Source organism: Dipteris shenzhenensis, chromosome 10 (genome assembly GCF_047967505.1).
Source record: "Dipteris shenzhenensis isolate YYH24624 ecotype China chromosome 10, Dip_SZ_1.0, whole genome shotgun sequence".
Classification (NCBI taxonomy): Eukaryota; Viridiplantae; Streptophyta; class Polypodiopsida; order Gleicheniales; family Dipteridaceae; genus Dipteris; species Dipteris shenzhenensis.
The window spans coordinates 23590806-23697184 of record NC_141605.1 but is presented as its reverse complement, the minus strand read 5'-3'; the positions used below and the strand labels follow the sequence as shown (position 1 = coordinate 23697184).

General features: G+C 43.6%; 1 protein-coding gene across 4 annotated transcripts; it reads right to left on the bottom strand.

The window, feature by feature from the left end:
- Nucleotides 1-19924: 19924 nt before the first annotated feature.
- PRP40C (pre-mRNA-processing protein 40C) lies at nt 19925-73374 on the bottom strand. Of its 4 annotated transcripts, XM_087380192.1 has the most exons (15): nt 73237-73374; nt 69981-70306; nt 68368-69846; nt 68225-68262; nt 48447-48525; nt 47868-48060; nt 47614-47762; nt 47360-47443; nt 44736-44876; nt 44185-44291; nt 43387-43510; nt 21722-21865; nt 21287-21433; nt 21077-21199; nt 19925-20992 (listed from the first exon to the last, which is right to left on the bottom strand). In XM_087380192.1, exons 2-15 carry the CDS (start codon nt 70230-70232, stop codon nt 20663-20665), a joined length of 3390 nt encoding a protein of 1129 aa, XP_087236318.1. In that variant the 5' UTR covers nt 70233-70306; nt 73237-73374; the 3' UTR covers nt 19925-20662. The 4 variants fall into 4 exon arrangements, with proteins under 4 accessions (XP_087236318.1, XP_087236316.1, XP_087236317.1 ...); XM_087380190.1 differs by having other exon boundaries at nt 47614-48060; XM_087380191.1 differs by lacking the exon at nt 73237-73374 and adding an exon at nt 72950-73099 and having other exon boundaries at nt 47614-48060.
- Between the last annotated feature and the right edge of the window lie 33005 nt (nt 73375-106379).

Below are 106379 nucleotides of genomic sequence, written 5' to 3'. Positions count from 1 at the left end.
TCAACCCCCCTCATCCAAAATACCCCCCTTTCCCCCTTCCAAGTGTCACATATCATGAAAAATATGTATGAATCTTAAAATCTTTCATATTATTTGAAGTTTAAACCTTATGCTTTATGGTAGGGAGGACTAGATATTGTCATACTTTTCCCTTGCATATTTCAAACTTTTGCACAAAATCCATGCATATTATATAGGGACCTTGTCCCCCATACCCTATATTTGGAAGAGGTTATTAACATAATACATATTGAGTTGGCACCCCATCCATTCTCCACAAACTTACATGGAGAATGGCACTCATGCCAGCCTCCATGTGTGTTTTTTGGAGAATGGCATTGGTGCCAATCTCCACAACCCCATGTGAGAAAGGGCATTGGTGCCATTCTCTGTAACCATGTTTGTTTGTGGAGAATGGCATAGTGCCATCGTCTAGGATCTCAAAGAGGTCCTAGAGAATGTCACTAGTGCCATATTCTAGGGTCTCATATGAGGCCCTACAAAATGTCACTAGTGCCATTATTCCTATTGCAAGAGGAGGCTATTGGGAATTTAACTAATGCCATTATCTAGGACCTCATATGAGGTCTTGGAGAATGGCACTTGTTAATGGTTTGGTTCTCTCACCCTAGAATAACTCAGGAAGGTGCTCGAAGTTGACCCAGCCTGGCTGTGCTTGGTGAAGATGCTTTCTCTTGAAATCCTAAGGTAGGTGTGCTCAGGTGCAGAATAGATGTCAACATATACACTCGGAGGTTGGGGTTAGCTACTGCAGAAGAATTGTGTGATGACAGGAGATCAACAAGTTGCATACACACTTAAGAATACTTAGAAGAATATGGAGGTCATAACAACAATAGAGTCAAATACATAGACAAGCAACATCAACTTGTATTGAAATCACTGAAGTGTCTAGAGTACAACCAAGCCACCTCAACTTGTATGAACACTCTCTATCCTAGCAAGCTAAGGTCAAAGGAAGAGAGCTCGGCACACTGCTCTCTTGTTTTCTTCTCTAAATGTTACAATGCATATCAATCTACCTAATTGCCTTCCAAATGGATGCATGCTCGGTGTGCCAACTCACCTCTACCGATTGGTGGTGATGTTGCAATCACCTGCACCTCCACTAAAAAGTTGGTGCTTGGTTGAGACTCCACCACTTCCATTTAAGGTTGACACTCAGTGACCATACTTCCATGTTAGCCTGACCCAAGGGCTAATATTGTGCCTCATCTACCCTTGGTCGTGTCCTCATGGACTAGTAGGGACTAGCTGCTGCTACTGCTACTGGATCACGAAGGTGCCATGGTTGAAGCCATCTAGTCGTTAATGGAAATACCTTCATTTAAATGGAGGTCAATGACGTATTGGTGGCTGACAAGAAGGGATAGCATCATCTGGAGTAGACGCTTAGGGAGGAGAGCATGGTGGTTTTGCTTCAAAACTATGCCCCCTTGATGGCCATGAATATATTTCACTGACATCCATGGGAGGTTGCGCTCAGGGTTGTGGTAAGCCGCTCCATTGCCTAGGCCTTGACTACTAGATCTTATGATGGTTCTTTAATGTCCAATACCATTGCAAAATTGGTCATGTAGCATTGGACCTAGCTCACTTGTTATCCTGCATAGACTTGGACTCTATTACACGACTGCTTATGGCTCCCACAAAAGGCTACCATAGTATTTTGGAAGCTTGGGCATGGATGGATTTGGTAGCTAGTAGATTGCAGTGATTATTGTGCTCGGTCTTGAAGATATTGTGTTGGTGTTGAGCGCACTCCTTGACAAAATGGTTGAGCATCTTTATTTCTTGGTCATATACTGAGATTACTCACTACACTGGCTCTAGAACACCTTGGTGCATTGAGTGGGGGGATCAAGCAATTCCATCTCCTCATTCTATTGATACACTCGGTAACAAATGGGCATCTCCTCCCAACCCAAAACTCGGCACAAAACTTCTGTAGTTGGGATTGCAACGGGGAGAACCTAGGTAGGCAAAATGGGCTTGGCATCCATCATGTGCTCAGTTTGTACCCCCACTTCAGTTGTGTCCACCAAAATTGTGACCTGCACTGCAACATCTTCAAAAATAGAACACCCCCAAAGGCCATCTCGTTGCATTCTAGTCGTCTTGCTAATGAAGCATGAGCAAGGCCTAAGCTGAGATCCCTTTTGCCACCTTAGTCAAGTGAAGCACCTCCCCTATTAGTGGATTGTTGCCCCCTTGAAGTGCCCACCTTCCCATCGGTATTGATAACTCCCACACACCATCCTGGTCATCCAATCCATCAAGGTCTGGTGCTGGCTATCGGTGAGGTAGCTTATTAGGATGCTCTTCACGAACTTGAGGATGTGTACTAATTGCTGGAGTTGGGTATACCTATGTAGCTTGGCATGTAACTATGCATTCTACTCCTTTAGGTCCAAGATCTCTGCAATGGCCTACCTTAGGTGCACATTTTACTTTTTTAGGACCTCGATTTGGGTCCAAGTTCCCTACCAAGCTTCTGAGGTCTTCTATTGCAGGCACATCAAGGCATGCTATAGCTTCATGTTCTTCCTTGCAAGGTTCATCTCATCACCCTTGTCCTTGGTTGAGAGTTCCCTTAAACTTTCCAGCTCGCACTTTGGGTTGCCATAGTCAGTCTTTAACTCAATGTGGGCCTACTATAGTTGCGAGGAGTTTAAGCATTTCTTCGTAGACTCTGTTCTTTCCATCAAGCTGCTCATGAAGAGACTTGAATTCTACAAATAAATCTACCTTGGCTCGATGCAGGTTTGCCGTTTGGTCCTAAAAAAACCTTACCATCTCCTCCCAGTATCACATCTGAAAAATAAGTTATGTTCGAGTACCTTGGGAGGGACCCAATGGTTGGCCAAGAAATCTAATGCTTGCACCACATGCACCATGTTTTGCCTTAATATCTGCCAGTGACTCTCGATGGTAGCCCAATTCTGATGATTGTTCTTTGTGAGGAGGGTGTCTAAGGGGAATGGTCTTGCATGGGGTAGGTCTTATAGAGGCAAGGGGGGTGGAGGCAAAGGGATGGTGGCCAATGTGGAATCACCCTTCTGTTGCTCAATCTTTTGTGAGGGCTCAATGTTACTCTAGTCTATTTTGGCCTCCCTTTGCTCCTTGGGCATGGCTTCCCCTTCCGACTGCTCAGGCATCCCATTTCCCTACACTCCCTTAGTAGCTTCCTTCTCTGCCTCCTTGGAGCTGCTCTTGCGGCGGCTATTCCCCTCTAGAATGTCTATCATATGACACCATGAGAATGGCATTTGTGCCATTCTCCACAACATCATATGAGGTTATGGAGAATGGCACCAAAGCCATTCCTCACATGGGGTTATGGAGATTAGCACCAATTCCATTCTCCACAAACTCACATGGATATTGGCACCAGTTACATTCTCCATGCAAGTTTGTGGAGAATGGCACCAGTTGCACTCTTCATGTTCACATTTACCAAAATCTTCCCTATGAAAAATCTCCACTGGGAGAATAGGGTTCTAGAGGTTGGCACCACTAGTGCCATTCTCCAAGACCTCATATGAGGTCCAATATAATGGCACTAGTTCAATTCCCAATAGCCTCCTACAATGGGAAGAATGGCACTAGTGCCATTATCCAGGGCCTCATATGAGATCCTAGAATATGACACTAGTGCCATCCCCCACAAACTCACATGGTTATGAAGAACGGCACTAGTGCCATTTGTCACATGGGGTTGTGGATAATGGCACCAATGCCATTCTCCACAAACTCACATGGAGGTTTACACCGATGCCATTCTCCATGTAAGTTTGTGGAGAATGGCACTCGTGACATTCTCCATGTTCAAATGTACCAAAGTTTCCCCTATGCCAAAGTCTTCCTTGTGCAACTATCACAGGCGCTAGGATAATGGGGTTATGGAGATTGGCATCAATGCCATTCTCCACCAACTCACATGGAGATTGGCACCATGTGGGTATGTGGAGAACCCATGGAGAATGGCATTGGTGCCATTCTCCATGCAAGAATGGCACATGGACCAATTTCATGTGGGTTTCATGGAGATGGCCAATCTCATACCCCGGGTAGGAGGCAGCACTCGCCAAACAAAATGAGGAGCCAGGAGCTCAGCTAAGGAAATTAATTGAAGAGAGAAAATGAGGAGCCAAAAGAAGGGGAGGGAGGGTGAATTTGCAAATATAGGAATATCATGGCGGTAGAAGGGAAGGGAGGGCAAATAGGCATAAGGGAGGTGAGATTGGATGAGATAGCAATCACAGATGGCAAGATAGGAGGAGATAGCAGCGAAGAAGCAAGGGAGGTGGGGAAAGCCAAAAAGCAAAGGAGGTGGGGAAGGAGAGGGATGAGATAGCAACTAGGAAGGAGGGGATGGAAGGCGCAAAGAGTCATGAGCAAGAGGGAAAGCAATTTTTTTGCCATAAGTTAGGTTAAGTTTCTTTTAATTTTGGGAGATAGGCTTAACTTAGGTTATGGTCTAATTCATACATGAGCATATCCTACATTGTAACAAGTATTTGTTCTCTAAGCACAAAAAACACTGCATTAGAGATACATAGAGATTCTTTGTGGTAAGTATTGACTCGAGTAGTAAACCTTAATAGGGTGTACCAATAATCTTGGGTCCTCTTGCTAAATCATCCCAACCATGGCTAGGGTGAGAGAGACATGCATATGAGCAAGGAAATGGCATGTAGAAAATATATGTGATGGAAGGACTAACTTTCTTAGCAAGATGAGCATGATTATAAGTGAGATGGCCACAAATCGGAGGTGGTTGATGGAACGCATAGGTTAATTCATCATAAATACTCTTAATTCGTATCCATAATGCTTGAATTGAGTCTAGGCCAAAAAACACATGGCTTAAAGAGAACTTCAGTTTAATACTATATGTATCAAAAACAAACAAAACTTATGAAAATTTGCCAAAGTACTATCCAACTCTCCAGTAATTTTTACATTTTTGACCTTCATAGATCACTCAAAAGAACACAACCTTCATAGATCACTTCAAAAGCCATCATTTCATTCTTTATATAGCGTATGTATTACTAGTTCAAGTATTTCGATCCATTAACTACCTTCTCATCTTTCGACACATGAGAGCACTCAACATGAATGTCATAGCATACACATTAGGATAGAAAAGTTGCCATAAAATTATATTATGGTTCCTCATCAAAGATTACATCTCTGGAGATAATGACCTTTCAGTTAATGGGATCATACAACTTGTATGCTTTGCTTTCTTCACTGTAGCCAACCATGATGCATTTGCGTGACTTCGCATCCAATTTCCTACAATGGTCATCATGTATGTGGGCATATGCTATGAAACCAAATATGCGGAGATGCCCAATGTGTGGCTTGTGTCCAGTGAATGCTTCATAAGGTGTCATACCCTAAATCGGTTGGGGAGAAAGTCAATTAAGCAATTAGTTTATAGTGGCTATTGCTTCTGCCCAATACTGATTCGGAAGATGCTTCTCACTAAGCATTACTCTAGCATTGTCTGCTAGAGTACCATTCTTCCTTTCAGCTCTTGCATTCTATTGAGGAGTATCTGCACATGTGAATTGTCTTCGAATGCCATAACTTCTGCAAAAGTTCATGAATGCTAAAGACATGTATTCGCCTCCTCTATCTGATCTCATGACTTTGATCTTTCTGCTGCCTGTCTGGTTTTCTACCATGGCTTTGAATTCTTGAAATCTAGAAAAAACTTCAGATTTCTCTCTCAAAAAGTAGACCCAACAATATCTATTGCAGTCCATAGATGAAAGTCAAGAAGTAAAGTGAACCATTGATGCTGCAGGTCTAGGCATAACCCCATACATATATATGAATCAAATCAAGAATACCTCTTGCTCGAGAGGTGCATCTACTAAAATTGGTTCTCTTTTGTTTGCCGACGTAGCATGCTTCACAAACTTTTCCAATAAACTATAGCTTTGGAATCCCAATTGCCATATTCTGATTCCTGAGATCTAACAAGCTCTTGAAATTGACATGTCCATATCTCTTGTGCCATTTTGCAAATAGTGGCATCTATTGCGCTTGAGCTAACATGGCATGCAAATTTGGTACTGTAGCTAGCATTCTGTATAAGCGTCCTTCAATGACTCCTTTTCCTACTAGCTGAAATCTTCTGGATTTGTCTCTGATAGTGCATTTATCTCCGTCGAAGATGACTCGGTAGTTGTGTTCCGTCATTTGACCTACTAACAAGAGATTATTGCTGAGTTTCGGAACAGAGTACATATTTCACCAATCCTTTCGTACCAATGAAATTGTTCATAGGGATAATGCATGTCCCTTGAACTGAATTTGGTGTATTATCTGTTGTGTAGATGACATTCTTTTGACCTTCTAATGGTTTCATCTCTATGAACCATTCCTCATGATTTGTCATATGAGATGATGCACCGATGTCGATGTACCAAGGATCTTGATCTGCTTGGTCAACTTGATAAACTGAAATCCTCTTTTGAATTGCAATCAGTGTCTAGATACACTGTATCAGTATTTGCATTTCCTCAGTTGCAAGAAATGTATTCCCATGTTCATTTGCATAATGACTGTGACTAGAATGTCCACTACGATGATTTTCTCTTCGGTGGAAGTTTCCTGGATTGCTGCTGGATTGGCCGCCTTGGTCGTATTGCTTCTTTTGGCAATCTCTTTCATAGTGTCCAAACTTACGATAATAGTTGCACTAAATGTTTGACATGTTGGTGAATACATTCCCTCGTCCTTGGAACCTTCCTCGGTTGGTAATGATTTCCTCTTTGTTGATGCTGATATTGCGGAGGATGATGCTGATGCTGATTTTGATTTTGATTTTGATGTTGATTTTGTTGGCTGATGATGACCACTTCACTAGAATGATCTACCTCTGCCTCTGCTTCTATCTGAAGCTGTGAATGCCTAATCATTTAGAATGACCTTTGCATGCATGAATGGCCTGAGTCCTGAGTTCTTCACCAAGTAAAACTGACTGAAGTTCTTCCAGTGTCAGAATTTTCCGTTGGATGGCAATACTTTGGACTAGATTCTTGTATCCCTCTTCTAGTCCATTCAGGATGACTTGAACCATTTTTGTGGGATTCATAGTCTCTCTTGCTACTATTGTGAGTTGATTGTTGTAGTCTTTGATCCTAAGTATGTAAGCATGACCGGTTTCACTGCTGTTGCAAAAACTCTGATTGTGATTTGGTTTTTGTGAGAATCCTAGAAGTGTTCTTGGACTCATAGAGAGCTATGAACATATCCCATGCTTCTTTTGATGTCTTGACAGTGTGGCAGGCAAGTGCACATGTAGTGTGCCTGGCCAAGGTACTGTGTGCCTGCTATCGGGGGGCAGTGATGATTGGACAGCTGAAGTGGCACTGATGACTGACTTAACCCAAGGTCACGTTAACCCAACCATGGTCAAGTTGACTAACCAAGGGTTAAGTTGACCTAACTTGGGTATAGGTCAATCTGATGACATGGCCTTGCTGACTTAGAAATGATTGACATGGCATGATGCCACGTGTCTATGCTGACATGGCAACTGGATGAGCCTACTGACATGGCACACGAGGTGATGTGGTAGGTGAGGCTGACATGGCAGGCGACTCCGGTGCCAGTTACTGGGAAGGCGATGATGTTGCCTTTGTGGATAGGGCACCACGTGTCATGAGGCTAGCAAACCTTGTGGATAGAAGAAATCTTGAAGATGTTAACGGAATCTTCAGAGATTTCATCTGTGCGTGGAATTTGTCGAGGAGCTTGCAAAGACTTGGTTTCTACAGAGAAGGTCATTTGGAGCCATGTTGAAGTTGGACGAGCTGTGTAGATGGAGCTTGGGCCATTGGAGATGGAGCGGCTCGTTGCTCCTGTGGGAGCCATCTTTTGGTGAGCGGCTGATCGTCTGGCTAAGACTATGGTGGAGAGTCGAGGTTCAAACTCCAACTCTCTGCCTAGTTGTGCGCTGGCCTTGCACTTAGTACTACTGCTATGTAGCTCATCGTCTAGAGACCTTGAGTGGAGCAGAGCTTCCTCACAAGAACACTGGCATCCGAGATGCTTCCACTCTTGATCGATCTCTCTCGCTCTCACAAGAAGGATGGTGCCTCAATGGAAGGCAGAACCATGCTCTAATACCATGACAAAATATGAAGAGGGGAGAGGAGAAGAGTGGAGATGAGGAGAGAGGGCACAGCTAGAGAGCACACCACAAATGACTAACTATACACTAGATTTAGTTGAAAATGTAGAATATATACAAACCCATTTAGGGTTAGGGTTAGGGCATCTAACACTTTCCTTTATAGCACTCTATATGTGTTAGTGCTATGCACATGTAATCATATGATGTTGAGTGTGGTCTCTCAACAACACCTTCCTCTCACTCTTCCTCTTTTTCACAATAGTGGCAAGTAGAATTTGATCAAAGAAATACTATTTGCTCATCCGTGAGGCTTAATCATAGCCTTTTTGTCTCTTTTGGCTACTTAATTATCTCTACAATCAGGTTGTTGTGATTTCTTCTATTGTTGATTTCCTTAGTCTCAAGCTTCTCAAGTTCTTTTCCTTTGCAATTTGCGATCATTTCCTTTAAAGTATTTTCCTCTACATCCACCACCTTGGCCATGGTCAGTCATCCTTGTACTCTATTGTGGATTACCATTTTTATGCATTGCCTCTTCGACATCTTTTTGCATGCGATGGTTCTTGCACACCCCACTCGTGTATATCTTCCCTACCACCTTGACCACCTTCATGAATTAACAACATGTGAGTATCCTGCATGTGGGTGCCAAGGGTTAAAACAACAAAGCTGGTGGGATAGTCTGCTATCATAGGTAGATTATGAACTTTTGATGGATGGGATGGTAGCAGACATGGCATCGTGTAAATCACCTAGGGATGCACTAATACATGTATTATTTCCAATATGGACTATGCAAACCAAGTAGCTTTCACATACTATGTAAAGATAGTTATAGGTCTGGGCACAGATTCACGAGTAGGCTGGGGATAGTGAGTAGCCAATTGGCATGGTTTGATGCTTGAGAACAAGAAGCTACTATTGAACAAAGAGGGACTGCATGCATTAGGGGATTTTTGGGGTCTAAAAAGGAGCTCAAGTTAGTGTTTCCCTATCTAAGACTAATCTCTAAGTATTAGAGAGGGATTTGAGGAGGAGAGGAGGTGGAATAATGGGAGTGCTCCTGTTTATGGGTTGGTTCCATATTGATATATCCAAAATAATTTAACCTGGGTAGGGAGACCTTGATCCAATATTGACTCATGATCTTTACTACAAATCCATTGATTTGATCTCTAATTCAAGAGATGCATTCACATTTATGGTTGAAACCTCTCAACCATTAGATAAAGGTGTAGATCTAAGGAATACAATAAAAGGATAGAGGATCAAATATGGACCCTTCATCAAGGCAAAGATCTTATGGATGGAAGCAAAAGAGGATGTGCCTCAGTTTTAGCCATCCATCAAGTAATAGATCCAAGGGAGAAGAGCAAAGGAGGGGATGCTTCAATCCCATCCATCCATTTGAGGGCACATCCAAGCAAGGAGAGCAAAAGGAGAAGGTGCTTCAATCTCAACCCTCCATTATGTGCTTCAATATCCACCCTCCATTATGCACCTAGACTTCTACCCTCCATTTTCATTTTCCTACTCCACCATCAAGTTCCAATGGTCCACAAGAGGATGCACTTTCTCCATGATTATTTCACCATCTTTTGGACAAATTTGGTTACTTTTACCCCACCAATGATGCCTCTCTTCAATTGCCCACCATTTTGGTATCCTAATCCATTGATCAATTGCTCATTGACCCCCATTCAAGGGCCAAGCTAGATCAATTTAAAAATACAATGCCTAAGCCAATTGAGTAAATGCTAGAAGACCCTCAACCTAATGGGTTACTACATTGGATTATCCAAGTCCTTAATCCATTCTTTAGAAGTAAATTTTGAGAACCCAAACCTCATTAAGGGAGACTATGGAGCTATATTGTAAAAGTTTGATGTGGTGCATGTGCAAGGCTGAGCACAAACTACAAAAGATTGATCATAGGGAGTATAAATTCCATCATGGATTTCAAAGCAGACTGTGCTAAGGGGACATGATGGAAATAGGAGTAATGGGATTTGAGGCACTAGTGTGGTGTTCATAGTAGTTGCAAGCTTAGATTTAGACGAGGCTTTCTCTACAGATAATGATGTAGTCAAGGCCTAGCTAGTGATGTGGTCAAGGCAGGTGGATAGGGGCATGATCTCTGATAGGGCTTCATGTGCATGGGTCATGATAATGGAGCTTTGGGATGGATGATGGTTGAAAAGGATTGATTGGCCATGACAACAAAGGAGACTCAAGGGTGATGAACTTCAAGGCACAAACTGGGCATGCATGTAGGAAGCATGGCAACATGATGGAAATCAAGGTGATGGAACTCAAGACATGTTGGGGTCCAAGAAACATTTTTGAGTCATGCTACTCACAAGGCACTACTCTCAGAAGTGCATGAGGGGATCCTCCATGTGCCTACAAAATACTTAAAAAAGGAACACACAACTATTTGGCTAGACTATCAAAATTCACTAATTGTAGGAACTCAAGAAATTGAATTCTTTGAATAGATATATTTTGAGTTTAGAAGCTAAAATCAAGATTTAATAAGAAGCAAAAGTGTAGCTTCTTTGTAGGCTACAAGATGAGAGCAAGGAATGCTTCAATGGATGCAATCATAGCAACCATGGGCTCTGATACCATGTTGTGAGGAAGTAGCGGAGAGAGGAGTGCACATATGATATGCAATTGTACACTAGATGCATTATGAACATGGTAAAGAATATATGTATCAACCTTTCAAATCTAGAGGTAAGGATTGCCTCTGTGTGCTTATAGTCCTCTATGGAATAGTAGAATTTATACTATTCTTAACAAACTAAATGTGTGAAACTAGCTTGAAAACTTTCACCATTTGTAGGATCTATAGACTAGGATAATGGATATCTTATTTTTTAATTGCTATCCATGAAGAAGTCATGCAGATTCTTCAAGTACTATGTACACTGAAGCATTTTTACCATGTGCACCTATGCATAATGAAAACCCACCTATGCATATCACAATAACATAAGTGATCATTATATGGATGCTTATCATCTAAGTAAATGGGCTTATGAGTAAGTTTTATTCCACCCATGTAGATGACAACTCATATAGTGACTTGGCTTTAGTTATGGTTTACTATCTAGAATTGGACTTACATGCACTTCTAAATCTGGCTTGTAACAAAAATATTCAAAAAATAAAAAGTTATGTATAGGCTAGATATTTAGTGTTATCTCTGTTGGAGAGTTAACATTAAGGGATGTTTTGATGATGGAGGATATGTTAGCTCAAATCTCAAGGAGGTTCACTCACAAATATGTAAGCATAGCACATGGGTCCAACAGAAGGGATATTTGAAATTTCTTTTTTGCACATTTTTTACATATAGAAGGGTACCATTTAAAGTGGATATTCATAGATTGAATAGAAAAAGGATGCATTTTATTCAGGAAATTTCACAAATAAGGACTTTTAAATTAGGCTCTTCATACTGAGGATTTATATATAGTGAACCCCTCGAGGCTCAAATTGGAAAATAAATCGATGGTCCTCAAAAGGAAGAAGTGTTAACCGCAATTGGGGATTCAAGAGAATGGTATATTAGAGAGCATTCATAGACCAAATTTAAAACTAGGATATGATACACTAATGGACCACATAAGTCTACCCTATTTGAAGTTTAGCATTCATGATGATGACTCTCCAATGAATGCTTTAGTGATGCAATAGAAATAGTACTCAATGGATGGAGATAATGAATGAAGTCAACCACTTGCTTATTCATGATAATAGTTCTTCGTTGGAAGAAACTACATTTGTTTTTGCAAAAAAACAAAGCTCTTGACACATGGAGGAAATGAAAGGCTTGCAAGCCTTCATCAAACTTGTTAGAGATATATGCAAAAGTATCTTAAGAAGCAAATAAATCATGGAGATAATAAAATCAATTGAAGCCCTTATAGAATATCTACGAAGACATCAAGCCTAAATCACTAACCTAGGAACAAATAAGAGAGAGAGAGAGAGAGAGAGAGAGAGAGAGAGAGAGAGAGAGAGAAGGGGGGAAGTGGAGGGGAGAGGGAGCAAGGGAAATGGAGAGAGCATAGACAAGGGATAGAGAGAGAGAAAGAGAGAGAGAGAAGGGGGAAGGTGGAGGGGAGAGGGAGCAAGGGAAATGGAGAGAGCATAGACAAGGGATAATTTGAGTAATAAACAAGAAACAATCATAGCACAAGCAATAGTGGCCTTATAATGCCCATAGCTTCGTATAGAACAATGGCAAACACACTAGTCCTAGAATGAAGGTTGTCAAAATTCACTATAGTAAGTACTAGCACTAACTCTAAAGAGCTTCAGATGACCATTGAATGCTCCAAAAAGCACAGAGTAGTAGAAATTGGAGGATGACCCTTTTACACTCCAAAAGGCTCATATCAATACAACTTTTCTACCAGTAAATCAAGAAATGGCACAACAAAAATTGCAAAGCACTTAGTAGTTTTATGCTCTAATGTAGCCTAGTTTATCCTTTTAGCTAAGAAATGATCTTGTTATTTTAGTTGATGTGGCATACAATCACTCCAATGGTCCGCCATCTTGCTGACATTACAAACACTATTGTGCATAATTGGATGCATCTTTCAACATGGTCGGTCACCATCATAAACCAACTTGCATGATTTTCTTTCCTATGATATCACCTAAGAAATGCCCTACTACAATTTTTTGATGTGGTTCTAACAATACAGCTTGTTTTTTGAATCAAGGATACATCGTGTGATCACTTGATCATTGCCTCTTTTATGTGGTACTGACAAGAAATGATTTTCTTCTAAGTGCCATATTTTTTCACTAATCTTTAGGAAAGGATTCAAGAAATAAAATGTCAATAATGAAAACGAGCATCTAAGGATACCAATTGTTGAATTTTTTTGCTTCTGACAAGAAATGATTTGCTTCTAAGTGCCATATTTTTTCACTAATCTTTAGGAAAGGATTCAGGAAATAAATGGTTGATTATGAAAAAGAGCATCTAATGATACCAATTGTTGAAGTTTAGTGGTCAAATTCAAAATAGTGATGCATCAAGTAACTAATCTAGTATTCCTTCAAGTGTATTTCTTAATCCCAATATACTCAGATAATCTACAATTGCATGTTATCTGTTCTGTGTGTGGGTCACTAAATAATTGCATTCTTGCAAAAGTAGGATCCAATTAGCTAGCCTTCTTGATATGTGTTACTTATCTACTTAATAGATCAATGCCTGCTGTTGCTGATCAACATGAAAAATTGCTTTGTTTCCAAGAAGATAATGTTGAAATTTGAGCATGGAATATAACATCCCTAAGGCTCCATGTTCTGTGACTAAATAGTTTTGCTTTGCCTTGTTCATCATTCTACTTACATAATACACTGGTCTATACTAGTTCTTTTTATGGCTCTATATCATAATTGCTCCAACTACAATGGTGGAGGCATTCATAAAAACATGAAATGGTAGCTCCCTTACTAATTTTTTAACCAAACATATGGTGCATCTTTTCAAGTCAGACTTGTCAAGGTTGACATACATGGGATAAGTACATCAAAAATATATTGTCACTTAATTTGACCAATGAATCTACCAAGTTGTTTAGATTTTTGGGTGCTAGGGAATTCTAAATGGCTTCCACTTTTTGAGACTCTATAATCAGCCCTTGTTTTGAATGGCTTCTACTTTTTGAGGATCTAAAGTCATCCCTTCTTCTGAGATTATATGGCCGAATAAGAGTCCCCTTTTAGCCCTAAATGTAAAGTTATCTGGATTTAACTAAGCCTTATTAAGCGGCATTTCTCAAAATAGAGCCCTACATATTTAAGATGTTTTTTTTAATTATCAGACACTAAAATCATCTAAGAACAATCTCACAAAATCAGTTATTTAAGAATGGAGATATTACCTATTGAATCTATTTTTGGGAATGTAGGTGGTGCACATTTGAGACCAAATGTCATTCCATCGTTGGCGAAGACACCCCATTCCATGATGAATGCAGTTTTGTTCCTATCTTTAAGAGCCACCAAAATTTGATTATACCACTATATCCATCAAGAAAGCTATGTGTTTCATGGCCTATTATTGGATCCAGCTTTGTATCTCAATATGGAAGAGGAAAAGGATCTATGATTGTAGCTATATTTTTGTACTCAACAAAATTCTAAGTTTACCACTTTTCTTCAAAGCTATGACAATGGGAGATAGCTAGGTTACCTCATTAACAAGATAAATGAATCCTAGTTTCAAGAGCTTGTCAACTTCTTCTTTGACCAATTTTGCATACTTAAGATTTACCTTTGTTGCACAATTGGAATTGCATCCTCCTATAGATTAGTCTTGTGCTGACAAAATTAAGAACCTACTCCTTTCATATCTGTAAAATGCCATGCAAATATGTCTTTAATTCAAGCAATAAAGCTTTCAATTAATCTTTAAGCTCACCATTTATATACATGCTAATTTTGACCATTTAAGGATGAACTAAGATTCAGGTCTTGCAATTCATCTTCTTTGACTATGGAACATTTCTTCATGTGCATTTCATAATCCTATTTCTGAATTCTTGATCTTTGCTTGAAAATATGTTCTATCAATTCAATGTCTTCTTCTCTTCATTTTGCATCTAAGAAAAACATTTTCCATGATGTTTTGGCGTTTCTCTTTGTTGTTGCTTCATCATTCAGAGTTGTCTTATATTGCTCAAGAATTACACAATAATTTCAAAAACATGGACTTCTTCATCTTCTTCTACTTTAGCAACCATATTCATTCCTTTTGCATTCAGAAGCCTTATAGAATTTGGCAAGCACATAGATATCATTTGAATTTTTATGTTCTTTTCACCTTTTCTTATTGTCACTCTTTCATGGCCCCTATCTTGTTTTAGTTTTGTTGTTTTGAACCATAGTCTACCAAGAAGCAAAGTGTATGCATTTTCTTGTTCCTCAAGTCAAGTAACGGTAGAATTAATTGGGTAAGTCATACCCTCATCTACAATCTGCAATCCTTGAATAATTTTCAAGGGTTGTACTCTTCTCTAATCTACCATTTTAACTATATATGGTACAGGTTCCAAAGGGTTGTACTCTTCTCTAATCTACCATTTTAACCATAAATGGTACAAGTTTCAAATTAGATAACTGCATTTTTAAAAAGAGGGATTCAGAAGGAATAATGATTTCTGACCCAAATATTAATGGTGGGGACCTTAACATCTTCTACATGAGAGTGATAGACTTATAGATCTTAACTTTCTTTTGGTTCATTTGTATGTTCCTCTATTTGGAGTGTTGGGGCTACATTAACTTGGCAAGCAATTAATTCATTATGGAACGTTGCTAGATTAACTATTTACTCAAGTGACATATTCAATTGAGCTATAAATAGGGCTTGGAAGAACTCATCAAAAACACTGACTAACTTGTCCTTCTGATTATGTGCTTCTTGTATAGTGTCTCTGAGTCCTCGAACTAGTTTGAAATTCAGATCTTTGCCATATTTGACCTGAGGGTGATCAGAATTATTTGCCTCTTTATTTATGTGAATCTTTTTAATTTCTCTTGAACTTTTATTTGAATCTTATTTTGACCATGTCAATTTATTGGATCTTCTTGTCTCCTCTTTGTTGCGTTGAGATTTTTCAGCCAAACCTATCTTTTGTGTTGATTCTTTCTCTGCACTTTTTTCCTTATTTTTATTTTTATAATTTGTGGTTTTCCTTCTTCTTCTTGTTTCTTTCTTTGTCATCATCATTATCTTTAGATTTTGAATTTGAGTTGGCATCAATATTGTCATCAGAGTGTTCCTAGTGGGATTCATCTGAATCTGATTCATCATCGAAATCTCGTACTTCCTTTTTGTTCTTATTTGATTAATTTGAAGATGCACTAAAGGGTATTTTAACTCTATTTGTTGCTTAAATTAGATCATTCAAGTCATTCATATTCCTACCAACTACAGCACTTCTCAGTTTTTATTTAGTCCTTTATAATTCATTAATCCACGTGGGTCTTTGTGTAGCAGTCAATCTTAAATTTAGATTTTTGAATTTCTAAGCATAGTCCTCTACCACCAAATCTTCTTGCTTTATATTTCTTAAATTCTTCAAAACACTTTCAGGCATTGTCTCCTTTCTGAATCTTCCTTTGGAAGGCTAATTTTAATGCATCATCATTAACAAAATGTGCAATTTTGTATAGTGTAAACCAATCCAATACCTTGCCAACCAACTTCATTGCAAATTTTTGCTTTTTGAAACCTTCATTGTATAGAGCATCATATCCACTAGTTTGCCATCTGATTTTGAATCGACCGTCAATGCCCTCTTTGGGATTTCCCACTGAACTTTGCTACTTTGGCTTGAGGATTCTGCACTGGAGGTGTTGGATTGGCCATAAGAAAAAGTTTTTTGTAGAGCCTTGGATTCACCTTCATATTTGATGGAGTATACTAGGCAATGCAAGAGTTCTGATATCTTGGGGCACTCTCTATTAGGGTATAAGACTTGGACTTAATTTCAATCTGTGGAGCACTTAGAGTAGTGTTATCTAAGTTTGAATCTTAAAATTCTTGCTCTACTGTTGTGCCTTTGATCTCATCCAATAGCCTTGTATAGAAGCTAAAGTGTAACAGAATTTGTGAGTGTCGTGAAAAACGAACCAATGTGTAGGATCTCCAGTGTTAAGGGGGCACCAAATTCCTTAAATGCAAACAACTCAAAAGATGTTCCAATAGTATTTAGTCTCATAAATGTAGAAGTATGGTTCACAATAGACAATTCAAAATAACACTATGTATGTTTAAATAGAAAAACAAGATAGAGGACAAAGAATACAGTACTTTGTATTTAGATATAATTCAAAGCAGGACAAAAGCTCATATGTATAGTTCACAAAGTCAGTTCTTGAAACAACATCTTGAAAATAGTTATCAAGAGTTCTGGGGATTGTTCAAACTCCGATCATTACTAAGTCTAAATGGACTCTAAGCAAAACCACTTGAGTTGTAAGCTCATTTGACCTTGTTTCCCTCTTTTGCTTCTTGTACTTTTTTCGTAGCAATACCACCTATCGCTTAACCCTTACCCAATACAATTTCATAATTTTGCTCCCCATCATCGCCAACTTATGTAGCCTCAGCAAGCTACCATGACATTCAAGTGTCCTAAGTTCTCTGGATATTCATCGGATGATGCACATGCCCATGTTATTCTTTTTGAGAGTGCTCGGTAGGGAAATCCTCCAAGCTACCATGCAAGCCAATCAAGCTTCAAAGAAGTCAACCTTGGTTCCTATGCTTTGAAAGGAAATGCATTATGGGTAGCACAATAAGGCAATGCACATTTTGCCACTTATGATGCTCTATGTGATGAATTTCGAGCAAGGTATCAAGAGATTCCCCCCATCCCGATGACCATCGAACAACAATTCTAGCAACACACAATCTAGAAAATGCCTTCATGCTTTAGGAAATGGGAAGTGCGCACCAATTGTATTTATCAAAAATACTTTACTCATTGATGTCCAAGCTAACACATATAAATTGGGAAAGGATAAGTAACCTCAAGAAATACCATTGAAGAAGGCGATTTCCACCCTATAACTTTTAATGAATCACATGCCTAATGAGAATGAGCCGCTAGTTAAATCCATGTCCTAAGCATTCTATCATTCATGGGACAAAATCAAATATGTACTAGGCTAGTTAATATAGTAGGGATACCATGTGATAACCAAATAATTAATTCCTATAGAAATTAATTTCCTAACCATTTATATAAATTGTAATTGATCATCCCTTGTGATGAAAGCTATAAATCATAATGATATCCAACCTAGTCTGCTCCAAAGACTAGTAAGAGCCACATTGTCATAGTATGCCCACCATCACGATGACTTTCTTACCCCATGCAATACAAAGATTAGATAGAGCAGCAATGCCACATGGAATTCTTAGGTCTAATAATTCCTCTTCCTTTTAATAGAAAGGAAAGGAATATCCATGATCAATATAATACCCCTTCTACTTCAAAGACTAGGAAAAGCACAAACACCGTAACATTTCGATCGCAATGCTTCTCTTGCCCCAACCAATCTGAGGATTGGTAAGAGTAATGGCACCAATGACACAAGTCTTGGACTGAGGATGTACTCTCTTAAATTTATATTTTCTATCAAACTACCAACCAAATGATTTGATCATATGGAAGATTTATATATCTAGTTCTATAAACCCAATGTTGGAAACTATGCATCTTCTATAATATCATGATATGTCTGCTCTAATCTCTCAGTTTTGGTGTAATCTAAATTTGGGTGTATGGATTGTGTTAAAATGCAAGGTTTTCTTTAACCTTTAGGTTTTGGTGTAATCTACGTTTAGGTGTATGAATTGTGTCAAAATGCAAGGTTCACCCATCATAAACGTTTGTGCACCAATTATAATCTTTCATGAGTAAACATGAATCACATATTTGGTGCAATGATTTGATTCATGAAAGATTCTAAGGAATTATTTGATTCATCAATAATTTTTCATATGCAAGTTTATATGTTTCTACTTCTAAGTTCTACCTAGACCCCTAAACCCTCAAAAATATAAACACAAAACACTAAACCATAAAGCTTGATAAACATGAACACAAAAAATGTTCAACGTGTTAAAGCTCACATCAAGCAAGTCTATCAACATCATCTTCAAGATTGCCACCACAACTTGGAACACCCCTCTTGGAGCATCTACACAGCCACACATTTTTTTCGCCATGATAATGAAGCCCTCAATCCCATATTGTGTTATCGGTATTGTAGATGTTCAATCCCCCATCTATACCAAAGAATGTGTGCTTCCCGACGCTCCTACCATAGGACCTTGTCTTCAAGTGCATGGCGTCTTCAGCTCATACCAATGAAATACGATTAGATTAATGGCATGGGGGGCTTGTTACATATGCCTTCGCCCTTCGTAAACCTAGAGCTGCACTACTACACATATGTCTAGAATCCAAGCAACCTCACCTTATGCCTGTTCAGTCTCCACCAAAACACTCTAGGACAGACTACAGTCCTCCCCAATATACTGGACTCTCTAGAAGCTCCAAAAGTCTATCCATAGAGCTACCCTCCGGCACCTTTGATTAAACTACTCGATATGGTTTTTGCGTAGAATCCCAGCAACCTCACTTTATGCCAGTTCAGGTTCACACAGCAACAAGCACAACACTATAGGACAGATACAGTCCTGCCCCATATGTTAGACTGTGTAGAAGCTCAAAAGAGTCCAAATGATTGGTAATCATGAATCACACAATACTTTTCACTCTAAACCAACCTCACTAACAATTCAGGCTTGGGCTGTTTGAGACGATACAATTTGCTAACTACTCCTCCATAAGGAGCATGGTCTCAAAACATATAAACTGTACAATGTCTTCTCAGACAGCATCAGAGGTCATAAGTCAGTATGCTAGGATTTTAAAGCAAAGATTTGGTTCCTTGAAACTGAAAATGGATCCTCTTGCAATGCATCAATGGAATGAAAGTTTACCTTCACCCAGGCTGCAGCAGTCCAACGTATGTGGTGTTCCCTCTTAAGAACATACATTGACAAGGATAACTACTAACACTAAGGACAACTACAAAGCCTATTATCATTCAGATTAAAAAGCAAGCGTTACGGATCACAACAAATTCTGAGATGCATCAACAATTCTCTCAAATGCCGAACTGTGAACAAAAGGAGAACAAGAGAGAGCATAAGAGGCATTTCATTCTGTTTCCTCTCAAATGCCAAACTCTCCCCTCCAGCCCCAAAAACAAGAGACTGACTCTTTTCCCATCCATACAATGAGCATAGCTCAGATGTAAACTGGCAATGCTTATGGCACTTAGTAGCATGCTTGCCTGAATAAGTAGACCAGCCCTCCTATGTAAGTTTACAGTTTCATGCTTTGTATGTTTGGCACCCAGTATGTAATAATCTTCAAACAAAATGGGCACAGTAACTTGAGGAAAAACATATTTTTCTTCCGAAGTGAATGGCTACCAACGGAACTGAAACAGGTAAACAAAACAGCCCAAGCAATGGGGAGGGCAAGGCCACTGATACAATCAATATCTTTGTATCTGTACATGAATATGCGAACCTGATTACCAAAGTTAGTCACTTACCCAGGGGGAAGGTAATTGGGATCGGAAGTACATACAAGGGCACTGGCAACTAAGAAAATCAGGTTCATCTTTCCACATAACTGTTGCATCATCGCCACAGCTTCCAAAGGACCGTGGCTCAGAAGAACCAATCCAAAAATAGCTTACACCTTACCCGAACTATTGGGATAGTGGATGTACCCATAACATGTAACTGACACTAATGGCAGCAAGCTCTACTACCCTGACAATCCGCAAGGGTAACGCTCCACATCTCATATTCTGGTCAACTGAACCTGTTGTGGATCACAATCAAGCTTATCTACGACTTGAGTTCCGTCTAGGCCCTGGAGAATGCCTGATTGTCTCCATGGCAATCCCTTTGCCACCCTCCACACCAGGATGCCTTTCGTCTTTGCCAGAATTCGAGGAAGCCACTTTCAATCTACGTTGTACATCTTCAGCATATCTACGCCACCAAGACTCTCTGTCTCTCCTTGGCATCTTACAATACCGAGGATCAGATTTTAAGAGTTTCTTGGCCTCAGACCATGAGTTCAATATATTCTTCCCATCCTCGTTCTGTTTGGCTGCAGCATCTGTTGTTATTGCATCTGCTAGCAAACTCCTATACTCACGGACACAGCGCTGCCCAATCCAGAACTATCAAGTCAAGCACACAAGCAACCAAAGAGCCCAAAACAAAACAACCTCCAGATTATTGCAATTTACCTCATAAAGCGTGTTCACGTGTTCCCGAAAAAGCCTTTCACGGTCAGCACTGTCAAGTTCTGGGTTGGTTGCTCGACCCAATGAGTCTTTCTCTAATTTAGGTCTGCACTCAGTCCATGATGCCTACAATAGGAAAAAGGATAAAATGTTAATTCAAGCATCCGATGGGATGTTCCATGCGGAAAAGAACGCCAGTAGAAACATAAATACCTCAGGGTCCTTTATCTTTTCTGTGAGTAAGGCTTGGTACGCAGTTACAGCCTCGTTCCTCCGAGCTCTTAGTCGTACTCTTTCAAATTCCTGTTCATCTCTCTCTTTCCGTTTTCGCGTTTCACGTTCCCTCTCCTTCACTTTCTCCTGCAGAATCAACTTTGTAAGAACTTATTACACATTTACCTAGGTCAAGAGAGGCCACAGCTTTATCAAATATCTGTCCAGTAACCTTATTTCATTTCCCAAGCAATAAGGCCCAATTGTTTCAGCTGCTACACAGAGCACAAGCACAGTCTCAAGTCTATAGGAACTCTGCAGCAGGGCTGTGCAAGAATCTCTCCTGAACAGTACATAATTAAGCTCGTCTTAAGAGTAATAATGCCCATCACCTGCAAGGATGCAAACAAAATGAATGATCCACATGAAGCATACCTCTTCTTCTCTTTTTGCTTTTGCAGACCGTTCTGCTTCCTGCTCTGCTGCCCGCAGCTCAGCTACGTAAGAATTGAACAAAGCCTCCCTATCCTCACGTTTCACTGTTCTATACCTTGGATCATTCCGTAAAGCATCCTTGACCTACAAAGACTCATAGACAGAACAGTGAGCAGACCAGAATTAGTTCTCCCTAGCAAAGAAAAATAAGGTTTCAGCAGCCAAAGAGAGATCCTAGATCACATCATGCTTGCTTTACAACTTCACTGAACCAACCCCATATCAAAGAAACAGTTTCAGTAACAAAGCAAAATAAATTCCAAAGAGGCAAAAACAAAACGATTTCAAAATTTGCCTCAAAATGCCTAATTATAAAGGTAATTATCAATTTAACACAATATACTATCCAGTTACATGATATTAGAGTGTTACAAGAGACCACTGAACCCCCAAATGAGAAGGACATTAGGGCAGTGTATCTATAGGCAGCTGAGGGTAGGCTGAGCTGCAACCTCTGTCAGCACTGAGCAGACATAATGGTAGTAAACAGGTTGCCTTTTAGGTGCCTGAATGGACAGAGACACGCAGGAGCAGACCTTTTGGAGCACTTCTACCTACATCTATACCAGTCCTCCTTGACTGTATTTTGCCAGCACCCTCTTGTTTCTTCACCCTGAAGCGGTTCAGCCACTTTCATGGTGACTTAAACTGATAACATTTTGAAAGTTCCTTTGCTGCTTTATTTACAGTTTCCCCAGAAGATACGAGGGTTTCATAACAGCCATGATTCCAGGCAACGATCGGCACCTGCAACTTTCGAAGAGCCAGTGTCCCTTCTCCTGCAGGAAGAAGCTTGGGTGGATAAGTTCGATGGATCCAACGACAAAGCCTTTCTCATGAAGGGGAAAGCAAACAATTTGATGGAGCTGCAAAACAAAGGGAACAAGAGCCCCAATCTGCAAAGGTCAAATGTGCCTATACAAAGGGCAAAGCAGGCCAAAATACTCTGCAGAAATGAACTGCACAACAAGTGCAGTAAATGCAAGCTTTCTCCTGCAGAAAGTCAAACTGCATCTTCTGACAGAAGCATGCAAGAAATGACTCCCACAAAGCAACTCTGCTGAGGTTCCAAACTGTCAAGTGACTGCAGGCTGCAGCAGTCTGCAGTGAGCTCAGTACATGTACTGTCAAGTGGACACTGCTGAACTTAAGCTGTAAAGAAATCTGGAATGTTCAAGCTGTTCACTCGCAAAAAACCTGCAGTAAACTTCGTCTGCAAGAGGTGGAGTGAGTCAACCAGCTTGGGAAGAGCAGCCTGCAAGAGCTGCAGCAGAGTGACAGCCCACACAAGTGAGTCGACCTGTTTTACTGCAGTGAACAGTCATGTCAACGACGAACTACTGCAAGGGTGCTGCTCCAGCAAAGAGAGTACAACTGCGAGCTGAAGAAGGCCACCAGCATGCCTGAGGCAGCTAGGCGCCTACCAAACAGACCTGTAACCAGCAAAGATGGACAGTCGCACAGCTGGAAAAAGCTCGTGGTGCTACAGTCAGGGACAGTAAATGCAGGTGGGCTTGTAGCAGGATCGCAGACCTTTTCTGATACTCGCTTGGAAGCAATGGATCTGGAGTTCAACAGCCAGGAAGACTAAAAAGCAAACAGTCGAAGCTGAAAGCTATTGCAGCAGCACTACAGTGCAAGTGAAAGTACAATTGAAGTGATAAGATATTGCTTTGAGGGCTAACCCTAAAACCCTACCCACATGAACCCATGGGGCAAAATTAGTTATAATTTATCCAAATGAACTAAGAGTGCTAGTATGCTAGCACATTAACTAACAATAGCCTGCAAGGCCATACCAGCCGCTAACCTATCACCATTCGCATCAGCCTTGTCAATGAAAGGCTTTGAAAAGTCGGGCATAATTAGACGAATTCTGAAATAAGACTTTTTTGACCATATGAACTCACCTCTCTTTATCAAATCATACAATGGTAAAGACAGGTCAATGCATGTGCAAACAAATCTTCTCCCAACCGATCTAAGATATCATCCATCCTTGAAGATAGAACATCAAGAACCATCTTTCTTCAAAGATAACAGGACTGTAGAAACAGAATGGTGAGCTACTTGGCCATACGACACCATGCTCCAGAAGCTCCTAGACTTGCGTTGGGGCTTCCTCCTGCTGCACTGTACAACAGTCTATTGAGTCACGAACTAAGTCAATCTTTAGATCTTCAGGCCACTCTAGGGGTGTGAGAACTTGGCAACTCATTCTGGAAACACCCTTGTGTCTATCCCCAGAAAGCCAAAGCTCATTATTACCTTTGTCCACTCCATGCACATAAATGAGATAATAATGCAATGCAATTTGTATACCTTTGAAAACATGAATATGACTAACATAAGGAATAAGGCTGCCAATAACTCCCACTTTCAAAATGAACTCCCTGCCCTACATTTTGACTACAAGAGTCTTGTAGCAGAAAACTTAGGGAGGTTGCAATCCATAGTGCCATGGCTGCCCAAGCGAGGCATCCTACCATCCACTCCATCCAAAGACCCCACAAAAACATCAAAATTCCAAGGTAATCCTATATATGTACTCACAGATTACCGACCCCTGGTGCCACCTCCGCTCCTTTTGAATCCTTGAAAGCTGTGTTTACGCTTCGTGTCAACCTGGTGTAGTGCCCAATGACGAAGCTAACTGATGGAAATAGTGTTATGGGTGGAGTCTGGATCATAAAGAGATAGGGCTTCTTTATCACTAAACATACCCCAACCTTGAGTGTTGCCCAAAAGCAGTCAACAATTATTACAACCATCTTCCCTCCTCTTTGTTGTGCGTCCTAGTCCACTGTCGGCTTTTTGGCTTTTTGTTGAGCCTTAGTAGAAGTTGCCTTTTGATGCACAAGCACATATCTAGATTAATCAACTAACATGCCCAAACTCAACCTCTAAAAACACAACATAGTGCAACTTCAATCTCATGATAGTCACTCATAAGGTTGAAAGTTATAAACTCCATCACGCAAAGCAGGGACTAGCTACTATGACATCCCCACTACGTCATCAATGCCCACCAGTGGGTGTAGACCATAGTATAAACATATGCTCTCACACATACAAATCCATACACCCACACATACTTGAGCATCCATTTATACAAAGTCTTCGTACTGAGTTTCTGTCGGCACTCCGGAGGTGAAGGGACTCAGCCACGACGAAGGCTAGCACTAAAGGAGAAGGCTAAATCACTTAGTTCAAGCTACAACTGCTTGTGAAGGACTAAATGATTTCATTTTAGTCTCTCCCAAATGAGCACCTAAATCTAGCTAATAGGGCAATGCACCACTTAAGATAGAAGAGTTATCGCAATACCAACAGGCCACAACATGGATGAAAACTTCACAAGAAATTTGTATGTCCGCTAATATGGCAGAAGCATATATCTAGATGAATCTAAGAACATGCCCAAACTCATCCTCTAAAACACAACATAATGCAGCTTCAATCTCATGATAGTCACTCATAAGGTTGAAACCATAAACTCTATCACGCATAGGAGGGACTAGCTACTATGACATCCTCACTGCCGTCATCAGCGCCCAACACATACTCGCACATAATTAAAGTCTCTGTACTGAGTTTCTATCAGCACTCCGAAGGTGAAAGAAAGACTCAGCCATGACAAAGGCTAGCACTAAAGAAGAAGGCTAATCAAAAAGCAATTCAAAATCTCTTCATTCAAGCTACAACTACTTGTGAAGACTAAACGATTTCATTTTAGTCTCTCCCAAATGAGCATCTAAATCTAGCTAATAGTGCAACGCACCACTTAAAATAGAAAGAATTATCGCAATACCAACAAGCCGCAACATGGATGAAAACTTAACAAGGTGAAATTTGCATGTCCGCTAATACGGCAGAAGCATATATCTAGATTGAAGCTGCACTATGTTTGGGCATGTTCCTTCCCTTAACCTTCAATGGAATGACTTTCTATGGAGCCCAATTTTGGGAAACAATATTCTTGGGATTGCATGCATGTCAACTAGGAGTCTTGGCCATGAGTTGACTAACACAAACCATCTCAACCAAAGGCTGATCCAAGACGAATCAATCTCAACACAAAATTGAAATTGATCAAGGAATTTAACCTGAGGCTTTAATACCTATGTCTGAGTCATGCACATTAGCGCCAGACCAATTAGTATTCAATTAATTCCCCTTAATAAAAATCATTCCTCATAAAATTACATCATCATGATTGAATATATTAAATTTCAATTCATATCATCATCATCGACAAAGTAACCACCCAAGACAACACTAGGGTGCAGCATGATGCACTACAAGGAACACACACGGGAGCAAACAAATCGTGATTTGCAGCAACATCCACGTATGATATTTCGTATCCCTCCCTCCCCACACCCCAATTTCAATTATATCATCATCATCAACAAAGTAACCACCCAAGATAACACTAGGGCCCAACACCGTGCACTTTAGGAAACACACATGAGAGCAAAAAAATCGTGATTTAAAGCAGCAGCGAAGTATGACCTTTCTCCCTCCCTCCCCCCCCCTTCCTTTTCTGCTCCCTTGCCTACTTTCCCAACCCCCGTGCCCATTCCGCTCCATTCCCAATCCCTAGGATTAATTGACATTTGGTTGGTTTTCTCACATATCCTATTAGGCCTGTTTAGTTTGTCATCTTGTCTTGTATTCCTCTGCCTCTTTACTGTTCACAAGCCCACACCCGTGACCCATTGCTACTGCAAACATTCTCCTTAAACAGTTGGGTGGGGTATGCCTTCAGTGGTGTCTTACTGCTTTCGTCATTGTCTTATCTGGGATGTGGACAACCTTATAATCGCCTCTACTCAAAAGGACCATGGTCCTTGTCACATTTTTCTCACTCAGTGGCTTCAAGCCCATCTCCATAATTGTCCGATTCTTCCACTCTACCGCCCAATTTTGCTAGGATGTATATGCTGCAATAAACTGATGCTTGATGCCATTCTTCCTGCAATATGCATTTGAACTAATCTGATGTGAACCCTCCTCATGTTTTGAAAGTCTCAAGTGTCTTCCCTGACTTCTTTTTTACTTTAGCCCTCAGTTTTCAAGGGCTTGATATTCTTCAATAGACTCAAGTCATTATGCTGAAACCATCAATTAAAAAAAGTAATCTGATTTGGAAATAGATCTTTAGGCATGGGCCTACAAATATCGGAATGAACAAACTAAGTGGCCACTGGCACTACAGCTAGATTCGTGGCCTCTGTGCCCGGTGTTGCTTGCCTCCCGTGCAAACTTCTTGTCCACTTGTAAGTTGTGGAAGTCCCCCCACAATGCCTGCCTTCAGCATCTCTTCTAGAGCTGAGCACCCGATGTGCCCGAACCTGACATGTCAAAGTCTTGACATCCATGCATCTCCTTGTACCATCATCCCACTAAACACATAGAGTCCGCATCAAGCAGCACCTTATCCGTCACCTTGGATTAATTATTATTCCGTCCTCGTCGAAAACAACACCCATCCTACTCTTAGCCAATTGACTAACAAAAAGCAAATTTATACATCAATTACTGACAACACATTTGTACTTGTTCTAAATGGAAAACTCTCAATGCCCTCAATTGGGCAGCTTTGATTGTCACACATAGTAACAAATGATCCGGCACTAACACTAGCCAAGTTCTTTAACCATTGTTTAGTCTTTGATCTATGGTTTGAGGCTTCACTATCGACATATCAATCATCTCCTCCATCTATCAATGCAAGTGCTTATAACAACCTTTGATTTGATCTCTCCTCTTGACTCTCAAAATCCTTCTTTTTCTAGTCCGCCTTCTTTCGACAGTCCTTTGCAAAGTGTATAAATGCCGGTCGCTTCGCATCTCCTTGCTACCTTCACCTTTCAATGTTGTACCGCCTCTAGGTCCACCTTCAAGCTGGCGCGGTGCTAAGCTTCTTGCTGATTTGACCTCTCCTCTTGACTTCTCAAAATCCTTCTTTTTCTAGTCCGTCTTCTTTTGACACTCCTTTGCAAAGTGTATGTATATTGGTTGCTCCGTGTCTCCTGCTACCCTAGCCTCTCTCCGTCCTGCCGCCTCTAGGTCCACCTTCAAACTGAGGCGGTGCTGAGCTTCTTGTTGCTCAGCCTCCCCTCCCCCTGCCCCCCCCCCCTTTTCCTTTCTCCCTTCTACCCTGGGGCTCATTGGTGTTTTGAACCAACTTTTCTCATGCTAGCCAATCAGTCCCCTAGGCTAGGGCTCACTCCTTTCAATGACTTGAATAGCTTTTGGAGAGAATTTCATTTACACTTGCAGCTCCGTTGGTCACGGCCTCTTTCTTCCGCATCATGTGCTCTTCAAGGAACATTTTTTCCCTTTCCCTTTTCTCCCTCCAAGCAGTTTAACGGTTCCAACTACACAATTTGCTCCTTCAAGTCACACTTTTGGCACAGGTTTTTTCTTCCTTGAGAAAAGTGGGCTTCTTAGGTGCATCTCTCAGAAAGTGGGCTTCTTAGGTACATCTCTCTAGAAGAGATCAAGTTTCCCCTTCGCAAGCCTAAGCAAGTTTTTTGGTTTTCGTTTTAGTCTTTCTAGTGACTTATAGTGAGGATTTGAGATGGACTTTCGTCTCCCACCTCATGAGTAGGGTTATGAGAGGTTTCAGATTGAGCTCTCTCTCCACCTATATTGTTGGCTTTTTGTGGAGGCTTGGGATGGGGACTGCTCTCCCAACTCTATCGTAATGGTCTTGTTTTGAATGCAATATATTATTTCTTACTTTTCAAAAAAAGTGCATATATACCTTCGTAAAACTCTCTTACAAATAAAACTTTTACAAAGCAAGCAAAAGAGAAAAGAGGAAAGAAGGGAGTTTGTCGGCGACTTTAAACAAACTTATAAGTACATGAGAAATATAGAAATAAAGAGAACTTAGAAAGTCAATGGTCTCATCAGTACCCAAGCATAAGCTGCCATCTACATTTCGATAGACTTCAAAATCTCCAAGCTTCACATAAAAGCACTTCTTTTTCTTAGAATCTCCTAGCTTGTCATCTTTGGACAATGGAATCTTCATCAGATTGGGGTTTTGTTAGAATTATTAATAAATTCTAGGCAGTGACCAATGTAATGCCAATAAGTGAGTTAGGGCACTTTTTCCTCATTTAGAGGTTTTTCCCCCTAACCACAGTTAGTTCACTAACTACGATTAGTGAAGGATAAGGTTTGTCACTTAGACAAAACCTTATCCCCCCTTTGTATTATTTCCTTGCACTCTTCTATTGCATATTCGACGTTCAACTCTCACACTCTCTTGCTTCCTGCTCTCTCTCTTTTCCATCATTTGGTATCAGAGCAGCTAGGGCTCCCAGACCTGCTCTCACCCACAAGCTTCAACCCAAGCGTGAGAAGCTTCCTACAACGTGAGAAGCTCCCTACCATTGCATCTTTCCGTACAGCCATTCTAGGCTGTTTCATACATCCGTACGTCCAGCTGCCCTGTGTCGTACTGCATTTGCTACACCATACCATCCTTGTTCACCGTCCGTACATGTGTGCTCAAGCAACCGTACAACGTCCGTACACTGTACGGATTTCGAATCTGATGTCCGTACAACAGTGCTGCAGGCGTCCGTACAGGTCTATTACACAACCGTACTCTATTTGCAATCTACCCGTACAGTGGGTGTCCGTGCCTCGTACGATCGATCAACAACTGGTACAAGCCGTACAGTACTTCTTGCACCAATCCGTACCTACTTTGCCGTACGCTCCTGTCGGGTTGTATTGCCGTGCATGCGCTCAGTACTAGACCATACCGTACAAGATACAATACATCTGTCGTACAGCTGTATGGCTAGATCTGCATCTCGGTGCAACAGTTCTGTTCAACTTGTGCATTGAGGTTCTTTTGCAAGTGACTCTTTGAAGGTACATTTTGCAGGGAGCCATTAATTGGCTGTGGATTCAAGCAGGTGCATTTTGGGATTGTGGGTGTGCTCATTTGCACACATTGGCAGTAGAATTTGGTTCTTTTGCAGATAAATTGCAAATTGGGGCTTTCAGTCAATTTGCCCCTTTAGAGTTGCAATTTCTTGCAAAAATTTGGGGCTTTTTGCTTTACACTGCAATTTCTTACATTTTTTGGGCTTTCAGGCAATTTGCCCTCTTTTGGATGCAATTTTCCTGAAGAAGTTGGGGCTTTTGGCATTCTGATGCAATTTGGCAGTGTACAAGCATTTTGGGACTGTTGCAGGCAATTTTGGACTCATTTTGAGTGACATTGCAGACATTGGCAAGTTTTGCAGTGTTTTTTTTAGCAGATTGGGAGCATTTGCAGGATAATTGAAGTGCATTTTGAGCCTTTGATAGGCTGTGACAACATTTGTCACTGTAGGCAGATTTTCTTTGCAAATTTTACTTCTGCATTTTACATCACAAGAAGGGATTTTACTTGGTCGGTTTGCTGTATTTTATGAGATTATCTGGTGAAAATGGCTCAAAACAACCCCAATGAGGTGTTCGGAGTTCTCACACAGGAGGATAAGTTGGATGGCACCAACTACTCCTTGTGGAGTTTCATGGTTCGCAATATCTTGGTTGGCAGACATCTTTGGGATTATGTCAATGGAGATGAAGCAAGACCAAATACAGCGGCTACACCTGTCACTCCTACAACTGGAGGCAGGGGTAGAGGTGCAAATGCAGCACAAGTAGTTGGAGCAGCCGCTCCAGGAGCTCCCACAGTAGAGCAGAAAAGATGGGACTCTAGAGATTCACAATCTCTTTCAGTAATTTCTCTTTCTGTCAAGAGGTTCATTATACCTCATATTCGATCATGCAAGACATCTATAGCAGCTTGGGAGATACTAAAGAGTATGTTTGTAGCAAGAAATGATGCCAGAGTTTCCTTTCTGAAGTGAGAGCTTTCCCATACGCATATGGATGAGGGAGATTCCATGAATTCTCACCTCACAAAGCTTCAGGACTTGAGGAAACAATTGTTAAATATTGATGAAGTCATTCCAGATTCAAAGATGATCACCACTACTATGAACTCTCTTCCTGAGTCCTATCTCAGTTTCCACACCTCGCTGAATTTGTCATTGAAGGGGGACAGCAATCCTCTCTCTTTTCACGAGTTGGTAGGACTTCTGTTGCAGGAGGAGCAAACACGCAAAAATATGGCAACCCGAGCTGGCGAGCATGCCATGCTTTCCAAGTTTAGGCCCAAGGGTAAAGGGCAGCAAGAGCCACATGCCAATCAGCCCACAAATCAGCATAAAGCTGATTCAGGACAGCCCTCTTATAAGGCAAAGGGTGATTAAGCAGAAAAAGAAGGGCATCTGTCATTATTGCAAGAAGCCAAGTCATTATATTGGAGAATGCAAGAAGTGCATAGCCAAAGAGAAGAAAAGGGATTCCGATATGGCTGTGTCAAATGCATCAGCTCCACATTCTCATGATGGGGGAGATGTTGCAACCAACTTTGTGGAAGAGCACTATGCCTTTCTGTCTTGCACTTCAGATTTTTCAGTGGGTAGTTCAGATGCTACAGCCACTAATCATGATGACCCATATGCTTTCTTGACTTGCAGTTATGATCATTCAAAGGATGCATGCTCTCTTAGTGTCAATGAGACACTTCATACTTGGTATTTTGACAGTGGTGCTTCAAAGCACATCACTTCCAAGAAGAGTCTCCTTGTATCTCTGCATCCTCCACCCACCAGAAAGAAGGTGACTTGTCAAAATAATTCTTCTTATTCAGTGTGTGGAGTGGGAGACATTATTCTCACATCCACTGATGGCACAAATTTCAGAATTTCAGATGTTCTCTATGTGCCAGGGATAAAGAAGAATTTGCTTTCAATGTCCTCACTCAATAGAGGAGGAATTCAGGTTGTTTTTTATGATGACAAGTGCGCAGTCAGAGACAAAGAGAATGACTATGCTTTGATGTTGTCTGGCACTTTGTATCGGGGTCTTTTTCAGCTTGATCTGTATGAAAAAAGATCCGATCTTGCATTATCAGTTAGCACTCCCACTGCTGCGATGCAGAATGCGGAGTTATGGCATGCCAAGTATGGGCACATGAGCTATGGCAGCTTAATGACACTTCAGAGGCATGATATGGTTGATGCATTGCCTTCTTTGGAGTCGCCTCCTCCTCATGCATGTGAAGGTTGCATCCTTGGCAAGATGCATAGACGTCCCTTCAAGAAAGATGGTGCAATGAAAGCTACACGAAAATTACAGCTCATTCACAATGATGTCTGCGGTCCCATGAGGACACCTGCTTTTGGGGGTTATCTCTATTTTGTTTCATTCATAGATGACTTCACCAACTACACTTGGGTATATGGTCTCAAGGAAAAATCAAAAGTGTTTATGCATTTCAAACACTTTATGGCTATGGTTGAGAATGAGACAGGACTCAAGGTGCAGACACTTCGCACAGATCGAGGGGGAGAGTATATGTCTCATGAATTTGAGGCATTTTTGAAGGAGAAAGGCATCACGCATCAGCTTACAGTGAGGCTTACACCTCAACAGAATGGCAAAGCTGAGCGGAAGAATCACACTGCCATGGAGATAGATAGATGCATGCTCACAAGTAAGAAGTTGCCTCACAGGTTTTGGCTTGAAGGCCTCATGTATGCAAACTATATTTTAAATCGGGCTCCCACAAAGGCTTTAAAGACAATCACTCCCTATGAGACATGGCATGGGAGAAAGCCTTCAATGGACCATTTCAGCGTTTTTGGTTGTATTGCATATGCCCACGTGCCTGTGGAGTTTCGACACAAGTTGTCAGATAAGGCACTTAAATGCATTTTTGTGGGATATAGTTCACAAAGCAAAGGCTATTGTCTCTACAATCTTGCTACACGTAAGATTTTTATTAGTAGAGATGTTATATTCTTTGAAAATTCAGCACATACACATGCTGAATTTCAGATTCCAGCTTCTTCAGATGATGTGTTTGAGGTGATGCTTCCTATAGCATTTGGTTCCCCCGCTGAAACTCAGAATTTACAGCAACCTCCTCCGGATCCACATTCCCCAATTCAGCCATCGTCTGATTTAGTACCACCTCAGGGTGTGAATGAAGTTGTCAAACAAGAGATTCAAGAGATACACGCAGTCAAAACAGTCCCGAATTGGTTGCTTCAGACACTCAGGGAGAGTAGGCTTGAGACTCCATTGCCTGGCAGGACTCGTAGTGCAATAAGGCACGCAAAGGAGGCTCTTTCAGTTAAGACAGCTTATGCAGGGACTCTTCTTGATGAAGAGGAGCTTGACTCTTTTGAAGAAGCAAAGGATAATGTGCATTGGATGCAAGCCATGCACAATGAGTTGCAGTCCATAGAGAAAAATCAGACTTGGGCTGTTGTGGATTTGCCACTAGGTAAGCATGCCATCGGTACGAAATGGGTTTTCAAGGTCAAACGGAACCCCGATGGGTCCATTGACAGGTACAAAGCAAGGCTGGTTGCCAAACGATATGCTCAGCAAAAGGGCATTGATTATGAGGAGACATTTGCTCCTACATCCAGGATGACAACCATCAGAACTGTTATTGGCATGGCTGCACATTTGGATTGGAAAGTCCATCAGTTGGACATAAAAACAGCATTTTTAAATGGAGACTTGTTGGAAGAGGTGTATATGAAACCACCTCCAGGCTTTGCAGTATCAGATGATGCACGTAAGGTATGCAAGCTGAATAAAGCTTTATATGGGCTGAAACAGGCTCCCCGTGCTTGGTATGCAAAGATAGATGCCTTTCTGTCCAACAAGGGTTTCAGCAATAGTCCAACTGAAAGCACCCTTTATGTAGATGATCTACTGCTCACAGGGCCAAATGGCGATAAAATTACAGATTTCAAGGCTGAATTGAGAGCCACTTTTGACATGTTAGATTTGGGCGGGCATGTTACATTATTATTTGGGGATCCAATTCATTCAAGAGAGACGTGGTATCATTATGTCTCAATCCAAGTATGTTAAAAAACTCTTAGATAGATTCAGGATGCAAGATTGCAAGCCTATAGCTACTCCCATGGAGCCAGGGCTGAGGCTTACAATGTATGATGCAAGAGAATCTATAGATGCCACACTCTACAGTCAGGCGGCTGGATGCCTCATATATCTGTGCAATACACAGCCCGATATTCAGTTTGCAGTATCTCAGGTGAGCAGGTATATGCACAGCCCAAAGACAACACTTTGGCAGGCTGTAAAACGCATCTTCCGTTACTTGCAAGACACAAAGTCTTATGGCTTGATGTTTCCCAAGGGGGGTGACTTGCATATGCATGCTTACAATGCTTCAGATTGGGATGGAGACTATGACACTAGGCAGTCCACAAGTGGTAATTATTTCTTTTTGGGCAAAGCTTGCATTTCTTGGCTGAGGAAGAAGCAATCTACTGTGGCTACTTCCTCATGTGAAGCTGAGTACAGGGCAGCTTTCACAGCGACAATTGAATGTGTTTGGCTGCGTCGTTTTCTTGCTGATCTTCATCTTTCATTGGAGGGTCCTTCTCTGATTCTCACTGATAGTCAGAGTGCTATAGCAGTGGCAAAGAATCTTGTGTTTCATGCTCGCACGAAGCACATTGAGGTTCACTATCACTATGTCAGAGAGAAGTTGCATGCAGGAAAGATCAGTATGATCTATGTGTCAACACATGACAATGTTGCAGACATCTTCACCAAAGCACTTCCACGTGAGAAGTTTGAGGCATTTCGCAATGCCCTAAACTTATCTCCTTTTGGTGATTGATCATTTCCTTGTACATGACATTGGCACTGCAGGGGGGTGTTAGAATTATTAATAAATTCTAGGAAGTGACCAATGTAATGCCAATAAGTGGATTAGGGGCACTTTTCCCTCATTTAGAGGTTTTTCCCCCTAACCATAGTTAGTTCACTAACTACGGTTAGTGAAGGATAAGGTTTGTCACTTAGACAAAACCTTATTCCCCCTTTGTAATTTTTCCTTGCACTCTTCTATTGCATATTCGATGTTCAGCTCTCACACTCTCTTGCTTCCTGCTCTCGCTCTCTTTTCCATCAGGTTTACCCTTACATTTCCTCTTTGGAAGGAAGGCTCACCCTTGCCTTTCAACTTGCAAGGAAGGCCTTGACACTAGATCCGTCAAACTTCATCTTGACTCTTCCCAGCTTCTTCCTATAGAAGTAGGGGAGACAAGCTCTTTGAATGTAACTGGGGTGACAGTTGCCCTACAATCAGTGGTTACAGAACCTTTCTAGCTCTTGAGAAGCATGCAAAATAGAATATGTTGTGAAGTTCAGTTTCGAGGTCAAGGACTCTTGCTACGTTGTTAGTCTCATATAAGTCCTTCAAAATAGTTCATAATTGAAATGTTGTATCTGCAAGCTGAATATGCAGTTGGACCAAGTCTACAATCATGCCAATGATTAACCACCACCTCGGCAACATTCTTTATGTCTTGGGGCCTCAGCTCTCATAAATCTCCCAAATCACCCTAACCACAAGATTACCCTAATCACAAGGCGGCTCAGACCCTCATCTTCCAACGTGGGTAATTTGTGCCATCTAGGTTTCCCGACTCCCCTGGGTAATCTGCTGGCCATGACAAGGATGTGAAAGGCTTAGCAGGAGGAGTGAACACTCTTAGAAACTGTAAACAAAGGCACATTGCTGAAGACAGAGTTGCCTCTTTCTCGTAAGGGGCTCCTTCCTTCCTTCAGGGCTGGCATGTATCACAAGACCGCAGACCAGGCCCTGAGACCATGTCAAAGATCAAGTGTTGGCTGTAGCACCTGTACACAGCGGAAAACAAACATGGACTCATTCCGAAACACACCCAACAGTACGATGAAAGTGGCCTGTCATGTGCACAAATTGGTATCCGACGTGTAATGGGTACACAAGACTAGCTCAGGTAGCCTGGGGAGGCTTAGAGCTAGGCAGGCTTGATTCTCGGGTTGAGTGGCAAGGGTACGAACCAGTTAGAGGTCTTCGCTATTTTTGGCGCTTGGGGCCCGAGTCTATAAAAGGGACCCAGAGGTTCAGTTCTCAAGGAGCCGATGGGAGCAAGTTTCGTTCCCAGGTGCTAGGTCTGATCCTGGATTGAGTCGCGGACGCGTGCCTACATCATAGCGTAGCCCAAGGCCCAGTAGCAGATCCCAGGCTTCACAGCGCCACCTGGTGGTATGGGACACCAGGTTGGTTAGGATCTGGTTGGGAGTTCGTGCCAGTAGCTCAGCTCGTGGCTCGGAGGGGACATCTCCTGATTCGGGATCACATCCCGTAGATATCATGGTTGGGTGGTGAGCAGCCTGCTCAATTTTCTCACGTTGTGTGTGTTCTTGTGTTTGCTTGCAGATCAGAGGTTTCAGGAGTGCTAGGACGTGTCAGTTGGTATCAGAGCCAACTCCTGAGGTAGGAACTTCTATTCCAAGAATTTTGGACGATTTGTTCCTCCAGGTATGCCCTAATTTCGAAATTTATGCTGCAAGTTCTTGTTTGGTCCGTCGGTTATGGGAAGTGGTCAGGATTTAGGGAAGAAGAGAGTGAGGTTGAATTCGAGATTGCTGAAGGGTTAGGTGAGAGAGGGTGTGAGGTGTAGCTAGGAGAGAGTGGAGAGGATTGGAGGAGAAGCGTGAGAGGAGCTGTTTAGTAGGCGAAGGGATTCCGTGTATTGGTCAGCGCTGCGCAGGAGGTTAGGTGATGCAAGTAGGTGCATGTAGAGGGGTGCGCCATAGACTGGAGCAGGATGCGGCCAGGCTGCTGTTCGGGGTGGCTGATACGAGAAAAGCACCAACCCTCCAAGTTTAGGAGGGTGGGCATGCTAAAAAAAAGCATCGACCCTCCAAGTTGGGAGGGTGGGCTTTTTTAGAAAGCATAGCTTTCTAAATAGCTGCACCGTCTCCTTTATAGCCTGGCGAGATCATAAGCTCAACCACAGCCTATGCTAGAGTGCGCAAGAGGATCCCTCCACACCCCTAGCAGACTTTCGTCACCTAGGTACGGCTACAGCTGCAGCAGATTTCCGTACGGTACAGCCTGCAGCGGAACCAGCAGTGGGAATCCGGGTTCACCTACTCAAGCTGATCGTCAGCTTTGTACCCCTTCTTTTCGGCCAGCTTCTCTTCTTTCGTCACCTCCTCTTGGGACAGTTTTTCCCTCTGCTCCACTCTCCTTCAAGCTTCGATTCCACCTGTCACTTCTCTAAGTCCACTACTTTTCAGATCAGATTTCAGACATGGCTGATCCTGTAAATCCTGAGTTTGCAATGGCTGACCAGGATTTGAACTACCCTGCGGAGGATGACCAGGGTCTCTACGACGATCTGATTACGAAGAAAGCCTTCAGTGAATTCACCACTGCTCTTGATGGAAAGTTTGAGCAAGTTGACGCGAATCAAACGGGGTTGACGCAGCAACTCCAAGGGATTCAGACTACCCTCACACTTCTGACTAGCACTATTCAGGCGCTCACGCATGTGGATGCCATGGCTTCAGTGTTAGGTCCGAACATCACTCCAAATCCTTTTCCCGGAGATCAGAAGTCTCGTACCAAGGAGGTTGTTGACACTTGGTTGCACAAATGGCAAGTACATTTCCAGTTTCACCCTACCCAGATGACAAGAAAATACAGCTTGCAGCCGGGTTCATGTCAGGAAAGGCTTTATTGTGGTGGAAGGAACTCCAACCCAAGCCTGCAACATGGATAGATTTCGAAGGGGTCTTCAGGAAAGAGTTTCTGAAGAAGGAGGAAGATTATGATATCGTAGGCAAGCTCAAAGCCCTCGATATGTCCAAGCTGAACTTGACTTTTGAGGTTTATCTTCAGAGGTTTCGGGATTTGCAGACCAGAGCTACAAAGATGGATCCAGTGACCTTGTTAGGTTTCTTTGTGGATGGTTTGCCTGACTCCTACAAGTTACAAATCAAGAACAACAAGTGTACCACGTTGCAAGAGGCCATGAATTACGCGCGTATTTATGATGATACCATGGCCAGTGCAAAGGGAACCACAGCTTCCGACACAAGTGGGAAGAACAAACGGAAGTTCTTCCAGTCTACCACTGGTACCGGGGAGACGAAGTCTATAGACAACGCCTCCAAGAAACACTTGACTCAGGCGAAGAATGGTCGAGCTCGTTTCCTTCGTACCTTGAAGCTAAAGAAGGAAGGACGTTGCTTCTTCTGTGAGGAGCGGGGCCACACTAAGAATGATTGTCCTAAGCGCAAGAACCAAAAGCAAGCGCTGGGACCGAAGGTCCAGGCGGGTCCGGGTACCAAAGCCAAGGGAGCTAATCAAGCCGCGATGACAGGTATTTCTGTAAATGTCATTACCTGCCCACTTTCTTGTAATTGCACTTTTAATACTTCGTTATTTGGTTCCCATGATCTTTTCCAAGTTTATGGAGAAGTTAGGGACCAAAGAGTGACAATTCTCTTTGACCCGGGTAGCTCTCACAACTTTGTTAATTACAAACTTATACAGAAGATGGGGCTGACCACGATACCTAGCGATCACACCTATGAGGTGCAGCTTCCAGCTGGGAAGCAGTTTTGGGATCGCAAGATTAAAGCCCTTTCTATCCGGATTCAAGAATACACAGCGGCTTTTACGTGCTATGTCATGCACTTGGAGCATGTGGACTTGTTGATCGGAATAGAGTGGTTTAAAACACACGATATTCGGATTGGATGGAAGGACCATACTCTTTCTTTTTTGGATAAGGACACCCAATTTTGTATTCAGTGTGATAATATTCCCTCTTCTCAGGGACCTATTGTATCTGCGATGCAGCTTCGGAATATATTAAACACTTCTCATTATGATGTCTATCAGTGTGTTTTGATTCCGCTTTCTTCATTTGTTGTCTCTGTTAATAACAAGAATGATTTAAGTGTGTTTGAACACCATGAATTGAGAACGTTGTTAGATGATTTTAAGGATGTATTCCCTGCTCAACTGCCGGAAGGTTTACCTCCAGAACGGGCAGTAGATCATCGCATAGACTTAGTACCTGGGGCTCAACCTATTAGTATTCCACCTTATAGGATGAGCCAGCTTGAGGAGGATGAGTTAGCTTCACAGCTACAGGATTACTTAAATATGGGCTATATTCGCCCAAGTAAATCACCTTGGGGGGCACCTGTCCTCTTAAGAAAGAAGAAAGATTCTACATGGAGAATGTGTATAGATTATAAACGATTGAATAAAGTGACAATTAAGAATCGATACCCTCTACCTCGTTCCGATGATCTAATAGACCGTTTGGCCGGAGCGAAGTATTTCACTAAGATTGATTTGCGTACGGGTTATCACCAAATTCGTATCTATGCTAAACACATAGATAGAACCACATTCCGAACTAGGTATGGCCACTACGAGTTTCTTGTATTACCTTTTGGTTTGACCAATGCTCCTGCCACCTTCCAGCAAATGATGAACGATTTGTTCCGAGATTTTCTGGTCAAATTCGTTGTAGTGTTCTTAGATGACATCTTGGTATATAGCTGAACGCTTGAGGATCACATAGGACACCTCTGGATTGTCTTAGTTATTCTAAGACAGCATAAGCTCTATGCCAAGATGAGTAAATGTGACTTCTTTATGAAGGAGATCATTTACTTAGGACACAAGATTTCTTCTGAAGGTATTAGCATTGATCTGGATCGTATCCAGAAGGTTTTAGAATGGCCTATCCCTCAGACTGTGAAACAACTTCGTTCTTTCCTAGGATTTACGGTATTTCTACGGAAGTCTGTGCGTGATTATTCACATATCACAGCACCCCTGACAAACATATTGAAAGGTCGTGGACGCAGGTCTACCCAGCCGATCTCTTGGAATGATGCATTGAACAAGGCTTTTGAAACCTTGAAGTTTTCTATCAAGGAAGCACCCGTTCTTGCATTACCCGATCCTACTCGGCCTTATGTTTTAGAGGCCGATGCGAGTGATTTTGCGATTGGGGCAGCTCTATTCCAAGAGGACAGACCTGTAGCGTTCGAGAGTAAGAAGCTAGACGACACCCAATATCGTTGGCCCACACTAGAAAAGGAACTCTATGCTGTAGTGTATGCCCTTAAGGTTTGGAGACACTACTTGTATGGTTCGAAGTTTCTTGTATTGACTGACCATCAGTCAATTAAGTATGCGTATGATGGGTCTCAATTGAGGGGACGAAAAGCTAGATGGGTAGAATTAATGCAAGATTTTGATTTTGAAATACGTTATCGAAAGGGTTCGTTGAATAGTATGGCGGATGCCTTAAGTCGAGTCAAGTTTGTAAATGCTATGTCATTTACGAAAATATCCTCAAACCTATTCCAATCCTTGAGAGGGCTTTGCGCAACTGATAGTCATTTCAGTTCTTATTGGCAGAGAGTCCAGGATGGGAGCTCCATGGTTGACCAGGACTCAGGGATTGTGCCCCCTACGGTACAGGTGGCAGGAGGTCAGTGGATGATTAGGAACGGCTTGCTGTTCCGAAATGGAAAGATTTGTGTGCCAGATGTTCTGGAACTTCGATCCAAGATTCTCTGGGAGTGTCATGACGCTCCTAGTGTTGGACATCCGGGTATACATCGGACTCTGTCTCTTGTGAAGCATACTTTTTATTGGCCTAAGATGCGTGCATTTATTGAAAACTATGTAGTAGGTTGCCGGGTTTGTCAGGTTACTAAGGCAGAACGCCTTCGAAGAGCGGGTTTATTACAGCCACTGCAGATTCCAGGTAATAAATGGGAAAGTATTTCCATGGATTTTATTACTGGTTTGCCTCGAACGCGCAAGGGTCATGACTCCATTTGGGTCATAGTCGACCGTTTGACAAAAATGGCTAGGTTCTTACCTACTAGAACAACTATTTCAGCTGTTCAGCTGGCTCACGAGTTTGTGGACCACTAGTTTAAGCTGTATGGTTTGCCCTCTAACATAGTCAGTGATAGGGACTCGAAGTTTACAAGTAACTTTTGGACGGTTGAAGATATGCTTCGGGCATATGTTTCTAAGAGACAGTCTTCATGGGAAGATTATCTACCTATGATAGAATTTGCTTATAACAGTGCAAAGCATTCGAGTACTGGTTACAGTCCTTTTATGCTTATGTACGGGTTTCAACCTAAGTCACCAGTTATGGTTGGGTTAAAAGAAATCCAAAATGATGCTCCAAAGACCTTCTTGCAAGACATGCAGGAAATGTTGCAGTTTGCCAAGGAGTCTATTAGAAGTGCCCAAGATCGGGACAGATTTTATGCTAATAGACATCGTTCACCTAGAGAGTTCTCTGAAGGAACGATGGTATATTTGCGAATTCCCAAGGAATCCAAGAGCCTAAGTACTGGTTTGGTTCCGAAATTATCCCCCAGATATTGTGGTCCATTCAAGGTTATTAAAAAAATTGGACCAATTGCATATCAACTAGAATTGCCTCCTGATGTTAAAGTACATCCAGTCTTTCATGTCAGTAGATTGAAAGAAGTATTGGGTGCGGACGATCAACTTGTTTCTCCTCAAGAAATAATAGAAGTTACAGATTTGACTTTTATTCCACACGAACCTGAGTGTATTCTTGAATTTCGTGAAAGACAGATTCGTAATAGAACTATCACGGAATACAAGATCAAGTGGAAGGATCGTGTTGAGGAGGATGCAACATGGGAGACATTACAGAACCTCCAGCGGACATTCCCGAGTTTTTTAGCGAACTCAGGAGTCAGTTCTTAGAGGAGGGGAAGTATGTCATGTGCACAGATTGGTATCCGACGTGTACTGGGTACACAAGACTAGCTCAGGTAGCCTGGGGAGGCTTAGAGCTAGGCAGGATTGATTCTCGGGTTGAGTGGCAAGGGTACGAACCAGTTAGAGGTCTTCGCTATTTTTGGCGCTTGGGGCCCGAGTCTATAAAAGGGGCCCAGAGGTTCAGTTCTCAAGGAGCCGATGGGAGCAAGTTTCGTTCCCAGGTGCTAGGTTTGATCCTGGATTGAGTCGCGGACGCGCGCCTGCATCATAGCGTAGCCCAAGGCCCAGTAGCAGATCCCAAGCTTCACAACGCCACCTGGTGGTATGGGACACCAGGCTGGTTAGGATCTGGTTGGGAGTTCATGCCAGTAGCTCAGCTCGTGGCTCGGAGGGGACATCTCCTGATTCGGGATCACATCCCGTAGATGTCATGGTTGGGTGGTGAGCAGCCTGCTCAGTTTTCTCACGTTGTGTGTGTTCTTGTGTTTGCTTGCAGATCAGAGGTTTCAGGAGTGCTGGGACGTGTCATGGCCCCACCATAATATAGATATGCCGGTGATATAATAGCAGAAAGAACTAGACAAAATACTTAGTCTATTCATCCACAGATGTTGGAAAGCAGTAGCTCACAGGTGCACACAAAAGATCCAGCTAGTGCTAGGCAAAACACAGCCAGGTGTGCCTCCATGCCTCACAATGAGGGCTTCAGTGGGATGCATACAAAGGGGGACATGTGTCCTTTATATAAAGCAGGCTAGCCCTAAACCTGGTCGACCAGGTTCAGCCAACCAGGCTATTAGCAGCCGACCAGACCCAGTAGGTTTCTGACCAGACAAAGCCGACCTGGTCAAACTTTGACCCGACCATTGTGGGTTGGTCTTTTGTAAGGTCTGCCGTTTTATGTGCCTGTTAGAAAGCCCTTCCAGGGGACTCTATTCTGTCCCAGATCTGACCTTGATGGCGGTTGCAACCCTCAAAGACATCCTGCAGTAACCCATGCTCGGGATTAGTCCTGGTCCAGTTCAATAGACGAGGCTTTCGAGCTATGTCGGTTCAAAACGTAGAAACCAAAAGTTTCTATGTTCTCACTTCTGCAAAACATGAGAATTTTATGTGAGAAAAGACTTGTGTAAGAGTTTATATCGCTTCAGCTGTGATATAATAAAGCCTAGGACACAAGCACTTTCTTTAAAATAGCTTGCCCTAATAGCTTTAGCTTTTTTATAAGTGATGATGTGTTCTTCATTGGTGTACATCTGTGGCAACCTGCTTTGCAGCATAACAATCTTAAAACAAGCATACTTGGGCTGATTTTGCTGATTCATTGCATAGGACGTGCAGCTCTTTTGCGAATTACATACATGTATGTATAATGTGTTTATGCACGGGCGAGAGTGCAAGTGTGTGAATTCCTATGCTGGAGCATCACTACAATTTTTCATTTTAGACTGCAGAGGCTCACATCCATTACCAATTATTGTTTAATGGAAAGCACATCTACTCTGTTTGCAACATCAGTTTCTCTACCAAAAGACCTTTTAAAATCTTTCCAAAAAAAGCCACTGATCTTAAGAACTTCATGAAGCTCATTTCAAATCCGCAGCATAACAGAAAGTGTTTACACAGTTGCATGCTAAAATCCAAGTTCATGCACAAGGTCCTTCACAGATAATCCAAGCATTTATTAGAGCAATCTAAGGTATCGAAGCACATATCACCTCTTTGGGCTATCAAAACTAGAATCATAATTTTGACATAAATTTAGATATTTAAGCAAGGGAGCAACAATGGTTTTTCAGAGGTAAGATCATTACACATATTTCAGAAGTCAATCAACATTTGAAGTAGGATCAGAATAAAGGTGCTTGATTACCCTTGACCACCGGCTAGAAGTGGTTATGTCTCCTTTTTCTTTCAACATGGCTTTGAAAGCTGCAACTGCAGCTGCATGGATTGCACGGACTCTCTCCTCTTCTGCTTTGCGTAGAGGTAAAACCCTAAAACAGGAAATAATACTTCAAGTCAAGTTGCAAACCTATTCCATCAGCCAAAGAGACATAAAAAGCCTTGCTGTAGTTAAGCTTCTTTGACACACAGACCCATCCCCAGAAAATGTTGAAAGTGCTTCAAGCACTTTCAGATTTCAGAGTATGATCAAGCAAGTGTTCGATAAACTCATACTTGGGATAAGCATACCGAGGAAGAGTCCTCAGAGGCTGACTAGATGTTGCAGGTGAGCAAAGGTCAGTTAACAAGGATTAACTGGTTTAAGAGTGCACGTGAAAAAAGGAGAAACTATACCTGTAAGAAAAATGCCTCTGCCAATCGGAAAGTGTAATTAGGTTCACCTTGGTATGCGACATGTCTTACCAACCACATAAACATTAATATCGAGTGTCAGCTTCATGTACTACCTCGGCTTTCCAAGAATTTCAAGCAGATGAATGACATTCTCCACAAACATCTCAGTTCTAAGGTTGATCAACTGAAGAGTTGATGACAAGTGATTGGATAACATGGGAGACCACTCACAGATATTGTTTCATATCATGACTCCACAATTGGCTCACTGACAAAGCTATGGTATACACCTGTAACCAACTCACATATCGTCCCCTTCATCTCCTAAATTCCACAATTCAAATATGCAATGGCACCATCTTATGCCCACCTTTCATTGAGCAGTGTCTCCCGATCTTTTCGTTCCAACACGTTGAATCTAGGATCACGACTCCATGCTTTTGCAAAGCTCTCATAATCTGTGTTGTGATCGATGTCCTGCGAAACCAGACATCCAGACTCAGCATTCTTCCAAAAACAGCACCAGTCCTGCAAAATGTGGTGGCTATGATAAGAAACACACTTGAACACTACCCCAATGCCACTTATTTTTCCCTTCTGAGCCTGATCAGGTGTTCGAAACATGTTCTGAGAATCAAACGTACCACTCATTGGCATCAAGCAGACAACTATGATGACCCCATCAGCCATAGGCAAAGTGCTGAAAGATCAGAAGAAGTACAAAAAGCGTTTGCTTAAAATCCCAAGAATCCAAAGCCAAACACACGCTTGTGTGATGTCTCAGTTGTACTTTACAAGGCTCTTGAGTGGTTCACAGTTTCTTTCCATGATAGAAAAAGTACAAACTTGCACATAGTTTCAACTTTCCACTACACAATTTCTTTAAAGCATAGGAATTGATGCCAAGAGATATTTTGAAACCTTTGATGCCTCTTCCAGAAGCAGTTTGAAGCCTTCAACTGCAGCCTTTTGAGCAGCCCGTTTCTCTTTACGCTCTTCCTCTGCCCGAGTACGAACATAATGGTCAAAAATAGAGCGCCGTTCAGTATGACTCGGAATAGCCTGCAGTAAATGAGAAAACTTGTAAATAAGCTGCAGTGAATGAGCTAAAACTCGTAAATAAGCTGTATCTGCATATACAGAGCTCCCAACTAGGCCCATAAATTATCCATACACCTCGAATGTTTGATCAGTGGCTGCAGAAAAATACAAACATATATAATGCATGCTGGACTCTGTCTATATGCTTATATCCAATACAAAATAACCACGCCATTCTTTTAAGCCAGGAATTTTCATGTGAAATCTAAAGAGCCAAGCCTGATTGTAACTTGCTAGTGAATGATACGATGCCCTTCCCATATATCGAAATGCCTATTCATGAGCTACCTCTCTCCAACCCCAAAAGCATGGCAAGGTACTCCATACATTTCAACTAGCTCGAATAATCAATCGAAGAATCTCACCAACTGTTTAGAATTCCAAAGTAAATTAGCTTTTACAATGAGTAAAGCTAAACATATAACCCCACGCCCCCTTCCTAACCCAACAGCCTGTAAAGGAAGCAAGCCAAGCAAATCTTATAAGCTCATCAGTACCTGTTGCTAATTAAGTTTTGAAAGATCCTGAAAAGACTGCCTTTCTTGAGTACTTCAGTGGTTGCAAACATGAACCGTATCCATATTGCTATCAGTACCTGTTGCCAATTAAGTTTTGAAAGATCCTGAAAAGACTGCCTTTCTTGAGTACTTCAGTGGTTGCAAACATGAACCGTATCCATATTGCTCTTCTTTTGGTATAACTGGTCACTAAGCGCACATGAAAACCAACGAAACTAGAACTAAGAGGAAAATGGTATATGAGATGAGCCTGTTATATAGAAGAGCTGAAAGACATCTATGAGCATTTATTGTCGAGGTCCCTATTAATCTTCAGGCTTTGTGAGTCTATCTCTAGATCTAGTGATATCCCACACCTCTAGTGCTGAGTCAAGGTAAAGTGGTCCCGCCTACATTTGCCTAGCCTGTCACTTGGAATCTACCCAATCTGCATACTCTAATGTCCATCTCTAGTATTGATCCATATACCTTGGACATCAAGCTCCCTACACAAATACCTTATATGATGTATCCAACTGCCCATTCCCAACCTCATGGATATTTTTCATCTCACCAGCTCCACTGTCTTTAAAAAGCTATTAAAACTTTACAGAATCGCAAAGCCAAGGATCATGAGAGCCCTCAAGCACAACTTCTACACCATAATTGGACCCTGATCCTAGCTAAACTTTGGAGTGAGACATTTTTTGTAAAGGCTCTCTTGTGTCTTGGACCACACCCATCATCAAAAAGCAAGAGACCTCATGGGTATAAGCAACTAGTAGACTCTCCAAGCCAAATGAAGAGATTCTGAATAGAACCACCACTGCTTCGCAAAGAATTTCATGCAGAACTCCTTGAAATTTCTGTATAGGATTCTCAATAGTTCTTGCTAGGGGCTTACAAGGAACTATCATTTCTTGTGCTTCTTCTTCCCTTTCTGCTGCTTCTTCAAATTCATCATCTTGTTCAGATTCTGATGCTGATGATGATGTACGATGACATATAATACGCATTTTTGGCACCAAGAAGTACAAACATGCATTTCAAAACTTTGTGTCAGTTTTGAAACGTTTCTGGTGACTATGATAGAAGCACACTTTTACAGTGCTAATCAGCCAAAATAAATCATTTTCCCCATACACCACAATTGTGTTCTATAAACCGCCCAGACAACATGGCAGTTCTAGAACAGAATTTGAGAAGATGAATAAGATGCTCGATAACTGTAAATGCCTCCACAAGCTTTGGTGGGATACAATGTCAAACAAATACAAGGCTCCAAAAAACTTCAAGAACCATTTAGTCATTTGGAGAAATAACACCTTAAATTAGTACAGTTTCCAAGGTTCACAACACAGAGATGCCTCTCTTTAGGTATTGCTCCTGATGTACATTTAAAGTTTCTGAAATGCAACAATGACTCTTCCCGGAAAAAAAAAATTAATGGAAGGGATTAGCAAGCAGTAGCCAGTAACAAAGCGATCTGTAGTGAATCCATTTCAGTTCAAAGCAACCAGTTCCATGGTAAATAAACATATAGCAAAAAAGGCTATGCACGAGAATGATAGAAATATTATATGTGATTTTAGAATACTATCTCAGTTTTGAACCTGCCTTTCTACAAAAATAAGCATGCACTGCTCTAAGACATAGTGGATTCTTAAGACATATACCTAGATGAGTCCAGGAACATGCCCAAACTCACCCTGTAAAAACACAACATAGTGCAGTTTCAAAGTCACTCATAAGGTTGAAAACCATAAACTCCATCACGCATAGCAGGGACTAGCTACTAGGACATCCCCACTGATGTCATCAGCGCCCAACAGTGGGTGTAGACCAAAGAATAAACATATGCTCTCACACATACAATATCTTAAGACATATCTAATATCTAATATCTTAACTGTAGTGGATTCTTCAATAAGAGGTTTCATGACAAACCTTGAAACGAGGGTCAAATATGATTTTTGGTAATTCCTTCTCCCACTTTGAAAAAGGAACAACACCTTTCTCTTTTAGCATCTCCTGTTTACATCAATAGGTAGGACAGTAGATTAGCAAAATCAGCCTGCAAAGCCAGCTGGCCTGCAAATAAATTATACTTATCTATGTAAACCATTTAGTATAGCTGCATTCATAAATTTACATGCAATCCACAAACATCATGGTGACTTTTCATATTCTGAAGTGCTGACCTTAAACTGCGAAACACATTCATCCTTTGTTGGACCACGATCTTCATCATCACTATCAGACGATGATTCTGATGAGGACCTTTCAGCAGTGCTTTCCTTCATCTTCTCTCTATTCCCTTCCATTGATGGGCCTCTGTTAGAGGCATTGTCTACAGGACCCAAACCGTCAACAATTGTGGAGCCAGCCCCCAATCCTGGCGTAGTAGAGTCTTGCAGTTTCTTTTTTATTAAGTCAAGAGCAGAGGAGCTTGCACCTGGTACCAGTGCTTTCTGAGCCTCCCGCCCCCATGTACCTGCACCCGGTATATTCAAACTAAAGGAGACAGTGCCTTTGTCAGAACTTGCTTTCACCATGTGCCCTGGACCTATGCTTAGTTTTGCAGAAGCTTCATCAATCTGCTTTCTGCGATACTCTGCAACTTCCCCTGGTACTTGCCAACTCGTAGCCTGCACCAAAAGAGCCCATCTCAATAAGAAATTCTATCCATCTCAGTCAAGTATGTTGATGCAGAAAAAACATATAGCACTCTTTTTCAAAGAATTCAATGCAAATGTTTCACTAGATACAAAACAAGTCCCATGTTCATCCTCTAATTGCTACATTATAAGATCACTTTTGTCCAATCTGACAGCAGGACCTAGAGAGGAGTGCTTAGCTAAAGGTGACCAGCCCTCAAACTTTCACAGATCATCAAAATGTTATAAGAAGCACCAAAGTAGACTGTATGACCACTAACTACAGAACAGCCCTTTACATTGAAAATCTTTAAAGAATAAAGTCTTCAAGCCAACAAACAAAGGGGATAAAGTCACACAAACTAAACATCACATACCTGAGTCACAGTGTGATAGTAGTATTTCTTGCCATCATTTGTTGTCACCAGTGCCCACCCTGTTCCACCTATCATCTCCCTGCAGTGTACAAAATCATTACATTACTTAGGGATCCTTTGATGACTCATTGCATTTGCAATATGCTCAGAAGCTGTGCTTAGAAAATCCACTCCATCCTGTCAGTTTCAGACCTCAAGTCACCATTTTGATAGTCAGAATGATAAGTACTCCTCAAAATGCCAGTTGCATTTCATGTGCAACTGCTTGGGCTCGATTAAAGTAATTTCGTTTAATATTTTGGGGAACCCAGGCCATGAGAGCCAAGAGGGAGAGGGGTAGGATTTGTAAGAAGTCTGTATTATATTCAAGTTGTGAAAGACAAGGCAAATACTAACATTAGAGAAAGCAATGTAAGAAAGCAAGATGGTCTTTCACATCAGGCATCACCATCATCTTCACATGATTCAATTCCTAGGCAACATCGCCATCATCAGCCTCAGATGACCAAGTTAGGAAGGAAACATGTGCAGTTGACAAAAACACACTGGAAACAATATATACCTTTGTAAGACTAGAATATGTCCAATCATATGGATTTAGATTTTTGGTTGTTCTAAAGACCAAAAATCTACACAGAAAATAAAAGAGAAGAAAAAGGAGGTAAACAAAAACTTTTATAACACTAGCCTCGCCTTCTACTCGTCCAAACTGCCAATAGACCTTTACTTTGTCTTGTACACCTACTTCGTACATATCTTCTTCTCTTTGAGAGGCCTTTCCACAAAATCCCACGTGTAGTTCTTCAAAATGGGCTGCTATGTCCTTCTGGCATGTTCTTTCTCTTCTTAAAGGACTTGGGTTCCTCAATCTCAGCCGCTAGAGCAAAGTTTACAACGGGATCCTTCTACACATTTTACAAGATCTCGTCACATCCGAACTTGTCTCCAAAAAATCTCACTCAAGAATCCTACAAGGTCTTCAAATACAATGTGTTCCCAATGGAGTCTTCTTTCGTGGTCTTGGCTCCTCTATCTTAGACTTCAAATCCTCCAACTCTAAAGCCTTCTCTAAAAGGTATTAATAGCCAACCTTAGGGTGTACAATTAGAGCTTCCTGTGCTACGACCTCTAGCTAGGGCTCCATCTCCTCATAGATGACGTCCCATCTAATGAGAATCTGCTTCTTCTCTAGGTTGAAGAGCCGATATGCTTCTTGACTCTTCATTATACAACACAAATATGCACGTTCTCCTTGTTATCGTTATAAACATGCACAAATGCTTTAGAACCAAAAATCTTGAAATGAGCGATGCTATGCTTCTTGTGGTAAGATTCATATAGGGTCTTCTCCTTGATTGCCTTAGTCTTCATCTTGTGTACGGCTGCATGAATTGACTCACCCCAATAGACCTTGAGAAGGTTCTTCCCGCTCAGCATTATCAGCCCCATCACTACAATCCATAGTTACCAAGGAACGGGAACGTTTCGAAATTTCAAGTGCCGGAACGGGAACGTTCCGGGAAGGGGGAACGGGGAACGGGAACTGGAACGCCACGTCATATGACACGTCATCAATTCATATAAAAATATAGGATGGAGGGAGGGAATAGGAGGATGGAGGGAGGGAGTAGTTGGATGGAAGGAGGGAGGGAGGGAGTAGTTGGAGAGCTGCTAGATGGAGGAGTCGGGCTACTTAAGGAGGGAGAGAGCAAGTGGAGGCCTGCAAGTCGAAATGGTGGAAAAAAGGCGGCCGCCGCTCGCGGAACAGGGTTGAGGAGGAAACCCTAAACTCGAAATGTCGGGTTTAGTTCTGGAACGGCTTCCAAGTACCCCAGAACGGGGTTCCCTGGTAACACCCTGGCTAGAACGTTCAAGATAGGTTCGGGTTCCAGGGTTCCCTCTTCTCTGGAATGGGGTTCCACGCGTTCCGGATGCGGAAATGGGGTTCCCTGGTAACTATGCTACAATCACACGATCCATTCTCTAAGCCACCCATTCTGCTAGAATGTGCGAGTTTTAGTGAGTTTTATCTTGATCCAATTCTCCTTGTAATACTCATCGAAAAGTTGTGAAGTAAATTCTCACCCTCTATCAGTGTAAATTGTCCTCAATTGTTTTCCCAACTCCTAGCCCTCCGTTCCTTAAACTTATTGAAGGCATGTAATTTCTTTGCCAAACAGGTGGACATGAACTTGTTACTAGGTGGATACCTTGCAACACTTTGCCCTGGCGATCCGAACTGCTCCATCGTGGCCTGTGACTATGGGGACCTGACCTTTTGACCAGACGACTAGGGTCAACGGTCGGCGTTCACCATCCGACCAAAGTCTATCCTAAAAGACTTTAAAAGGAGATACCAACCCATTCATTTGAGCATTCAGCTAATGTGGTTCAATCTTCAGCAGCTAGCTTTCATCCTCAACATTCAACCCACGTAGCAATCAGCATACAGCACTCCCATAGTTAGGCTCTTCATCAAACATCCACTTCATTCTCTCCATCAGCATCTAGTCGTTAGTAGCGTATGGAGTCAACCATAGCCTAGACCTAAAGGGGTTAATCATTGTCATCAGTTCATTGCATTCATTTAGAAATTGCACATTGCATTGCATGCCAATTTGTGTGTCATGTGTCAGATTTGCATTCTCTATCTATATCAGTACCTAATTCTTGATTGCAATTAGTCTCATGAGGCATCCTGAAGAAATTTAATCTCCTGAAGGTAAGAGAGTTAAAGATGCAACTAGCGGATGCACTAGCTAGAATTCAGGTTCTAGAAGGACCTGGCACAATGAGATTGTAAAGTCTTGCAAGGCTTCCCCCCCTAACCCCCAACTAGTCTCTACGGTCAAAAATCTAGTTGACACTGAAGTACAGACCGCTAATAAGGAAGTGATTGTGGAGTTTGATGCAAAGGTAAATAAGGCCGACATTCAAGAAGAGATTAAAGAACATGCAGCTAGGCGTGATAATGCTTTGAAGATCAAAATAGTGGGACTCACTGAAGAATAGTATTAGAATAGGGGGACTCACCGAAGGATGGTACAAAGAGGAGAACTCTTTCAGTGACACCTTAGCACATGTCAAAGCAGCCATGCCTAACAAGATTAGACAGTTGATAAGGATGATCCTCTTGATGATGATGAACCCAGAGCAACTCGTATCTTAGAGTCTAAAGGCCATGCTATCATTACGCTTAACTCATAAGATTTACGGGTCACGCTTCTCCGACAATCCTACAAGTTGAAAGGAACTAAGATATGGATAGCTGAAAGGAACTAAGATATGGATAGCTGAAGAACTTACACGAGCTCAGTTGAGAATAAGGCAGCAGAATTAGCTAAGGTCAAGGCTGCTAGGAATGATGGAAAATAGGCAGTATACCGTGAAGGCGTAGTTGTGGGGATGAGCAGTGGGCAGGGGGTAAGTAGCGAACAGCAGCAGCAGTGCAGCAAGCAGTGGGGGGGCTAACAGAGCCCCGACGAAAGGGCCAGGCGCATAGGGGCCAAGTCCCGCAACCGGGGGGAGGGGGCAGCCAGGTGACGCGGCATGATAGGATAGGACGGGGAGGGCTGAGGGGTGGCGGAGGGTAGGCTGAGAGAGAGAGAGAGAGAGAGAGAGAGAGAGAGAGAGAGAGAGAGAGTCTGTCTTTTGGCTTGGATTTAAACTCATTAATCAACAGCTCAGCCTTCACCCTGCAGCTCCGCTGCCCACCGCCCTCGCCACTCCGCCCTCCTCCATTCTCCTCCACCCTCATCCATTCTCCTCCGCCCCAACCTACAGCCCTGCCTTCAGTCCCCTGTTGAAAATGGGGAGAGGGTGAAAGACACTCAATCACAGGTTAGAGACAAGAGCTGAGGCACGAACTGATGGTGATAGATTGTGTAATCATAGCAGGTACATAGCCTCATTTATAGGCTGGGCAAGCCTTATCTTCCCACACACACACCTCATAGATGAGGTCACACACAAGAGAATCTAGATCCTATAATCTAGGGGAGGAATCACACCTACCACACGAGGTGGCACAAGTGGCCTCAAGACTCTTCACACTCACACAACTGTAGGACACTCCTAGGACTCTAGGACCACACACACTAGGACTCCGATAGTTCCAACAAACCCCCCTTCGGAGCTAGGGTGAGAAACTATGACATCATCCAGACTGTGCATCCCAGGCAATCTCAGAGGCTAATAGCTCAGCATAATTCAGAGGTTGAACCAAGCACTCTCATGGCTTAGGTGTCAACGTGATCAGAGACTCAAATCTGAGCATGGATGCATGACCAACTCATAGGTCTAGGGAGTACACCAACATCCTGGAACTTGGCCAGGCCTGATAAAGGAAAGACATAACAACCCCCCTGTCTCCTAACTGGGTACATGGAAATAAGTGGAGCCTTTTATAGGACAAGGCACACAAAATGACAAATTATTACATCATTTTAGGGGGACTACGCAAGGCAGAGTACCTAACACACATGACTCTAGAAAGCCCACTCTTCATCTATCACCTCATGGAGGGATAGACCAGAAACAACAGCAGTGCAGGCTTGTTCCTCAGGTCCAGAAGGTGTAGCTTCATCGTCTTCGTCCTCGCTCTACTCCGCAACCAGATTGGCATGTTCTTTGGCTTGTACCTTTGCCATCTTCTTAAAGCAACGATCCTCTAGATGGCCAAGCTTCTGACAGATATTACATTTAAGAGGTTTTCCTTTCTTCTTGGGCTTATTCTTGAGAAAGAATGCTTTGCCAGACTCAAAGGAAGATTCTGTTTTCTCTGTAAGCCTACGGTCCTCATCAATGAGATGAGCTACCATATCCTTAAAGCTCATATTGCGGCTGACTCTTAGGACAGCAAGGATCTCATTGTACTTGGAAATGTCTTCAATACTTGAGAGAAGTACATCAACTTGATCATCATCTTCAGCAATGGCTCGGATGGCAGATAATTGTTGGAAAATTGACCCAACATTGCTCAAGTGTTCATTGAGGGTTTCAGTTTCCTTCATCTTGAGCTTGAAGAGTTTTTGTTTGAGAAAGACTTTGGAATTATTGATCTTATTTCCAAACAAATTCTCTAATTTTTCCCAAACGTCATTTGCAGTCTTATCAAAATCCACATGGTGGATAAGGTTGTCAGCTAAAGCTAGGCCAATGATAGCCATTGCTTTATCATTTTGGTTCTCCCACCAACTGATTCTAGCATCATCACTTTGGGGTTTTGGCTCCTTGCCATTGGTGATATTCCATATGCCTTCTCGCATAAGAAGAAGCCGGAGTTTCGTCTGCCAAGTTGGGAAATTACTCCCTGAGAATTTCTCGAATGAACGAGTAGTTTTTTATGCTATCCATTGGTGGGAAGGTCTTAGCTGTTATTACAGCCAGTGTCTAAATCCCTTACAATGTTTACTCAAATTTTGCAAAAAAAGCCCCAAATTTTACATAGTAGAAGCTTCAATTATGCCAAAGGAAGACACAGGACAGAAAAGCCCTAAATTTTTGGCTTAGGGTTGCTGCAAAATTAGGGTTTGCAGAAAATTGGGGCTTTTCAAAATTTCCTAGAGCATAGTGTTCTAGCAATACCAGGGAAGCTTCAGATCATAAAAGCCCCAACAAATTCACCCAAAATGAGGCCAAATTCTTGAAAAGCGCAATTTAGGGCTTCGGGCTCAGAAATGGGCTTCAAGGTCGGGCTGAATCCCCTCCAAATGTGGCGGCGATTTTGACACGGGCAGCTGTGATTGAGTTGTGGCAGCTGAAAGACGACTCCCAGGCAGCAAGATACTTCATGGAAAGCTCAAGTTCGATCAGCCATTCTCGTGATGCCATTCTCTTCCGGAAATATAGGCGCCTCAGAAAACAAGCTGCGTAGAGAGGCGACGTACGTGCAGCATAACTCCGAGTTCACAGCAGGGAAATGGACCGGGCAGTCAAGCTGAGCAAAGGCGGAACTGTTTGCTGAGGCGTGGGCAACACAGATCAGCACGGAAGCAACATAGGATGGTCTTCGATGTAGATTGAGGAAGCGTGAACTGCAAACCAGAAGAACTACGTTGACATGCGAGTCGATGGCCACGGCCCTCACAAGGTCGTCAATCGCCGGTACATGCGAGACGCCGCCAAATCATCGCAACGACACCTTGGCAGGAGCTGTCGCAGGTCATTGGGGCAGAATGCTGCTGCTGGAGATTGCGCAGATCAGGGGCGGAAGGAGGAGAGCTGAGAGGCGGCAGCAGCAATGGGCAGAACTGAAGCGGCCATCTGGACAGCAACGTAGAGATGGCGGAAGAGTGGCCCAGCGGAGGAGAGAGGTAGCGGGTAGAGGAGTTAGCAGGAAAGAGGTAGCATCAGCGTGGGTAGGATTACTGCCGCAACTTCGGCATTCTTGAGGCTGATGGCGCAACAAACAACATCAACTCGATGAACAACATAGAGCTGCTCAATCGAAGAGGAATGCCATCAAGCAGGAGCTTCAAGGTGGCTCTGATACCAACTGTTGAAAATGGGGAGAGGGTGAGAGACACTCAATCACAGGTTAGAGACAAGAGCTGAGGCAGGAACTGATGTTGATAGATTGTGTAATCATAGCAAGTACATAGCCTCATTTATAGGCTGGGCAAGCCTTATCTTCCCACACAGACACCTCATAGATGAGGTCACACACAAGAGAATCTAGATCCTATAATCTAGGGGAGGAATCACACCTACCACATGAGGTGGCACAAGTGGCCTCAAGACTCTTCACACTCACACTCACACAACTGTAGGACACTCCTAGGACTCTAGGACCACACACACACGGACTCCGATAGTTCCAACATCCCCTCCATCGAGCTCTCCCGCTTCCCGCCATTTTCAGCCCCCATAACTAGGTGTGCCTCCTGCCATTGGGGGGGGGGGGGGGGTCATGCTCCCTCTTCCGCTCTTGCACTAAGACCTGCACTGAACACAGGATCAGCCAAAAGAAATGGGGAAAGGTGGCAAAGATACAGATAAAGCCGCCAAGAAAGACGACAACAAAACCAAGAAACAAACACAACTGAAACTCGAGGATGTGAACACACGCTACAACCGCAGTGAACTCGGAGTTGACAGCAAAGCAAAGGCAGGGTCCACCTCTGCCTTTCAGCTTCAGCTTCAGTTTCAGCTTCTGTCTCAGCTACATCCTCACCCTCAGCTTCAGCGCCAGCCTCAATTTCAATTTCAGTTCCACTTCCATCCACAGCCTCTACATCCGCAGCTACAGCTACTGGCACTGATATACCCCTACCCATGACATCGATTGCTCCACCCTCCCCTAGGATAGAGGGGTTGCCACTAACATCGTCTCTTCCATCTCTCCCTTCTTCTCCCGCTACGGTTTTCTCTTCGATTATGACACCTACTTTAGAGGGGTCATACAACACTGTTCTGCACTACGCCTCTGCCTTTCAGTCAGCCCACGTTCCCACACCCTACTGGGATCGCCTCCTCTAGGCCACTATCATCTCCATATCGCACCCATCTCACCCAGTCAACACCCAACCTCCAGTCTCATCCCCACACTTTCGTGCCACAGTCCTTTCAGTTTCCGCTAGGGCACAGACGAGCTAACCCATCAGAGGCTTGGGAGAACTTGCTAATGGAGGTACATAGCATCCGAGAGCGAGAGATGGAGCTGTCACGCTTCGCAGAGGAGCAGACACGCTTCACCTAGGAGCAGGCGCGTCTCATACAGGAGCAGGCTCAGGCTATCCGAGACCAGGCTAATCTTATTCAGGGACTCAAACAGGAGATCTCACAACTCCGACAGGAGGTCACTGCTATACGCACAATCCCAGGGAGCACCCTAGTTGTGGAGGCACGGATTGCGAGCATGCAATCTGCCATCGAGGAGACGTTCAGATGGGTCGACGTAGCCAAACGGGAACCTGCAAGGGTAACCGTTTCGGCTACCCTCCTGGAGAAGCAGCAGAGAGCCTGTAAGGCTCTCAACATCAAAGTACATGGGATCCCACGCACTCAGGCTACACCAATGGCAGATGCGACAGCCTTCGTGGCCCCTACTCTAGAGACGACTGAGCACAGGATTGAGAGAGCATGGCGGGCAGGGAGGGACCCCAACCGAGAGCGGCCCCTTATCATACGGTTCCATGACGCTCAAGCACAACTTTCGGCTTTACATCGTAGGTCAGCCTTGCAAGACCAGCCAGCGATCTCCATGGATGAGGACCTGACTCCACTATAGGTTGAGGAGAGGCACTTCCTGTTGCAGCAGCGAGATCAGATCCACAAGGAGGGGAAGTGGGCAGTTGTACGTGATGGACGACTCCTTACAAGCCCCCGTCGGGCACCCACCTCCCCTCCCACATAGGGAGGCGGGGTCTATGAGACTCAAATATCCGAGACCCTATCCTGCACCATCTGGAACTGTAATGGTACCTTCTGGTCAGAACTAGGGAACTTCTCGAAATCCTATACAAGTCACGACAATCTTTTATACAAAGACACATTAAAGTCTAGAGCGCCCACTACCAATAGTTAGCGGGTATACATGGGAGTCTGCCTACAGAGATGAGACGAGGGATACAGGAGGGGTTCGAGGGTCAGGAGGAGTCACAGTCCTTTACCAATCCACACTTTTGGGGGCCATCTCGGTGGAGCAGAGAGATGCAGATTCCAGGTTTCTTTAGATCCAGATTCGGCACATGGACAGCCGAGATTTGTTTATTGCAGTTTGCTACTTCCCCCCTGAGACCTCCCACTTTGCCAGAGATATTCGAGGTGAAAAAAGAGACATCTCCATTTGTTGCTCTTTATCAGTCCATTGTTGACTTCTAGCCGCGGAGAAGTCCTCCTGGTTGCGGACTTCAACGCGAGGACAGGCGTTCGTCAGGCACCACTCCTTGACTTCAAGGATAATTCCACTCTACTACCAGACATTGACCTTGAGGAGGCAAGTATGCTACGGGTTTCGGCTGACAGACAAGGACCATTCACATCTTATGGGCAGGCCCTATTAGACCTCGGCAGGATGCATGATCTCATTATTTATAATGGTCTTGACATATGGCCCGCATCAAGTGGTTTCACGTGCTTTCCACATGGGGGAGGCTCCAGTGTTGTTGACTACATCATGGGATCCCTTGCCTTAACATCTCGCATCACTGACTTTACCGTAGCACCTCTCCCTCTAGGGGCTAATCATACCTATCTTTTCTTTAGTATTTCTACTCCCCGTCGCGTAGCACTTTCCACCCCGCCGAGTTCTTACTCCACCTACCATGATATACGCTTTGATCACGATCACTCACCTACTTACTCTGGTCGTCTGTACATACTTCTCGCCTACATTGACTTCATACCCCTATTAGAGGATCGTGCTGCCCTAGTCACCCGCTCACTACACAAGGCTACTCTCCACGCTTTCTCCCACACCACCCGCTCCACCTGCCTACCACCCCTGGGACCGTACCATGTAATAGCTGGTATGATGATGAGTGTAAGGCTTTATGCCATCAACTCATATTCGAAACCAAAAACAATCTTCCGAGTGAACCAGAGACGCTACGCGAGTGCCGTCAACTGGTACGGAGAAAGAAACTAGACTATGTTCGTCGGAACGAGGAGGAGCTACTAAACATTCTGTTCAGTAACAACTCTAAGGACTTTTGGCGGAGATTTCTAGAGGGACGGTCCCCCTCACCACTCACTGACACTCAGGTGTGGTTTAATTATGCACGCACACTCTATGATATCCCAAACCAGCCAGTCCCTAACCTATCACATATGCCACGCCCCACATCCTGCACCCTCTTCACTACGGGGGGGTAAAGAATGCCGTAATGAAACTTCATAATGGCCGAGCGAAGGATCATGAGAGACTATGCATTGAGTTCATTGCATATGGGATTAACCTCCTAGCCCCGATCTTAGCAAAGCTATTTAATGAAGGTGTTTGTTTGGGGTTTCTGCACACCTGGGCCATTTACACTATCTCACCCATTCACAAGGCAGGGGATCCCATGAGCTCGGAGAACTACATGCGCATTGTGATTGGACATGTCATGTCCAAGATTTATGCATCAGTACTTGATTCTGAGGTCAACACATTTGCGGAGTGTCAAGGACTTAGAGCAGCAAGACAGGCCAAATTCCGGTGTGATCATGGAGCACATTCTCACCCTCAGATGTATCATCGAGGAGACGAGGGCACGAAAGCAGAGGATTTACTGTTGCTTTGTCGATTTCTGCAAGGCATTTGACACGGTTCCGAGAGCCCGCCTCATACGGTGCCTACAGGATTTTGGTTACGACCAAGAGATCATTTGGGCTGTCATGGCACTTTATAAGAGAGTTTCAGGCAGAGTCCGGGGAGGATTTGGGTGGACAGACGAGATCATGAGCACTATCAGAGTCTAACAAGGATGTCTATTATCACCTACCTTGTTTGGCCTCTACATTGACGAGCTTGAGACAGTGATGCAAGCACAGGGGGGGTAGATTGCTCTCTTGTGGGCACGCTGATCCGCATATTGCTTTACGCAGAGGACGTGGCTCTCCTGTCTTCCTCAGCAGAGGGGCTCCAGAAACACCTTGACGCACTACAGTCCTTTTGTGAGTCTCATGATTTGAAGGTCAACATGGGTAAAACCAAGGTTATGATCTTCAATACATCTCGAGCCATCATGCGCCAGGAGCAGTTCACATTTGATGGGTCACTTGTTGAGGTAGTTTCATCATACACTTATCAAGGGGTCGTCTTTTTCGGACCCATCTTCACTATGAGACCCGCGATGCAGGCACACTTGAGTAGAGGATATGCTTCATTGGCTAGCGTGTGAGACTCCTCTGTCCTCGAGATACTGAAGTTTGATGATGAGCCCGTCTTCCGATACTCTCAGAAAGTGGTCATAGTAGAGCTGGGTCTTGGTGGGGAACTCTTGGTCCCCCCCAGATGTGTCGAGCTGGAGGAGATCTAACCATATGATGCGGAGGGGGGGGAGAGAGAGAAAGAAAGAAAGAAAGAAAGTTTATTAAAGTCTTCGGGAGACCGTGAAGGTCTATGAGACTAAAGATAACTGATACAATGAGCATAACGGTGGCGGTCTCAAAACGGGCCAGCCAACCGTTTCTACAAAAAAGAGGTTATGAAGGACGGTGTGTCTAGTCCTGATACAAAAAATTTGTGTCTACCTCCAAATGATACAAAAAAGAAGGGGGGGGCACCAAAAATGGGGCAGAGGGGGGAGATACAATATATATGTGCAGGTGGTGATCGTCAGAGACCAATCATAGAGGGGCCGTCAAATGGGAGGCCGGAAAAAACCATGCGATAGATGATTGGCCTCTGACGTCACGCGGCCTAGTCGAGCTCGGGGTCGTCGGGGACGGCAGGTGGCCCTGTGGATGAGGGCAACGGTAACCCCGGTGGGGTGGGCAGAGAGCAGAGACAAGATGTCATGGACCCGGATGTGTGAGTCTGTCCGCTGGCGCAGCTGTCGTGGCTCTGGCTCTCGCTCACATCCACGTCGTCGGCTAGACTGAGGTGAGGTATCCTGTGACTGGAAGAAATCAGTGATGGGCCGCTAGGTGTCCTCACGCTGTGTGTGCTGCGCGTGTCGCCGTGCTCGAAGAGAGGTATCTCGGTGGCGAGTCATCTCATGTAAGAAAGCGGCTAGGCATCGCTGATCCGAGAACTGCAGCATGTGTGGGAGGGGACCGAATCCGTCATGGAAGAGGCAATGGTACCGGCCTCAAATGGCAAAATAGATAGGACATCTGAAAGCAAAGTGCTCCTCCGACTCGATCTCTTGCAAGTCGCAAAGTGGGCAAACGCGGCCCTCTCGTGGGATACCCTCTGCGCATCCGCTCTCGATCCGTAATCGGTGTGACGAAACCCTAAACTGACCGAGGGAGATCCGGAGCGCATGTGGTAGATGAAGCTATGTGTAACCCGGAGGTGTGATGAAGCCCTCATATGAGATCTGGAGGCAATGTCGGCGGTAGAAGTCGAGATTTACAGGAAGCTCGGAGTGAAGAAACCATGTCCGCCAGGTGTGGAGCTGGAGCAGATCCGCCGAATGAGCCGGTTGACCTCCTGGTCAATGGGGAAGAGGGGAGATGGTGGAGCGTCGAGGCTGTACTGAAAAGGAGGCAACCGGTCTAAGTCGAGGCCCAGTCAGGTGAACCAACTGGAAAGACGACTATACCAGCATCGCTGGTCCCCATCAACGGATAAGGCCATAGAGGAGGATAGGGCTAGCCAAGGTAGGCGGAGGCGACCGTTGGCGGAGGAGCTGAAATCCCTGACTCTGTGGAGATAAGTGATAGCCTGGAAAGCCACATCAAGCTGTAGGGGTGAGGCGCCGAACTCTGCTAGAATGATCTGGTGTGGTACCGATGGTTTGTTGCGCATCATCCGAGCAAACATCAGTATCTGTAGGCGCTCGACTCGAGCCCACTCTGTGTCTGAAAGGTCGGCTCCCCACCACGGGCTACTGTACATGCCTGCTGGGCGAACCAAAGAATCAAAAAGGAGAGACTTGGTCCGCGGGTCCTGGAAGTGGGAGTGGTAGCACTGTCACTCCAGCCTGGCAAGAGCGACGTAGCCCCGACTGATCCTGGCCTGCGTGGCCGGGCGCATCGTGAAGATCGGGCCTGAGAAGACAACGCCCAAGTATGTGTAAGAGTCAACTATCTTAACAGGGTCGTCGGCGAAGAGGAACTGCTCTCGGTGCATAGCTGGTCTGAAAGTGTTGAAGATCATCACCTTGGTTTTCCCAAGGTTGACCTTCAAGTCATGTGTATCACAGAAGACCTGAAGTCCATCCAAGTGTCGCTGAAGACCAGTAGCAGAAGAGGATAGTAGTACTACATCATCTGCGTATAGGAGAATCTGGATGACAGCCTCTGCAAGAGAGCAACCTGCACCTCCGAGTGTCCTGATGGTGGTCTCGAGCTCGTCGATGTAGAGGCCAAATAGAGTCGGTGACAAGGGATATCCTTGTTTGACTCCGATAGTGCTCGTGATCTCTGAGGTCCAACTGGTGCCAATCCTGACCTGGCCCGTCACCCGCTCGTAGAGAGCTACTACTGCCCAGATAACCTCCGAGTCGTAGCCTAACTCCTACAGGCGTCTGACGAGTCGGGCGCGGGAAACGCTCTCGAATGCCTTGCGGAAATCCACAAAGCAACAATATACTCTCTGTCTCCTGTGTCTGGTCTCCTCAATGATCCCTCTAAGTATAAAAATGTGATCGTAAGTCGAGTGATCCGCCCTGAAGCCGGCCTGTCCGGATGCCCTGAGCCCCCGTACCTCTGCGCGAGCACTGACCTTGCCATCTAACACTGATGCATAGATCTTGGACATAACATGTCCAATCATGATGGTCCTGTAATTCCTTGGATCCATGGGATCTCCTGCTTTGTGGATGGGTGTGATAGTGTTCAGGGTCCAGGCTCTGGGGAACCCGTGGCAGTCAGCTTCATTGAACAGCGTTGCCATGATGGGGGCTAGAGTTTTGATGCCATAGGCAACAAACTCTGTGCATAGGCCCTCATGATCCTTAGCTCGGCCGTTGTGAAGCTTAAGCGCTGCGTGGGTGACTCCCTGGCTTGTGAAGAGGGTACAAGAAGTGGGACGGGGGGTGGTTGAGAGGTCGGGAGGAGGCTGATCAGGGATATCATAGAGTGTACGTGCGTAGGAGTGCCAGAGGGAAGTGTCTGTGAGGGGGGAGGGGGATCGACGTTCTAGGAATTTCCTCCAGAAATCCTTGGAGTTGCTACTAAACAGAATGTTCACTAGCGTATCCTCATTCTGGCGCAGGAAGGCTAGCTTCTTGCGACAGACTAGTCAACGATAATCCCTGGTGAAATGTGGGTCGGCCCTAGCGTTTCGCTGGGTCGTGAGTCGGAGTGTGCGGCGTAATGCTTTACACTCGTCATCATACCAGCTATTGCAAGGGGTGGAGCCAGCAGGTGGAGGGCGGGTGGACCGAGTAGTGGAAGGAAAAATGTGACGGGCTGCGTTGTGAAGGGAGTGGGTGATAAGGGTGGCTCGGTGATCTAGAGAGGGTATGGTGTCTATGTGTCTGAGGAGGGAGGCTAGGTGGGCTGAGTAATCACGTGAGAGGTTATGATCAAAGTGTATATCATGATAGGTAGTGTAGTGCGGGGTGTGGCTAGGAGGGGCTCGAGGCGCAAGGATATGACAGAACAGGTAAGTGTGGTCGGCTCCTGGGGGTAAGGGTGCAGTGCGGAAGTCAGTGATCTGTGGGGCTAAAGCAGGAGATCCCAGAATGTAGTCGACGACACTGGCTCCTCCGCCATGTGGGAAACATGTGAAACCAGAGGAGGCAGGCCACCGGTCTAGTCCATTGTAGATGACCAAATCGTGTATACGTCCAAGGTCCAAAAGAGCCTGCCCATACGCAGTAACGGGAGCGCGACTGTCAGCTGAGGAACGGGGAAGCCCGAGTCCTCTATGTCCATCTCAGGTAATAGGACCGGATCTGAGTGGAAGTCCAGGAGTGATGTCAGATGTGCACCTGTCCTTGCGTTGAAATCCCCAACTAGGAGGACCTCTCCGCGTCTGGAGAACTCCACAATGTCTGAGTAGAGATCTAGATAGGGGGATACCCCCGTATCCTCACGTAGCATCCGTGCGAAATGTGACGTCTCAGGAGGAAAGTAGCAGACTGCAATAAAGAGGTCGCGTGAGGAGGGGCGTCGAAATCGGAGCCATAGGTAACGAGCATGGACATCCCGTCTAACCACGGATATCAAGCTCGTGAGCGCTGAACGAAGGAGTACTGCAACTCCACCTAATCCTCGGACCCCCCCAGTATATCTGGTCTCCTCACGGAATACTGACCCCCAGGTATAGCCACTGACCGAGGGGAGAGGGTGCTCGGGGCTCTGATGTCGCGTCCAGTGTATGACTCGGAAAAGTTCCCAGGTCAGACCATAGGGTACCATTACAGTTTCATATGGTGCATGCCAAGGGTACTGTGTGCTCAGTCTGAATCTCATAGACCATGTCTCCCTATTTGGGGGGGGAGTCTACTACCGTGTCTGGAGTACCTGGTGGGGCTCGACGGCGGGGGCCAACTAATAGGCGGCCATCTCAGACGACAGCCCACTTCCCCTCCTGACGGGCTACATCTCGCTCTGAAGCAGGGTGCGCCGCTCTTCCACCTGCATAGGTGTGAGATCCTCATCCATGAAGATAGTAGGGTGGTCCCGTAGTGTAGCACGCTACCTGAGTGCTACAAGTCGAGCCTGAGTATCCCTGAATCGGATGATGAGTGGCTGTGGGCGCGTGGGGTCTCGTCCTGTGCGCCATGCATGCTTGATCCCATGCTCGACGAGGCCGAGGGTAGAGGTCACGAAAGCAGTCGCGTCCGCTAAGGGGGTGAGTGAATCTGCGCAGGGGATACCTCGTACTCGGATGTTGAGAGCCTTACTGGCCCTCTGTTCCTGCTCGGCGATGGTGGCTGAGACTGCTGCTTTGGGTGCCCGTCTTGCAACGTCCACCCATCTGGTAGTCTCCGCAATAGCAGTCTGGATGGTAGCGATCCGCTCCTCCACCTCTAGTGTAGTGCGCAGGGCCGCTGTGACTGCAGCAGTGAGAGAGACAACCTCCTGACGGAGGTGAGTGATCTCCTGGCGCATGCTCTGAATAAGCTGATCTTGTGCTACGGTATGATCCCGTAGTCGATGTAGCTCCGTAAAGATGTAATCTATCGTCTCAGGTGGGACCCGGGGCGGTGCGTACTGGGACATGGCATATGGCTGAGGGGGCGTGGGAGATAGGCTGGCTGTATATAGCAGGGGAGTGGAGAAAGGCTGCTGGGTGAGGGGAAGGGGGGACATAAGAGTGGTGGAGACAGAAGGGAGCTGTGTGGGGGGTGAGGAACTGGGACCCTCTCCTATGGGGGGCAGGCTGAGTGGTACACTGGTGGGGGAGGCAGTGGTCGGAGTAGAGATGATGGCTGCGGGAGAAAGAACTGCATTGGTGCCCATTGCACCCGATGTTTTCAGGATTGGTTGGCTGTCAATTGCTAATCCACTCCTGGAGATGCGCTTTGTGATCTCTCCCACAATTGGCTTCGGAAACTGTTTGGGTTTGTGGGCCATTGTAGGACTTGTTCAGGTGCACGATTTCCTGCAGAGGCAGATGGCTACGGGAGGGGGGGGGGGGCAAAGCGGAGAGGCTACGGTAAAGGGGGGGCAGAGCGGAGAGAGGGGGAGCGGGGAGAGGCTGCAAGAGGGGGAGGGAGAGCGGGGAGCGGCTGCGAGAGGGGGAGGCAGGACGGAGAGGCTGCGAGAGGGGGGGCGGGGAGAGGCTGCGAGAGGGGGGGCGGGGAGAGGCTGCGAGAGGGGGAGCTAGGCGGAGAGGCTGCGAGAAGGGGGCAGAGGCTACGGGAGGGGGGAGAGGCTGCGAGAGGGGGGAGAGGCTGCGAGGGGGGGGGGTGCGCAGAGGCTACGGGAGGAGGGGGGCAGAGGCTATGGGAGGGGGGGGTGGCGCAGAGGCTACGGGAGGGGGGCAGAGGCTACGGGAGGGGGGGGCAGAGCGGAGCTACAGGAGGGGGAGGGGGAGGGGGAGCGGGGAGCGGGGAGAGGCTGCAAGAGGGGGAGGGCGAGCGGGGAGCGGAGAGGCTGCAAGAGAGAGAGAGAGAGAGAGAGAGAGAGTCCCGGAAGTCTATGCGAAGAGACCCGGAACTGTCTAAGTGAGATCCTCAATGAGTGGGGTAAGTAAATCTAAGTGTACCCTGGTGGGTCAATGAAACCCTTCGCTGTGACATGTAAGAAGTGATCTCTGTAGAAGCCCAGCTTCACTGGAAGATCACTCAGGCCCAACCAGGTCCGGAATGTGTGTAGCTGTAATAGATATCCTCATGGGTAACTTGGTTGACCTCGTGTGATAAGAGGGGAGAAAACGGAGCATCCATGCTGTACTGGAATGGAGGTAGTCTGTCCATGTGGAGCCCCAGTCCCTCAAACCATCTCTCTGTGCGTGCATACCAGCACCTCTGGTCTCCCGCTGCTGCCTGCAAGTGCCATAGAAGAGGATAGTGCTAGCCATGGTAGCCTGCTACGCCTAGAGGTGCCATCGAACAGATGTGGGTCTTGTCCCATCAGTTGAGGATCGAGACAGGGAATGCTAGCGTGATCAAAGATGTTGGTACGCACGCACATGCGGGTGGTTTGAGAGATTGGGTTTTCATATAGACAGGCTGCCACCCTTCTAGTACAGTATTGATGCTCCATTTGTTCCATTCCGGGGCAACGAATTCAACCCAATCGTCCGGGAGGATCTTCTACAGCTACACACATTCAAGACCTGGCTAGCACAGGCAAAGCTCCCTAAGAAGCTCAGTTTCTATCGGGACCACTACTTGCACATTTCAGCAAAGGGTTTCATCATCCCACCAGGGTACACCTAGATCCACCTACCACATTCACTCAAGATCTCCCTTGGACAGGTACGTGTGTCATTGCACCGACTCCGTATCGAGAGCGGCCGTGAAAAGGGGATACCCAAGGAGAGTCGCATCTGCACCATGTGTGAGCGTCATGAGGTGGAGTCAGAGGAGCACTTTCTTTTCCATTGCCCAGTTTACTATGAGATTCGTGGACGCTTTTCAAAGACGGATTCAAGGGCCTCTTCAGACAACTCCTATACACAGACCAGAGATGCCTGGCAGCTTTTATTCACGAGGCGGTCTGACATAGAGATCGTCTCATCAGATCGAGGAGACAAGGGCACGAGACCGTGCTCGGCCCATCCCAGAGTACAATCACAGAGTTCTTCCAGGCAGAGCAGGTTGATGTCACTGTTAGCAGGAGACGCAGAGACCTTGAGACCGAGACGCAACACATCAGGCAGAGGACAGACGCACAGATCACTCACTGACATCTTCTCTCTCTTTAGGCTGCACCAGTGGCACTCGTCAGACGTCGGGTAGCAGCCAAGAGGGCACGACAGGTTACTCATCCAGATAGCAGACAGAGGTCCATTATTGGCTTCTTGCCTGCACTACCTAGTCCACCATCGGGTGTATCTTGATGTTCTACATTGTATTGTATTGGATCAGACTGTGTCTCCACATGAGGATGAGGATGCCAGAATGGTTGCTTAGGTGTATGGTGGACATGTACCATGATATCACTCACTATGTCTACACGATTTTTTTTAGATGAGTTAGGATGCTACCTTAGTAGCTCCACCCTTTTTGCTCACTATATCAGGTTTTTCTTCAGTCTCATTCCATCGGTCTTTAGCAGACTTTAATAAACTCTCTCTCTCTCTCTCTCTCTCTCTCTCTCTCTCTCTCTCTCATATTGTCCTGCTTTCTCTCCTTTTCAGACCAAAGATGCCTAGCCGCCTTCATTCACGAGGCAATCAAACACCGGGAGCATCTACTTCGATCACGGACACACGAGCAGACCTCCTTGAGATACTCTTCTCAAAGCTCGATCACTGATTTCTTCCAGTCAGACCATGTGGACTCCCATACCACAAGGCCCCGTCATGATCGTGACACAGAGCCAGCAAAGCGATAGCTCAGACAGAGGATGGATGCACAGATTACACTTGGGGATATTCCTTCCTTGTTCAAAGTTGGGGCTCCCCCAATAGGGTTTACAGTAGCCCTTGTCAGACGCAGAGCTACGACCAAGAGACAACACAAGACCACGTCTGCAGGCAGCCGCTAGCACTCTATCTCTGACTTTATGCCCCCACTGCCTCATCCACCTCTTGACGCTCTGATGATGACGATGTTAGTGTTGTGTAGATGATCATCACTCTGACATGACCATTTAGCACTGTTACACTCAGCACTTATCATTTTGCATTCTGCATTGGAGTGGATGCTCGTTTAGTAGCTCCACCCACACAGCTTGTTTGTTTTCACAGTCTCATAGACCCATCGGTCTTTCAAAGACGTTAATGAACCCTAAACCCTCTCTCTCTCTCTCTCTCTCTCTGTGAATGACTGAGATCCCCCTGCAGATCTCATGAGGCAGACAGTTATGCTAGGCTATATGTACCTTCTACAGAGACATCGCGGTGTATCTCTATTCGTCTCAAACATCAGCCTTGGGTGCAAATGCCACTTTAGTGGCTTCACCCCTTAGCTGTTATTGTACTCCTCTTGATTTAAGCCTTATGACTTTCTTGTGAGCATTGCATCTCTCAAGGAATAAAAATATGAGATGTAGTACAGAACGAATACCCTATTGAGAGTTGCCACTAATCTAAAGAAACTGACTGCACATTTGCTAGCATTGTCATGTGGGACTCAAGCTACTCATTACTTCATGGATTCACAACACACAACCTGCATACACATGGATTATTCATGGATCAAAAGAGAGATTAAGGTAGCATCACTTTGATTTACACACAATTTGCATGCCCAAAATTTTGTACTCTTTTGTGTGAGAAAACTGTTGGAGCAGTTATCTTGAATATGACCAGTCTAAGTGCACATATAAGTGAGGTATGAAACCCATCAGCAATATCATCCCACCCCCACCCACCCAACGCCCTACCCGCCCGTCCAAAAAAGCATAGCATCTGGTAATCAATTTACTTCATCCTTTGCAAACTGAGTGACTTTTTCTATTTGTTCTGCGATCATTGATGTTCTCATCTAACATAAAATTCGAAGCACAAGAGATTTCAGGCAGGGGAGGGGGAAGGGGGTGAGGGCAGCACAAAAGTGGTGTACTGACATTCATCTTTCACTGCTCTACATAGTCTACACAGATGTCACTAGCAATACCATGCGACTGGAGTTGGCTGAGCTGCCACCAGGTCCACCTGTAGTCATCACCAGCATCATGGTAAGCATGAATACAATAAGGTTTGTGATCTCATTTTGTACATTCAAACTAGTTTTGTAAAGCTCATACTATACCTCCTTACCTCTCCTTGAAATCCAAATGGTTTCTCGTATGTAGACTGCCCAGTTACGGAGTTATAATAATAAACTGTCCCCTCTGACGTTTTGTGAGCTGTCCAAGCATCAGCAACCTCATCCTTTGCAGGGCTGTCAATCGTCAAACCAGACTCAGTAGCAACCTTACCCATGCCCATGATAGAACTAAGTGGCTTTGATTGCATGTTCAAGGTTGATGCACTACCATCTCCACTTACGGTGCCAAGTCCATTGACAATTTGACCTGACGAAGCAGAAGCTACAAGGGAAAATTTACCCCCCAAGTTGTTCGATGCTTTAGATGATGGTGCCTGTGGTGCTTGCTCTCCTGGGGGAGTCAATGGAATTGTGGTGCTATGGGAAGGAGATTTGCTGCTACTAGTAATACCTGATTGTGGAGGAAATACAGGACGTATCTGTGGTGTGTATGGCATTGGAACTGTGGTGTAGGCTGGAAAAGGGCGAGGCTGAAGTTGACCTCCTGTCTGTGACTGGAGTGTCCACGGTGGCATTTGAGGAGGAACAGAAGGCACATTGATGTATGGCATGTACTGTGGTTGTTGCATTACAGGGGCACCTGTGGCAGTTCCAGCAGCAGGAGCTCCAGTTGAGGCAGAAATAGTTGAGGCTGGCCTTGGACCTGAGCCAGGAGCATCTGCAGAAGTCCATGAGCCAACAGGAGCTGGAGAGGAATTCGAACCAGAAATTCCAGGAGGCCCAGGTGGCACAGTAGTCACTGCAGACCCAGAAGAAGAGCTAACCAAACCTGCAGGCCCAGAAATCCCAGAGTGTCCAGGAGGGGAGACTCCAGGAGGTGCAGGAGCCCCAGAAATTGCATTTTGCCCAGCAGGACCAGAAATTCCAGGAGGTAGCGAAGGCGCAGTCATAACAGAAATTCCAGTTGGTCCAGCTGATCCCAACAATCCAGGAGGGCCTGTGTTTCCTGACAGTCCAGGGGGTCCTGGAGTCACAGGAATCCCTGATAGCGCAGCTGGCCCAGGCGGCACAGGAGGTACAGCAAGCCCAGGAGGTCCAGGTGGCACAGGAGGCAAAGCCAGCCCAGGGGGTCCAGCTGGCACAGGAGGTACAGGCAACCCTGGAGGTCCAGTTGACACAGAAGGCACAGGCAGCCCAGGTGGACCTGGTGCTCCAGGCGGAAGAGGGGGAGCACTGACACCCGAGGAATCAGGAGGTCCAGGAATTCCTGGAGGAGCAGGAGGGGCTGAGAGTCCAGGAGGTCCAGAAGGTAAAGAACGTACAGAAATACCAGGGGGTCCTGAAGGAAGAGGAGGGCCTCCAGGCCCTTGGGAGCTGGGTGGTCCTGTTGTTGTAAAAGTCATGGGTGGTGATTGCCATCTGGGCACAGGATATGGGTTTGACATAGGCGCATATCCTGGCACACCTTGACCAACTGAATGAGAGGACATAGAATGAGAGCTTGGCTGTAATGAACCCGCTGCTGAAGGCTGCACAACATCACAAACCACACATACACACACACACACAGAGAGTAAATTAGAGGTAACTTCCCAACCTGGGGCTTGCATGCATGCAGCAATCATTATTCACTCAAATCTTGAAAGAGTTTCACATTACTTACAGGTGTTGTGGATTGTGAAGGCTGGGAACTTGTAGAATCAGAACCAAGTAGACTGGGCGCTCTGTATGGAGGGCCTGCAGTGGAAGATGACTGTGGAAAACCAGATGAAACAGGGTGAGGAGATTGTGGCACCCCCTGACCCTGAATTGGAGTAGAAGCAGAAGGCGCCCAATGTCCTTGAGGTCCTGCCATTGGAGACTGTCCAGGCACAGGAGGCTGTACAGACTGAGGCTGCCATGCCTGAGTTGCCATACCTTTAGTATATGCCACGTCCAAGGAAACTCATGCAGCCGAATTTATTCGAAGGTGTCCAACAATTGCAACAGCTGTCAGCATCAAAACAAAGTGTCCATTTACATGCCTCTCTCTCTCTCTCTCTCTCTCTCTCTCTCTCTCTCTCTCTCTCTCACACACACACACACACAAAAACACAAATAAAACCGAGCAAAGAGACGTAGGGCAAGAGCGATCACACAGAAAGGCAAAGAATACTGTCTTTAACTCAGCTTAAAGTTTAGAGGTCATACAATTCAAATAAGTGACCAACGTGACCCCCTTTAGTGAGTTTGCGTGAGTTATCACTATGAAACCGAGAAAAGTATCAGCCGCTGCTCTCACCATCCTGACCCAGAAAAACAAATTATCCTATGCTGCCGTCACCTCTGCCCCGACTCCCTCCCCTATGCTTTGACCTATCATAGACAATAGAGCAAGCTCACAGCTACCTTAGACCCACAGGAGCAGATTTAAGTGTTAATAAAAATAAAATATATGGATACACGTTTCCACTATAGCTCGAGTGTGATAGTATCAAAGCCTGCTTTCTTTCATTGAGATTTTGTAATTATAGTATGCTTTCTATCCATGAGATTTTGTAGTTGATTAGCCTAGGATATCTAGCCTTAGCTTAGGATTGCTAGATTGTGTGATTGTGTGAGAGAGTATGCTCCCAAAATCCTTAGCATATGGTGAGCACTAGAACCCAAAGTGCCACAAACACAAAGAAGACAGCTCATGTTCTGAAGAAGACGGTTCCTGCAAAGAAAAATAACTTTTTGAGATAAATGGATAAGATGCAGTGCATTGACTCAGATATTGAGGAGCAGATAAACGTTAAAAAGAGCTCGAAGGAGGTCTCAAATAAGGACCGAGCGCCAATTAACCTACGTCAGCCTTTTTAATTCGTTCAAGCTGATACACAGAAGAGGTTGTCTATGAGGGAGACAGCACTTCAATATGCAGTTCATAACGAGTATACGATAGAGCACGCAAAGAAATCAGTTCCAGCCAAGCACCAGGAAAAGAAAAAGCGGAAAATTTTGTCTATAGACCCTTTTATCATGCCCTAACTGTGTATGAGCTGCACGCAGCTAGGTAGGTGCTAACGTCATCCTAGAGGGAGGTACATGGCATCCCATTCTGCTGCAGCTTCACAAGTTAGAAATATGGAGTGGTATATTTCGGTGTCATTGTAATAGAAAGACTAGTGAAAGAATACTGAAAATGAACATGCATGCAAGCTATCTTCACGCACAGACTGTGATTTGACTAGCTTTCTCAAAAACAAACACTGTGATTTGACTAATTGCAGAAACTTTAAACACACAAGTGCCTCATGTGCAAGTGAGAGCGGTAGGCTGCTGCTGCTATGTACACTAAGAGCTGGCTCTTCCTAAGGGCCTTCACGACAAAAGGAAGGCTTGGGCCTGTTATGGGCTTCCCTCTAGTTTGCCACCTTGGGTGCTGCTTGGTGACCAAATCTTAAATCGGTCAACTCTCAATCTTGCCCAAACTGTAGTGTTTTGCCATCTGCTGCTACTACAACAGCTTCGATCCTGCTGATTTGGATGCATGGCAGCCCTTAATTCTGCCCTGATGAGGCACATCACCCACAAATAGCACACCTATCGAATGTTTTTTTTTTTGCTTCCATGAAGAGATGTTATCAAAGAAGGCTGTTGGGGGGACGCTGTACTGTGCAGTTCTAGGATATACGTTCATTTGACTCGAACATATCGAACCTTACAAAGTAAAAGGAAAAAAAGGAAGCAAGCAAGAAATTAAACTGTGCGTGCATGCGTGCGTGCGTGTGTGTGAGAGAGAGAAGATAAAAAAGTGAGAGAGAAATAGAGACCGAGTGCTTTGCACTGATGGAATCTAGGTTCAAAGGATTTTAATTACAATTCTAAGTCGCCAAAAGCTACCTTGTGCCCAAATGGCTGTCTAACGCACAAGAATCAATGCGGTAAAACTACTCAGTGAGTAAAGCACTCATCAGTACCCAAGCATAAGCTGCCGCCTGGATTCAAAGGATTGCACCTTGGTTCCAGATGGCTGTCTAAGGCACAAGAATCACTTGGACTGCATTGTTGTCAGAATGCAAAAATCAGCAGTCAAATACGCACATCAGCAAACTACAACATCTAAAAGGGATTTCAAAAAGCGAAGAGAGATTATGTTTACATGTGACTGTAAGGAGGCTCGGGCTCGGGTGTGTAAATGATAAGATTTATTGACAAAAAAAGCACCAATTTTAACCTTCTCAAGAAGGTTCCTGGAAACACTGGCATCGATTATTACAAAATTAGAAGATATTTCTTCAACGAAAAGCGTCCCATATAGAACAGTCACGATTCTCCACCTTCAATGAAACACGTGGACTGAGCCGAGCGCACTACAAAAAGTCCCTTTGAATTTGAGTCTCTCAAGATTTGAACTTCCAAATAAACACAAAATGATGTACAAGGACGAAGCCAAATAGAAAACCTCCCTCTCATGTACAGGTAAGCATTGGAAGGCTACTAGATTGGCAGGGAGGGGGGGGACTGTAGGGCACCCTAAAGTGCATGCATTGTTGCTTAAAATGGCGCAAAACAATTTCTTTCAAGGTATCTTATTTGAACTTTAATACAGAAAACCAACGGAGGACGTGGCTGTATAACCAACTACTCAACCAAATACGTCCATACCAGGAAAATCGATCGAGCTCCGAGCTCTGGAAACGCCAACACGGTTACGCTTCTTGATGAAGAGCATGGGTGAGATAAGAACCTAAAGCCCCAAAAAGCTCTTCTTTGCCTTGAAGCGTGCAAAATGAGAACGGAAAATCCGAATTCTAAATTTGAGAGCGTTGCGGGGGTGAAAGACGGGATTAGGCGAGCAGTTAAAGAGGCGTGATTATGGGAAACGAGCGAAGGTGACCTAAAAAGTAGAATCCAAAAACAAGAGGCAGATTGCAGGAGAGGAGGTTGAGCACCTGTGTGTAAATCTTTCGCACGAGACACCGTGACCAAAGCTTCTGCTCTGCACCAGGCCAGTTTCAAAGTGTGTTCCGGCTAGATTTGCAGGGTTCCCTTCATCTTCTTATCATATATTTATAGATGATGATGATGATGATGATGATGATGGGTGAGAGGGCAGCAATGGTGGTGGAATGGTTCTTATATAGAACTTGGGAATTAAGATAGTTAGTTAGTGCTCACCACCAAGCAGCTACACCGTGTGGTCTTGAGTTCACTTCCCAGGGGGCAGCTCAGGATTCTGTCTTGGTCACCCTGTATGGGGAAGCTGTTGGCACTTTCAATTTCAGTACAACGCAAAAAGCAAAACAAAAAAACAACATTCAGGCCACACGGCTAACACTTCTCGGTGGGGGTGTGTGCCCGTCCTGCCAAGAGGCAGCTCGGGATTCTATCTTGGTCACCCTATAAAATGACATCGTTGGCACAATACAATACAAACAAAAGTATATATAGGTTCCTAGGCTCCCTTGGGTAATCAGTTGGACTTGGACTTAGACTTAGGGTGGTTACACACGGACTTGGACTTAGGGTGGTTACACATGAACTTGGACTTAGGGTCGTTGCACCCCGCCACTACCTGCCCAAGTTGCACCACAATTTTGGCATTGGACGCCTGTCCGTCCGCATCCCTTTGTAGCAGGTAGGCGCATTTCTGGCAAGCAAGTACTACGCATTGGCTGACCTGTAAAGGCAATGGAGACCTAAAGATGATTGGCCAGGAGGGAGAACAGGGCAAGCACATAGGGAGCAGGGCAAGGAAACTCCCCCCGAGAGAAAATGGAGGACAACCCACCACCACACCCATTCTTTCGCCGTGATGTGTAAGCTAGTAGTGCTCGCCAGCCCCTATTCTTTTCTCCAAGCATCCTTTTTTTGCTAAGGGTCCGTCCACCCATACATGTGTAACTGGCCTTAAGCTAGCGAATTGGAGAGAGAACAGGGGCTAGCAGGCACACAAGCCTTACTCTAGTGGGGGAAGCATTCAATGCTCTCCTTGCCCTGTTCCCCTTTTTTTTTGCTTCGCTGCCCAGGTCCTTGTCCATTGCCTTGTTCTCCCACCTAGCCAACCATCTTCGAGTCACCATTGGCTTCACTGATCAGCCATTGCCCAACTCCTCGTCCACTGCCCTATTCTCCCACCTAGCCAACTATCTTCCAATCCCCATTGCCTTTACTAGCCAACCATTGCCTAGTTCATGTTTGCCAAAAATGTGTCTACGTGGCAGTGTGTAAAGGGGTGGTGGACAAACACTCGCCCAACACCAAAATCATGCTAGACATGGGCGAGCTATGGGCATTAGGCTCGTTTCGGACACATGCAAACAAGCACAATCAATATCCATTTTGTTCAAACAAAGGCGGATGGATGTGCTTGCAAATTATTCTATGATTGGATGCCTTCACTACCTGGCCCACCATCTAAGACAAAACTGGGTGGCTTTTCAATGTCGGATGAGTTTAAAATGTGCTGCCTATGGAGCCCTTTGCTGCCATCGTACCAGATTATGCTAATTGAGCAGGATGCTCTTGCACCCTTCCCTTGTCTAAATGGGTCTGAAACCCACCTTAGGTGTTTGGGTGATAGACTCAACCGTCGGCAGCAGATGCCACTCTTGCCATTGGTCTACCTCAGAGAAAGATAGTAGCGTTTGGAATAGAGCTATATTGTTTTTTTTTAATGACATAAATAAAACGCGCCGTTCTCCCCCCTAAAAAGAACTAGGGAGTATGTGTGGCTCGTGAGCATTGCATTATGCAGGAGGCAAGGAAATTTATGGGGCAAAGAGAGAGTCCAATTTTACAAAACCATTCTAAAATTAACAGCTACAAATGAAAATAATCAAGATGTTAAGCAAAAAAAAAGGTGGAAAAACACACTGAGAACCTTAAAGCACCCATCTCGTGGGGCATTTCTAACAAAAACAAAAACAATAATGAAGAACATGACCATTTGTCTCCACAAAGAAGGTGACAAATTGCAAACATCAATATCCATAATGTGCCTTCACAAATCTCTTATTAATATATTAAGGAGAAACAATCCATAGTTGAGTCATGTTGAAAGAAGCAACATAGATACTATGGACAAATATGGACTCCATACAACACCTCCACAAAGTAAGGGTAGAGTCACAAAATTATATTTGAACAAGTCTTCTTCTATAGCCTCCCGCATCCACTCAGTCCCCCTCACCCTCCGCCCTCAACCTCCCTCTCCACTCCCCACTCTTAGCCTCCCCTCTCCTTGTTCCTAGCCCCTCCACTTTCAATGATAAAGAGTGTGTGGGTTGATGGACCCACATGAGGGGTTGCAGTTGCCCTACGTACCCTAAAAATAGAGAAAGAATTTTGAATTAGCATCACAAGCGAGCGAGAATGAGAAAGAAAAGGATAAAGGAAGAAACAAGAAGGATGACAGGATTCCAAAGCAACTGACTCTAGAGGATGTGGACACATGCATCAACTGGAGTGCACTCGGTGTGGACAACAAAGCGATCACAAAGATTGATATAATGCCTACCTCAGTGGGGCAACCATCCTCTGACAAAACATGCATACCTCAAGATCTATGGAGTGCTCTAAGGTGGATGGAACCTATGTGGAAACATGATGAAGAGAATGCTCATGACATATACCTCAAGTCAATTAGGTTCCAACATAGATTAGCTTGGACTCATAAACAGAATCTTGAGTGTGTGCATTTCTTCCTTCTTATCAACAATACATGATAGGCCTCTTATATAAAGAGTGCCCTTTGAATAGTCAACCATGTGGGATCCTCTCATCCACATCTCTCCTTGTGGATATCCTCAATCCACATCTCTGCATCATGTAGTCCACATCCTAGGGTGGCTACTTTAATTCTTTCCTTATCACATACCTTTGCCTCTAATTCATGTGCACATGGCACCATATCTCAACACCTCCCCTTGGTGCCATGATCCATTGGCTATAGCAAGGTGGTCAGATGTGAGTTACAAATCCATCACCTCCCCTTAGTGCATACATTGCTACTTAAGGTGGTTAAGTGTGGTTTTTACATGTCAATACCTCCCATGGGTGCTTTCATAGCTACTCTCAGGTGGTCAGGCTTGATTACAAAACATATGGGCTGAAGGTGGCAAGGATTTTGCTTTTCAATGCTTCATGTCAATGGCGTTCGCTTCTTCTATTGACATAGCTTGATGCATGATGCTTTGTTCTTCCATGTGCCTTAATGCTTTATGTGTGGATGCCATGTCCAGTGCTATGGTCATCTCATGCACTTGTGCTTTTGGCATGCTTATAAGACATCGATGTGTGCATTCATGCTTTAATTTGTCATTTGTTGCAAAGGTCTTACCAATTGATTTCTTTCAATATTGGCAGTGTAATTGCATACAATGATTCTAATTTGACAGACGCATAGAGCTTGAAAAGGTGATCACTTTTCCCTTTTGGAGCATGTCCAAATTCCTCCTAGATTGCAAGTTACGCCTTGTCGAAGCTTTTGTGAAGAAAAGGGGCAATCGATGATGTGGCTGAGGCTATTCACATGCAGCTTGCAGGAATGTGCTTAGCAAGGGGCCCTATGACAGGTGGTAATCTTATGATTGAACTGAATTAACCCAAGTTTAAGAAAACTTAACCATGGTCAGATCTAATCCTGACACGTGTCACGGATGACGTGGCAGAGGGTAAGGTAACTTAACCGTGCATGATCAACCAAGGTTAAATACATGAATCATGGCTAGTTGTTATCTTTGCCACGTGTCAATTTTCTAAGGTCTAACCTTAGGAGATGTTTTTTGAGAAACAGCGATGGCTGATGACATCGCGAAGAGATGAAGGAGACGTTGAAGCTAGAGTAGAAGCATGCAGAAGGTCATTTCGTTGAAGGTTTGCTAGCTGCTGAGCAGTTCGTGAAGGAGCACTGGCTTTTGGAGCGCTATGGGGAGAGAGGCTCGATGAAGCTTGTGGGCTGGTTGATAGGGGTGCTATTTGGACGTGAGGCACTGGTGTTTGACAGAGACGAGGGAGCTTCTCGGTTCGGTGGCCTTAGGGGCTGCACAGGGGGGCGCTGGAGTCATATAAGCTCTATGGAGCCTTGTGCTATTGCAGAGGAGTGTCGGTTGAGGATGCGCCATCTGTTGGTACTGTAGGTTGTGTCCGTGCGCTGGAGTCACAAATGAGCCGTATCTCTAGGGAAGCATGTTGATGGAGCCTAGTTCGTTGTTGCTAGAGGCATGAAGCTCTATATGTTACAGTAGTCTTTTGCAAGGTAGGCATCTGGCTCACTGTGCTCCCGTTGAGCTTCGAGGTGGGTTGATGATGAACCAAGAGTTGAGGGCGACGCTTGTTTCTAGCCGTTCGTCTCTTGTTGGTCGACCGTAGACCATGAGCATTGGTTGTTGTTTCAAGTGCTCGTAGGAGCCTATGTTACATGAATCGCCATGTTGTAGGCCATTTGGGCTAGTCTTGGCTGTGCCTTTGGAGGATATCAACAACTGCTTAGGTTGTAGATAGCCGCCTATAGAAGCTTAGGTAGGGCTTTACATAGGCAATAGCTGAGTAGAAAAGAAATATGTATTTTCTATTTCTTTCTCTAAACATTCCTCTCATAGCAGTGAGAATAGAATGGAGTCTCTCTCATAACTTCTCAAACTAATGAAAGTATCTCTCACAATGGATAAATGAAAGTATGGATAAACAAAAAATTCTGAAAGGTCTCAATCAAAGGAAATGGATGGAAATATTCTTTCATCAATGGACATAATTGTATGATGGAAATTTTCTTTCATCAACGGAACAAAAGAATGCTAACTCAATCAGTCTCAATCTCTCAATCTCTCGATCGATCTCTATCTCACTCTCACAAAGATGGATGGCGCCTCAGCAAAAGGCAGAACCATGCTCTAATACCATGACAAAACATGCATACCTCAGGATCTATGGAGCGCTCTAAGGTGGATGGAACCTATGTGGAAACATGATGAAGAGAATGCTCATGACATATAGCTCAAGTCAATTAGGTTCCAAGATAGATTAGCTTGGACTCATAAGCAGAATCTTGAGTGAATGTGCATTTCTTCCTTCTTATCAACAATACATGATAGGCCTCTTATATAGAGAGTGCCCTTTGAATAGTCAACCATGTGGGATCCTCTCATCCACATCTCTTCTTGTGGATATCCTCAATCCACATCTCCACATCATGTAGTCCACATCCTAGGGTGGCTACTTTAATTCTTTCCTTATCACATACATTTGCCTCTAATTCATGTGCACATGGCACCATATCTCAACATCCTCATCATCATAACCACTCGCCTCCACTTTGGGATCCTCATCATCGACTTCGTCAATTACAGCGGGAGCCTCTACCTCTACCTCTACCTCTACCTCGACAGCCATATCGACTACTACACCAACAACCATTCCATCACCCACTTCACAGTCCCCAGATACGCATATTGGTTTACAATATTCTTTCTCTTTCCTCTCCCCTCTCCCTCCGACCAGCCCTCTTTCTAGTATTCTATTGGAATCCCCTCATCATTGATATCCCCACTCTCTGCTCACATTACCAGCTAACCATCCACTATCCAGCCCCACCAGATCTATGGGAGTCTCTCCTCATAGAAGTACGTAGCATTCGGGCACGTGAGGTGGAATTGGCCCAGTTTGCACAGGAGCACGCCCATTTCACCCAAGAGTAGGCGATTGTTATAAAGTAGCAGGGCGAGTCTCATCCGGGAGCTCAAACAGGACATCTTGGAGCTCAAGAAGGAGCTTTCTTCCTTGAACGTGGCCTTGGGGGGTACATCTGCAATAGCAGCCGTGGAGGCTTAGATAGCCACCATGCAGTCAACCACAGCAGAGACTTCCAAATGGGTAGATGTAGTGAAATGGAAACCTGTAAAGGCAACTATTTCGGCCACCCTTTTGGAGCAGCAACAAAGGGCCACTAAGGCTCTCAATATCAAAGTCTGAGGGATCCCACAGACAGAGACTGCACCAAAGGGTGACGTGGCCACCTTTGTCACAATCACACTAGGGGTTCCAGACCATGCCATTGTGGGAGAATGGCGAGTGGGGAGAGACCAACAGAGAGCATCCTCTTGTTATATGTTTTAGGGACACTCAGGCACGCCTGGCAGCTTTACACCGTAGATCAGATCTACGTGATCACCTCGCTATATCTATGGATGAGGATGTGACTCCTTGACAGATAGAGGAGAGATGTGCTCTTTTGCAACTACGTGATGTGGCTCACAAAGAGGGGAAGTGGGCAGTAGTGCGGGATGGACGCCTCATCATCGGGCCCCGTCGACCACTTGATCGCTCCTCCACATAAGGGGACGGGGTCTATGAGACCCAGGATACTGAGACCCTTGCTTGCACCATTTGGAATTGTAATGGTACCCTCTGCCTGTGGGAATTTCTTAGAGTCATACACAGGAAAAGACATAGTCTTCTACACAAAGACGCATCAAAGCCCAAAGCGCCCCTTACCGATGGTTAGTGGATACACGTGGGAGTCACAGCCTATAGGGAGGAGACGAGGGAGACAGGTGGAGTACACGGATCATGAGGAGTAGCAGTCTTATATAAATCATCTCTTATTGGGGCGAAATCAGTGGAGAGGAGAGATCCACATTCTAGGTTTCTTTGGATCCGACTACGATGCATCGCTTGCCGTAATCTCTTCATAGCATTCTACTAATTCCCACCAGAGACCTCACACTTTGCCAGGGCAGTACGGGAGGAGGCTGAGACATCACCGTATACATCCCTCTACCATAATATCATGGATTTCTCAAGCTGTGGAGATGTTCTCCAATTCAACGCCAGGACAGGAGCACTCCAGGTGCCACTATTAGATTTTCAAGAGGATGTTGTTTTACTTCTTGACATAGATCTTGCTAATGCTTACATGTCACGAGTGTTTGCTCTGATAGACGAGCCCCTATCACTTCTTATGGACATGCACTACTCGATCTAGGTATGGCACATGATCTCATTATCTATAATGGTCTTGACAAATGGCCCTCCTCCAGCACCTTCACTTGCTTTCCGCATGGAGGGGGGTCTAGCATAGTTGATTATATCTTGGGATCCCCTGCCTTCACATCACACATCATAGACTTCTCCATCTCACCCACCACCACCTGGGGCTGATCACACATATATCTTCTTCATCAATATCACCACTCCCCGCCTTGATCTACCACTCACCACACCATCCACCTACACTACCTATCATGACACACTTTGACCACAGCCTCTCACCATATACTCTGCAAGGCTCTGCACTCTACTCACCTATATTGACCATATAGCCCTCCTAGAGGACCAGGCTGGGTTGATTAGCCAATCACTGCATGAAGATGCCCTTCATGCCTTTCTGTACACCACATGTTCTACTGCCTTTAGAGTCTGTGCCATGTAATAGGTGGTATGATGGTGAGTGTAAGGCTCTTCACCCCAACAACTCCAATTCGAATCCCAACATGGCCTACCAAGTGAACCGAACACGTTACGTGATTATCGCCATCTAGTTTGCCAAAAGAAATGAAAGTTTATGTGCCAAAATGAGGATACATTACTGAACATTATTTTCAGTTAATAATTCCAAAGACTTTTGGCAATGGTTTCTTCAACAGCAGTCCCCTCACCACTTATAGACACTCACGTTTGGCACAACTATGCTTGCACACTTTATGACATCCCTGACTAGCCCACACCTGATCTCTCGCACACACCATGACCTACCTCTTCCACTCTCTTCACTAAGGGAGGCATCAAAGATGCGGTCATGAAGCTTCAGAATGGCTGAGCGAAGGATCATGAGGGATTATGCACTGAATTGTTGCATATAGGATTGATATCCTGGCCCCTATCCTTGCCAAGCTATTTAATGAAGCAATTTGCCTTGGCTTCCCATGCACTTGGACCCTGAACACTATCACACCTATCCACAAGGAAGGTGATCCCATAGATCCAAGCAACTACAGGACCATTATGATCGGGCATGTCATGTCCAAGATATATGCTTTGGTGCTAGATATGGAGGTCAATCTCGCTATGCATAGATGCAGAGACTCTGAGCAGATGGATAGGCAGGATTTCGACGTGACCACATGACCATGGATCATATCCTGACACTTAGGAGTGTCATAGAGGAGGCCAAAACATGGAGATAGAGGGTATATTGCTGCTTGTGGGTTTCCGCAAAGCCTTTGATACAGTGCCTCGAGCACACCTCATTAGGCGGTTACAAGAGCTGGGGTATGGGCTGGAGATAGTTTGGGCTGTTATGGCACTTTATGAGAGGGTTTCTGGAAGGGTTCAGACGGGGAGAGGATGGACAAATGAGATCCTGAGCACCATTGGGGTCAAACAAGGTTTCCCACTCTCACCGATGGTGTTTGGCCTCTACATAGACGCGAGCTTGAGTCTTTGAGGACACTAGGAGGTGATGGTTCCTCTCTTGCCAGCTATTTTCTCAAGATCCCTTTGTACGTTGATGATGTGGTGCTCCTATCCTTGTCCGCTGAGGGGCTCCAGAGACATCTAGATGCACTCCTGGCTTTTTGCGAGTCTCATGACTTGAAGGTCAACCTGGGTAAAACCAAGGTTATGATTTTCAACACCTCCAAAGCAGTTGTGCACAGAGAGTAGTTTACTTTTGATGGGGTACCAGTTGAGATCGTTCCATCGTACACATATTTGGGGGTTCTATTTTCAAGAACTATCTTCACAATTTGATCGTCCGCCTGAGTAGAAGTTACACCTCCCTGGCATGACTGCAAAGACAGTGCTACCACTCACACTTTTAGGACCCGCGGACCAAGGTTCTCCTTTTCGACTCCTTGGTCCAGCTTGCGGGCATGTATGGTAGCACTTGTTGGGGACTAGACCTCTGTGACACAGAGTGGACTCAAGTGGAGAGATTATAGGTTCTTCTCTCACAGATGGTACATAACAAGCCATCTGTCACTCATCAGATCATTCAGGCTGAGTTTGGAGCATCCCCACTACAATTAGATGTGGCATTCCAGACTATCACTTACCTCTACTGCGTGCATGTGTATGGCTCATGTACCATAGGGCGACACATGCTACCTTGGTTGGCACTAAAAACTTCTATGGCACTACCAACACAGGGTGATCAGAGATGTTGGTATGCACGCACATGCAGATGGTTTGAGAGATTGGGCTTTCATATAGATAGGCTGCCACCCTTCCAATACAGCATTAACGCTCCGTTCATCCCATTCCGAGGGGATGAATTCAACCCAATCATTTGGGAGGATCTTCTACAGCTTCACACATTCAGGGCCTGGCTAGCACGGGTAGAGCTCCCCGTGAAGCTCAGTTTCTGTTGTGACCACTACTTGCACATCTCCGCAGAGGGTTTCATCATCCCACCAGGGTACACCCAGATCCACCTACGACAATCACTCAAGATTGCCCTTGGACAGTTACGTGTGTCATAAAACCAACTCCGTATCAAGCGCGAGCAAGCAGAGGGGATTCCCAGGGAGAGTCGCATGTGCACATTGTGTGAGCGCCATGAGGTGGAGTCAGAAGAGTACTTTCTCTTCCGTTGCCCAGTCTACTATGAGATTCTTCGACAATAACAGTGCCTTTTCAGAGACAGATTCGAGGGCCTCTCCAGACTATACCCAGATCAGAGATGCATGGCAGCTTTTATTCATGAGGCAGTCCGACATAGAGATCGTCTCATCAAATCGAGGAGACAGGAGCAGGGGACCGTGCCCAGCCCATCCCAGAGTATGATCATAGGTTTCTTCCAGGTAGAGCAGGTTGATATCCCAGCCATTGTGAGTAGGAGAGGAAGAGACCCTGAGAGACCGAGACACGACATACCCAACAAAGGACAGACACACAAATCACACTCACTGACATCTCCTCCATTTTTAGACCTGGGGTGCATCCGACTGGGGTTATAGTGGTGCTTGTCAGACATCGGGTAGTGGCTAGGAGGGCATGACAGGTTACTCATCCAGATAGCAGACAGCGATCCATTATGGGCTTGTTGCCTACATAGCCCAATCCGTTGTTGGGTATAGCTTGATGTTCTATATGCCTATTGGATCAGACTGTGTCTCCACATGAGGAGGATGATTCCACAATGGCTATATATGATTTTGATGGACATGTGCTATGATATCAATGACTATGTTTACACAATTTTCTAGCATGGGTTAGGATGCTTGCTTAGTAGCTCCACCCGTTTGCTCATTGTATCAGTTTTTTCTTCAGTCTCATAGACCCATCGGTCTTTAGCAGACTTTAATAAAGTCTCTCTCTCTCTCTCCCCCCCATGCAAATAAGGCAATGATGATGTTAAAAATAAACCAAAAAATTTCTCACATGGGTTTCCTTGATTTACATAAGCTTGTTTGATTATTAGCACTACTTTGTCCTTATTTTAGCCATTATGATGGTTCCTATGCTCTTTAAAGTTGTCCAAGGGAGGCTAAATTGGGGGCCATCATCATGTCTCATTGTAGCCTTCTCCATATTTTGGGATTTTAGTACTACTATAAGATTGTGTGTGTGTGTCGTGCAACTTTATTGCATTTTACATCGCAAAATTATTTATGGCTAGTTGTCTTCTTATCAATGGCAAGCTCCTCTAGGTTATGCTATGTTCCATTGTAGTGATGTCATGTTTCATTTATTGCTTGATATCATTTATATATAACTGTGCACCTCAAAATAAAAAAACTCTTATGAGTATCATCATACAAAGCTTAATGTGGAACATAATGGGTCTCAATGCCTCACATCTTCCACGGAGCATCTTGTCAACTATTACATCTACTAAAAAAAAAAGCTGTATGTGTGCATGATAAATGATTTGTAATATTTATATGATTGGTTATTTCCAACCATTCAGCATTTCTTGGATATTTAATTTTCTATTTATCATTGTCATTGATATGAGCATGAAACTTGCATTCAAATATCCTAAATTGGTTAATCTAGTAGAGGGTTTTATGCAGCATGATGTATGAGTAAGTGTCTCCCAACTTCATAAAAATGAGAATGCAGGCATCCCGTGCTCGTGCTTGCCTAGTTTTTGGCTTATTACCCATTCGTTTTAACATGGGATAAAATCATATGCAAGGCTTAAACAACCTTATGACATCATTTACATGCTACAAGTACTTAGCATCACTTAGATGCCTATGCTTGATCATTACAACAAAGTTAGGATCATATAAATTCCCTTTGCCTTGTGATTCTCTACAAAGTACCTATTTGATATCCCTAGTATTTGTATAGTAGTATTGTTCCTACTTTCTCACATTTTTTAAACTCCTCTTAAGTTGTATCATGGTCCGTCCATCTCTCTATGATATAACTCATTCAATATATTTAAATCCATTCAAGAGGCTCAAGATCTTTGATACTTTATGTTACTAGCTAGGGTTAGGTTTGCCCTCAACTCTATGATATAACTCATTCAATATATTTAAATCCATTCAAGAGGCTCAAGATCTTTGATACTTTATGTTACTAGCTAGGGTTAGGTTTGCCCTCAATTGGTAACCCAAATTAGCAGCTCATTAGATGACCCAATGTTAACATATAAGATTTGCATTACTTTAAACTTAAACCACGATCATGATTCATCATGCAAAATAGCTTGTTTTCATGAGCCCTTGCTTGATCAAGTAATTCAAGTGATGTTTAGCACTAATTGCACATCTTTACATTTAAAAAAGTTCTCCTATAGCAGTTCTTTCACTATTAATAGCCAATAGGGATGATGGCCCTTCCTAGCAGTTGGCCTTGCTATGTGTGCCTCTACGTGTGTAGTCACCTACGTTAGGAATATGCTGATAGAGATACATAAATGAAAGACATTCATGTTATACACTTTTCACAACTACAAGTTCTTAAAAGAGTTTCTCTCCACTAGATAGACATGGGGATGAGGGCGCCCTTGTGATAGGTTTCCCTACTATGTGTACCACATAGCGCCACCTGCATGCAAAAGGGACTTCCATTCCAAGAATGGTAACCCTCATCCATGTAAGATATATGTAGCAATGTGGGATTGAATAATATGACCCATGACTTCTCAACACAAAAGTGAGCAAAATTATGTGTAACATCATATTTATATGTTCAACCATGCCAAGAACACAAACCGTGTGTTATGGTCCATGCATTTTTAGAACTTCTTGATGCAATTGTGTATGTTCTATTGTTTCTCCCAACCATAGAATGTGATGAACGTTTCAATTTATCTTTCATGAGGTAAAAAATCATAATTTAGTCAAGTTGTAACAATGAAAGGAAACCTTTAAAACATATTAAACATAGTAATTGCACATGACACAAGGTATGGGATCCAATTAGGGGGCCTGAGCTTGAGGGAAATTTATTCCCCTGCCAAGGATACATCCACTTAGAACCCTTGATCATATAAAACAAGGGACCATTGAAGAGGATTATGAGGATTATCATATTTTGCATCCATCCTAGTTAGGACATCAAGATCTCAACATAATCTTCAAGCATGGATATCCCATCATCAATTCCATGCTAATTGAAATCCAAAGAAGAATAAAAAATGAGGGAAAGAGCTTCTACAACATCTAGATGCTTATCTAGAACTCAAAGAAGTTCCAATATCCAAACACTATAAAATAACATAAAAAATTAATCCAAAAACTCCTTGAATATTTGTTGAAGAGTTTATCCTGATCTTCTTGAATCTAAGGAGATAAGCAAGAAGTTAAAAATGAAATAACTTCCACAACAAGTCATCATCACAACATAAATTGCAAAATAGTTAACTTGGAGTTACAAATTACAATTGAAGAAAAACACAAGCAACCCCTTGTATCTTGAAGAAGACTCCATTCAAGAGCCATGCCCACATATCAATCATGCCCAAGTTGTGGAAAATGAGGAGAGGCACTATAAAAAGAGGCAAAGAAATGTTTCCACCACCTCCAAGCTCGCATCAAGCACCAAGAGACCTTGGACATGGAGTTCTAAAGTAAGAAGGAACGCCTGTGAAGAAGAGATCATGTGGAGCATGGGAGTTCAACATATAGAAACAAGGGATGCTTACAAAGAAGAGATCATGTGGAGCATGTGGGTTTGTGTCAATTCAACGAGAAGTGCTAGGAATGGTTGTCCACAAGTAAGGGAGAGGGGGGACTTGCCTGGTGTGGCCTATAGTAGCCTCCACATGCAATGGCTAGAGTGATGCCCTAATAATGGAGTGACTCCCGTTTTTGGTATAATGGGTGTGAAATACCCTTTATAGAATGATAGAGGTGACTTGATGATGAAGCTTCAAGGGTGTCTTGTGGATGAAACAAAGGTGTCTTTTGGAGGAAGTCTCTTGGGATGGACAAAAAGGTCACTCACTAAAACGTTTCCCATGTAATTCAATAAGATGTATTTGGTCGCCACATGTAATTCAACTAGATGGATCTAGTTACCATGAATAGGGTTAGCCTATAATTATAGTAGCTAAATCTTATTACTATGTCACTAGACTAGGTTGATCTAGTTTTGATGTAACAAGACTATACAAACTTAGTTACTAGGATACAATTTCCCTCGGTGGAAGGGTATAGGCCTTCTTTCATAATGTAATGGTTTTTCTTCAAAGGTACTCTCCCGTGGTAGTTATTCACATGTAATTATCTAAATTATAAAAGACTTCCCATTCCTCAAATTTGTCACCCATTGGTAAGGTAGGATTTGATGTCCCCCAAAGCCTTGGCACATGACTAGTGCAACATTAGCAAATTATCATGTACCAATTATTGGCCAAGCAAAGGCAAATCAATGTGAATTAAGACAAAGACAAAAGATACATGGTCATTGGATGGCTTGCAAAGCTAAGAGAGATCTAGAAAGGGCAATAGTGGTGGCAGATATGCCTCTAGATATGCACTTATATGTTTATATAGATGAGAATAGAAGATATTGCAGCATCTTTCACATTATGAATGTATGATTTTATGTAACTTACTATGTCCATTTATAATGAGGAGATGAAAGGATTCAAGTTCTACATCTATGCATATGATGGATTCCAAAATCCACTAGTCATGACACCTAGATTTCAGAACAATGGCTCTAACTTTAAAATACAACAAATTTCTCTTTCTCTATAGGAGTTTTTCCATTTGTGAAATTTGAATCACCTCCTCCTAGGGGAAGGGAATATACTTTGTGAAGTTGTGTGTGTGTGTGTTTTACAAGACATATGCAACGACATATGCAAACCAATTCTCTACATTGTTGAACTTTAATTCAACTCATTGATTCAATACAAATAAAAAACAAAGCATCGCTGCTTCAAATTGTCATGGAGTATGTCAATTTACTAGTAAATTTCTTTTTTGAATATAGTCATTACAGAAATTTCCAAAAATCTAAATATCAACAATTGAAATAATACTGCTGATATAAATACCCAAGTATACTCATCAAATCTTTATGAAAATTTGTCAGATTAATTGAAGGAGAGATACTAACCTGCCACCATCCAACATAACATTTTGTTAGAAAAATATATGTTACATTGGGAAGGAAGGCTTAGAATGCATCTCCCCAGTTGTTATCCATGTCACAATTAATTAAAACAAGATCACAATTTAATGATGTTATGTCCAGTGTACGTCTCTTTTTTTTTTTGGTCATGTGATTTGACGTTGCAATGAAATATTACTAGAAAAGCCCACTCCCGTCGCCCCCCTCTCTGCTTTAGTGGCAACCTCTTCTGCTTCAACACCCCTGCCATCAAGCAAGGGAATGATGATGCCCCCTTCTACTTCCTCATCATAGCAACAGGTCTGCTCAGCGAGGGATCTTGAGGGACGAGGCTCGTCTTCCCAGCCAACAGCTACCAACTTCCAGCCTGGGCGTCCCTTACCGCGAGACTTCTGGAGGTTAGGACCCTAGAACTATCTAGAGATTCTGGACGCATACCCTTTACCATTGGACGTGGTCCTTCAGCCCAAAAGGGGGGTTTGATCGATGCAGTGGGATCTCAGACACACCCCATTTGGAGATTTCCGTTTGCCTCCACAGGGTTGGAGAAGTGGTCCCCGGAGGTGTTTGACACTATTTTGGGTAATCATATTATGCTCATGATGGACGAGTGGATGGGACCACAGGGACTAGATCTTTGGTACGCCCATGGCACAGAGGTGAACTTTCAGTTGAGCTTCACATGCGAGGAGCCAATGTGTGGTTTGACGACAGGAGTTATTAGATTGCCGATGGAGGCAAAGGTGGAGCAAGCACACTTATGGCCCCTCCAAACGTGTGCTGAGTTGCTCGAGGTGGAAGCCTCCTTCATGATGAAGTGGACACGGAAGATCGATATTGACCCGATATCCACCCTAGTACGATGCCGCACAAACACTGACTACTCGCCCTCCAAACCCTTGGCAAAATCACACAAGGCAGTCTTTCTAGGACAGGCACCCACTCATAGGAGAGCCTTGTTCCCGACTCCCCCGTCCTCATGAGCTGGACCATAGTGAGCTGGAACATACACGGGCTCCACGACCGTGGTCGTAGTCAGCTGTAGTATCTGTTGCTCTAGCAGAAGTTGTAGAGGGCAGTTGTAGGGTGGGCAGTGGACATCCTTATGATTCAGGAGCACATGTTTTCAACAGCGGTAGACATCAAATGACACCATCACCTTCTCTCAGGGAGAGGTCCAGAGGAGTGGTCTCCTGCAGTAGGACGAAGCGGAGGGTTTTGCTTCTCAGTCTCACAGACTTTGGCTCTAGAGGTCTACGATCAGGGCAAGCTCATTCCAGGATGGGCAATTTGGATGGGAGTGGATTCCTGAATGTGTATGCCCCAGCGTGTAGACAGCATCGCTCGGCTTTTTGGAGGAGGCTATCAAAGTGTCTTCTAGATGTTGATTCCTGGATTGTTGGAGGGGACTTCAACAACTTGGAGTTTGGGGAGGACAAGCACAACAATTTGAGAACAAAAAATTTATTGTACGTTTTCTTTTACTTTTAGTTACACACACACACATGCGCGTGCGCATGCACACGCACACACACACATATATACATATACATATACATACATACATACATACATATGTATGTATGTATGTATACAAGCTTCTTTTTAGTGAAATGTGTATGTATACACACACACACATACACATAATATATGTACACACACACACACACACACATATTTATATGGTTATGTAATTTTTTAACTCTTAATTATTTTATTCGCTTAGAATGAAAAAAAACATTAATAAATTTATTTCCTTTTTGATTGATTGATTCTTTTTTATTGCTTTATTTTTTTAGCTTTGTCATAGATATATTTATGTCTAGTTATTTTTTTAAATCATTTCGTATATGTATTTTTATACAGATGTATTTATTTTTTACTATTTGTCATTAATCAAGTATATCTTATGTTCTTTGGAATTTGTATATATATTTTTTGTTTTTTTGGGGATTTTCTTAATCTCGTTGTGTACCTTTGGGCTTTGATAATTGATCTTGCATATATATATATATATATATATATAGAGAGAGAGAGAGAGAGAGAGAGAGAGAGAGAGAGAGATTTATATGTGTGTGCCCCTGGCTTAGGTCCAAGGCTAGCCTCAACTATTTCTGCCTCAACTGGAGCTCCTGTTGCTAGAACTACCATAGGTGCCCCTGTAATGCAACAACCACAGTACATGCCATACATCAGTGTGCCTTTTATTCCTCCTCAAATGCCACCGTGGACACTCCAGTCACAAACAAGAGGTCAACTTTAGCCTTCCCCTTTTCTAGCCTACACCATAGTTCCAATGCCATACACACCACAGATACGTCTTGTATTTCCTCCACAATCAGGTATTACTAGTACCAGCAAATCTCCTTCCCATAGATGTGTGTGTGTGTGTGTGTGTGCGCGCATGTGTGTGCATATATACATATATCTATAATTATTCATAGATAGCAGAATTCCTCTCTGCCGTGATAGTTAAATACATAGTAGATTGTTATGTTTAGCCAAGATTGGTTGTTTCAAGGCTGTAGTCTTGATCAAACATGATTATTTAACATATTTGACATGTAAACATTTACTAAAGAAAAATGTATGGGCACATTGGAAAATACATCTTATCCCGAGACGACAGTACATACATCAACAATCTCTACATCGACTAAACAACAAAATGTCATTGAACAAGGTAGAATTGATTACTCAAGGGACAGGGGGTGGGTAGTGAGGGTGACCATAGAAGGGGGGCTAAGGGGGGGGGAGGGGGGAATCCTGGGGAGGGAGGGGGAAGTCAAGAGGAGGAGGGGGAGGGGTCAGGGGGAGGGGGGGGAGGGGGAGGAGGAGGGAAAAGGGCAACCACAAGCCCCCCTACTGATCAGGCTCATCGGGGCTCTATATCGGCTCCTTCACGGCCCTCGTCAGGCTAGCGTCTACGGCTTCCACCATTGCCACATCTAGAGCTCCTGGGGGTCTCTGCTGTTGCAAGGGTGGGTGTGGAGGCTGGACTTCTTAAGTTAGAGGATCGATTGGATGGGCAGTGGCCTCTACTGCTAGGGGAGGTGACTCCTGTTGTTCCTCTTTCGAGGCCTCTCGATCAACCTTGTCCCTCTCCCTCCGGTTGGCCCTCTGTGACATTTGCACACCTGCTTAATTGGTTTCTTTTTCTTTTTAACATGTGTCCAGTTCCCTTTTGAGGGGGTAACCCATGGGGTCTAGGACTCCTGCTGCTCTTGCCTGAGAGGGCAGCCTGAGAGGGCACTGATGAGCTCGGGCTTGCTGACTCTGCCTACTTTGTGGAGGAGGGGGGGAGGTGCACGAGGGTGGCCACAGGGGCAATCTCTGGCGAGGTAACCCGTCTGTCTGCAACAAAGACACTGGCGAAGTGTGCCCTCTTCCAAGGTCTCGAGAAGGATCAGCTCTGGGAGGGACTCCAGGCTCTCCACCACCAGTCTGATCCTAGGGACTCCATCATTTGCTAGGACGGAGGTGGCCGTCTCTAGTGGGGACTCAAGCACTGTGCCAAATGCCTGACCAATGGAAGGAAGGATGGCTCGATACTCCTTGGGGAGCCCTGGGAAGCGAAGTGTAACTCTGGAAATCGTGGAACATGGTGTGTCGTATCCATGTCCTCCACGGCGAGCCCATGATACCAAGGAAAGAGGTAGACAAGGTGCGGGCCAAGGAGAATGGGGCTCTGCTCCACAAGTGTCAAGGCGGTGTTAGGGGAGCTCAATTGGATGAGGAAAACACCTCGTCCATAGATGGTGACCTCCTGGATGTGGTCGCCCTCTAATGTCAAGCTTGCCTGGACCCACTCTTGCACCCGTCTCCGTGTAGGCGTGAGGCCCACAATTCTACCCACAAGCACCTTGTCCTAGAGGGACTGGACTGCTTGCTATACCTACTGCTTGTCAGCTGGGGAAAGAAGAACCTTAACAGCTGTGGGAGTTGAGGGTGCTGCCATAGAGCCCCTCTGCCATAGAGAGAGCCAGAAGAAAGAGTCACACAAGTTTTGGTGGGAGCAGAACACCCTAATCTTCTATGTCACCCATATATATATGTGTTTGAGTATTGTACATAGCCGGGGTTAAGGTACAATGGCCTTTAACCCCCACAACCTCCCACTTAAAGGCCAATGTGCCTTTAAGGGAGAACAACCAATGAGCATACTATCCAATGCCCATCGATACATGACAATACTCAAACCGCTGACTAGGTAGACACTTCGTCAGCATATCTATAGGGTTATCATCTGTATGAACCTTGACAAGCTCTATGCACTTGTCCTCAAGTACCTCCTTGATAAAATGGTACCTGGCCTCAATGTGTTTGGTCTTTGCATGAAAGACCAGATTTTGTGCTAGCTGAATAGCACTCATGGAATCACTATGCAATGTTGGTACACTTGGACGAATCCCCAAATCTCCCACTAGCTGATCAAGCCATATAGCCTCCTTGCAACCCTCTGTGGCTGCAACATCCTCAACCTCTGTGGTAGTAGACAAAGCAACGCACTTTTGTGCGTGAGACATCCACGACACTCCACCACCTTCAAAGTTGAACACATAACCAAAAATGGATCTCCTACTATCCATATGCCCTGCATAGTCTAAATCTGTGTACCCAAATACATGCATCGCTCCTATGCCAAAGCAAAAATGCACCTCCTTGGTACCCTTCATGTACCTCATGATGCACTTAACTGCCTCCCAATGCCTCTTTCTTGGATTAGCCATATACTGGGCGGCTAATAACTCCCATTGCAAATGCCATGTCTGAGCTAGTAGCCATCATAGCATACATAAGACTCCCAACCGCTGATGCATAAGGAACCTTGGCCATCATGGCCCTCTCCTCATCTAATTTGGGACTATCTACCTGACTCAGTTCCACATATGGAGGCAATGGAGTACTTACTACCTTCCCCCCGTCCATTTTGAAATGTTGCAACACTTTTGTAACATACTCCTTTTGTGAAAGCCAAAAAGAGTTTCCTACTCTAATAGTCATGTGTGATGCGCATACCAAGAATATGGCCTACATGTCAAAGGCCTTATGCAACTTGGCCTTCAATGCATCAAGCTCATAAGTGTTCTTGCTAGCCAATAACATATCATCCACATAAAGTGCAAGAAGTATCACGCTATTATCCTTAGCCCTTTTAGTGTTTGTAGAGGCAGTGATCAATCTCACCTCTTCTGAAACCCTAGGACCAAATGAAAGCATCAAACTTGTGATACCATTCTCTATGCACTTTCTTAAGGCCCTATGGACTCTTTTTCAGCTTGTAAACCAAATGCTCTTTGTCCTTTTCTTCATGGCCTTCCGGCTGTACCCCATGTAAATTTCCTCATGCAAATCCCCATGCAAGAAAGTTGTCTTGACATCCATTTGCATAAGTTCCATATCCTCTGTTGCCACAAGTCCAAGTACACATCTAAGTGTGGTCATCTTCACAATTGGAGAGAATATCTCATCAAAGGCCACACCCTTCTCTTGCTTGAACCCTTTAGCAACCAAGCGGTCCTTGTACTTAGGCACATCATCACCTATGACCTTCATCTTGTAGACCCATTTACATGGCAATGCTTTCTTTCTATGTGGCAAAGAAACCAAGTCCCAAGTCTTATTCTTTAAGAGTGAACTCATCTCTAATTGCATAGCATACTCCCACTTGTACTGATCCTTGTGCATCATAGCCTCTCTGTAGCAAGAAGGCTTCCCGCAATCAGTAAAGCATCACATAGTCTACCCTTGGAACAAATCTCTCAGGCAATCTAGACACTATAGACGTTCTTCTTGAGGGCATTTTAGCTTGTTGTCCCACCTACATATTAGCCACATTTGGCTCATCATTGCCACCACCAATAGATGATCCATCATTTGCCCTTGATTGTGTACCTGTGGGAGTACCTGGTGGCACCATTTCGATGCATGGACAGCTTGTTGTCTATCAACATATGCGGGTGGATTCACATCTTGGAAAGTGATTCTCCTCATTTCCACATCCCTCATGGGTGTCTTATGCATCTTCTTCTAAGACCACCTCATGGCTTCATATGATTTTTTTTGCTTTTGGATCCGAGAGACGATAGCCCATCTCTATACTTTCACCATAACCTAGAAAGATGCATTTCCTAGACTTAGGATCTAGCTTCTTCCGAAGCTCTTTGGCACATGTGCATATGCCTCACACCCAAATATATGCAAATGAGAGTAAGAGGGCTTCTTGCCACTCCATGCCTCTTCAGGAATACCACCATCCAAACTCTTGCTAGGTGATCTATTGCTCACATGCACTGCTCACATGCACTGCAGTCTTCATTGCCTCAGCCCAAAGACCACCAAAAAGACTTGCATTGGAAAGCATACATTGCAACCTTTCCTGAATGGTGTAGTTCTACTCTGGAGTACGAGGGGACGAGAACTCCCTCTTGATCCCACGTGTATCACAAAAATGCTGAAAGTCATGAGAGATATACTCTCCACTAGTATTAGTCTGTAGGCATTTAAGCATTCTACTTGACTGATTTTTAGCCAAAGCTAACCATTTTTGAAATATCTGGAACACATCGCTTTTCTGAGCTATAGGATAAGCCCACACTTTCCTAGTTGCATCATCAATGAATGTCACATAGTATTTAGCCCCACTTAATGACCGTGTAGGCATGGGACCACATACATCTGAATGCACTAGATCAAGCTTTTCAAGCTCTTTCTTTCTCCTTCTTTTATGGGCTGATTTAGTCTGCTTCCCATAGAGACAATGCTTACAAAATTCAAAGTCAAAAAAACTCAAATACGGTACATAACCCAAACGGCATAAGAGTTTCATTCCATTCTGGCTCATGTGCCCCAACCTGCAATGCCACAAAGAAGTACTTGGTTGCTCGGTTATTGCAACAACATGATCAGACACCCTTGATACATGTAAGGGATATAAAGTCCCACACTTGGCACCCCTGGCCAAAACTGTAGAGCCCTTCTGAATTTTCCAACTTTGAAAGCCAAAAGTGGTTTGAAAACCAGTATCATCTAGATGACCCACTGGAATAAGACTCTTGGTCAGCTTAAGCACATGTCTCACATTTTTCAAAAAAAATGTAGACCCATTTGCAAAAGAAAACTTTACGTCATCTGCTTCGACTATGTCACATGCATAGTTATTTCCAAGATGCACACAACCTATCTTTCCACTGTCATAAGTGGAGAGCCATTCCCTATGGGGAGTAACATGGAATGAAGCACTAGAATCCAAATCCAATCTTGGGAATATGCATCATCTGAAGTGGTAAGCAAGTCTACAGGTAGACTAGACATGAAGAGAATGTCATTGTCACTATCATCAGTGACTGCATTAATCTCCTCAATCTTCATTTTTCCTTTGTCCTCCCTCGGACTCTCTTCCTTCTTATTTGCACCCCAATTTACATTCTTTTTCTTATCCTTTTGCTCTCTTTTCAGCTTGTAGCAATCCTTTTTCATGTGGCCCTTCTTGCCACAGTGGTGGTAACACTTATTTAGACATGGAAGAGGATGCCATGATGCAATGGTGTTTGCTCCTTATTTGGGGGAATTCTTGGAGGTGTTTTTAGATGATTTTTGTATATTCTCGTCACGTATGGAGCACGTCATGAAGGTTAGGTTGGCCTTCCAAAGGGTCAATGATGCAAATGGTAGTCTCAACCCGGAGAAATGCACCATTGGAGCCACTCAAGGGAGGTTACTGGTATTGTCTCATCCGAGGGTGTCAAGCTTAACCCTGAGAAGGTCGCACTTCTAGCATCTATTATCCAGCATCCATGAGTCAAATGGAGCGGACCAATGGCCTCCTATGTAAAACCATGGGAAAAATGGCCACAGGGAACAGGAGCCAGTGGGATCAAAAGGTCACAGAAGCCGTATGGGCTTACAACATCACTCATAAAACATCTTTAGGTCACACTCCTTTTGAGTTGATATATGGTACTGAGGCCATTTTACCACTAGAGATAGAGATTCCAGCTTTGAGATTGGCACAAGAACAGAGGATGATAGAAGGTGAACATGTAGAGGCCCGGTTGGTGCAACTTGAGAAGCTAGATGAAACCCGACGCCTTGCCCTACATCAAATAGAGATTCAAAAGAATCGACAAAAGGCCCGCTTGGATGCTAAGATTCGCAAGGGATGGTAAAGACACTTTGCTGAGGGGGATGTTGTGCTATGCTTTGATAATAGATTGGACCACCAAATGGATAAGAAGTTTTTGCCACTATGGACCGGTCCATACAAAGTCATCAAGGAACGTAGCAATGGGTCTATACAAGTTCAGGAGCTGCATGAGCCATATGGCAGGAAGGTGATCAACAAGCGGGAACTATTATAAATAAATTTGTCTAAGGAAAAAGGCATTAATATGTGTGTGTGTTTGTATGTGTGGCAATAGTATAATAAAATATGGTGTGCATAGGGCCCAGGGTTGAGGTGGCAGGGCATGACCATGTGCCACCCTTCCACGTAAGAGGACCCATAAGGTGTAATCCATGGTAGTAATATTATAAAATGTAAGGCGGCATGGCTCCTCCATGTGCCACCCCTCCAGCTAGGTTGCATTTAGTGAGATATGGCTCAAAGTCCATGGGAGAAGTAATATAAAATAGGTGGAGAGGGATATTATATTGGGTTATTCCCTCCATATAGGATAGGCCCATGTGGGGGAGGTATAGATAGTCCAAGGATGCAAGTTAAATAATGGGGAAAGTAGGATGAGGTGGCAAGATTCCTTGTGCCAACCCTCCACTTGTCCTCCTAGATGTTTGAACGTATTATAAAATTGGAAAGAGACCAAGGGATTATCATAGACTTGGGATATGGGAGTTGATATATGTGGAAAAATGTGGCCAAGCATTATCACACACAATTGAGAGTGCGCAACTGCCTAGCCCACATGGGAGACTCTTCCACACACACCATGCATGTGGGAGGATGCATTTATCAGGAGAGACCCTCTCTCTTGGCTATAAAAGGAGGGGGCTATTCCTTGATGAGACACGCTCATTCTTTGTAAAGCCACCTAGCTAGTACTTTGATTTCTCCCTTCCCTTCCTTTCAAAATAAAGCATGGTCCTCTTCCCTTGATGTCTCCATCTTTACATTCCTCCTCCCATCATGTACATGCTTCTCTTCCCCTCTCCCTTTCCCCTTGTGTCATAGTCTCCCTCTTCATTCCCTCCCCTTCTAATTCTTTTTTCCCCTCCCATGATAACATTTTGCCCTCACATTCTCCTTTCCTCTATGGCCCTCGAGCGTCGCCATGTTTAGCCTCTAGCCTTTGGTCCAAATTTCTTTTCCGGCTAATAATAGCTACATGGTGTGATAATTTTTGAGCTTAGAATCTTTACCAAGCATCGGGTGTTACGCTATGAATATGCAAAGTCTTGGATATGATAATGTCTGAGCTTAGTAGCCTTTACCAAGTGTCGGGGTTTATGCTATAAATATGAAAATAATTGGTTATGGATAGGTACATGGTATGTTACTAGTTGATTTCCTAATGGGTGGTAAATTTTAACCTCTGTAATTGTTACTATACCATGTAGCTAGTAACATACCATGTAGCTATCCATAACCAATTATTTTCAAACATGTATATGTAGCTATCCATAACCAATGACATATGTTACATATCAGCTAGTAACTAGTAACATACCAATGGTATGTTAATCACAATCTCAATCTCAATCATAGTTGGAGGTAGAATCTTAATCTCAGTCTCACTCTTAATCTCTAGACCACAAACCTTGGTCTCAATCTCAATCTATTCTAGAATCTCTCTTTCAAATTTCCTCGAGATTTGTGCACATGACCTTCTTCAAAATTTGTGTAGCAAGAGAAAAGTTCTCTGAAATTCTAGTGCATAGTTATGGAATAGAGATAGAGGCAGTAATGGAACAATGGCAAATGCCTTCAACATGTTAAGAAATGAACAAATACATAACAAATATGCTACTGTCAACAACCCAAAAATGTTTCACTAAAAGCAAGGGGAGAAGTGCGAAGATGCCGTGTAATCATTGGTATGACCAATTGCAAGGATGCAAATAGAGCCTAGAAAATAGCAAATCCAACAGGAAGGAGGACAAAGCTTGAACATATAAACAGGTATCAAAGTACAAAAAAAGGATATATCACAAAAGCAAGCAGCTTGAGACGTTTGAGGAGCTGAAACAAAACCAATCTTCTTTTCCTTAGATTCTTGGATGTCACATGCTCCTTCCAAGATTGCCTAATAATCCTCAATTTTTCTCCTAGATCCTTGTGGTTTCCCACTACCTAAGACAAAATTTGGGTATTCAAAAACCAACAACTTGTATTACAAGTGCATGTAGACTAGAATAGGTATACTCATCGAGTGTAATTGTTTGAAATCAAGAACAAATCACCAATCAAACCACATTGGTGTAATAGACAACACAAGCAAAGTCATCTTCCATGTGTAGGAAGAAGTGCATTGCCTATGCATCTGCATAGGCATTGTATTCAAACACTCATAGCACATATCATCATACATCAAGTATATACAAAGAAGGTAGAGAACCATGGAGTGAAAGTAGATGTGCAATGTGATGCACAATAAGTAGAAAAGAATAGGTCGTAGTAGTGAGGAGATCTATCATAATGTCACTAAATGCATCAAGGTTTTGCACCCCTTTCTTGTAAGCAAATGTATCTCTAAATCACATAACCAATTAGGATAAAAATATAGCCACTTATAGATCTAGTTGGTCACTTTAGGCAAAAGTGCAAAGTACTATCTTAAACATACTTGAGTAGCTAGAAGGCTCTACCTTTGAGGCCATGCACAAATGGTTGAATCAGCCACAATACATGGACGAAGCTTGTTGATTATAGAGTATGCTACCCAAACCTAGTTCCTAATGATTCAAATGTTTGTATAGCAGTATTGTCAATCTCTCCATAACAATGCTTAGATTATTTATCAACAACAAGTGCCTTGCACATATGTGTGGAGCGATTATCATTACTTAGTGCCATTATTGTCAAAGCAAAGGTCAATTGCAGCCCTCAACAACAGATGACACATACGGTTGAATCATACACTACCCATAATAGAGTTTTGTAAAAAAGAAAAAAAGACTCCAATAATTTCTCCTCACAACATGGTCAATACACACACAAAATCAAGTTCAACAATGCTTACATTGGTCATGTCTAGACCACGATGAGCTTGTAGTAGCTTGCAAGAATCATTATTATGCCTAGATAATATTGACAGTGCCATCTAGGATGTATATTTGTAGAGATAGGGTGCCAACGAGATCATTATAGAAATCCAGTACTCCATTTGCATTTCCTATAGCAAAGATATGGTGCACAACGTCCAAGCAAGGTGATTCAAAACTAGTAGTAGTGAAGTGTGTAGTATAGGCTACTATCATCCTCATTGGCTTGCATTAGTTAGGAAATATATGATTGTATATAAGGCTAGGCTAGGGTGGCAAAAAACATAGGCGTAACAAACTATATCGTCACATATCTGTGTTGAAGTCTAGTTTTGATTCTCACTATAGGTAGTCGACTTTTTATACTCTCCACCTGCATGATCAGATCTACATTTTGAATCATTCCCTCCACTCTTTGTATGCTTAGAGGTATTGTTCAATGCTTCCTTCTCTCAAGCAATTTTAGAGTGCAAGGTAACCGAGTCAATTTGTTGTTGTTGCCAACTTTGCATGCCTTGGCCTTCCACCAACTACCAATTAGCACTCAAACTTTTTGTACTCCACCCCACTTTTTCATAGCCTATGAAACATGGATACCGTTAAATATGTAATATATCCTGTAACTTACATTATGCCAATCCTCTCTAAGAGTGATCTACATTGCACAAGATATAAGCACCAGTACAAAACCAAGCATTTCTCTTCAAGCAAAAGATATCATCACTCAAGTACGTTCTTTTTTTCTATTATGTCATACTTCACATATTAGAATCTTATGCCATGATTCAAGAGATGAGCGCATGCACATGGGGTTCCTATTAGTGTCTACAATTGTGATGTGAATGTATGGTAGGTGTAAATCAATTTTGTGGTATAACATGTTCCTATGGCCTTACTTGTGTGGCTACTAATCAAAGACTCCTCTCAAAGTGTTACGGAAATTATATTTCTAGTATATCTTGCTTTGGACATTATTATTTTAGTTGTGTGACTATGGCAAAGTACTCCATAGGAGCGCACTAAACGCGGCAGGGGTCCTAGTGGATACTTTGTGTGGTTAGTTGGGGACACGTGACTAGCTTGTGTTTTGCCATGCTAGATGGTCAGTATTGTGGGTGATTCCATGTTAATATTGATGTCGCTAGTGTTGTTGGTGTTGTGCTTGATTATTGTGCTTTGAGCAACGATTATGTTGGGATCGGTTGATTCGGTGATTTGTTCAATCGATTGTTAATAACTCATGTAATTGGCAGCTTGAGTACAGGTGATGGAACTCATAGAGAGGATTGGAGTTAGTGCGAGGGTACCGATTGAGGTGTCGCACAGTGCATTATTTATGGCCATGGGCCAATTTTGTATTTCTTTATTATTGCTAGTTTGAGCAATATATTTTGGAGTGGAGATAATTCAATTTTCGGCCCAAAGATGGCTATGTAAAGCAAATCCCTCATTTTGGAAGAGAGGGATAATTTTGGCTCCTTTTGCTTTTATGAAATATCATAAATACTCTAGATGAGGAAGCATGAGCCACTCATCTAGGGGGGGGAGATTGTACCTAGTCTGCTATCGTTTTTGTGGTGAAATTTATGTTCTTCTTCTCCAATTGATTAAGTGGTGATTTTCTGTGTAAGAGAATTACCTTTAAGGTTTCAGTGGTATCAGAGCTTTGGTCATGCTCTTGTGGAGGGAAGAAAAGAAAAATTGTGTGACAAGAGCTCCTCAAAGTGGTCGAATCAAAAGAGTCTTCAAAGAGCTTACCTCAAACTCCATGACATTAAGGCTGAGTTCAGTACTCAAAAAGGACACATGTTTTGAACTATGGAGAGCCTTTACTAAAGCTTGGGACTATGGGCTTTTTATAAAAAAAGAAAAGAGAGAGAACACGAGTCAAGAAGAGTCCCGAAGCAAAAGAGACAGGGCTGTAGAGCAGACGCATAGTTAGTTTTTCGATAAGCTCTGAACAACAGCCCCCTTCATTAAATTGTGTGAAGTGGTATTGCCTGAGAGAATTCATCCTAGTCTCAGACTCTATGATAGCCTACATCATCATCCACGGAACTGTCTCGGCCTGCGTGTCTTCTTCCTCTGTCCGCATGCTCAACATAGTTTGGAACTTGCAGTAGTCCTTGCGTGCGCAGACTCCAGACTCGGAGTCCAAAGGACTCTACTACTCTAGCCTAGAGTCCCTAGAGTCTCTAGGGACTTGTCCCATCAAAGCAACCCACTAATCATACAAATTTTGAAGCCGCCTCCCATTGGCTCCCAGTATTCAGAGCTCACAATCAAGTCGTCACCGCCATCATCTCTGGAAATACTGCTCATCACTGTTCATGCCAGTCTATTCTCTTCGATTCACAGACTCACACACGGTTCTGCCATTGCACGACGCACGAGATCATGAGGACTTGTAGAAGAAATTCATTTGAGTTGTTTCTGCAACGTTATTAAGTCAAAGGATTCCTTTGACTTCATACAAAGGAACCCCAAGGTTCAAAAAAGGCATTTTAAAGAAAAAAAATATTTAAAAAAAAAGGGGGTTACCCAAAGGGTTCACAAAAAAGGACCCTTAAAGGGAGAACTTATCGAAGGCAACATTTTTCGGCAATCAGTGACACACAAAGTGCGAGGCCACTCCACCGACCAGCAAAGGCGTTAAAAAAAAGAAGAGCTAAGCGAAATCTGAAGAAGCTTGAATCAAGAAGGTGATTTGGAAGCACGAAATCGTCGTGCAATTAATTGGAGAGTGGTCAAGTGCAAAGACGACTACAAGGGACATCATCGGTCACATATCTCTCACTCTAGTCTTTCCTACGTCCGATCAAAGAGCAAGATAAGTGATTTCTTTTGCTTTATATTTCATACACTAAGTATTTTCTACCATCCATTTCTTACCATACACTCGAATTGCACTTTTTTTTTTCATCTGTTTAATTCTCATACACTTATTATCCTTATTTCCCTCCACTTTGCTTTATTTGTATTTATCGCATTATCATGGCGCATCAGCCACAACCACCCACGCTTCAAGAGCAGTTAGACGCACTTCAGGCATAGTTGGCCGATGAGCATCAGCATAGGGAGGGATTGGAAAAAAAATCAATGGCAAGAAAAGGAAGAGGCATTCATGTGACGATGAGTCATCCAGCGATGATTCCGACGATGATCCTATTATCAGGACAGTCAAAGCCACACTGAGAGCACATAATTTGAGAAAGGGGAGTAAGATATGTAGAAAAGCCTTCTCATTTCAAAATTTCGATGGAAAGAAAGAAGCACGCACTGTTTTATCTTAGATCAGTCAGCTAGATGATTATTTTTCAGGGGAGAAATTCTCTGAAAAAGATAAGATTAAATGTGCTGCAAATCATTTAGTTGAGAGTGCTACACTTTGGTGGAACATCACTAAGAATAGTAAAAGGCGACCAAAATCATGGAAGTCTTTTCAAAAGCTCATCAAGAGAGATTTCCCTCCCACACTTCAAAGCAAAAACCAGACAATAGTGGGATACTTTCAGGCAATTTGATAAAACATTGATAGGTTTTGGCAAACGTTGATCCAATTATAGTCCTTAGAGAAAGTGAGTGAGCGTGATCGTGGTAGGTCTAAAATCTAAGTTGAGAGCCGAGATTCATCCTCGCTCACTGAACTCTGTGATTTCTCTTGCAATGAATTGTGAGAGGAAGAATGGGATCCCAAAGGAAGGGAAATATTTAGAATGGCCTGTGCCCTTCCATAAGAAAAAGAGGTTTGATAAAATGCCCTTCTTTAAATCTAAAATTGGTTTTGTTCCACAGAAGATAGATTCTTCTTCGAATCCAAATGGTGGAAATTTTTCGAAGAAAGAAATAAGGTGTTTCAAGTGCAACAAGGTGGGACATATAGCTACTGAATGTCTCGAAAGAAAGAAGACCCCAACGGCAAAAGTGCACATGATCGAGGATGAAGCAACCAAGCAAGAGGGAGGTAAGTATAATTGTCATGCTCTTCTGAAAATGAAAGGTTTCATTAATGGAAAAGATGTTGTTATTCTACATGACGATGGTAGTACACATGATTTCATTTTGGAAAGAGCCTTAGCAAAGCTAAACCTAGAGTCATTCCCATCTAACTATAAGGTCAAAGCTGCTTTTACCAAGACAAAGTATAATTGCACTAGAGAAGTCAAGAATCTTGAAATTTCAATCAAACCATACAAAGATAGACAAGACTTTCTAGTGGCACCCCTACAAGGAGTTGATATCATCTTAATGGAGACATCAATATAATCCTAAGATAGATTATGATTCACACCAAATGTGGATTGAGGACAAACAAGAAATATGTATGAAAAGTTCTATGAAACCTAAGATCAGTCCTTTACTCAACCATACACAAGCCAAGAGAACAATTAGGAAACGTGAGAAGACATATCTAATTTTGGTGAATACGGTAATGGCTACTTAGCCAAACACTAAGCCTACACACCAAAAGTTTCTTTCTCAAATTTTTGATTGTTTCTTAGAGGATTTACCACCTAGACTACCATGTTCTCAACCTGAAGATCATAAGATAGAAATCCTACTAGTAGGCAACACTCCACCTTGCAAAGCTCCTTATAGAGTCACCCAGCTAGAGCAAAAGGAAATTCAAAAGCAAGTGGAGGAACTGATAGAGAGAGAATTGATAAGACCTAGTAGTTCTCCTTATGGAGCACCTATCTTATTAGTCAAAAAGAAGAATGGAACCTATCGAATGTGCATAGACTATTGTGCACTAAACAAAATCACAGTGAAGAACAAATACCCAATCCCTAGGATTGATGATCTTTTAGACAAATTGAAAGGGGCCAAGGTCTTCAGTCAGATTGATCTCAAATCTAGATATCATCAAGTTCGTATGGTAGAAGAGGATATATACAAGACTACCTTTAGAACTCAAGTGGGACATTATGAATTCCTATTTATGCCTTTTGGGCTAACTAATGCTCTAGCTACTTTTAGTAGAATGATGAACCGAATCTTTCTTAAACACCAAGATTTTGTGGTGGTATTTTTCGATGATATTTTGGTGTTTAGCAAAGACATTGAGGAGCATAAGGAACATATGAGGCTAGTCTTTTCACTCTTGAAAAAAAATCAATTGTACATAAATCTTGAAAATAGTAGTTTCTTTCAAGATCAAACAGAGTATTTGGGTCACATAGTATCTGCCGATGGGATTCGAGTAGATCCAAAGAAGATTGAATGCATAGTCACATGGCCTAAACCCCGAGATATACACGAATTAAGATTATTCTTGGGATTGTGTAGCTTTTATAGAAAGTTTGTCAAGAATTTTGCATACATTGCACATCCATTGACAAACCTTCTTAGAAAAGCTAAGCATTTCTTATGGACTGAGCATCAAGATAAATATTTTGCAACTTTGAAAGAAGCTCTCATGCAAGCTCCTGTGTTGCAACTACCCAATTTCTCTAGACCATTCTTTGTAGTTGTAACCGATATGCTAGTGGATATGGAATTGGAGCTGTACTTATGTAAGATGGACATCTTATAGCATATGAGAGTCGAAAATGAAAACCAGCGGAATGCAATTATAGTACATATGATAAAGAATTAACCCCGCTATTGTGCATGCCTTACGAATGTGGAAACATTATTTGATGGGGGCTGAGTTTCTTATCAAAATCGATCAGCAAAGTATCAAGCATTTGTTGACTCAACCACTAATATCCGATAGGCACATCAAGTGGGCATCATTTATACAGAGTTTTCAGCCCATGATTCGTATCAGCCTGGAAAAGAAAATGTTGTTGTTGCTGATGCTCTTAGCAGAAAGCCAAGTATTAATCACATCACTACTATAAAGACCCAGCCTTTTGAAGGTATGAAGAATTCTTATCAAGAGGATCCAAACTTTTTCGATACATGGAACAAATTAGAAAATAATAATTGGAATCGTATGTTGGACTATTCATGCAATGATGGATACCTCTTTTATCAAAAGAAATTATGCATCACTCGACCCTTTAGACAAATTGTAAATGGAAGAAATGCACCAACCACCATATATGGGACATATGGTAGTGACTGCCACTTTACAAGTGATAGCAAGAGAATTTCATTGGCCTACTATAAGAAAAGATGTGGCTAAGTTTGTAGCCAAATGCATCACTTGTCAGAAGATCAAGAGTTACAAAGGAAAGACCCTTGGATTGCTAATGCCTTTGCCTATTCCTATGCAACCTTGGGAACAAATATCTATGGATTTCATAACAGGTTTTCCTACTATAGCAAATCAAAATGATATGATATGGATGATAGTAGATCGCTTTAGTAAGCAAGCTTATTATTTATTCATCAAGCATATCTTTGTTCATCATGGCTTCCCAAATATTATAGTGTCTCATCGAGATTCGAAGTTTTGCAGTAATTTTTGGACTGCATCATTTCATAATCTAGGCACTAAGTTAGATTTCTCATCAGCTTTTCATCCAGAATCGAATGGACAAATTGAAGTCACAAATAGTACTATTCTGGACATGTTAAGAGCTTATGTGGGAAGTCCTAGACAAATATCTTCACCTCTTACAGTTTGCTTATAATAATACTCCTCATTTTGCAATTGGAAGAGCACCCTTTGAGATCATCTATGGGAAGGTTTTACCTATTACTATCACACGATTGACCCATAGAGTGGAGGCAGCAGATGCATTTACCCATGACTATCAAAATATTCTCAAAGAGGTTCAAGAAGCCATTGCAATCGCTCAAGAGAAGTACACAAAACAAGCTAATAAGAAACAGAAACATATGCCTTTTAAAGAAGGTGATTATGTACTTCTTCAAATTGAGAAAAGAAGATTGAAGAGTGTTGAGAAATGGCTAGTAATCAAGATGTCCCCTCATTTTTATGGACCTTTCAAGGTGATTCAGAAAATCAATGATCTAGCTTGAATTGCCTGATAATTGGAAAATACATAATGCTTTTCATATCAGCCTCTTAAAGCCCTTCAAAGGACCTTTACCTATTCATCATGTTTATGAAGAGGCTCCATTGATTGTTGATGAAGAAGAAATACTAAAACGTGAATGCATTATTGATCATCAACAGACCTTGACCCAAAAAGGAAATGTCTATACTAAATACTTTCTCAAATTCAAGAATCATCTGAGAGATGACACTCAGTGGATGCCTGAGCAGTTCTTTCAAACTTTTCCAGACCTCATTAGTTCCTATAATCAAACACGCAACTGAGTTCAGTTGCAATCCAAGCAAGAGGAATGTTACGGAAATTATATTTCTGGTATATCTTGCTTTGGACATTATTATCTTAGTCAAGTGTGACTATGGCAA

Coding starts and splice junctions, on each gene's coding strand:
- PRP40C (XM_087380190.1), bottom strand. CDS start 70,232: ATGGCAACTCAGGCATGGCAGCCTCAGTCTGTACAGCCTCCTGTGCCT. Junction 68,263..68,367: donor CATTTGGATTTCAAGGAGAG/GTAAGGAGGTAT, acceptor TGATGACTACAG/GTGGACCTGGTGGCAGCTCA. Junction 47,444..47,613: donor AATGTGTTTCGCAGTTTAAG/GTCAGCACTTCA, acceptor TGATGTAAACAG/GAGATGCTAAAAGAGAAAGG.